The sequence below is a fragment of the Zosterops lateralis genome, assembly GCF_965231275.1.
Source record: "Zosterops lateralis genome assembly, chromosome: 1".
NCBI lineage: Eukaryota > Metazoa > Chordata > Aves > Passeriformes > Zosteropidae > Zosterops > Zosterops lateralis.
This window is the reverse complement of record NC_139762.1, coordinates 49333609-49443280: the sequence shown is the minus strand read 5'-3', so window position 1 is coordinate 49443280 and position 109672 is coordinate 49333609. Positions and strand designations below refer to the sequence as shown.

General features: G+C 40.1%; 2 protein-coding genes across 3 annotated transcripts in view; one reads left to right on the top strand and one right to left on the bottom strand.

The window, feature by feature from the left end:
* Positions 1–21069: 21069 nt before the first annotated feature.
* TRANK1 (tetratricopeptide repeat and ankyrin repeat containing 1) lies at positions 21070–71378 on the bottom strand. The gene is made up of 24 exons (XM_083857024.1): positions 71327–71378; positions 61706–61840; positions 60476–60599; positions 59163–59316; positions 58055–58173; positions 54703–54786; positions 51490–51628; positions 50912–51043; positions 49043–49210; positions 47200–47355; positions 46577–46828; positions 45522–45698; positions 41545–44403; positions 40742–40941; positions 40136–40273; positions 37213–37353; positions 36356–36512; positions 35418–35506; positions 31364–31467; positions 29651–29783; positions 28635–28780; positions 24584–27654; positions 22919–23020; positions 21070–21963 (listed from the first exon to the last, which is right to left on the bottom strand). Exons 2-24 carry the CDS (start codon positions 61837–61839, stop codon positions 21851–21853), a joined length of 8892 nt encoding a protein of 2963 aa, XP_083713150.1. The 5' UTR covers position 61840; positions 71327–71378; the 3' UTR covers positions 21070–21850.
* Positions 71379–90511: 19133 nt separating this feature from the next.
* MLH1 (mutL homolog 1) overlaps positions 90512–109672 on the top strand; it is a 19205-nt gene continuing 44 nt past the window's right edge. The window contains exons 1-19 of one of the 2 annotated variants that reach the window (XM_083882629.1): positions 90512–90621; positions 91912–92002; positions 92131–92229; positions 93351–93424; positions 94517–94589; positions 94861–94952; positions 96319–96361; positions 96990–97078; positions 99298–99410; positions 99983–100076; positions 100611–100764; positions 101495–101844; positions 102605–102753; positions 104177–104285; positions 105082–105145; positions 105697–105861; positions 106765–106857; positions 107219–107332; positions 107869–109672. The exon at positions 107869–109672 is cut by the window's right edge and continues 44 nt beyond it. In XM_083882629.1, coding sequence (XP_083738755.1) covers positions 90515–90621; positions 91912–92002; positions 92131–92229; positions 93351–93424; positions 94517–94589; positions 94861–94952; positions 96319–96361; positions 96990–97078; positions 99298–99410; positions 99983–100076; positions 100611–100764; positions 101495–101844; positions 102605–102753; positions 104177–104285; positions 105082–105145; positions 105697–105861; positions 106765–106857; positions 107219–107332; positions 107869–108036 — 2241 coding nt within the window. In that variant the 5' untranslated portion in view covers positions 90512–90514 and the 3' untranslated portion in view covers positions 108037–109672. Of the gene's footprint in view, positions 90622–91911; positions 92003–92130; positions 92230–93350; positions 93425–94516; positions 94590–94860; positions 94953–96318; positions 96362–96989; positions 97079–99297; positions 99411–99982; positions 100077–100610; positions 100765–101494; positions 101845–102604; positions 102754–104176; positions 104286–105081; positions 105146–105696; positions 105862–106764; positions 106858–107218; positions 107333–107868 lie in introns of those variants that run through there. The other variant, XM_083882630.1, reaches the window with a different exon arrangement.

Sequence of the window (109672 nt, the reverse complement as noted above, 5' to 3'; positions counted from 1 at the left end):
ACTGTGTGTATCATTTGCATGTCTCTGGGATATTCCAACAAACACCCAGGAGCCAACAGTTGCTTGAGGCCCATTAAACTTTGTCACATCATGTGCTGTAAAGTAGCTTCCACTGACACAGAGGCTGAAACACAAACGTGTGACAGGCAGCCTGACACCACTGCTTCTGGCAGAACTATCAGGGATTATTTCATATTTGCAAAAATACCTATATTATAAATAAGACAGCAGTTAATATGGCTCCCTTTAAAGAAAAAAAAAAAAAGAAACCCAGTGCATTTAATATAAGAACGAAAGACAAAAAAACCCTGACCTTTACAGAGGACTAAAAATAAGACCGAGTTGTCTCTAAACCACATTTCTATCTCATCTTCTATGGCTTGAGTATATGAAATACAAGGGGCAAAAGATGAAGGAATTAATCTGAATGAAAAGTCTGCTGCTGTTAGAGCTCCATAAGATAATATTTCAGACCTCTTCAATAAGAAATCAAAAGCCATCAGTAAAATACCAAAAATGACAGGCATTATTCAAATGGCAAAAAACAAATGCCAAGCTCTATGTGAACAACACAGGATTTAGCCTCCACCCTCAAAAATAAATTTAAAAAAAAATCAAAGCATTTACATCCATGCTACTCCTTAAATGTCATGAAGGAAAGAGTTCCCAATAGAAACCAAATTCTAATACTAGAGTGGAATCAAAAGAATGTATAATTTTACCAGAACAGTGATATTATGGGCATTTACATAACAACAGCACTGAACAAATTCAAAAGATCAAATCAAAAGTCAGAATCCAAAACTTCCTCAGCTACAGTCAGCAGGACAGCAGATATCCAAAATGAAAACCAGACTTTGGCAACTTATTACATAACCAGGAAAGAAGATAATGAACATAATTGACTACTTCTTTCCAGAATTAACTTTTTGTTTAAAGGGCATATTTAGAAAAGAGCATTGTATTCTCACCAAAGTAAGGTCTGTTATCTTCCTTTAACATGCTGCCTTATTTCAGCTTCTAAGTCATGAAAATACTTAATCAGTGTCAAATTCAGATAATTAGAAACTGCAATGGAAAAGGGCATTGATAATAGGTGTATTATAAATGGCAATGTTTTGATGATGTGAGATAATTCTCTATGACTTGTTTTAGAAAGTGTTCATGTATTAAAGAGACACTCACTGGTATCAAACAAGTAGAAATTGTGACCTCCTGATATCCCCTGACACTCCAGATTTCAGCTTTACCTGTGCTAAACAATACATACAGAATTACAACTTCTAGTAAGACTCACAGAATGGCATGCTTATCATAAGGATGCTTCTCTAAGGAGACATTTTACGTTTTATTTATATTTATTATATTTTGCATTTTATAATGTCTTTCATTCAAGTATTGCAAAGGTCATCAACATTCAGTAAAGCCTTGCACAATGATATAAGACACGTAGGAACTTCATTAATAGATGACCTGATCAAAACCTAGAGCTGGTGAAAAACAGTGAAAGTACATAAACTGTATTTAGGTACCTTAAATGAATATTAAAAGTAAGGCATTTCAAACATGGAGACACTCAATGAGGGTCACATAGCAAGTCACAGAAATAGAATCCAAACCCCAACAGCCTGACTTTGTGTACCTCAATGTTTGCCATTCTTATTATAATATTTGATGCTGGATGGGGTTTTTTTGAAAGTACTCTAGGTATTTACACACTTACATAAGCTCTTTGTGGACTTTTTAGAAGCTGTATCTCCTGGCAGACAGTATAGCTTTAAAAATACATTCCTCTCCTTGCTCAGAATTTACTCTCCCTTCCTTGCTTTGCAGTTTTGAACAGGGCTCCTGCTGTGACTACTTCTATTTGCTACATATCAGCTTATTTCGTGCCTCATGTAAAGTGAAGAGGAACCTTAGCTTCTTGGAGACACTGGTTTTCACTGGCACTGATGGCTCAGGCAACAGAAAATTTAGCTGCAAACAGTGTGAGACAGTGTTTGTACAGATACATTTTTAAATGACACTATTTGTAGTGTTTGGAAGCAGGCAATTCATACTTACTAATCATGTCTATATTGTTACTGTAGAAATGGAACACTACCAGAAAAATAGAGATGGATGGGGAAAACAGACCAGTAAACCAGAAATAGCACTACCAGTCTGACAGCATCTTTTACCCCAAGGTCGTTTAATCTAACTGGTGTCAGTACTGATGAACAGGCCGGACTTGTGAGTGACACCAGAGCAAAGGGGCTGTACTGGGAAGGCAAGAGAGGCATCACTGATTTTCAGGGCAGCTTTTCAGGTAAACTGAGGGGCAATATATATTTCTCTCCCCATGTTCAGCAGCTGGGCTTAATGAATAAGTACAATTTCTCACTTCTGCACTGAATGAAAAAGTTAGAATAAGGAAGGTGTTTCTCTTTTCAGGAGTGGGTGAACTGCTGAGGAATCAAGTTGCCCAGCCTCTGCTGCAGGTTTGGGAAAGGTGGCCACAACCTGTTGTGTTCATATATGAAAAAGGGATACTGCAGTCAATCTTCTTTGTAATATAGCTGTAGATCTTCCTTAAATTCTCTCACTTCTCTTTTGAAAAAAGGACTTGTCATGCAAACAATGCCTGTGGTTGGTGGGAAAAGAAAGAATTTGAAAACTGCAGATTTTATCTAAGAAACTTCCCAAATAATACAAAATGTGAACTTTAGCATCATTATAAAAACATCATCTTCTCTGCTTTCATTAAGAATACTTGAAAACTATCTTTTGTACAAGCTCTAGTCTGATTAATAATACTTAGGATTCTTAAAAAAAATGGATAAAGAATATGTATTTTCCTTATCACTCTTGAATACATTTCACTGTAATTAAAATTCAGACAGCAAATAGGGCATTATCACCTTTACTTTCTGCTTGCTTGCAGCATCACTTTTGTGTTTCTTACCCAGGACAGAACTTGTTTCTTGCCCATGCTTTTGCAGAGTCAGCCACAGCAGTGTTCCTGATGCCCTTCTCCATCTCACCATAAAAAGCACGCATGACATGGAAGGAACCCAGGCACACAGGGATTTGACATTTTGAAACTTCTCCCAAGGAGAGTTCATAAGAAAAGCCTACACAGGTGATGATCTCATGGACAGAGACCTCTGTGGGATTCCTAAGTAATCACATCAGGCTGGTCAAACCGTCTGGAAAGATAGGACCAGCCTGCCCTGACCAAGAGCTGAAGAGAGACAGAGCCCTCTCTATATGGAAATATAAGGCCCCTGCAAAAGGGCTTTGTACTCAATAGGTAGGAGAATTTAGAGCGTGTAACTTTACCTTCACTTTTATTACACTAACCCTCAAGAGTGCCTTGCAATCCCAGTAACTCAATCCGTTATTGTCATAGTATAGTAATATTAAGAGGTGACAGTGTAAAGTGGCACCTGGAATTATATGAATGCATTGCAACACACAGTTCTAAACAGTCTGAGGAGCTGGGTCCGAATTTAAACTTCAATTAATTGATGATTGTCACCTATAATAGGAAGAAAGTACAAGGTTAAGCCATATGGAATAAGAATGTTTCTAATGGATTACAGCATGCACAAGAAGTTAACATATTTTTGTTTGTATGATTCATAAACCCTTTCACATCCACAGAAACATGCATTTAGCTATTTAGTTCAGAAGAATAGGGAAATGAAGACCATTTGTGATTCAAGTCAGTAACAAAGAAGGAAGCATTCTACAAAACAGAGGAGTATATTAAAGAACAGAATATGTTGGGGAAAAAAACTGTGTCGCTTTGACAAGGCCAAGAGACAAGACAAGCCTATGCATGGTAAATGCATGGAGTATTCACACATTTATGCTAATGACAATGTAAACACAAATGTATTTATTAGGAATGTAATTCTCATGAGGAGTCACAGCTGAATGACAAATCATGAGTGTCAGAAAAGCACGCAATGAAGCAGAATCCTTGAAAACAAATTACTTCCCCCCAGCCCCTTGTCTCAATAAAGATTTTAACAACCTTGCATTAAAGTGAATGAACACTGCTCAGCTGTACCCAGAGTATTTCAAGTGTTTTGGAGAGCCGTCTATATTTACAAAGTTTTTATGTTTCCTTAAAACTTTTGAGTTTTGTAATGCTGTATTAGAAATGCAACACTTCAGTTGGGACCTTGAGATGCAGCTGGGGAATACAGGGAAGAGATTCTCACTGGGCAGCAGGAGACTGAGCTCTATTCTCAGCACACACAACACTGATCTGCTCTGGAGCCTGGCACAAGGCACCTAATTTCGTGGCGGCTGCCTTCCTCTTCCAAATTAGCTGTGATATTTTGGAGGAAAGGGATAGAGGGAAACTGAGGACAGGACTGTCTCCTACAGCATTGTAGGTCCAAAAAACTGTACCTTCCGGCTCCACTTTCAGCTAGAACATCTTGGTATTACTGAGGTATAAATAATAATATCACATTGCAAAGCTCCCTCTAATATTTAGAGGAAGATTGTGTGTAAAAACAGTCACCAGCTGTTCCTTCTCTGCATGCTTAGGACAACTGGTGCCACTGGTGCCATAGCTTTTGGGAGCCCCAGTTAGAATTAGCTATTTATTCTGGACTTTGATGAACAAGATATCAAATCAGCAAGAGAACCAAAGCAGGAGAAGTTGTTCTGGCTAATTTTATATTTCATTAATCTCACAATCTTACAACTATTTTTTTTTTAAACCTCAGCTGCAGTTCTGAGAATTTGCATTACCATAAAAAAATGCTTGGCCCTCCTGATTGAGAAAGAGTATCTTGAAAATACCAGTATTACTGCTTAAAGAAGCAGCAGACAAATATGCAATCCTGGCATTAACTGTTTCAGGCCTGCATTCCCAAGAAATAAAGAATTTTGACACTGTGCTTTTCTCTTCAATTTCTCATTTGTCTCTTTCACTCTCTTTGCCCAATAATTTTGACAGCACTTACTAATTTCTACCAAAATTGACAAGAGAGTAGACATTTGAAATATAACTGCCTTGTAAACATTTTGTGAAAACTTCAAGCTGGCGAGCAAACAGTGAGCCAAATTGTTTTCCCTCACGAGAGCGAAGCAACCAGGATGTAGCTGCTCTTCACATATGCAACTGCTGACAGCCAACTGGCAGTAGAACATGTGTAATCATCCATGGGCAGCCTCCCATTAGCCCTGGCCCTCTTTTTCTGGGATACCATTGACAGCTCCTGCATCAACACCACATAGTGGAGGGCTGACATTATTCAAATTGGAGGAAACATAAAGGAAGAGATAACAGACTGGAGGCAAAGGACAATTCATAGGAAACCAGGATTGATTAGTCCCCCTGATCACAGAAAGACTCACTTAAATCTCACTGGCTTTTGCATAGGGACCACAGCACAGACACACTGTCAATCTCAGGACAGTAAACACAGTAAAATGAGCACATGGCATTAATTTTGACTCCTCAGAAAAGCATCTTAAAAGCCTTGTCGCCTTTTTTGATAGCACTTTCTTTGCTTCCTAGGCCAATATGATGTAATACATTATTTATAAGCTTTTGAGCTCTTTATGCAATAATTTCATTGCTTTCCTGACTTAGCCTTCAAAACAAGAGCACAAGAGATACACATAACTGGACAAGGTGAAAATTCATGAGAAAGTGTGTGGTTTTCCACTGGCCTTGAAACAAGGAGAAAGAGAAGTACTAAAAGTGCTTCTATGTAGCTGCCAGTATACTCACACCCAAGTAAAGGAGAAAGATGTAAAAGGCAAGAACAGCCAGTTAAGCGCTTTATTAGGATTTTTGATGGATATGGTGCTTTAGCACACAGCAACATTGCAGAAAGACTTTTTCACAGTTTCGTCCCTCTCCTCATGGTGTGGTAAAAGAAAGTGGAGAAAAATTTGAGGGGCATCACTTAGACAAGAGGACTCTGCCTAGTATAGCCTTTCCTCTGCCATGTGTCCTTCAGACACATAATGAGCTCACGTATCAAATGGTGTGGGCACAATTCATCATTCCACCTCCCAGATCAGAGCTGTCTTTATCTCAGAAACATTGTGTTGGAACAGAACTCGGCATAAGATGTTCTGTCAAAGTTTTCTGTCTCTCCTTCCCTGACACAGATTTGTGGTTCCAGCCCATTTTCTACTGCTCTACTCAATGCTATTTTTGATGTCCTGCTTTGATGGGAGATTCAAAGCAAAACAGTTAATGTAGGTGCTCCATTGCAGAAATGACCTGTTAAGAGTGTTAAATTAGCCACTTTGCAAGAGATGTTTCTTTCTACCAGACCTCCACTCAAATTTCACTCCTAAACAGCTATGCCAAGATTTTAAATTGCTTTGTTCTCAAAGACCTGAGACTAGACAATTTTCCTCCTGCTGAAAGGGATGAAATTCTTCCATACGTGCAGAATAATGAGGAATAGTGCATTGACATGAATGCTTTTTCAGTCTTCTCAGGCAGCAGACATGGATGAAGTGTTAGCTGTACAGACAATGATATTTATTGTTATGGTTACAGATGGCTACAACCTTTAGGATTTATACTTTTCTCATTTTCCAGTGTTCCTGATACTCTCTGTCTAAACTAATTAGACTTGACAGTTTAATGGTGAAAAGGTGAGAAAAGAAAAACAGGTTGCAATTTCCATCTGTGAAAATTCAGTCTCTCTAGAGCCATCTTAGATCCAGTACAGATCACTTCTTAGAAGCCCCTGTGGCACCTGGCTTCAAGCAAAAGCACAACAATGCAGTGAGCACCTGTTGTCTGCATCACTTCATCTAGTTAAGCAGTAGTTTGTCTAAAAAAACATACAAAGTCCCCAAAAATTGAAGTTCACTTCTAAATTGTCCCCTGTAAATATGTTTTCCCTCCCTTAAATGATCCATAAATCTCTCTCAAGCAAGGAAGCAGAAGTGAAGCAGTTCAAAGTAAGCAATCACTTTCTAATCCCTTTATGTTTATTAGAAACAGGCCTGCAGTGTTGTACTTGCTCTCAGCCTGGGAGCCTGAGGACAATATTCTGCTACCCAGGCAACTTCACATCACCAGTAAAGCCCTGTGGATAGTATGTGCCAGCTAATCTAAATGAGAAATCCTACATGTCACCAGCTATGTCTTTTATTTACTTAACAAGATATAAATACAGCATCTGTCTTATGGGTTTTGTAGAGAAAGGAGTGAAGTTTACAATGAAAGCTTGATCAGAGTTGTTAGCCAGGCTTTATCCTCCCATGCCTGTGCTGAAGATCACCATAAGACTGTGAAACACACTCCAAGGATGCATTTCCCTCACAAGAAGCTGGTGCTGAAATGTGGCATACATTAGAGACTTGCGTGAAACTGCAGATGTAGATCTTTGTTTCTGAGTAATTAGAATTATCTACTGAGTTTTCCATCAAATATGAACAAAAGAGAGAGTCAGTCTTAACTAAAGATGTAAAAACTCCTAGTCTGTCTGCTTAAAGCAGATGAGACTCTTTTATGGATCATGTTCCTGATTTTAGGGACAAATGTAGAGACTCTACTCTTTAAAGAGAAAATGGGTATTCCATGTATAAATTACACCTACTTCAGTAACCAGTTGGGAATATCTGGAGGTTGAGGTGTTTTTAACTATAGATCTACATACATAGATCATGCATGTGCCAGTGCACACATTGGTCACACTTCAATACTGCCCAATGTGTGACAAACTCCCAAGAATTGGAGAAGAGGAACTGAATTCAGTCTGAACTGAGCTTGAAAATCAAGATTGTAACAAAAAATTACCTCCCTAGTGAGCTGATAAAGGAAAGAGCAGCACCACGTCAACAAATTAATGCTTTATATTTTAAATTGGGGGGGGGGGGGGTGTTAAGGCAGTTATGTGAATTAATTTATTTTAGACACATAAAAAAATTAAGGTTTCAATCTCATTTCTGTGTTACAGTAATACAAGCAACAATATTGCAAGGGCATAGAAAATTTCTGGAGGCAATATTATCAGCTTATTGGTTTTGAATGTTCAGCAAGCACTCCAAAGGAGGACAATTTAGAGAGAATCATGCTGTGGTAAACACTGAAAGATTTCAATAAAAATTCTTTCAGAATAGAGTCTATCTGAGCCTGGGAAGTTTTATGGCCACTTTTCCAAGACAGAATTTAAAGGAAAGCTGAATCTCTGTTAAAAAGTCCATGAGTGGGTGCTGTTAATAACTCCAGTAGGTTGGGGATGATTGCACATGACTTACAGCTTTGTTTATTCACTGAATATTGGATGACATGGCATAAATCCAAAGGGAAACAATTAGTATTCATGTGCTGAGAAACAAAGCAGAGCTGGTTCTTTTACTTCTAAATTCTCAGAGGAGTGACCAAGGACTAGATTTAAGAAAGAGCTGAAAGTCACAGAAATGAGACTTAAGTTCACCAAACGGAAATCACACTCCTAAGCACCATCCCTCTCCCTCAGCCATGTCTAAGTTCTGTCAGCACCTTTGTTCTATCCAGAAGCTGTTTAGTGCAGAATTCAGAACCACACAGAGGTGACCAGACTTTACCACCCCAGCACTGGGCAGCAAGATCTTGGTCCCTGGACCCCCTGCCTTCCTCACCCAGGAAGTCTCTAAATGACTGTTTACATGAAAGGACCAGGCTCAAGAGAGAACCTTGCCTACAGTTTGGCTTTGTGTTTTGGTCTCAGAGTGGGAGATACTGATGGTCTGAATATTCTGGGTGACAAAAAGCTCTCTGTGCTACCATTTTGTGTACAAATGCTCCCACCATTTCGCTGTTGTGTTCAAGATGGAGCTCTAGGAAGTGTCTCAGGGAGACAGATCCCACGTAGACACCAGAGCACCCCAGGCAGAGATTTGTTCTTCTCTCCATTATTTCCACATGCTTAGCTTGAGGCAGGCTTATTTTAGCTGATCTCATAAAATAAGTGTAATGGCTACTGGATTGCATCCTGAAGAGTTTTATTCTCTACGTGAATTGTATATGTTTCTGATTTTGGATTTCATTGTGGAGCCAAGCACCAGGCAATTTGAGTGCCTAACACATTCACTGAACACATTTGCCTTAATGTTTCACTAAACAGAATAGAAAGATGTACATTTGAGATCTGCACATCATTTGAGGTCATCTATTAATTGTTCATTACTCAACTGATACCAAAAAGAAAAATCTAAAAAAAAAAAAATAAACTCACAAATGCAGCTATCATCAAATGCACAGAAATCCTACAAGAGCTCCAAGAGAAAGGTAACATATGGGTAAGGCTGGAAAAGCTAATTTTAACATGATTTAGTTCAGCAAAGAACACATCCTGATTTAAAATGTGGTTTTATTCTTATCTCACATTGGTTATACTTAGTTATTTTTCTGAAGATTGATTCTCACATTTAGCCATTATTAAGGCATGCTGTTTGCAAGTAAGTGAGGCGTTTTTACTAAATTTGGTACCTATTCTTTGGTAACTAGAAGAATGTATATTAGTGTTCTAATTCAGGGCAAATTTAGGGAGGAAATTTCTGAAGGGGTCCCTTTAGAAAGCAAATTCAAGTGTCCCCCTTGCCCACCCAGTTCAGGAGAAAAAAATCTCCTTTGAGAAAAGTGGGGGAAAAAACCCTGTTTATTAAACAAAGTATTCACAAGCATTAAAACAAACAAACAAACAAACAAACAAACAAACAAACAAAAAACCCAAACCAACCAACCAACCAACAAACAAAAAAACCAAACAAACCAAACAAAAAAAACCCCAAACAAAAAACCAACCCCCAACCCTCAATAAAACCTCTCGCTGTTCTTAAGAGATGGCAAATTTAGAAAGCCCTTCTTGTGGGGGGTAGCTCCGATCACTCAGTATTCTATTAGAAAAAGGCAGATAATGCTTTTTGTTTCTAAGGGGATTCCTTCCTATTCATGATTTTGGTTAAGCTAATTTGGATGGAAATATCAATTATATATAATAGGCAAAAACTTGATTCCTTTAAGCAAATAAATAAAATTACATGGAATACTACAAATAATAACAACACATTTATCGAATTATATTTTGAAGTTAAAGCTATTCAAATAAGGACTTCTTTGTGGTCATATGTCCTTCAAGACATCTAGAATCAGAGGAGGTTAACTCCTCCCTGTCAAGATTTGTCATTAGGTTGTAAATTCTCTTCAACCCAGGTTTCAACACCCAATCAACTTGTCAAGTTCTAATGGTCCTTATATTGTATTTAGCTTTTCATGCAGAAAAAACATATTATTTATTCCTTCAGCAAATCCTACGCACCAAATCACAGGAGGTGATCTCACCTATTACACTGACTGGACTTCAGTGACTGACGGCAAATACAGACATTGTCCTCGGTGTAATTTACAAGGATTTTGTAAATAGCTCTAATCTGCAATATGCATTTTCATGGCAATATTCAGGACATAAGCAGTAAACACATTTTAGTAGAAAATATTCATGACAGTGAGCCCAGTTGCATGCCTTTTTTTAAGCCACTGTTGTTTTATTCTGTCTTTTCATACCAAGGCAGAAAAATAAACCAGCAAACATACATTTTAGTTTCTTTGTTAACCTACTCATAGCTTAGTCTGGAAATGGGTCAGTTAATGCTCTTTCATTCTGCTTAAGATATTTTTCTGATACATGAAGCAAAATAATTTCTATCAATGTTTATAAGGCTGGTTTTGCTCAAGGCTCTTTATCTTGTCATATCAATCAGCCAAGGCTAATATGTGTGACAGAAAGTAGGACAGAGATCCCCAAAGAGGGACGAGAAATTGAAATGACAAATAAGCTGGAAGAGATGCAGGGTCATTTCCCTTTCAGCCTCAGTGAAATACCTTGCTTTATGAGTCAGCATTGAAGATATAAATAGTTTGCAATGATATAAATAGTTTGCAATTATAAATATAGTCAGATGATGAATGTCAGACATTGTCAGAATATATTTTGTTACCTCAGTTTAGGAAAGCAGGAACAAACAGGACTGATCGATCTGAGATACCAGAGTTCAGAAGCATAAACCCAGGGGATAAATCCATGTTTTGGTTACCTAATCAATCAGCCAGAACATCAGGCCCTCGTGCAAAGCAGGCAGAATCACCTCACAAAGGCTGAAAAACAGCAATCAGTCTTTACATTTGAGAACATCAGCTTAGCAAATCCTTCTATGTACAGAGACACACTCTCCCGATAAACACTTTCTAGAATCTGAGAAAGCAAATGAGAGGTTAATTGTCCTGCAGCCTTCCATTCAATAGTATCGATGCCCAGTCCAAGTAGCAAGAGAACATCCCTGTTTTGATTTCTGACTAGATGAACAGTCAGAAAGTCAGAGTAGTGCTGAAAGTACACCTCAGCTTGTACATTGAGACTTGACTGCCCTTGCACTAAAATCTGAAGAATCTGACTCTGTTTTTTTTTTGTTTTCTCTTCATGGAAATGAAAGCAATCTGATTTTTACCAGGTTGATTTCACTTTTCTATAAGCATAAATAAAATTAAGATGTGTTTGGAAGCATTTATGCTATGTGCAAATAAAGTTCCTTCCAGTGCAGGGGCAGCAGAACTTACAGCTCTCTCTGAGCTCATGTTTAAACATTTCACCCAAATACATATATCTTCATGTATCCGTGGTTTTCACCTTGTTTTAAAATGGCAACCCTTTTTTGAGGAAATGTGGAAAGCTAATTAATTTCTATTGCAACAAATTATCAGAGATGATTTTTCGCTACCCCTCCCCCCTATTTAAAACAAATGTTGAGGGAGGAATAAGTAAAATTTTTGCAGGTGGAAACAGTACAGATACTCTTGCTTCGTGATTCTCTCACTGCCATTTTCAGATGAGAACACTTGCTTTCCAGGAGAGTTTTAAAGTCATCAGCTCTAATGAAAATGGCAGGTAGATTAAACCTGATCATGGAAAGCAAATGGCAGTGTATTCCAGCAGGAGGCTGGGTCAGGCAGAATTGTACATGCTAATCCAGGCAGCTAGTCAAAGTCTGAACAAGGGAATGAGGTCCTGCACTGGAAGCAGATGACAGTAGCATGAAGTCCAGCCCAACAAATCAATATTCTTTTGCACCTAAATCTTGTCAGCACTCTCTATTCCTGAATTCCTTCATCTCTAAATAGAAATGTTCAATATCTGTCCACTGGGATATAACAAAGCTCAGCCATCCACTGTTTGTAAAGCATTTTGACAGTCCCAGATGGAAGCTGCTCCATGGACAGTTGCCTCTACCTCCTTGATGCTGCTACACTTTATAATCCACCCTTTTATCAACTGGTATTTCATGCACTCTCCCTTGCAGACGGAGCAGTGAGCGAACAGAAATGACAAAGTGCGCTTCCAAACTTCCCTCCCACTCACCTCTCCTCCATCTGTTGGAGAGAGAGATTTTATTTGCTGCAGAACTGCTGTCTGGCTAAAAATGTGAGCACTTTTTACAGCATGATCCCACTCTCTCCTCCACACACACCCACTGCCCAAGTGCTTCATTTTGAAATATGACATTGCTTCTTAGCTAATCCCCTGTGTAAGAAGAGGCTTCTACAGCCCATTTTATTAGGTGATGACTAAAAAGCTGCTGTAAAATCCCACATGGTGTTCACTGCTGATAAACTCCACCCTACCTATTAGGAATAGAAAGAAACAGAGGATATCCGACAATAAAGACTATTTTTCTTCCTCTTTTCCCTGTCACAAACAGTCCAATTCAGTCATATGCCTCATTATTTCCAAATTTTGAGGTTTAATCCCGAGTCTTATAGCAAATTGGTATTTATCTTTTATACCTAGCTCCTGAAAGGAAGTGCCCACTTCAGATTTTCTGTTTCTTTTAAAGAAAGCAGAAGTCAAGTATTCCAGGATAGAGAGGAAAACTAGGTTTGGCTGAGGACAGTCAAAAGGACTCAGGAAATAAAGGTATATAAGAAAACATCAAATTTCAATAAACACATAATGCAGTCCTATGGCTTTAGGACCACAGCTGTGCAACAATTCTAAATTGTGCATGTAGTGGTATGAGGAGTGGGGAGAAGATTCTGATCATGGAATACAAAATTGTCCATCATGTGTAACTAAGCAGAATATCAAAACCTGTGTTCGGACATTATTTTAGTCCAGATCTAAAGATCTGGACTTGAGAGCCACTGAAAGAGAAAGCACAAGATAAATTAGACAAAAGAGAGAGACATCATCACATTTCTCACTGAGGTGAAACCTCTTAACTTCAAAAACTTCCCAACTTCATTCTTACTCTGGATATTGTGGCTTTCATAAAGGAAAAAGTTTGTATGGTTTGGGACTTTTTTCAGTTTTCATGGTCAAAGGAACTATTTTTCACCCAAGTACCTATAATGGTATATCTATCAATCAAACTAGGTAGACAGATAATTTTATTCCACATTTTCAGGTAATTTTTTTAGTAATCTTTGCAGAAAGAGTTACAAAATGGGGATGGCTGTGATGTTCAGGCATTAGAAAGATAAGTTACTTTTTGGTGGAATTGCCTTTTTAAGATTTAGGGCTTGAACATTTCAGTGATCTCATACTTAGGGGAAAAGGATGTACTACTACGGTAGACACAAAGAATGCAGAATTTACAGTCCACAAGGACATTTGGAAAAACTCCCAATATAAGGAAGAAACTAACAATCCCACTCAAGCAACTGTGCTGAAATCAGCTCTGAGTGGGAAAAGGTAATTCTTACAGAGGGAGTTAATGACCACTGACTTAAGAAACCCCACCGACTGAAGAGAAAAACTGAGCACTAAAATTGAGCATGTGGACTAATCAGCATAAGAAGTGAGGGACTCAACCAACAGAAGGCAGAATACTGATTAATAAGAGAACTGTGTAACTTGAAGCAAGTAAACACTAATGCCTTTGTTTGCTAAAATGTATAAATAGTGAAAAGTTTTGATAGTCATTGTGATGGCTTTGTGGATTTGCCACCCAGCACCCATTTTTGTGCAGAACTGTAAATAAATACCTTGGCTCTGTGTGTGGAATGACCTCGTGCATGCTGGGATAAAGAACCATATTTTGAGACAACATTCAGAAGATAAGCATCAGACAAGACATGCCATTTTCTCTTCTCTCTCAGCCCAATTTAGTTAAAAAGAATATGGGGATGGAGGTTCATACTACAACTTTGAACCTGGAAAAATTGTGTCCTTTTTCCATAAGGACACAACTTCTTCAGATTGTGCTCTAGCAATTTCAATCAAAAGGCTTCAGTCAGACAAGCAGATGCATCACTGTTTCCAGTTAGAGGCCCAGGCTAAATTACTAGGTGATTACAGTTCCTATTAAAAACCCATTGCACCTAGAAGAAAATGTTTTTTATTTGGGGAATGGTGACTGGTCCCAAGTGATGACCCCAGCCTTGGACAAGATTCAGTCAATCCTGACAGCTGCTCAAGCAAGTTATAGCTCCTGCCAGACAAAGGGGATTGTCTAACCTAGGTCCTCAAAATGGGGAAGGAAGTTCAGCATGTTTTTCTTACCTATTCACAAGCCACAAGAACTTCAGAAAGATCCTCCAGCAAAAACCAGGTGGAGTTAGCAATGTATGAAGTAGACAACACAAAGTGGGAAAGGTGAGGCCATAAAGAAGGCCAACTTATTTTAGGCACATGGTAGAAATAGGAGAAAAATCCCCTCTCCATATCAATACCCACTGATCAGTAAAAAACAGTAACCTAATTTTAATTCACAATGGAAAACATACTCCACACAACAACCAAGGCCTTTTCTTCACCCCTGCAATCAGACTGCTGCACAGAGCTATAAATACCCCAGCTCACAGGTACAGTTCATTGTACAAGTGTATTCCTTTTTTAAGCATCAGACTCCTCCAGTAAAAGTAAAGAATGGTGACAAACTATGAATATTACATCAGGAAATTCCTTCCTATTAGCTGGTGTTTAATCTTGTCTGAGTAAGATTGGCTTGAACAGCAGAGATATTCAAAGTGATAGGGTCAAGAAAAAGTGAGAGTTATCCAGGCATGTTATTTACAGAGACAAGCAGAGCAACTTGGAAACTGTTTTTTGGCACTTGCTTATTTATTTCAGCTTGATCTTTCTGTTCTTTATGCAGGCCTCTAGCCAAGAGTTCCTTGTTGACTGCTCAAAGTGCATCTTTTAGGGAAACTTCACCACATTTTATCTAGCAGCTGTGGAAAACATTGTTCTGCATTATTTGTTAAAATTAAGTATTTAAGTGCCTTGTATCTGCCCAATAATCATAGCTCAAATACACTCAATAGCACTGCTAACTTAGCCCAGTGAAAGATTATCATACAAGATTGCAAAACACCAGTTGTCCTCAGATCTCCCAGTTCCAAAACTGATGGAGTTACGTGAGCCATATTAGTATCTGCATTTAAAGGACACAAGAGCTGGAGTAGCCTCATCAGTATGGGGATGGCCATCAGTATGGGAATGAGGCAGCATTCTTTACTTTGAAGGTAATGTCACTTTCAACCTGTACCCTACACAGCAGCAGACTGACAGAGGGAAGGAAAGGGTTCCAGAAGAAAATGGGTGGGATTAGCAACTGGCCAATATCAAACCCAAGATACTGGTCTGCACCACACTTGGGACAACGTTGTTAATTAATGTTAATTCATTTTCTACCCTTAAAATGTCAGAAAGAAGATAATGAATGTGGGGTTCTGCTCCACAAAAAAGTAAAAATGATGGCACTTGTGAGTCATTACCAGCCTCCATGAAATCTTGTACCTCTATTATATGCCCAGATACCCCATATTTTGACAAACACAATAGCTCAGCATGTCACCTACGCCCCCAAGTCCAACTAGGATCCAGAAAATAGGTAGCTCTTTCTCATAATCTACTTTAGTTCAGTAAAGCACTCTCTAATGTTCTTGCACACTATGGGCATCTTCATAAAAGTTATGGTTGACTAGCACATGAACCAGTGTTCTCCCAGGAAACAGCAGATCCAGGTTTAACTCTGTATCCAGCTATCACTTAACAGTGATGAGCCTGGGCTGCTGGTAATCCTACCTCTCTTACTGAAACTGTTTCACTGCAGAATTCATTGTGCAGTCATTTATGAAAGAAAGGGTACTCAACACAGCCCTGGAAACAAGGCACCACCAGCACTAGGGGCGCAGGTCCCCTTCCAAGATCTGGTGTATCTTTTTCATGCGTAGGACTACTGTCTTGACACCTGCAACTTGAATATATGTATTCACTTCCTGAATGGGTCCCACTTCCACCCTCTCTCTGGCTCCAAAATATCCTGAATTAGGCACCTTCAGCAGCAGCTGCAGTGAATGTTTTCCAGGCAAATTGGCATCCAATGGCTCAGAGCATCCTCCTGGGAGGGGTGAGTTTGAAACCTGGCTGTCTCAGCAGCCTAGAGAAGTATTCCAGCCACTTAGCTGTTACATAAGTATTCATCATCACGTATTCCTCCAAGCAAACTTTTTCTGTCTCCTGGTGAAAGTGAAGAACTCTATTCCTTTGACAGGGAGATGCCTGAAGGTTTCCACACTCCACACTTCAGAACTCCTTCACCCAGACTTCCCCAGTCAAAATTCCAGGGATACCGAGGGTCTGTAACTCACCTGTATTCAGCAATTTCCTTTCTGCATGTCTTCTTCTGAAACACCACTTCAGATCACCAGCACCTTTCAGCTCAGTGCTCTTTTGCTCTGTAAACCATAATGAGGTGCCCATCCAATCTTCTCCATAGAAATTAGGCACCTGAATTATTCTGGCTTCAGCATCCTGTCAAGCTACTCTGTGTTCAAGGGCTCCTCTAGTTTTGCGACCCTGCCCATAACTACAATTAATGTAGTACAAGACCAGCTAATTCTACAATGAATAGTACAGAGAGATAGATAGCACTAAACTCACGTAATGTAGCTTCAGTAAACATCTACAGATCTACTCACCCCTTCACAAAAGAGAATTGTAAGGATTTACTTCTGCAAGACCTAATGAAAACTACTTTCAGGTATCACTATTATTTATTTGCCTGCAGAATGTTGAAGAGGCAACCTAATTCTGTCAATTGTTTGCTAAAGTTTCAGCACTAGTTAACATAGGACAGTTTAGAAACCAGGTGATCAGAAGACCATTGAAAGTAACTTCTAAATGCCTAGATATGAACATTATTTAAATCATTAGCAAGTACACCTTTAAACCATGAAGCTCTGTGTGTGGCCTAAGCAGAAGATGGGCTGTAGGGAGGTAAGAATCTCCTATCAATTTCTTTCCAAGAAATTGGAATTATTTCCATAGATCAAGCAGCACAGAATGACCATAACAGGCTTCCAAGACACTGCAACCCATCCTCTTGCAACAAGGCAGGATGAACACAGCAAAGACTATGAATACACACTACCTGTGCACATACATATACCATGCTCAGATGGCAGGCTCAAAACAATTATAGAAATCCATGTCACAAAACTGAAATAAATCCTCTAATTCTCAGAACACTTATTTTTAATGGTTATTAATCTGACAATTCAACTGCTTTGAGCACCAGATTCAACTGCTTAAGCACCAGATGCTTTGGTGCTTAGGTATCTGACTATTCAGGTATTTCACATTGATATTGAGTATGTGTACAGTCAGAAATCTTGGTATTTGAATGTAGTTATGAAAAATTACAAAATAAAGTATGTAAATTCTTCCACTTCCCACTACACAAACTCTTAAAGAGGGCATTAGGGAAAATACTCAAAATTTCTGCTATCTACCACATCAAGATAAAGAGTAGGGGTGTTGCCTGGTACATTGCTAATACATTTCTGAGTTACAAGGCAACATGTCCCTGGGTCTTGCTGTGCAAGTGTAGGTGTGAAGGTTTTAATGAAAACTGAATTATAGAACAGTCTGGACTAGGAGGGACCTCAAAGATCATGTAGTTCTAACCCCCTTGCCCTGGACAGGGACACCTTACACTAGACCAGCTTGCTCACAGCCCCATCCAACCTGGCCCTGAACACTGCCAGGGATGGGGCATCTTCTCTGGGCAACCTGCTCCAGCACCTTGCCACCCTCACAGCAAAGAATTTCTTCCTAACCTCCAATCTAAAACTATCCTCTGTCAGTTAAAAGAATTTCCCTCTTGTTCCATCACATGTCATTGTAAAAAAGTCCCTCTCCAGCTCTCTTGCAAGACAACTATTTAGGTAGTAGAAGATATTCTAAGGTGTCCCCAGAGCCTTCTTTACTCCATGCTGAACAACTTCAACTCTCATACTTGTTTTCACATGGGAGATGCTCCAGCCCTCCCATCCTCTTCATGTCACTCCTCTGGACTCATTCTAGCAGATCTACACCTTTCCTGTGTTGATCAACAATAACCATTTCAGTGAATACAAATACAGTAGAGTGTCCCTGTCTATCATTATTTTAGTTGCCACTTTGTTATTGTTGGTTGTATTTTTTTTTTTAGCTCTTTTCTGTATTTAACTTTCTAAATACTCCAACAAAAAAGGCTGAAGCTCAGTAGCAACAACTGTGGTCCCTTTCATGTAAGGAAGGGTGCTTCCTAATTGTGTTTTTTGCAAATTCTGTCACAGGGGTTTCTGGCAGGAAAACCTTTAATTTAGAGAGATAACACAATTTCTTTCCTCCTATGTTTTCAGTAAGTACAGAGGTAAAAGGCTTCCCTTTAGGAATGACAGCAAATGCTTAAAACTGGCAAGTGTTTAAATGATTTGCTGAGTCAGAGGTTGTAACAGCTGACTGTTAGGGAAGTGTTTTGGAATAAAACTGTAGGCAGTATAATGAAAAAATGCTTTTAAGAGAAATAAAGGGAAAAGGTGAAAAATATGTATCATTTCCCACATAGTCTTTCGTATTAATGTGAGGTTCAAGCAAGCAAGAGATTTCTTTTCTTCACCTTTAGGACCACCTTCCAACCGCAGCAGATTGTTCTTCTTTTTCATTTAGGTGTCATTTCTGTATCACCAGGGAAAGACATTTTAAGTCACCAGTTTCTGAGCTTTTGAAACCTTTTCAAAATTCTTTTCAACATAGCTTAGACAGGCAGAAGTGGGTGGATTAGCTTGACAGCCTGCATCCACTGCTTAGTTCCAAGGTTTCAGTGCAAAATGCATCTCACACATATCAAGGCACCTGTCGTGGGTCTTAAGCCCTTTGAGTCATAGGTGTTAGCTGGTGACAGAACACTGGGACTTCCACCAGAGGTGAGAAAGATTTTTTAAAAAATAAGGAAAAAAAAAAAAAAAACCAAAAAAAACCAAAAAAACACCAAAAAAACAAACCACCACAACCCAAGGGTGTATCTGGACAAACTCATTTTGCTGATGTAATATGTAAATAGAATTAATGCACTGAGAGCACTATTATCTGAAGAGACTTCCATGGAAAAGGAAGATTCATGTTTATTTATGCAGACCAGCATAGGGGAAAAAAACCTTAAAGCAGTGACATTTGTCTGGAGATCCAACTGGATTTCCCATCTCTGAACATCACTGCAATCTTGACCTAATACATGTCTGAAACTGTAAGCTCTGAAATTTGAATTGCCATTATTTTTGTCTAGCAGTCAGTATTTCATATGTTATTGAGATAAGTTCCATCTGGGAGTGCTGATTCAAAGTCAGAGAAAAACCAGTGGGCTGCATGGAAACCACATCAGGAATCACAGATCTCTGCTGCAAGGAAAGGTACCTGTGATTAAGTTCTTGGTAACTTCTGTTGTTATTTCCTTCTCTTTGTTTCCCCTTTGCTTGGTTTTTGCAATAATGTTTATGGAAATTTTTTTCCATAAAGAGTAAGAAAAAGTATAGTAATTAAATCTTTAAAATGTGGCCAGCAAGGATTTTGAAATTGTAATTGTCCTTAAAAAAATTGAGGTAATGTTTACTGCCACAAATGTAAATAGTAAAGCTGGGAAACTAATCAGGAAAGTTGCTGCAAAATACCCATCATTACAGAAAACAAAGCCAAATAATTTACATTAATGATCCAGGTTCCTTAATTCTTGAGTTCTATACAGTGCAAGCAACTTGCATTACATGTCATCTATGTATGTTTCTAAACTATCTTCCATATGCTTGCTTACAGAATAAGGCTTCTTTTAGAAGAAACACCTGGAAAGAGACTTTCACAATTCAATAAAAAATTACTGCTACCCACATAGCTCCATTCTACAGCAGCATTTCATTTTTAACCATGTAAAATGTCCCATTTCCACAACACAGAGCATAATAATACGTGATTAGGTATTTGACAAAAGATAATTATTGAAGCAATTTTTAATGTATACAAAGAGGAACCCTTTTAAAGGCAAAATATTTAAACAACTGAATAATACTCTAATTATGTTTAACACACAAATGTTTTAATTAAAAAGGTTACTAAAGGAGAATACATGTTGTGGTTTAACCCCAACCAGCAACTAATTACCACACAGCTGCTCACTCACCCTCCAACCTTCCCTGTGGGATGGGGAGGAGAATCAGAATCAACCCCTGTGGGTTGAGATAAGAACAGTTTAATAACTGAAATTAAGACAAATACAGTAATAATTACAATACTAATAATAAAAATTTTAATTAAAAAGGAGATTAAAAAAGAGAGGGTGGAATAAAACCCAAGAAAAACAGTGATGCACAACACAACTGCTCATTCCTGACTGATGCTCAGCCCCTTCCCAGCAGTGATCGGCCCCTCCTGTCCACCTCCTCCCTGTTTATGTGCTGAGAAGATGTTTTATGCTATGGAATGTCCCTTTGGCCAGCTGGGGTCAGCTCTCCTGGCCATGCTCCCTCGCAGATTCTTGTGCACCTGCTCTCTAGCAGAGCATGGGAAACAGAAAAGTCCTTGACCTACAATAAGCACTGCTCAGCAACAACCAAAACACCAGAGTCCACATTATTCCCATCCTGAATTCAAATACACAGCACTATACCACCTACTAAGAAGAAAATTAACTCTATCCCAACCAAAACCAGGACACTTAAGTATGCTGGACACACTGAGATCCCATCAGAACAAGCTGATACTCTGGACCCAATTTACAAATCTCACTCATGAAGTCACATATGGCTTTCAGAAAGCATTCAAAAAATAAGACAAGACCAAGTGATTTTAAAAATTTTTACATGTTTTATAAAAACATTATACATTACAAAAATGTATTAATTAAACCTTACAGAGGACTTAAAATGTGTAACATTCTTTAAAATTAAGATTATCCATTTTTTCAATAGGTAAAGGTAGACGTTTATATCAAAACTTTATCAAATAAAATACAATCCCTAACTTTCATACCCATTTAATCAGAAGAATGTACACTGTCAGAAATATGAATGTGCTTAGAGATTTCTTGCCTATAAAAATAGAAGAGGGATACTGTAAATATCTCACCTGAAGACTCAAAAAGTTCTAAACACACCAAGACTCTTAAAATCAGAGAATTATCAATCAATTTTTCTGAGGATTCCAGCTCAGAAGAATAATGATGCAAGTTTAAAAGGAAGAAAAAAAAAAAGACTGAGTGGAAAAACACCCCTGAGATAAGTCCGAACATTATTTTTTTTTTTCTACTTGCTTGGTTCTTTGGCTTTTGTTACTTTTAAGCTATATAGATTTGAAAGGAAATTGGTCCAGTCACAGGTTTAAACAATTACATTATCATAACATAGGTAAATATTCTGATGCAATATAAGCAATTAAAAAAAAATAAAACACAGCATAAGTTGCTCTTTTTCTTCAGACTCTTCTGATTTCTGACCCCATTCCTCTATTAAAAAAAAAAATTCCTTCTAAACTTAAGATTGTTAAGAGGATAAAATAGCCATCTGGAATAATTTTTCAAATTATAGTTTCCCATGTCTTCCTTTTTTCCTTGAGAGTTTTTTATGGACAAGTTCTTCAAAAGCCATAATTTCATCTTCTACTTCATTTTCCAAGTCTTTATCGTGCACCAAGCCTATATTAAAAACAATAAATTAATGCAGAATGGAAAACCCCAACACCTTTTTCTCTTAACAGCATGACAAGCTATGTCATTGCTACTTTATATGTCAGCAATGTGCCTTCATATGTGCATAATCATTTTGAAGAAGTATTTAGCTTAATATGACAATGTGCTTAAGAGCTCTGCAACCAAGGAGCAACTGCTAAGCCATTTGCTGCACTAGTAATTAATTTTCATACTGAAAATCTGTTTCTATTGTTCTTTCCTTTGACTTTTCTAAGAAGCCTGTGTCATCTCTCTCTCAAGATTCATTTTCAGCAGACACTACATTTCCTTGCTGGCTTCCAAGATAGACTATAAGGTTGCTTTTGAGACTACAAGAGCACCCCCAATGCTATTAGCTGTATCTGCTGGAGTAGGAAGAGGCAACACAAGGCTTTATCACAACCCATTTTTCTAAAATGGAACTACTTTAATGTTTTACATATAGTCCATTTTGTAAGTCTAATCACTTCACTGCTGCCTATTTCTGCAACTGTTGCACTCCCACCACCTAAATATGTTTAAACATGAACATTCAGGGAGGCACAATGAAGTCTTAAACTTGCCCTCAGAGATCTCTGATGCAATAGACTGCATACAGTGCATGCTGCTTTTTGTATGAAACCAAGGGAAATGGAAGTGAAAATAAAAGAAACAAACACAAGTATCCTTTATCAGACTGGGATCCACAGGAGGCCAGGGAGAAGGCTTACTCCACTCTGGCCACCCTGCAACCAGCTGCTCTGTTTTGAAGAGTCACTGGGGAAAGCCTTGTGATCTCATGTTTTCCAGAGTGCCCCTGTGGGAGTGCTTCTCAAAGGTCACTGAATATCCACAATGCTGCTGAGTGGGAGACTGAAATGATGCTTAGAGACCTCTGCTGAACAGCAGTGGGCACAGAAAGCTGTGCAATTTTAAAACATACCTTCTTCTGTTTTCCTGTGAGAGTCCATTTGCTTCAGCCACTTATGAGCATCATCAATGGTGTCAACCAATTTGTTGGCATGTGTGATTATTACTTCTTCAGCTGAAATGGAGCACAGTTAACATTCTGTGAGAACACTTAGCTGAGAAATGGACAGCAGCTCAAAGTCAAGCACAAAATGAAGTTACACAGAGCCATGTGGTATGATGATGCTGCAAACCCACAAGTCGTGGTCACCAGTGATCTCATGTGGGGGATAATTCACTGATGTGGATGAAGATAATGTATGTATTACTCCCCATTCTAATCAACATTACTAGCACTATCGGAGCAGAAGTTCTACATCCTTGAGTTACATCTGAATCCTGAAAACATTCTGCTTTATTTTTGGGTATAAAGTTCCGGACTTTCATTGTTTCTCTGAAATTATACAAATCAAAGTAAAACATGGACCTAAAATGATGCAGCCTTTGCTGAACTGCACCATTAAGAATGTGAAAAATGCCTGTTATAATCCCAGAGACAAAGAATTTCTGTATATATATTTTCACAGAGTAGAAGAACAAGGTAAGATTCATCAAGCAATTGTCATAACGAAATCCACTATTACCTAATTAAACCTATTATATCCATCTAATTCATCACTATTGTAGTTCACTGAGCAGGAAGCCAAGTAAACAATAAGCTAAACTTCATGGACCTCATCCATATGTAAAACTTTCTACAAACAGTAAAGATAACGCTCACACGTGAAGAGCACAACCTAGCATTTAGTTACAAATTTAACATATTTCACTGATCAGAGCTGATGAACATATCAAATACTACAGTTTTTCACTACTGTCAGACATCAAAGACAAAATGACAACTTGACAGGATTTGTGGATTTCTACGACTGAAGCCAATAACAATGTTAAGATTTAAGTTGTCACTTTCCCAAAGCAAGTATACTAAACAATTTTACCTCTAGGCCACTCATTCACTAATTCAATTTTGCTTGCAAAAATCAGCATAGAATAATACTAGAAGCATATAAGGGGGGAAAAAAATCTAATTTAAAATATGCATCTCAAGCACCGTAATTTACTAAGCTTTTTAATACCAGTGCTGCCTTTCAGTACCTGACACACCACAGATTTGTGGTTAAGTATCCACTTTTGTTCAGCCCTAGCAGAATTACAAGTTCAAGGGCAGAATAATCAGAGATATCCTTAGTCAAAGACCCCAAGTACTCCTGCCAGGCTACCCCTGCATATCCAAATTACTGTGGCTAGCAGAAGTAAATAGGAAACAGTAGAAACAAAAGAAAAATTAGTAAAGATGACCTATCAGTAAAACTGCAAAGTTGCTGTAAAACTGTGTAAAACTGTGTAAGTTCAAAAACACAGTCCATCTGACCATGTGGTTAAAATACACTTTACTATATATAAAAACTCCCTATTATTCACTTTACCTCTACTATGTAATTCATTAAGCTGGAAGAGTTTAGAATATATTTTCAGTATTTCCAGCTCTCTCAGTTCTTCTTTTCCTCAGCTACATGAAATACCCGGAAATACCTTTCTCATGTTCATGTAAAGATTTTCAAATAGAACTTTGCCAGGTCTAGTGGTTTGGCCAAAAAATTACATATTAATTGTTTAAAGAAAACTGAAAAGGTCCTACCTTTAGCCCAGGCTTTTTTCTCATAGATTTCCCCTACCGCATCTGAAATTTTTTTAATATTCTCTTTGATTTTCCGCTGGCGTAAGTTGGAACCTTCTTTATATGCTAAATGGTCTCGGGTGTAATCCCTCCCTGTAATGGCCTCCACTACTTCCAGTCCATTATGTATTATTGGATCTATCTTTCTTCTGAAAAACTCAGCATAATGTCTGTAGGCAGCATGGTTATGTGTGTGTTCTTCTGTGTTTCTGTGCTCCATGTAGGCCTCACTGGCCACAGAAATTGCATTTCCTTCTGCATGCAGCTTTTCTTCCCCACTGTTCTCTGTTGGAGTCAAAGGTTCAGAAGTGTCTGCCTCCATGCTTTCTGACCGGCTGAAGTAGTTCTCAGAGCTTTGGATGAATCTGACTCCACAAAGGTCACACTGGGTCTGGTCAATATCTGCTCTTTTGAATATCTTTGATAAAAATTCCTCTTCTTTCATTGCAACAGGATGAACTCTGGAGCGAGCCTTTCTTTTCCACTTCACATACAGAGAAATGAAATGGAACACACGACACAGCTGGCGTTGAGCAGATGCTTTCTGCTCTTGCTTCTGTTGCTTGCTGAGTGCAATGACTTCCAGGGGATCCTTCTGGTCCTCTAAGCAATGGACCTCTTCAAATTCCTCTTTCAGCTCATAATCATATTCCATTTCATCCAAAGAGGCTATAAATCTGTCAAGGTTTACACGTTCATACTGGATGCCCCGTATGGGTGGATGCCCCTGAGTGTAGGCAGTGTCCCAATTCCAGTGGCAGTCAACCAAGTGCTCTTCATCTCGCTCTGTCAGCAGCTCTTGCAGGCCTGCAGCAACTTCTCTCACATGTGTAGCATTACCCACCCGTTCCACGACCCTCAGCAATCTTCCAGGTACTTTGGAGGGAGTGTCTCTTCTCATTGATTCCAGCGTTGCCTTGATTTCAGGGAAGAGGCGGCGTAAGAGGGATCTGTCTTTAGAGCTCTGCACCTGGTCAGCGTTCAGTAACATCACTAAGCACAGCACCACTGTCCGCTCAGCCTCCCCTGAAGTTATGCAGTCAGGATCTTCAAATGCATCCAGGAGGACATCGAACCTTCCATGAACACCACACAAGACTTCTGCTAGATAACAGAGATGAGATCTGAAATAGTATATAGCTACATTTGTGTCCTTTGGTCTATAATCCTGTACAATAGAAAATGTGTCTTTAAGTTCGTTGTAATGGTCCTTGCGTCTGAACAAAAATTCCCAGTAATGAAGGAGAGCAATGTAACTCTTTGGAAGGCAGACAGTAATGTTCTTGGAGAGACGCATCAGGACAGTACAACACAGAATATACTGAAATTCCAGCAGCATCACTGTATTTCCTATGCTTGGAATCAGGTACCTTGTGCATTTCTTGATCAGGACGTTCATGAAACGGAAAAAAAATCTTTTACAGTTTTCTGGGTTCTTATGAACATAGAACTGCTCAAGTGAATTTTCAAGAAGTCGAATGAAGCACAAGTGTGTTCGTCCTGTATTTTCGGCATTTTTGTCAGGTAGCAACATACCATGTCTGCCCTCTATTCCTTTGGTCTTTTCTCCCTGGCCTGCATTCTTTGGGGAACTTTTTGCCTTTGCCAAAGCAAGCATTAGCTCTTTGTTATAATTATCCTCTTCTTTAAAAAGAAGTTTCTCAAATTCTTCAGGATATCCTGAAGATAAGATAAGGACCTTCATGGCACATAGCCACAAGTCAGTTGATTCTCTTCTGGCTGCAATGTCTTCAGTATTAAACTTAAATGTGATGTATTTCTTCAACATCTCTCTACAAGGTTTGGAAATAACACTACAGAATTGCAGTACTTCTTTGCATGCATTTGGGTTCTCTGACAGTATTCTCAAATGAAAATGATTAGGAAAAAACATTCCTAGGAGGGCTTTACATGACGCATATTTGTCAGAAGTCAAAATGTCCTCAAAGCTTTTGCACTGATTCAGTAGCTCTTTAGGGAAAATGCATGTGGCTTCCAACAACAGTCCATTTATTGCTACAATGTGCATTTTACACTGAAATACTGTCTTTGCTTCACAACGTAACAAGGGCTTGTGGTAACCCTTACAGGTTTTATCTTCACAGTTCAATCCAGCAATGAACTTCATACAAATATCGGGGTACTTCTTGCTCAGTAACTCACGAGTGATAAAGCACAACCTGCTTAACAAGTGCTGCTTCAAAGCCAATTTTACTTTCTCTGTGCTTACTGAGAAATCCCCTTTTGCCTTCCTCTCTTTTAGACTTGGCTTGTCTAACAAAAACTTGATAATGGGTTCAGCTTCATTTTGAGACACCTGGCAACTGTCACCTGTTGGGACAATCCCAAAATAAGCAAAGCATAACTTCACCATATCTTTCTCCACATTGGTGGCTGCTTTCTTCAGACCACTAACAAGACTCAGAAGAGCCATCAAGCCACGTGTTGCCATGAGGAGGATGTCCTGGCTAGGAGTGCTGCAGTGACATAACGCAAAGAGAGCTTCAACGGCACCAGCAGAGTGATTCAGAGATAGGAACTGACGGTACGCGGCGCGCAGCTTCCCAAAGTCTCCTTTCAGAGCTCCCTGCAAAAACACAGCCTCAGCAACGCCAGACTTCTGCCCAGTTTGTTCATAAAGCTCAAGGGCTTCTCTTAGGATGCTCTCTATATTCCCCAGTTCTGAACCACGACTCAGCCTGGCACGTGCTTCAGCAAGCAAACACGATGCGCGAAACTCTTTTACAGACGTGAGGTTGGCTGCTTCCAGAGCAAACCCGTGTTGCTTCATTAACTTTGCAGCCTCCTCCTGGCGATCCTTCCTTTTCAGTAACTCTGCTGCTTGGTGCAAACATCCACGAGACTTCAGAAACTCAAGCTGATCCTCTATATCAAGTTTTGAGAGGGCTTGCATCATTTCCTCAGTCCTGTTCATACTCAGGAACTTTGCAGCTGCTTCCAAATACAACTGATTTGCTGTACAGGAGAGTTTGGATGACATTTGTCCTTTTGCATTCAACATATCTTCATATCTGAAATAAAAGATACATCAATTGTTGATGATGACAAATCTAGGCAATTAAAAAAAAAAAGTTTCCTCCAGAAGCCCTTCCTTCAAAAAGGCCAACTGTTTCACGTGATATATCTGTCAGGCAAAAAGAGGATCACATCATCTTAAAAGATCTACAGAAAGAAACTAATTACAACATGAGGCTGTCAGAATTAAGATTATTAAAACTTCTGGTACAAACAAATCACAAGGTTTACAGCATTAGTGAAGCATTCTCCACACTGTCAAATCAATGCACAACTTTAACACATTTTATCAGTTTTAATAGTCTATTTATAAAAAAATATGAATGTCAGTAAATTCTCCATGGGTCAATATATTCAATATTCTGTAAAATTTACACAAACTTGTCAGTGTAGAGAGAATTCTTTCAAGCCTGCTGTATGTATCTGCATATGCTTTGTAGCTTATTAAGTGCCTCAGCAAAATACCTGGTTGCATCTTTCATAACATGCACTTTAGAATATTCAGTCATTTATTATTAATGGCTGATGTAAAAATTATTGAGGTATCCCCTAAGCCAGTTTTGTGAAATAGTCTCTCCTGCATGCTGAGAATGAGTAACTTTTTCCTGTGGGATGAGTAAATTATCATTAGCTTTTCCTTATCATCTTTCTCATGATAAACATGGCAGTGCAGATTTTTTGTGTCTATGCTGATAAATTGCCATGAATGTTTTAGGGGAGCTAATTTAAAAACTCGTTTGTTGGTCAAGTGACTTTAATACTTGAACTTTTTGATCAAACAATCTCTACATATTAAAGAAGCTTTAATCATTCAAAAAATCAGTTACCATTCCTAAAGGTACATCACAAGGGATCTATGTAAAACAAAGTCAGGAGATAAAACCCTTCTGAAAATTTTTCAGTGAACCAGCCTCATTACATGGAATTTGAAAATGCAAAAGAGAATTATATTCCAATACCATCTTGCCAGACATACCTTTCAACTGCCTTTGCTGCTTCTTCATAGAGTTCTTCCTGACAATACATTTTAATGGCCAGATCAAACTCCTCAATTAGTTCATAACATTCAGATGCTTCTTTGTAGCACTGGCTTTTCTGATAGTAAACTGCAGCATCTTTTATCTGCAATGCAGAAGTCAATAATGAAACTGAAGTGCTGTAAGCAGTCAAAACTATATGAATGGAATGAATCTAGTAATTCCATCATGTGTCTCATAAAGAAGTATGCTTTAATAAAATGTAATTAAAGTATCTGAATAAAATCAAACACATAGTAAAGTAACCACCACTAAAACAGAAGAAATTGTTCAAACTTCAAAATATTTGTGTCCAAAAACTACAGTATAAAATGAAAGGTATTATATAGGATTTTCAAAATAATTTTATCCACCCAGCTCTGACTGTTGTTAGAAAACACTACACATGCTTCTGCTGATTTACAGATTTCTCAGAATGAATAGTACTAAAAATACAGTTATAGATACAGAATGAGAACCCTAATGTATCTCAAACTTCAAATATTTGGGAACAATCACTTAACATTCTTTTAGTGAAAATATGCTGAAAATAAAAATATTACATATTGCTAGCACACAACTTTAACCCTTCCAAGTTTTAAGGTTCCATTTAGATGGCTGTTATCAATTAAGTTTCAGTACCATCAGAGTACTGAATGAAGCAACAGCTTAAGTTTCATGACATCAGTCATTCACTAATTTTTGACTGCAAATGACTGATAATGATATTTGAGGAAAGCCAAAGAAATAAAGTCAGCCTGCATAACTGTGTCATTCTCTACTTCATCCCTCTTCTGCCTTATCTCTGGCAAATGATTCCTTTTGAACAGCCCAGCTTAAAGAGCTAGTTTAGCTCTTTAAGCTGGGCTGTTCAGAAGTTTAGCTATTACCATGACACAAAAAGATACTACTACTTTCTGAGTAATATGAGAGGAAAAAAAGCTGAAGAAAAAAGAAAGTGTTGAGTATTTAATACCTTTCCTAATTTTTTACACAATTCTGCACAAAGACGGAACTCCTTTGATTGAATCAGACATTTTAGTGATAGTTTTGGTTCTCCACATTCCAAGTAAGTTTTAGCCAATGTCATATATTCCATCTGTTTTTCCCTGTGGAAAGTAAGAGAAAATTACCACTAACATCCAAATTAAGTTTAGGATCATGTGAGCTGTCACTGAATCCAACCAACACTGACATCACATACTATTCTTTATATATTACATTATTCTTTATACATTGTATGTATTTTGGGCTGACACTGCTCTGGCCAGGAGTCTGTTCCAAAACATAATAGCTCTGGCAGTTGAAAGATTCTTTTGAGTTTTTGGGTTTTTTTAACTAACGTATAGTACTGTGATTTTGTACTGCTTCTCTTTTCTTAGCTTGTTCTCTCCTTTCTGCTGTTTAGTGCCAGTGTCATTAGAGACAGAAGGAAATGTGTCCTCAGCCTTTGTTTTGTATGACTGAACAATCCCAGCCTTCATGGTATCACTGCAGCATGATCTACATTGAATTCCCAATTCTCAAGCCTGGAGAATCAGAATTCTACAGATCATTTCATATAGAACACATGAAAATCCTAGTTAACCTTTTTACACCAGCATTAATACTTTTATTTTAAAAAAAATCAACTTTGGCAGCTTCATTATTACATATGCTCTGTCAACTTAAAATATCCTAAAACACCAATTTCCTTCTCCTCAAATTTTATGCAGTTGACAAACACAGTGAACTAAGAAAAAGTTTTATCAGTCTTATCAACAATTTCTCTATAGTCATGAAATTTTATGAGCATCCTTATACTTCTAACCAGAGCTACTAATGTAAAGCAGGTAATTTAAAAAGATAAAATCTCAACTAACTCCAGTAATAGCATTTCTTCAGATCTTCCCCCTTCTCCCTTGTGTGCCAGCTTCCTCTGATCTAGTCATTCCTTTCCCATTTTGCTATCATTGCTAGCTTCTGGTCTCTCCAGCATGAACAGGAACTGATTCACTTAGGTCTAGATCTTTCTCCTTTAAGTTTTTTCTTGTCTTATTTGAGATAAATCCCAAAGAGTTTCCAAGCCTCTTCAGGAAACTGCAAACTGTCTCCCCTGTCAAACTCTTGAGCTATTTTACTCAGCTGAAGTCATGAACTAAATGATTCATCTCAAAATCTGTTCCTTTAAAACTGTCCTTTGGTTCAGATCTGGTTCTGCTTGTTTAGCTTAAATTGACTGTAACACTGATTTTACCCCAAAGCTCACTTTTTGCTAGCAGCTTTTCTTCCCCAATGCACACCACCATTCCCTGTCCTTTGTTGAGTGAATATGCAGTGGGATTAACCAAAGTTGAGCACTGCTGATGGCATAAGTTCCCTGATCTATATCTAAGGATTCAAAGCCTCTTGACGTAATGCAAACCATGTTGCTTTTCTCTCACACAACCAGTAATCCATTGCAAGGGCCAATTTCATTTGGAGAGCCCTTCTACTACTCCGCAGAGGGAGCAGTGCCTGGGATCCTATAGTGCTAGACCTTCCAATCCCTTAAATCTTTTGCCAACCACAAACACATAAAGACACCCCTCCTGCACTATTCTCTGGTGTCTTTGGTCCAGTCCCACAGCTGTGGGGTGAATCTCACCCTCCACACCCTAAGGGGTCTGGCACTGCAGAGTGACGCTCACTCAGCTGCACTGACACCTACCTTGGGCTGCTTTTCTTGGCGTGCACTTTGAGAACAGTGTCGTGTGTCAGGGCCAGCTTTGACTTCTCAGCTGCTCCTCCCTTTTGGTAACATTTGGCAGCCACCTGGGGTTAAATCACACACAGCATTCACAGATGTGCATCCAGCCCATGGCTCATCACATAAAAGCAATACTTTATTTTATAGTCACTGGAATGCAAAGCAGAAAGACTGGCAGGGTGCCTGGAAAAAGGAAAAGGTAAAACATTGTGGTACATTTTTAGGACAAAAAAAGAAAAGCTTTAAAGTCAGTCCATGTGCGACTACCAAAATTAGAATATTAATTACAGTATTGTACACAGAAGTAATGAAAGTAGAATTCCTGGTAAGCTGATACAACAAATGGCATAGGCAATTTGAATGATAGCCTAAACCATTAACTGGTAAGTGACCAGGCATCTACAACATATTACTAAAAGTGAGGAAGACCAAAGTGTGCAAAGTGAAATCGAAAAGCAAGGAACACTTACTCAATGCTTTTATCATACCAGGCTCTTTCTGTGAAAACTAAACAGAAACACCGGGAGTTACCATGCTCCTAGCAAGGTTTTCTTCATTATCACCCTGCTTATTCTGCAACACCACAATTTCTTTATTCTATCCATTAATTTAGTGTTGCTTCTGTCTGGAAATTGCACACTGCAAGCCACTCTAAGAACTGCCAGAGTCGCCAGATAATGCCATCTTAAGGTAGTATTGATTAGCAAAAATCAGGGTTATAAAGAAAACAGATTTGCTGATAATAGAGCTAATACATTTCAGATTTCAAGATGATTTTTTTAGCTATGTGGGTTTTTTATCTAAACTCTTTCCCATCCATTTAGAAAATTGCCTTTTATTTTCAAGGGGAGATAAAGACTATCTGTGTAGTGGCAGCTGATTATTTTGGGGTTTTTGCCTTGTTATAAACATTTATTTTTCTTTCAAAGAATTTTATGTTACCTTCAAAACACAAAATCTTTCCCTCTGCCATGATCAAAAAAGTATCTAGTTTTATTTCATAGTCACAGAACATCTTAAATTGAAAGGGACTTATTAGGATAATAGAGGCCAACTTACTGCTCTCTGCAGGACTACCTAAAACAAACCCACACAACTAAGAATGTCATCCAGATGCTTTCTGAACTCATGGCTTAATGTCATGACCACTTTCCAGGAGTGCCTGTGACAGACTACCTCCTCAGTGAAGAGCCCTTTTCCATGTCCAATCTGATCTTGTTCTGATCCAACCTCATTCAATTTTCCCATGTCCTATCACTGGTAACCAGAGAGAGGAAATCAGGACCTCCCCTCGAGGAAATTGTAGACTGTGATGAGGTTACACCTCAGCTTTCTCTTCTCCAAGCTGAACAAGACAAGTGACTTCAGGTACTCCTCTTAAGTTGTGTCCTCTAGAGCTGCCTGTGGCAATGGCAGGGGGGTTGGGACTGGATGATTCTTGGGGTCATTTCTAAACCAAGCCATTCTATGATTCTATGACTTTTCACCATCTTGGTCACCTTCCTCTGGACACACTATCTAATAGTCTGTTCCCCTTTTTTTATTGTGGAGCCCAAAACTGCACAAAGTACTCAAGGTGAGCCTGCACCAGCCCAGAGTAGGGCAGGACAATCACCTCCTTTGACTGGCTCACAATGCTGTATTTGATGCACCCAGGATACCGTTTGCCTTTCTGACTGTCAGGGCATACTGCTGGCTCATACTCAACTTGCCACCAACCCGAACTCCCAGATCCCTTTTCATGGGGCTGCTCTCCAGCCTCTCATTCCCTAATTTGAGTGTATAACCAGGAGTACTCCATCCTAGGTGCAGAATCTGGCACTTGCCATTGTTAAATTTCATACAGTTGGTGATAGCCACGAGGATGTCAAGGTCTCTCTGCAGGGCCTCTCTACCCTCGAGGGAATCAACAGCTCCTCACAATGTAGTGTCCTCCTAGTTCAGTGTTGTTGGCAAACACATTTAATGTACACTTCATTCCTGTGTACAAATTATTTATAAAAACATTAAAGACCACTCGCCCTCAAACTGAGCACTGGGGAGTCCAACCAGTGATAGTCCACCGGCTTGGTTCAACTCTTTGAACCTGACTTGTCAACCAGTTTCTCCCCTGATGTATTATGGACTTGTCTAGCTGTGTGTTGAACATTCCATCTAGAATAGAGACTGTGAGAGAAACTATTAAAATCTTTGCTAAAACCAAAATATACCACATCTACTGGCTCATCTTGGTCAACCAGATAAGTGACCTTGTCATAAAAGGAAATTAAGTTGGTTAAGTAGGAGTTTCCCATAGTGAACCCATGCTGCCTATGACTAATGACTGCTCAAATGTTATCTTCAGTAACTCCCAGAATAACCTTCTCCATAATTTTACTAGGCACCAAAGTGAGACTGAAAGGCCTGTAATTACCAGGGTCTTCCTTTTTACCTATCTTGAAAACTGGGACATTTGCCAGCTTCCAAATGAGTGGGACCTCTCCAGACTCCCAAGACCTTTAAAAAATAATGGAAAGGGACCCCACAATAAAATGGGCCAGCTCATTCAGCACCTGGAATTAATCCCATCAAGCCAAATAAATTTATGTGCATCCAGCTTCCAGCTGCAGCAGTAAGTCTCAAACCAGTGCAGAGTCAGCTGGGAGTTTATCATCCCCCAAGTCAGTCTTAGAGCAAATCATCATTTTAAATCATGTTGGAGGTGAAGTAGGCATTAAATGTTTCTGCTTTGTCTATGTCCCTATTTGTGAAGTAAATGACCTCATCAAGTAATGGACCAATGTTATGTCTAATCCTTCTTTTGCTGTTAATGTGTTTTAAAATGACCTTTTTGTTGCCCTTCACAGTCCTAGATAGCTTGAACTCTACTCGAGCTTTGGCCACATGAATTTTCTCCCTACAGTGACAAACAGCATCTCTGTTGTCCTCCTCCTGTGTCACCTCCCCTTGTTCCAATGTTCAAACTTTCCCTTCTCCCTTAAGTTGAAAAAGATGCCTGTTTCAGCCAAGCCAGACTCTGTCCCACTTGCTCAACTTCTGACCCTTTGGAATTTCCTGCTTCTGCACTCTTCAGACTATCATTCAGGAATTCCCAAGGGACCTTACTCATTAGCTGCATCCGCAGCACAAGTCTGCTCTCCTCATATCCAGGGTCAAAGGTTTGCAGGACTTTTTCTCCTACCACCAACTACTGGAAACTCAGTTACTTTGTGGTCACTGTGACCAAGACATAAATCCCCACTTTACTCACAAATGCCTCTCGGTTTACAAAAAACAAATTTAGGAGATCACCTTTCATTAGTCAGCTTCCCTAGTACTTGCACCCAGAAGTTATCTTCAACTTGCTCCAGAAATTTCCTGGACCTGTTTGTGCCCACTGTATGATTTTCTCAGTTGCTGCTTGGGAAGTTAAAATCACCCCTAAGGACAAGAGCATTTGATCTAGAGATATCCCTTATCCCCCTGTAGATGAATTAATTGATGTCAGCTGAGTTTTACTTCGATCCCATTAACTCTTGTTCCATATCTGGACTGCATTAACAAGGAAGCTAGGAAACAAAAAACTGTAAAATATCTATGTTCTTTAAACAGAAAGGGAACAAAACCATTATTTTCCTACCCAAATTAATACACTTCCAAGAAGTGCTTTTATTTCTCTACAGTATGTGCAATGACACTGTCAAGAACATGGTTTAGATTCATGCTTATCAATCAATTCTGATTGATGCTAATAATTGTTTTTCCAACTGTCTTTCATTTGTGTGCATTAAAATGTAATTTCCCTCATGGGACTCCAAATTTCTGGGCAGTGAATTTAAGATTAGAAACAAAAGGCTGGCTCTCCCTGCTCACTTCTTGTAAGTCATTTACAAGCAAATACACAGCTACAAACCACAAACTAAGGCAGACTGCTACAGAGCAACTGAAGGTTTACAGATGGTTTTATAGATACAGAGAAAAGAACAGGTTTCAGAATAAGCAAGAATCCTTATTTCAGATAAACATATGTTCCTACCTCCCAGAACTGGTGTTTGGCATAGTAGTCTCCCTGTGCAATCCATTCTTCTGGAGTTGAAGTTTTAGCAAACATGCTGTCATCTAAGTCTACAAGGGCAGGCGTGACCATTTTATGTTAGAATGGATAAACCACACAAACCACTTATCATGTACCAAAACTACGCATTATCTCACAATGTTCCAAGCCCTATGTTTGTGCTTACTCCAGTAATGGTAACTATGAGTCAAGTGTGGTAATGCTGTTGTATAAGGCTACCAGTGAGAATACAAAACCCCACAGTTTGGCTGGAGACTGGGCTGGCAAGTGGCTGAAACTGCATTAACACAGTAGAAAATCTGACTCCAAATTGACCACTTTAAGCCATCAATATCTGCAGCTATCAGGGTCCATTGAGCTCTCTCCATGGTAACTGGCTGAGTGGCAGTGACCCGATCTCCCTTTATGTAGGAACACCTCTTAAGGTCATCCCTCAATGCTGAGGGATCCCTTACTCAAAATCAGATATCAATGGGCTAGTAAATGACATTTTTGCATATGTGTAGTATTTAAGACAGGTATAGCAAGCTTATGTAAAAAGTAGAGTACTGACCACCAACCATCCATACTTAACGAGTATTTTACGAATCTGAATTTACTGGTTAGAACTCAATAAACTAATTACAAGATCAGATCTGCTTGAGGGATCGCTGACTCTTCTCCCGTGACAGTAAGAAAAACTAGTGAATAAGCAATAAACTTTAACATATGCAACTGAGCTTTAGAGACAAAAGAATTAAGACCCACTAAAATAAGTGGAAATTTGCAAGGGTAGTTATCAATGTGTACTGTTAGAAGAACCAAGGCATTTAAACTTCTTTATTACACAGCCTAAAAGCAAGAAAACGTGAGTTTTTACTGTTTGACAGTCTTTTAAGAATTTTTTAGGACAACTTTACCTTTCTTTTCATCTGTTTTGACAACTTTAACAAATTTTCTTTTGATGAAATACTTAAAAGCTGGAGCCCGTTTATCACGGTCTTCATCAAAGATCCAAAGATTGACTCTGGCTCTTGTAATTGCAGTATACAATTGCTTGAGTTCTCCATTCAGCATCTGAAGCACAACAAAAAAATTGAATAAATGAAATGCCAGATGAGCTAAATTGTTAAAAAGAAACATACTTTGCACTTGTAAGAAAACAGAGAATTTATACAGAATGAATAACAAGAAATAAAGTGCTTTTAAGTAAGCCAGTCTAAGTATTAGACATGGGATTTCAATTACATAATGGATTGTACAAGCAACTACTACTACAAATCAGCTGCAGGTATGACAGGCTATTTTCCTTCTAATCACTGGCATGTAATTATTAATTTACTACACAATCCTGAAATTATCTGACTCACTAGATTCTAAGCAAGTTCCTTAATTTCAAGATAGTGACACCAACCAGAAACAGACTATAGGAATAATGAATTTTGACAAGCTGAATTGCTATTTGCTTTAACCACAATTGTTCTGTAAATACACCCAAAAGTCTATGATACAGATTTTGTTCTCTAATTAAATCACATTTGCAAACAATATCTTATCTTGTAAAACCAGTATATTATTCTATTATATTATATTGCATAATATTGTATTGTATTATATTGTATTGTATTATATTATACAAATGTGAACAACTATAAAAGATGAAGCAACCTTGATAAACATGGAACTAACAGGATGATATGATTTAAGAGTTTTCCCTACTTTTAAGATTTAAGAATTTAATTTTTCCTTCCTATTCCCAGTGTTACAAAAAACTCACCTTGTACATTTCTACATTAAATGGACTCCTTTCCTGTGTGCCAGTGGCATCCTCTAATGGCACTTCAATTAGCAAGTTGCTTCCCACTTGCACATCCGGATCAGGACTGTAAGAAGAAATTATCTTCCATTCTTTGCTAGCCTGAAATATCAAGAGAATAAGGTTTATTTGTATATGTACTAACCATTGCTGCCTACACACGCACAAGATAAGGTTGCATGGTGTGATCTATTCATCTCTACAAGGGAAGAAGGCTCAGAGGAGAAGACTGGGGGAGAAAATTATCTCAGGGAAGAATGCAAAGAATAATCAGCAACTTTCAATGAGAAAGCTGAACTTCATCTCAACACAGCCTTTGCTTGAGATAATTGTCTGTACCAGGTGGTCACCAAAGCATATAAACAACTTTCCCTAAAACAGCTAGTACAGAGTTACACCTTTCTGAGCTGCCTAGGCAAAAGCAAAGATGTGCCACAGCCCAACAGACTCCAGAAAATCTGAGGAGAGAAAAAACCAAACCTTTAAGAGTGCAACCAGCATGAGCTGGCTACAAGCTGCACATTATTCTTCAGGAACTGGGGATGGCCAGCATCATGATGGAGAAGTTAAAGGGAATACACACATACATTATATATACACATATATATATATATGCAGATATACATGTATATATATGCATGCAGAGAGCACTAATGGGCATCACATCTGTATTGTGATTCCAATGTATATTGCCATTGTTATATTATGCTTGCCTTGAGATTTCAGGATACTGCTGTATCACTCTTCTAGATCCAAATCATATGCAACGCTCAATACATCAACAAAGTATTCTGATATTGAACATAAAAACCTCCTTGGGTGGACTATGCATTTTCAACTAAACACTCTTACAGTGATCCCTCTGTGGAGGAAATCAGGTTACCTTCACCATGGAGGAGGGTCAAGGTTCAGTCCTGGGGACAAAGATTCTCCTGCAAATTCCCAATACCACAACAGGCAAATTCATTGAGGGGGAGTGTGCTGATTGTTGGGCCAGGCAGCTCCCTGCCAGCCTGGGGCAGAATGAAAGATAGATGGTGGTGGGATAACACATACAAGCTGCAATTTGTCATACAAAATCTACTAAGACACTTTGAAGAGATCTTGGCCTGCAGGTTAGGATGGGCAGACACTAAGTCCTCTTGGTTCTACAAGACTGACAAGCTCAGTGAGCTGGACCCACACATATCCCATGCTGGCATATATTCTCATCCTCAGGGTTCCCAGAAAAGATGTGGCTGGTCATTCATGTGATGAATGTATTAAGCTTCGTTTTGAATAGCAGTAACTGCTAGTGATGGTCTCAGCCAGGGGGTGGAATGGCACCTGCCAACACCTCCTCTTGTAAGAACACTCAGAGGTGAGCAAAAAAACCCACTCATGGGGAAAGTCTAAAAAAGCGTGGTCAGAAAATATTGGACTCCAACACAGAGACATGTGAAAGATGTCTATAAATATGCACAAACACTCCTAACTATAAGTTAAGTGTGGCAACAGATAAGTGCTGTGCACTCTGATGCCACATAGGAAATGCCAGCTCCTGATCACACCGCTCTGCAGGTTCCTGATCCCCTGCAAAACTAATAAGCTTAAAATTGTGAATCTATTCTAAGTTGCCTTCATTTTTCCCTTTTGGTATTTAATTGAAATGCGATTAAATACTACCAAGTTTCCAGCACAAAACAAAAAGTACTCAGAATAAGGCTGAAACAACATTTTTACAATCTATATATTTCTAAGCTTCCAGCAACACAAAACAAGTTAACTGTCTTCCCATAGGGGGAAAAAAGCAGGAAACCTTTCCTGCAAAATGTATTTTGAAGTTAAGATTTCAAATGAAGACACTCCTAAGCCTGTCACACATTGTAACATGACAACCAGCTAAAGGTAAAGTTTGGTCAAGAGCTTGCTGTGTTTTGGGGGCTTGGCTTTTTTGTCTTCTAGATTTTTCATTCGCATCTGCTTCCTGAAACAAGACTCTTCTTAAATCTCATTTTCAAGACAAATAAAAAGAAAATCCAACATTTTACAAAGTGCACAGAGCCACACTGCTGTGTTTACAACGGTTCATAGATTCAGCTTTTCTAAATTAGAAAACCTCAGGGTGAACTGCTTTCTTGCCTGCTTGTTTAGCTGCTCAAATCAACTCAATTACTCATGACTCACAGGAACACGGAAGAATTGTATGAAAACAGTTCTCCAGGCCTGACATACATTAGTCTAAGCTAAAATGCACTACACAACTCAACTCTGCTAAACTGATTCTGCTAAATTCTTATAAATGGATTGTTGTTTTTCTGATTGCAACCTGTATCACCAGAAACAAATCGACATTGAGAAATTTACCATGACAGCCAGTATTTACCTCAAGCTCCTTCCTTCTGCCCTCATCATGTAACATTCACTAACCTCAGTGAAAAGTCACCGGTAAGCTGCTCTCAGTTTTATTGTGGTTTTCATCTGCTGAAAACCACATGAGACACTGTTTTGAGGGGTAGAGGCAGAGGACATCTGCAACAGGGCTGTTCACACAATGTCTAATTGCAGAGTAACTCAGTCATGGGTACATGAAGTGTCTGCAGAACATGTTCAGTAAGGAATACTTGGCTGGCTGGGGTCAGGAGAGTAGTCTTGGCGTGCAGCAGAAGTGCATATGTGTGCACCCCAAGGCTCTCCTTAAAATTTTACCAGTAAACCTGAAGGAAAATGCAGCGCTGGAGGAAACAAGTTCTCAATTCATATACCTATGACCTCTCTGTTTTCTGCTGCGATGAAACCACTCATCTTCAGAGAAAGGAGGGAATCTTTTCCCAGCTGCAACACCAATTAGACTACAAGACTGACTTAAGAAAAAAAAGCCAAAAAACTGATAAGAACGAAATACCTCTGAATCTGTAAAAAAGTTGTAAAGGAGGACATCATCAAATTCCAAACCCTTTGCTTCATAAATTGTCAGTACAAGTGCCAAACTAAGTTCCTCAGGTATCTTCTCCTTTGCAGTTTCATTTGCCACCAATACCACCTAGCATAAAATACATTAAAAAAACATTAGAAAGCAAAGAAGGAAAAAAAATATAACAGTTGCATAGAAAAAGACAAACATGATGATAATACAAGAGCCTTCCAAAAAATAGACATTTCACAGAGACATTTCAGCACACTCCACAAAAAAGGTCACAAAGCTGCCACTAGAAGACTGACAAATGCGTGGTACGTGCAGACAGTTTTAGATCTGGTGTAAGAAAATTTGGAGTTAGAAAGTAACAGGCCAGACAATACCTCACACAATACCTCACACCAAAAAAAGCACATAAAGAACCAGACGTATTAAAAAGAAACAGAAACCAACACAATAAAGGTTTCTAAGTTTGAAATGCCTAATTTATCAGTGAGACAAGGGCTTAAAAAAGAAAGTTGTGGGCAGTTCATACAAGACTATTATTTAGCAACAGAGCTGGCAGAATCTGCAAAAAGCTAAGAAAAAGCAAACCTGATGTGCTCCAAATTCTATGGGTTGTGTTTTCCTTTTGTTGCCCCTCAGCAGAATTGCTAGGTCACTAACACTGCAGGACTCCAAGACTGTAGGTTTTGGCCCATCAAAGAGACCACGGTCCTGAGGAAGGCGATCAAAAGATTCTGGAAAATAATGCTGGAGCAGATCAACCACTCCAGATGCTAAACGGAGAATACCTGCAGAAAGCAGAATACAGGTTTTTAAAGACTTCAGCCTGAAGTCTTTGCAAACACACTTTTAAAAGATTCTGTTAGAAGTTTGGAATCAAGAAATATAATGACAAAAACACTGATCAGGGAATGCTGAAGCTGTAAGCTTCAATTTATGTTTTTGCCAATTTGAGTGGATGTCATTCTTCAGCCTCTAAAGATCAGAAAACATGCATGCTACAACAGCTTGGCAGCATTCTCACAAAATAAAGATCACAAATGAGAAACAAGAAAGGCAGAAGCAGCACATCAATGCTACAAAATCTAGTGCTTTGGGGAGAGGACAACAGAAATGGGAATGATCGTTTCTTAAATTTTCTCTCACACAAACACAGCCAAAGCATGCGGTAAGAATGAGAGTTCATAAAATGACAGTTTTAAAAACATTTGTTTTTGGTTTTCCAGTTGAGATGTCAAAAAACAGAACTGACACATCAGAAAAAGCTGTCCATCTGATCTTTTTGAAAAACAGGCCACAGAGAGACTGAATTTCTGGCCAGCAGAAAACTTCAATTATTAGTGACATCCGAAGAGCACAGGCACAGATCATAAATAAATTTGTTACTCTACCTGAATGGGACCTGTAGTTCTGGTACAACTGATATATCCTTTTTGGTTTCCTAACACGCTGCTTCTTGTTCACAGAGCTCTTGCTTGCGTAATGAAACAGTGACCTCAGGTCACTGAAACGAAAAGCAACTCCTTTCATTATGCTCTGGGCAGTGTCACCGGTTAGAAACATGGCATTAGGGTCATTGATGCATTTCATTAACAGAGCTAGCTCAGCCTGCGTGAAATCCTGGATCTCATCGCCATAAAATTCATGGATGGACCACGGCAGCTCCCTGAGCTTTCCAAGTCTTTGAGATAAATTATACAGCAAATCTTCTTCATCGAAGTACCCTCTCTGTGATCGTATCTGCTGATAAAGACAGAAGAGTTGATAGATCTCACTCCTGTCTTCCGTGAAGTTTGGTGATCTCTTTCGGCCCAGCTTTTTGTACTGCTCCTCAGTAAGCTTGCCCCCAAAGCAACTCAGTGCCTCAAAAGAGCCTTTCAGAAAGGATTTTATTTCTTTCCAAACCAGTGCTGGATTGTACAAGCTTTTACCTTTTATCATTTTTGGCCATATTTCATTTGCAAATACATTGTAAGTCACAAAAGTCCAAGGATCACTTTCCTTAGAGCACACATCTGCAGCTCCTCCATCATCACCATGTTCCACTTCAAGATTACCTTCGTCATCTTCATCCTGCCAATTTGGTACAACCAAGTCTTCTTGAGGACTCCAACCAACAATTACTCTTTTAAGACTTCCATCTTCATTTCTTGGAAAAAATGGGTCAGGCATGGATGCATCTAGTAACAGCAACAACTGCTTGGAGGTGACAAACAGTGGAAAATTTTCATCTTTAATGTCTTGTAGCCTGTGAACATTTGGGTCCAGAGGCTTGAAGTGACTGGTCACCTTGGAAGACTTGCTAAGTTCAATGAAATTCTTCTGAACTTCTCGGCACAAGACAGGATTTTTTGTTACGAAGATCTGGTGCAGGTGCTCCAGCCTGTTAGATGCTTCTGCACTACACATTTGGTCTTCTTCATGGTCACCACATGAATTCACTTCTGCACCAGCTGTGCCCACGGGAACATTTTCATCCTCACTGTCCTGGTTTTGCTCATCACTCACCTGCTCCTCACTCGAATCATCACTCTCTTCCTTCCCTGAACCAGCTTCTTCAACCTCACTGCACTGTCTCTGCTGCCATGTCTGCCTCTCCAACAGAGGTCCATCTGCCAAGGTGGATTTTTCCCAGTATGAATAGAACCTCTTCCAAAGCCTATACAAGCAGCAAGTTGTCTTCCCCGTCCCACTTCGCCCAATTAAAATGATTGGTTCCATAGGCTTCGGATTGAGATCAATCACTGCATACTCCAACTCCCCAACTCGGAAAGGGTAATCAACAGAAGACTGCACATCATTTATAATGTTAAGTGCCATGTTAGTACTGAAGCTGTGAAATTTCATTATGTTGTATTCCAGTTCTGCTGCACTAGCTGGAGGGAAATACTCAGGCATGGTATGTTCTTTTGACTTTTCTGCCTCCATGTCTTCAACATAACAACGTGGAACACGTTTCTCTGTTGTCACACTGTGGTTCTGATGTCCTTTGATTATACCCTTGAGCTTTTTCCTCAAAATGCAGGATAAGCCACGGTTGTAGGAAATGCATATATTTTCTAAGGCACGGTTCAGCTTGCAGTGGTCAAGAACAATGGCCCAAATTCTAATTATTTCTGTGTAAACTCTACCTGATTTTTCTAGATGACTTTTTGTCTGTTCTGTCTCCATAATCTTTTCTGGACTCTCACTGCAACGAGGAGAAAAGTCAATCGCAAGTTCCCATAGCATTCTTGCACCTTTGCCCAATTTGGCTTCATACAGCTGGATATCAGCTTTCAAGTGTTTCAGTGGCTTCTGGAGGCCCCTAGACCATTCCCCGTTGCCAAGCCGCTTAATTGTCATTATGGTTTTAGCTTTCAGATAGTGAGGCATAGCTTTACTGCTCAAAGTCTTTAGCATTTCAGGAGTGCACTCTATTTCCCAAGTCATGTTATCAAACTCCTGCACATGTGCCTCAATATCCAGACCTTTCCCCTTTTCTTCCTCTAGTTCTTCCTTCTCTCCATTAGGCAGGGCCATACTAAATTCCCCTACTCCCTTCTTTTTCTCCCAATCATCCCCTTTTCTTTCAGGATGAGCCATGCTTCCACAAGGTTGCAAGGAACTCCTTTCCTCTTCCGAATTAGTCTGGGTTGAAGATGGCTTTTGCACCAGAGGATGATCCTTTTTCAGGGTGTCACTCACTTTCAGTTGTTGAATTAAAGCTGTGATTGCCTGCACTAGACTTTCCTGCAGTGTTAAGGGGCTGTTTATTCCTTCTGTTTCCTGCTTTGCCAACTGCCCCTTTTTTGTTTTTATGGAACATGGGGTTTTCAAGTCGTTATGCACTGCATTGCTAGATGGTGTCTTTAATGAGAACCCAGATGAAGAACATCCCGTGCTCTTTGACGGTGAAATCTCAGAGGCTGGAATGGGTTTAGATATTTTAACCAACTGCCCTGCTCTATCTTGGCGATGCCTCTTCTTTTCCTGTGCAGCAATATTCCAGGCTTCTAGCAGTGGGTCTCTCTTTTTAATTCTATGCATCACATCTTTTCCTGATTTGTTTTTTATGTTAAAGTTAATGTCAAATTTTGCCAATAACTCTATTATTCTCTTAGTCTGCTTTGAAAATCCTCTCTGGAAAACAATATGCATCACTGTATTTCCATCATCATCTTGTATGTTTGGACTAAGATATGGAAAGTCAGATGGTCTTGAAGCAAAAAGGTCAAGTAGATAGTTCAGAATGTTCAAACCAGTGCCATCTGAAAGCAGGAGAACAAACAGAAAATAAACTAACTTGTTCTAAAAGTCTGCATTGTATGCCAACAATTTCAATACTGTTTTTCTGCTGCTAGTAAATTAAAATCAGTTGTTTTTAAAAAGAGGAACAAAATCTACATTTCATGTTTATAAAACATGCTTGTATGAAACAGCTCAAAACTGAGCTTACCCAAGTTTCAGGGAAAACAATACAAAGGCAGCAAAGTATTCCCAGAGCATCAGTCAATTTCATTCCTTTTTTTAACCTCCGGGTACAGACAGATTTGTTCATTTTCCAACATCAGCCCTGACTGCTACCCAAGGGATGCTGGTGACCTGTCATCCAGGCAAGAAGCAGCTCAAGGTAGTGCTCTGGGGTCATTTGGTTCACTTTAATAAGGCACCCAGAAGTAATCTGCTGCAGATAACTTTGCTTTGCTAAAATAACCTGCAGGAAATCCCAATTATTTCCTGATATTTGAGGTCCCTGGAGCAACTTCCTACAAAATCAGATTAGTTACCTCTCTGGGGGGAAAAAAATACATATATACTCTACATATCTGGACTTCATCCAGATAATAGATGTGATTTAAATGAGACAATATATGCGAAACATTTCTTTTCTAGCTGTAAAATAGTGACATGCCAAAATCACTGTAAAGAAATCGCACATTAAAAACTTTACACAGTGAAAAATACTTTAGAGAACATATCGCCATGAGACTTCTTAATCTTTTGATTTAAAAATGACAACTGGCATTACCTGTGCTTTTAATATCTCTAAAGCCATTCAATGAAATGTTGTGCTTTAAAAATTAATAAATTCAATATTTTAAATCATTTTAATCCTTCAACTCAAAAATGCATTTTCTTTTCCTAACTTAAAATAAAATCTGATTTGGAGGCTTAATTTCACAGTTTATCCTAACTTTTTGTATTTTTATGTAGGCCCTACAGTTCTTTCACTCACTTCTCTCCTGAACAAAACTTTATTGATTTATGACTGAACAAAAACTGATAAACAGAGTGAGACACAGTCAGGCATCCTGATCCACTGTCCCTACAGCAGCAGAATGGGCAGGTAAGGAATAGGGGATGTTTTCAACAGCAAAAGCCTTACCTTTATTATTTAAGTAGATGAAAACTGCAGCATGCAAAGCAGTATCTCCTTGTGTTACAGAGAGGTTCAGAGGGTCTGCGCCTTTGGTCAGCAGCAAATATGCCAGTTCAAAACAATTCTTTCTGAGGCATATTTTTAGTGGTATTTCAGAGCTGGTTCCAATACCATCAGGCAGAGCTGGTGTGAAGGAAAGAAAAATATTAGGGTTTAAATTTAATACACCAATCTGCTAACTACAGAAAGCTCTGAACAGATGCAGTCAGATGCTGATTTCCAGGCAGGTGACAGGGGTTTTTTTTGCCAGCTTTTTAGATGTGTCTGTTAAAACACTTTTTGACTAAGAAGATCTTCATCATTTCCCCTTGTTTCCCATTAAGCTGAGCAACCAGTCCTTCTGTTTTGACAGGAAGACGTAAAGGCCAGAACATATTTTCTCCAAGTCAGTCAGTCACAGACTGAAACAAGATGCCTCCTTGCTCCTCTGGCATTCAAAAGGCTTCAACAGGACCACGTGTCCATAACTTATAGCTAACATCAAGCTGTAAGATTAAATGAAATATGCCAGAGGGATCCTAGGAATAAGCTCATGCAAAACAAGAAGTATGATGATGTCTACACTAGTTAAAAAAAAAAAGACATCTGGTCATGCCTTTGAAATCAATGAAGTAGTCAGTTACTTGCAGCATAACAAGTGTATTTTGACTAAACTCAAAGACTGTGGCTAACACTTTCTATCAGGACAATATTGTGGCTGAACACAGAGAAATTAAGGCCCAAAAGAAACCATAGGTGCAGCAGCAACAACAGTCCTTGGCCTTTTACTAACCCTAGCAGACAAATTTCATTTGATAAACATCTTCCACTCATGTAGCCTTACTAGCCTCACCATGTCCCACACAGCAGATGCAGCCAATGCACTGCACTCCAACAAGCTGCTGCACTTATACAGAGCCACAAAAACCCCCATGTGTTGGTATTTCTGAGACTATCTTGCCCCCAACACGTCAAATAACACACTGCATTTTTTATAGCACATTAATATCACAGTTTTTCACCTCCTCGTTCAAGCAAGCATTTTATGAGGGGCATTTGCGTATCCAGTCTTTCACACTGTTGGATAATGTTGCCAATGTCAACATCTGAAAGATTGCAGGTTTTCAAGAGTCCTCTGCCTGATGGATTTTCCCCATTGGCTTTCCCTGTTAGGAGCAGCAGAACTTTATGCCACATTTGCTTCCCCAGTAACTGTTTTATGAAGCTGTTAGCACAGGCACTGGAGATGTTGCATGAGATTTCTTCAGGGATTTCTGCAAGACAGTCAAGAAAACATAACTCGCTCAAAGCCATATAATGAAATCCACCTCACTGTAAACTAATTTCAGCATAATTAACTTGTTAAATTGAAAGTAAGGAACAGAAAATATGTCTTTCCATCCTTATGCTGTCAGCCAAGTAAGTTTGAACATTTTGATGCATCATGAATTCTGTGCATATTCCACTGATTTTAAGTGCAAAACACAACATTAAATATAATTAAAAGCACATTATTCCAGCTATAAAAGTTACAGAAACAGGTAAGAGAAGGAAGGGTAAAAGGGCACTAAGTTTATGCTAGCACCAAACACATTTTTCACAGCAATTAAGTTTTGTGAAAGGGAGAAATAGGGACTCACTGCACCTTTCACAGAAGACAGCCATTTCAGAAATCGCTTAACTGCATCTTCCTTCAATACGTTTTTATTATTTGCTCCATTTTCACACCTGTAGAACTGGACAAACTGTTCCAGAACATCCTGGAGAGAATCTGTATCAGCTGTGGCACTTTCATTCTCTCCTGCAAAACATTACAGAAATTGAAAATCCACTTCCTTGCCAGCATGTTTTCAGGGCAAGACTGTAATGCATTACATCCCAGGGCTCTAAGAAATGTGTAGTGGCAGATTAAAAACAGATGGCTGAAACACTTACTGCCAATGCCAGTCCTGTGATGGATTTCTGACCCCACAGGAAATTTGATACTTTCATCAAATACACTCTTGTCCTGGTTTTGTCTAGGATAAGAGTTATTTTTCTTCTTAGTAAATGGTACAGTGCCATGCTTTGGATGTAGGATGAGGATACTGTTGAAAGCACAGACATGTTTCGGTTGTTGCTGAGCAGTGCTTACCCTGAGACAAGCTCTTCTCCAGGTCCCATGCTCTGCCAGTGAGCAGGTTCACAAGAAGGTGGGAAGGAGCATGGCTGGGACAGCTGGCCTGAACTGGCCAAAGGGACATTCCATACCACAGAATGTCCATTATATAAACTATGAGGAATTTGCCATGAAGGGACCATTGCTGCCTGGGGATGGGTTGGGCCTCACTTAGTGAGGTGTGAGCAATTGTACTGTGCACCACTTGTGTTTCTTGGGTTTTATTCCTCTCTCTTTCTCCTTTACACAACAACAATAATAACAGGAGTGGTAGTAATTTACTTTATTTCCATTTTTAAACTGTTCTTATCTCAACCCACCATTGGAGGGAGGGGGAAGTGAGTGAACTGCTGCTTGATACTTAGTTGGCAGCAGAGGTAAAACCATGACTCTATTTACCATAATTCACTAGGCTTAAAACTGTAACAGCTTCTGTATGCAGGCAGGAAAATGCTGCAATTATATCACTGTTCAGAATTTTTAGAGTAGATGACTAAACCCAGTAATGTTTGCAGCGTACACTTCTAATGAGCTTGTCTGATTCCCCACTGCCATTTTAAAAATACACCTATAAAAGAATTTGTCCTCTTAAAATTCAAAAACAAAACAAAAATATGCACCACACCAAAATGTTATCTACAAGTTTAAGAGATATTTACGTAATGGGAAATAGCAGATTTTAAGCAATGTTCCAATAAATGCCCTTAAACACACACCAAAAAACTTGGCTTGGATTTCCTAAATGCTTAAGGAACTCAGGTAAATGAAAGACCAAACAAAACAGTAGCTTTGCCTCTTAGGACAAAGAAAGAGACAAGGTTGGTAATCCTTTTAGAAAGAAGGACTAACGTCAGATTGTCACCTGTAAAGCTGAGGCTTATTCTCCAGCCTCTCATTTACACGAAGCTTAGAAAACTGCTGCAGGCTGTGCATCGCCAAGAAAACCCCAAAACCCAAAAAAAAATCCTGGCCACAAAAGACATTGCAACCCAAAATGCCAACGAAAGCCATTATTACCACAGAGGTATGGTGTTAACCTCCTATGGAGAACCACTGTCCTAAAACCTTTTCCAGAGCAGAGGTCTCCATGGTAAAGAAAAAAAAAACCTGTGGGAATTTCTTTGCCAGGAGCTATAAGATGCAAGCACAATGAAATACACTGTTTTCCAATAAACTGATAAGCAATGCACACGTGAAAATCGAGATGTAGCCTAAAAACTCCCAGGGAAAGTTACATACAACACACCCACAATTACTTATTTGAAATAAACGATTTTGTACCTAAAGGTTATTATTTTAAAACAGGAAAAGCACACACTGCATGTAGTACCTGTCTGTTTCCTAGAGGAACTGTGTTTCTCAATATGCTTGCTGACTTCTTTTACAGCATCAAAGTTTTTGTTCTTTTTCAAGATATCTATGACATATCTTGACCGTGCATCTGGAACAGTGGGATTAACCCCAAAATTCAGGAGCATGATCACATCTTCTGTTTGTCCTAAAGCAATAAATGTAAAAAAAAAAAAAAATTAGAGAAAGAATAGTTCGCGTTGTTCAGGAGTTCTGTTGTTCTGTTTTCCTTTTTATTTTTAATTACCTGGCACAATTTATAACATAATTTTAACTTTAAAAAAAATCCAAATTCTTCCAGTGTCATAAGTTGATATGGTGGAAATCAGTCAAAGGTTGAACTTGAAGATCTCAGAGGTCTTTTCCAAACTTAATGATTCTGTGATTTTATGATTTATAATATTTATAATATATAGCTATAAACAAACTTTAATAGATACAGATAAAGATACACGTTTTCTAATGTTATAATATATAAAGACATAGACGCTAAGAGATAAATACATATTAAAAATATGTGCTCTCTATGTAATAAATACCATACGAATATTACCAAATAAACTTTAAGCATGCAAATGTCTGGTGTTACTTTGGCATTGATGTTTGCTTCCTGTTGCCCCCTCGTGGGCAGAGTAAGAAATACAAGGAAAAAAGCCAGGGTAATGTAAAACGAAATCCCACAGAAGCTGAGAAGGAAAGCATTACGTTTTCCTCCTCTGACAAGGCACATTGCTATCTAGGCCTTAAATTTTCACCTTTTTAAAAGAACAAGAGAGGCCTGACAGCAAGTTTTATCTTAGCTATCCAGGAATTCTGTGGTCCTTTAAAAATTTTGTAATTAACTATGTTTACTTAACTCAGGAATGTTTGTTATTTTGGCTGATTTTAATTCAGATCTGTGTTGGCTGAGTGTCAGTAGAAAACCTTAAGAAATTACCACACCAACCTGCACAAAGGAACTCAATGGACCCATACTCCTTAGAGAACTTAATAAGTGAAGAATGAAATACAATAGAGGATTGTTTAATGCTGTCATGTAACTAGAGATGAATTAAATGCCATAGAAAAAGGAAGATATCTTGAGAGAGTTAAGGAGTCAAAGGCCTATACACCCCAGAAAACTTGATTAATACATTGCAGGTGCAGTAAGGGAGCCACTTCATAGGCTTATACACCTCAGAAAACTTAATCAGTAATAATTGTCTAACCAGGACAGCTAACGTAATTAGGCATTTTTTAGCTGGATAAAACTTGGGTTATCCATTTAAAAAAAAAGATAGATGAGATGTTCTGGGTGGTAATTAAGAGGAACAAAACACCTATACCATAATGCAATAAATTAGGCAGGCTTTTGGGAGTGTCTATAAAAGTAACATTGGATTGCTATAGTGTATATAAATGACTGAAAATTCTTGTTCCTTCGAACATGTCTATGGCAAATGAATTCCCAATACATTCCAAATTTTGACTCAAAATTACTATTAGGAATGTTCAACTCACAGCCTTTTGCTGTTAGATTTAAAACTCTGTTTCAGGCCTCCAGGTGGTCTAATGTGATTTCAAGGGCACATCAAAATTTAAAAGGTAACTTCTATGATTGAAAAAAACTGTGGCATACTTGTGAGAAAATCCTAGCTAGACAAACCAAAGAGCAAAGAAAATGGTCATAATTTTAAAAGGAATTATTGAAATGTTTAAATATCAGTTGCTTCTCCAAGTCCACATTCAGACATCTTCTCATTTTCTTCTTTAGCATGAAATAGCTAACACCAGGGTCGGAAACTTTCATCCATTATAGATTTTTCCACATGAAAACAAAACAATACACACACTAAAAAAAAATATTTACTGCGTTTCTGTGAATATTCACTGGAAGAGGCCACAATATGCAGCAGGGTCTGTCCATCTCTGTCTTTCTGGTTGATCCTATCCTTCAGCTCTGGCCTCGAAATCAGTAACCACCTGAAGAGATTGTTCTTTGCTGAAATGATAAAAAAGCACACTTAAAGAAACAGATCCTCGGGTTTTTCTCCCCTTTAGAGTGGTAAGATGCAAATCTAAGGTTGATCCATGACTCTATTACACACAAAAAACCCTGTTGCTCCACACTGAGATGGCAAAAATAAACACTGTACCTTTTTTAAAGCTGATCTATTCAGGTTACAAAAGACCCATATCAATCACACTTCTGCTTCGAAACACAGAAAAGAACAATTATATTAGGTTTCCACCACTATCAGGCATGGGTGATCAAAGAGAGTGTTTACAACATTTCTAAGAGACTGCTTTACTGGCATGTGCAAGGTCATACCCAGATGATCTAACCTGAGCTGTCAGGACATTTTTTTTTTTAATTTAAAAAGGTCTAGCTGTCAGTTCTCTGATGAAAGCCAGCATTGTTTTATTCCAGCTGCAGATGTCACTCACTTGCTTTGATACACAGTCTGATGACAGCATGCAGCGGGTACAGCCCGATGGACTCGGCCTTCGCCCCAATGGAAATCAGCCACTTGACTAACTCTGCTACTTCCTGCAGCTTCTCACCACGACCATACAGCTCAGATGTCTGGTAGCAAAGAGAACAATTACAACACATCATTTTTACATACATAAAAAGCATTTCTTTTTTCAATATTTCCTAAATTTTCATGACAAGAATCAGTGGAACAACAACAAACAAGCCATAGCGACTGTAAAATGTAACTATTTATTTCACAGACTTCCACAGAATGGCTTGTGTTGGAAGAGACCTTAAGTGTCATCTAGTTTCAACCCCCTGCCACAGGCAGGGACACCTTTCACTACATCAGGCTGCTCAGAACTCCACTCAACCTCAAACACTTCCAGGGATGGGGGATCCACAACTTCCATGGGCAGCCCATCCCAGGGCTTCAGTATCCTCTGAGTAAAGAATTTCTTCCTGATAGTTAATCTAAACTTACTGTCCTTCAGTCTGAATCCATTCCCCCTTGTCCTGTCACCATGTGCTCTTGTAAAGTCTCTAAACATCTTTCTTGTGGGCTCCTTTCAGGTACTGAAGGCCACAATTAGGTCACCACAAAGCTTTCACTTTTCCAGGCTGAACAACTGCAATTCTCTTGGCCTTTCCTCATAAGAGAGGTGCTCTGTTCCTCTGTTCATCTTGGTGGCCTCCTTTGGTGGACTCACTCCCACCAGGCTGATGTCAGGAATAAGTGTGGCCTGCAGGACCAGGGTGGCAACGATCCCTCTGTACTTGGCACAAGTCCTGTGTCCGGTGCCGGGCCACTCACTACAGGAGAAACATTGTGGTGCTGGAGTGTGCCCAGAAAAAGGCAATGGAGCTGGTGAAAGGTTCTGGAGCACAAATCTGACAAGGAGAGGCTGAAGGAATTGGGATTGTTTAGCTTGGAGAAAAGGAGGCTGAGGAGAGACCTCACTGTTCTTTACATTTTCCTGAAAGGAGGCTGTAGCCAGCTGTGGGTTGGTCTCTTTCACCACCTCCATGACAAAAGAAGGAGAAGAAATGGCTTTAAGTCGTGTCAGCAGAGGTTGAGGTCAGACATTACAAAAAAAAATTTGATTGAAAGAGTGGTTAGACACTCGAACAAGTTGCCCAGGGAGGTGGTGGAGTCACCATCTCTGGAAGTGTTCAATGTTTAAGAGGCATCTGGATGTGGTCTTGGGGTTTAGGGGTGATTATGGTGGCACTGGGTTGATTGTGAAGATCTCTTCCAACCTTGATTCTGAGAAAGCACACAGCCTGAGCAGAAGCCAGCTGAACTTAAAAAGTATGTTCTAGCAAGGGCTTCATGAATGTGAAGGACAGTGTACAAGAGGTATAGCGATTTGGATACTCTGGAGGTGTGCAGCGGAAGCTCAGATGGAAATTGAGACAATATGCCAGAAGGATCAGGACATGAGGAGGTGGTCGGAAACAGTATTCAGACAAAACTTGTCCATTTGTGTCAGTCATCTTTTTTAAATAGCAGTCTTCACACTTGCTTCCAACATTTACAAATAAATCTTTTATTCTAATACCTCGTGCCAAATTTTGACTGGCAAGAGTTACTCTTTGAGCACAGTTATCAAATCAAAATACGACAGATTACAGGGAGAATGTAGCAGCAGCAGGGGAAGTTCGAGTTGTCAGAAAGCCACATTTTCAAATTCTCGCAAAGAGAATTGGTACTTAGGGATTTTTCATCTTGATTCTTTCAGCCTTCCATGTGTACAACAAGCCCACTAGAACAGGTAAGATTGGTTGGGCCAATTCAACAAACAAAGGGCCATACTGTTTTGTAAAGTCTGCCCATTTTTCCTGTCCCAATAAGGCATTTTGCTTTGCTGGAACAGTCTGCTAAGACAGTCTTCTACTGTGTTGCCACGCTTCATTGCCAATGTAGAGTTCCTGTGCTAGCACAGCACACCTGCCTAAAGATACCCAACCAAGACACGCTTTCATATATCCATTCACTATTCCTTCTGCTATCTCTAAAAACAAGCCTATGAGGAGATGTGCAATAATTTCCCTTGCACTGTCCTCAGAATTACTCTTGCTCACTCTGTCAGGTACCTAACTGAAATACAATTATGGAAAAAGCACCAATTTGAAATTATTATGACCAAAGTACCACAAGGACTGTAACAGCCAAAGGGCAAATTCTAGTATATTCCACCAACATGACTTAAACCTTTGTGAGAAACAGCAAAACCTGACATTGAAGGAAATTCCTGGGGAGCATGAGAGAAAATACACACTATCTGAGAACAGGAAAGGCATCCTGTTTCTTCGAAGCCTGCAAACCTTGAAGAAACTAACAGACTGTCAGGTCCACAGATTTATTACAGGCCTGCAACTGGGTTGCGTGCGAAGGACTAAACAAGGATTCTCACACTAAGTGTGTAAGTACCGTTTAAACTCTGCAATAAACAGATTCATTTTGCTCTCAGCTTGTGAGTCTCACATTCACATGCCAATAAACTTCAACTTGCCAGTCAGTTAATGCAAAGCAGAGGTACTGTGTAGCCTACAGCTAATGTCTTCTAAAGTTCCTGTCAGGGAAGAAATTAAGAAATATAGAAATTCTTTACTGTGAGGGTGGTAAGGCACTGGAACAGGTTTCCCAGAGAAGCTGTGGGTGCCCCATTCCTGGCAGAGTTCAAAGCCAGGTTGGATGGGCTTTGAGCAGCCTGCTCTAGTGGAAGGTGTCCCTGCCCAAGGCAGGGGATTGGAATTAGATGATCTTTAACACCTCTTCCAACCTGAATCATTCTAGGTGTCTGTGGTAAAGCCCAATGGAATTTCTCAATTTCTCACAAACAGTGTGAGATGCCTTCAGAAAGGCACTGGTATGTCACTGCTATGGAAACTGGCTGCTCCTGAGCTGCAGAGCTGATGAACTCCCAGCAGCTCTTGGCTCACAGACAGCCTCCAACTACACCTTCATAATTCTAATATACCTTGAAAATACTAAATTTAATTCAGAAATATTACATTACATGAAGTTAAATTTTCAAACAAATAGAAGACAAAGTGTGATCATGTAACATACATGTATTATTTTTCATTTTATTTTTCTTGGTTCAAGATGGAAAATCTCTCACTAAAGTTATCAGGAAGAAACAGATACAAAGAAAAAATAAAAAACATGAACTTACCTCAAAGAGACTCTTCAGGGATACCTGGTTAACTCTGAGATCACGGGGCAGCTCTTGCTTCTCAGACAACAACAACAGACAAGACTGAAAAAAACCCCAGACATTAATGTTTTCATAAACACACTTAAAACTCTGTTTTTCACTGCCTCATCAGATCTTGTCAAAAAGCCAGCACAGGCTAACAATATTTCAGATCTTTTTGTAATATCACAACTGAATCTCCATTTTGAATTTTCAACTGAATTAATGCAATACACAATGGAGTGCAGAAAGGTACAAGTGATGGAAGTTACCTCAGAAATAAAAACCATATTAAAAGGTTAGGCCCTAAAAGATTCTTCAATATTTGGAATTCTTCCAGTGCTTGGAAGTAACCCTTTGCTTTAGGAATGGACTTTTACACTGGGGACAAGACTGCCCAGCTAACACCAACATCCCAAGCAGAAAGCAGGAAATGAATACTGTATCTTCTTCTGCTTTATTTTATTTTCTCAGTTTCTCTAAAATACTTTGCCTTTCTCCTTGAAAACCCACCCAGCTGCACCAGAAAACAAGAAAAGGACTATGGATGCCATCCACCTGGACTCCTGTAAGGCCTTTGATACAGTGCCCCACAACAGCCTTAGCTCTAAACTGAAGAGATATCAGTTTAGTGAGTGGACTGTTGGATAAATAAGGAATTGGCAGAATGGCTGCATCCAAAGAGCTCTAGTCAATGGCTTAGTGTCCAAGTGGAAACCAGTAGTGAGTGGTGTCCCCCAAGTGCCTGTACCGGGACCAGTACATTCACTGTCTTCATTGCCAGTGGGATTGTGGAGTGCCCTCAATCACTCAGGAAGTTTGCAGATGGCATCAAGCTGAGTGATGCAGCTGATAATGCTCAAGGGAAGGGATGACATCCAGAGGGGCTCTGACAGGCTTGAGGAGCAGGCCCACAGAAACCCCACAAAGTTCAAAAAGGTCAAGTGCAAGGGCCTGTGGGATAATGGTGCATGAAAAACAGGATAAAAGACAGTAATGTGCACTTGCAGCCCAGAAAACAAACAGTATCCTGAACTGCATGAAAAGTACCATGGTCGGCAGGTGAAGGGAGGTGACTCTACCTCTCTGCTCTGTTGAGACCAGCCTAGAATGTTACATCCAGCTCTGAGGTCCCCAGTACAGAAAAGGCATGGACCTGTTGGAATGAGTCCAGAAGAGGTCCACAAAAATCATTAGCAGGATGGAGCAACTCTCTTGTGGTGAAGGCTGATGGAAGTTGGGGTTATTCAGCCTGGAGAAGGTTTCAGGGAAAACTTACTGCAATAAGGTCAACATAAAAAGGGGGCTTAGAAAAAAGATTTTTTCACAAGGCCTTTGTGACAGGACAAGAGGCAACAGTTTTAACCTGAAAGAGAGTATGTTCTCATTGGACATAAGGAAAAGATTTTTACGATACAGGTGGTGAGGCACTGGAACAGGCTGCCCAGCAAAGCTCGGAATGCCCCATCATTAAGAGTGTTGAAGGCCAGATTCAGGCAGCCTTTAAGCAATCTGATCTAGTCAAAGATGTCTGTGCCCAGAGTAGGGGCTTGGATGGGGAATGTGGTGCTCCAGTGAGCCCACAGCTCCAGTGTAGGTCCTCCACAGATTGTGTTTACTGTCAGAAGGTGTTCCTTCATGGTCCCTCCACAAGCTATTCTGCCTAAGCAGAGTGTAGCAAGATACTCTACCCTACATGGTGGTAAAAGAGGTTGAACTTTACCTTGTTTGTAAAAGTTATCAGTGATAGATAGAGAAGGGAGGGTCACATTGCCTGAGGTACTAAAGAATGCCGAGACCAGCCTGACTCATCAATCCCAAAGTTACACGTTCTGAGGATGTGAAAAACAATGTTTCCTGACAGAAACTGGCACCAGTGATGACACAGCAAAGTTCCTGATAAAGGAACCAACAGGTGATATTACTGATAACTTATCTAAAGCTGCTAAGCAGACACAGCCAACCTAGAAATATGACTGACAGTCACTTTATACTGTAAAAGCAGAGTCACACCTTTTAAAAGCAGGGTCTTCTAACACACCCCTTCCTGTATGTGTGCAGAGATTCCTTCCTTGAGTGGAGATTCCCCTCAAGGTTACTCCTGGATGCTGAGCAAAAGAGGTTTGCTCATTGCCACTGGCATGGGTGAGTAACATCAATCTCTACTTATATAAATATTTTGCTATCTTTAATACCAATGCTTCAATATTGCTTCAATAAATAGTACACTATTACATAGTGTATATATTATTATATAGTATTTACTAACTGTTGTAACTATCTGTACCATGTAGTAAATAATTCTGATTAAACTATTTTAGTCTGATCGATCATTATCATAAATTTAAATAAGTTATTTATTTTATTCATATAGATATATTTGGGTTGTCATCCTTAATCCTGTGGGACAAGGTCATATAAAGGCTCAATTACACACTAATTATCCTTCAAATGTAAATTATTCACCAAGTCTGGGTTGCATCCAACCACACCTAGGCACCTCTCTGAGGAGCTTAGGAATCAAGTGGGTCCTTTCTGAACTTTATGACTCAACAGGAGGGTTTCCCTGATAAACCCCAACTGAAGCTTCCATTTTGCCTGTGACAGGCTGCACTTTCCCTCACTCTTTCCCCTCAGTCTCCCAGGCAGGGTTTGGCCCTTTTTAAAACACATTTTCTCTCAGGCACCCCCACCTTGGCTGAGCCATGCCCGAGCATAGGGCTGTCAGAGCCAGCTGGAAGTGACACAGCTCTGGCCACTCCTCACAGGTGCCACGCTGCCCCTACTGCCAGCACCTCACCATCAACACCCCAAACAGGTGCAACTGTGACAGTGATCAATATTTTCCACAGTTACTTGAGAGAGGATTAAAATAATTGATCCACCTTCTGATTTTTTCTAAATTATCTGATTTTGTTCAACAACTATGCACTTCCACTGAGATGCTCCTATATTGTGGGTCTTTCATAAAAATCCAGCTTGTCATATGGAAGGAAAAGTGAAAGGGACCACAAATAAATACGTATTTTTCCCCTTAATTTGAATATTATTGAACAGTGACTCTACGTGTTACTATAAGAGAGACAACAGAGAGCAGCAAGAGACAAGCAGGATTTCAAGTCCATCATATCCCTTTCAGAAATGAGTTTCAGAAACTATTTATCACTAAAAGCATCTTTCCAAGTCTTAAAAATCAAGACATTTGAACCAGGGAGCAATATACTTTCATAGTTTTGGCTTTTAAAGGTAACATGAGCTTATGCTGAAGTGGTAAGACGTGAGTGCCCAACATGCAGTGGGAGGTGACGCAGTGACATGGTGACATACTTACTCGCCATTTCCCTTTCTGGGCCAGCCTTTCTATCACTGCTTGCCAAATCACTGCATCGAAATGTGCACGGAAAATATCACTATATGCAAGGTGGAAAGATGGTGGCAAGATTCGTTCATCTGCAAGAATAAGCAATAGAGAAAACTATTTGGTATATGCAGCACTTCAAAGGCTGGAGTGTACAACTAAATTACTTCATTGCACAGCAATAATTGTAGCACTGGTTAATACCCACAGGATTGCCCAGTGGGGGCTTAAGAAATGCTGGTCAAGAAAATTATTCAACACCTTGTTTATTAGTGGCCAGACTTCATTAAACAAAGAGGAAAAAATTAATTCCTGCTCTCAAGAAACACCTCAAAGCCTCAGAGCATTGTGAACCTCGTGGCAATTCTTCCACTTATGGGTCAACCAACCACTGACTCTGCAACAACTAATCAAGGACATTAACATGGAGCTACGGGCTGAAGAAAAAGCAGCAGAGGCACAACCTGAAATCTCCTGGCATGACTGTAGGCCCATCAGACAAAGCATGCTAAACAGACTAAAAAGCAAGTAGAGGAGGAGAGACTGAGGAAAGGGCAGGGAGACAAGACTATGGACATTGCTGAAAAAACTCATACAGTGCCACAGGAAGGCCACATTTCCTCTTTTCATTGCTGTCCATTACCAACTGAGGGAAAGTCCTCCACACTGAAATACACTGCACTGTAAAAAAGTTTTAACTGCCTATCTTCTAATTATTTTCAAATCTACCTGGCTAAATGAAAAGCAGGGTAGTCTGGATAAAACCCACCTAAAGGCTCTGGGATCTGAAGCTCCAAATCTCCAATCTTCTCTTCCTGACTAAATTTTGACCTTTTCTAACTATTCCATAATTGACATGTTCCCATGAGACAACTCACTTCCCTGCAGTGTTTTGAGATTGTTGGCATCTGCTGTATACAAACTGGACCAAGTTCACCATATCCTCAATATATTCATAATCCTCAAACGGGACTGACGCCCTAAAGGATCAAAGGGATAATCTCACAAAAGAACGTGCTACAAGTGCCATCCTCACTATTGAAAAGCTCTTAGAAAAATTAAGGTCTTAATTTGAGTTTACCATTGACACTTATGAAGATTCCTGCTATGAACTCAGCAATCTGAGTTTGATCGGCAGAAGAATTCAGGAGAATTTCAAGACCTCTGTGGAATGTAGAAACTGCCTCGTAAGACTTTGATAACATGATGAATGCGTAGCCAGCTCTATAATAAGCCTGAAGTAAAAAAAGAAGAAAAAAAGACGCTGAGAAAATATTCAGAGATATTTACTACCAATAGAAAAAAATATTTTTTAAATGCTCTCATTATGTTATAAAACGACATATAGCACTATTTCTACAGCTTCTTACAGATTAAGAAAAAAAAAAAAGTGAAATAAACTATTCTATTCTAATTCCTTGAAATTCACAATAGGTTGCTGATATTATCACAGATACTAAAAGTGAAATCCTGGCATTCAAAGTTTGGAAAATAACTACAGGATGAAAGACATACTTTCAGCAGCTATATTTTAACCTCCTCTGGACAAGACTGGGGTTTTTTTGTGTCACAAGGTCCAGAATATGTATTTATGTTTCCATGTCACTGCATTTTGCAGTATTTTCCACAATGCATATATTCCTCAGCCAACAGCACCTGAAAGTGTTTATATTCACCCTGAATTAGATTGTACCAGCTCAGAGTCACACTGGAGTTAATTAGTTCAAATCAGTTAACTGGCATGTTGCAACACAGCACAAGTTAAATGGGCATTTGAATGCAATTTTACCATATCTAAATAAAAGAAGTTCTACTAAAGGCTCTGAGAGTCTTCAGTGGTTAGACCAGAAGACTGTTTGTTGCACATAAAAGCCAATCCAAGAGTATGACTCCAAATCATAAATACCGTACAACTCCTACTTATTCCTAAGAGATGGCTATCAGAGTCAAGGTGTACTTAATCACTGTGTATTTAATCACAAGCCAAGTGCAGCGTATTGTTCTGTCCACTGGAAATACAATATGACCTGGATCACCAAGTACCACTCCCAGGAACTGAAGACTTATTAACAAGTAACCCTTGTTTGGGATATTGATAGTCACATTTCTTGAAAGCATTGGTACTTTTCTCATTGGGACCCAGAGAGAACCAGCATCTCCTGGTGCAAAAGGGAGCTGCTTCATTTCATTAAAAATACTATGACAGCTGTGAATCTGATGCTTATATATAGAATCAAACACTGATTCTGGAATTTTATGTTATATTTACTCATCATGCATCAAAGCAAAAACACAATAAAAAGAAGATAATGACGCCATTATTTAAAAGAAAAAAAAGAAAAATAAAGCAGCAAGGATGGCATGCAAAATCTGCCAGCTTAAGCATCTGAATACCTTAACATACTCTGGATCCCACTGTAAGCTTTGGTGGGCTAAAGCCAGTGAATCCTTCCATTTGCCCAGGCAGTACAAGGCAGTTGACTTGTTGCACAACAGCACAGCTATGTCCCGGGAACACCTAAGGATAAGGTTTTAGCATTACTGTTAATTCTTGAAAAAGGATCATACTTTATAGTTAGCAATATGAATAAATGAAAAAACTACACATATCACCCACCTAACAAAATTAGAGGTAAAAAAAGTAGTTCTAATTAATAAAGATAATTGATTATCAGCTATAAAATGTCTTAGAGACATCCTAATGATACCTCAGTGATACCCATTGTGATAACCTGGTCTCTTCTGAAGCAGAAAGCCAAGCCACTGGAATAATGAAGTTTGAGGATTTAGCAAGAATTGAGACCACCTCTATACACCTGCATATGGCTCAGTGACAGCCAGCAGCTGGGAATGGGGGAAAACAGACACATGAATGGAAGCTGTGCGATGGAAAGAGTACTAAACACATTTTGGTCACCAAAAACAACCTCAATGCATTTTAGTATGTCACCATTTGGTGACGTCAACAGAAAAATCCACATTTAAAATAAATGAGTGGCCAGTGTTAAATTAGGTTAACAGCAGTGTTAATATACAGTAGTAATGAATACTTAATAGTTAACATAATACTCAACCATTTAATCATTAATAACATTACCAACTTGTGTTAACTGATGAAAAGCATTTAACATCTGGAAAGAAATACCCAAAGGAATCTTCTGCTGAGAAATTATTTTTAACAAGTCTCAGAATACTGAGAAGGACCAAGTAACAAGAACAAAGTAACCCATATGAATAATTTTACAGATAATTAGATGATTCATGTAACAACAGGCCAGGATATGGCAAAATTACAGCAGGATTAATTGACAACATGTCAGCTAAGAAACAGAAGGAATTTAACAAAAAACAGTGCAGTTTATGGAAAATTAACTTGAATTTTAGTTGCACTAATTTATAATTGATGTTTACGTAAAAATATTCAGATTTAAGTCACTAATTAATCTCACATATATGTAAGGAACAGAATAACTATAAAACTGGTACACTGAAGAGTAAGAAAAAAGACACAAGAAAATCAAATGTTAGGTCAAGAAATAGTTTTGAATTAACTGTGCAACTGTACATATTTACATATTTCAGGCTTGTCTTATGGTTTACATCTCAAAATTCAAGAATACTTACGAGACCCATTGCATTAAATAACCAAGTGTTTGTAGAGCCTCATCATAGTTTTTTATGGCCAATGAGTAATTTCCATTTTTAAAATCCTGGTTCCCAGCTTGCCTCTTCAACTGTGCATATGTCATGGGATCCATCCTAAAGAAAAGCAAAAAAATTTAGAAAATAAAAATTAATTTAAAAAATAATTATTAATCAAAACAAAAGCCACTGACTTATGAGACACGTCTTTCCCTAAAACTGACTTAAATTTTCCTCTTAATTTTTGCATATTTTGAAAAGGAGGACAAAAGAGCACATCCTTCTTTATTTCCAGCATTTGGACTAGTAAAAAAGAGTTCTGGTGACAGCCTCATCTTTGCTGTTTATGCCTCTCCAACTTTTCATCTACTTTTTAATAAACTTCAGCTAACCAGATTCTACCACTGGTATGCTTTTTTTTTTTTTTTTTTTTAATCCCTGAGTTGAGTTTTAGCTGTATCTTTTAAATTAAGATTCCAAATTATTTCAATGCGTGAGCACATACTCAAAGCAGGAGGAAAAAATCTGAGAAAACAAAACAGCATTTGTATGCTTAAGAAAATACATGAAGCTATAAATGTCAAACCATTCAACACAAAACTCATTTACTTTCACTTTTTTAATGATTTTTTTGTCCTGATCCTCTCTACAGATACTCAACAATCTACTGTATACAGAACAGCTTAGAAACTTATTTACTGCAAGAAAATATTGTAACAGAGTATGGTAATATGCTTGATGACCTTGAATCAGACTTCAGACAGTTATTAAAATGAAACACACGAAGTGGCCAAAGAAAACAAAGGTTGAAACTAACATCAACTGCAACTTACTGAAAAACTATTACATCATTAAAATTGTAAAATCAGGGTCATTAAACAAAATTAATCACATGGTCACGCAGCTAGATGAAAGGAGGAGGAAAGAGGAAAACCAAGAGGAAAACCAGCTACATGTATTAGAAACAACGCACAAGAAACAGACAAGAAAAATATCCAATGCTGAAGTGCTGTGTAGAATCATTCTTCACAGATTGATTTTATGATTAAAAGCTGTTTCCATTACCTGTAAAAACCTGTATGAATCTCACAAATCTCAGTGCAATTAAGTAGGATTAATTCACCAAATAGGAATGCACAGATTTACTTATTATCCAGGTATTAACAAGCCTGTAACAAAACACATAAAATCTGCAACCTTTGCAACCTGCTAACATAATGTCAAGATTTAGTCTAGCAAGCAACTACACCACACAGACCTCAGTTCACTCCTTCACTCCCCAGACCGGGGAGAGAATTAGGGAAAAAAAGCAAAATGTGTGTGTTGACATAAAGACAGTTTAACAGGACAGAAAAAGAAGGGAAAATCCTAATACTGATACTACTAATAATTAACTTAGAAAATACAAAACAATTAATGCACAGTGCAATTGCTCACTACCCACTGACCAATGTCCAGCCAGCTCCTGAGGAGCAGCCCCTGGCCAGTTTTCCCTATTAATTTATATACATGACATTCTAGGGTGCAGAATATCCATTTGGCCAGTTCAGGTCAGCTCTCCTGGCTGTGTCCCCTCCCAGTTTCCTGAACCTCCCTGCAGCTGACAGGGCAGCATCAGAGGCTGATAAGTCCTTGACTTAGGGCAAACACAGGTCAGCAACTAATAAAACATTAGTGTGTTATCAACATTATCCTCATACTAAATCCAACACACAGCACTGTACCAGCTGCTGAGTAGAAAATTATCCCAGCTGAAAGCAGGACTAAAATATCTGCAAGATCTCCTGACAGCAGAGCAAAGTAGATATTTTTAAGTATATTAATTTACAGGCAAAGCAAGAAACATTACTGATGTATTTTCTCTGCAGTACTCCTCATGATGAGGCTGAAATACCAAGAATCAGGGCTTTCTTGTGAGCACAGAGGTAGGATGAGGCAAGCTAGGGATGGCACTGTGCCTTTAAACAAATAAACATTCCGTGATGATGTCTGTAATCCAACCATCAGCTTGCTAATTCCAGGGAAGCACCAAGAAAAGATGTAAAACCTGGATAAAAACTAAACTCAAGAAAAAAGAGGTCCCATCTACTTGGGGGAGGTGTGACCAGTCATGCTAGAGGGGTAATTTTTACATTTATCCCAGGCAAATTAAATCATCACTTTATTGAGCAATGTGAATACAGTATATACTTTAAAAATACTACTTCTCCAGGCAGCCAATCACGTGTATTCATAACATATTCAGGACTTTTTTACACTGCATGGTATGAGCATTATTAAGGTGAAAAAAAGGAAAAAAATAAAGCAACAGAACAAAGGAAAGAAAGGAAGTGCTAAAAGATGGTTCTACCTCGTCTTTTGTCTAGTTCTTTCAGATTTCAATTCTTTATCATCAGAAAGCTTGACAAACTATTTTATCAAGAACAATACCAAAATAAGTCAGCTACACAGGAGTTTTTTCAAGTAGGAATACACATGAACTGGTGGTTTTCCAAATAGTAGCTGAATTTTGGGGTTTTTTTCTCTTTTTTTAATAAAGCTATGCTTCTACTCAGTGTGATATTATTCCCTGGAATTATATTTGAATCTTACTTTTTTTTGGAATATACTAAAAGTACAAGTACAAATAAAAGGTATTTACACGATATTTAAAAGATTGGTTTTTTCACAGTATAGCAGAAGCAGCAACAAGTATTTTAGAAGGACTTTCCAACGTGTCCTGCACCAAGAAATTTTGGAACTGAACTCCCTGTTTGAGATCAGAAGGAGGCACACCCTCCCCTTTCCAGGCAGCAGGAATTTTGACCAAAACACAAGTTCTCATCCTTTTCCAGAACTGGAGTTTCCCAGCCAAAACATCAAACTGTAGCTCATTTAAATAACTGAGACATCTGCTGCAGGCTTTAGCAACTATACCCAACTTTGTATACCCGAGAGATACCTCGGGCATGCAGATCTGACATCTAAGTTAATGATCCAAAAGAACTGCCGTGCAGACCAGCACAGCACGTCTTGCTATTGCCCAACATCTTCCTGCAGCATAAACAATTTTAACTCAAAACCCATGGACTAACTGAGGGCCTATTATGCAAAGTCTATCAAGCGTGAGGACCATTAAACAAAACTGTTGTCTATTACCCTGCCTTAACTGGCACAGGTAAAAGCCACAGCTGTACCTGGAAATAACGATAGAAAGAATTTTTTTGGGGTGAGTGGTGTGGGTTAACCACAATGGGCAGCTAAGTGCTTGCATCCCCCCACCTCCAGTGGGATGGGAAAAGAGAAAACTGAGAAGTAAAAGCAAAAAAAATTGTGGGTCAAGATAAAAATTGCTCAGTAACCAAAAGGGACCTGGAAGAAGAGAGAAAGATAAAAAAAGTGATGCAAATGCAATCATTAACCATCTCCCTGACATGAAATAATGCCCACCCAGTCCCCAAGACAGGGAAGGTTAATCCCCTAAGTCCCCTCCTCTCCATTATTGCTGAGCATGATGCCACATGGCACAGATTATCCCTTCAGTCAGTTTGGGTCATATGCCCGGCTGTGCCTCCTCCCAACCTCTTGTGCACCCCAAATCTATTCACTGGGAGGCTGAGTGAAGAACAGAGAAGGCGCAAACACTCTGCAAACAGTGCTCAGCAACAACTAAAACATTACTGTGCTATCAGCATTGTTTTGCTTGTAAAAACAACACCAGCTACTACCAAGAAAATTAACTCCATCCCAGCCATCATGAAGCAGGGATTTCTCCTAAGCTATGGAGTCCACGAAACATATAAAGATGTGTGGACACTTTAAAGTCTGTAAAAACCCTTCCCAGTGCATTGTTGAGACCTTATCATTCACAGACACAAAACAAACAAAAAAAATCAAACAGATAACATGGTCTATTGTGTTTACTTTTTTTATGACTCCTGAGACCACCAGCAAAAATGTGACAGCAAAATGAAACACATTAATTTTTACTCACTGAATTAAAACAAAAGATTATACAGTTAAGTCAGAAACTATCTACCAGCAAACCCTACTGCTGCCAGTGGTCAAAATTCACATTTACTTTATGTGTCATCAACTCTTATGTTACTGTGCTGGTCAGTGTCCCACCGAACTACTTCAGTCAGACTGCTGTCAGAAGCAGGGCAGCTTTAAAGTGGTTACAATGCAAAGTTTTGATTCCTCTCGCTTCAGAAGATAATTTTGAAAACACAAATGGAGACTGCCCAGAAAAGCCATTTGTCACTATTGAAAAATGTTGTGTTCCTTATGCCAGAGATGGGTCTCAAGAGGCCAGCTTGCGCTTTTTGAACATCTGAAACTGGCAGTGCTAAAAGCTTTAGAAATCTGAGAGTGAACCCAAGCCTTTGGTTTTTCTGTCTGCATCTGCTTTACACAATTTAAAAAGAGAAACTGCAATGACACTCTTTAATTCACAGAAAAAAAAATAGAAAGTCTTCACAGCCATTCTTTTAATTATCTTTGATCCTGAAAGTTAAGCTTTAAGGATCCATCCTTATGGCATTACTCAGTGGAATAATGTTTTTATTCCCCAGGCACAGTAGATTTCCATAATGTGTGGAACAAATGAAGTATAGCAATCTTAGGAGCTCTGCATCTGAATTAAAAGAATGATGAAAAATAAGAATCCTCCTATTTACAGGGAATCTGACTTCTAAAGACTGTGTTTTCCTTGGTCCTATTAAGCAGACAAATCATCCCTTCCTCCTCCTTAACCCAAAAGGCAGACATTACAAACTGGCAAAAGGCAGCGAGAGAAAAAGCCCAACAATGCATCTACACTGTGGCTGAGTTACAACCAAATACATTTCATCAGCATTCGAATAATTCATGTTTACTCAACATGACCTCAGGGCTCCATTAGCTCTCTTTCAACGAAAGCATGCTGGCTCCAGGAGCATGATGCCACCAAGAAAAAGCCATCATGTCACCCCTTCTATCACCCTGCAGCCGCATGCCCACCACTGGCACGATCCCTGCAGACAGCCCTGCAGTCACCCAGCACCAGGACACTGCATTCAGGTCTTCCAAATGACACTTTCCTCATGATCTGATATAGATGTATGTGAAAGTCAGAGCAGACCCAATAAAAGAAGGAAAAATGCAGGCCAAGAAGGCTGTAAGTGGCCGTAACTATGGCAGTGCCCTGCATGCTAGGCAGTTTTACCTGTTTTCCTGACAACAGCTACCAAAGCCATATTTAGAAAACACAGTCTCCTTTCAACGTGTATAAGCCTAACCTTGACAGTGAAAAGCAGGGAAAATTTTACTTCTCTCAGTTTTCCACTGCATGCTGAAAAGTCAAATGAAAAATCTGGAAATCACCTGTACTTTCAGAGGAGGCATTGAAGAAACAGCAGAGACAAAAATGAACAGCTTATAACTGACCAGGCTACAAGTGGACACATCTGGAAATCTCATGCAGAAGAGAGGAAGAAGCTGTTAGTCTGAAAAAGGTCATAGTGGGCAATTGTGACTACCTGAACAATATTCCAAATGAATGTTCAGCCAGTATCTCATGAAGGGAGATACTGAAGAAGATGACAATGAAGATCTCATACTTAGCCCTTGTAAAATGTCAGGTCATGTTGGAGAAACTGGTCAACTCAAATGAAGAGCCTCCAATTTAGAGTTTGTCATTAGACATCCCTATCATTAGGGATATCTTCAGATATCCCTACAGATAGAGGTAGCCTTATCTATAGGCAGATTCTCACTCAGCCCTACAAAATAACAAAAAAAAAAAAAAAAAAAAAAAAAAAAAAAATTCTGTAAGAAGTCACCTTGTCAGATTTATACCAGACCTTGGAACTGCCAAAGACCATTTGCTCCCAGTAAAAGCCAGCACCACTTGGAAAATAACGAATGAGATTCTAGAGCAGTTTTGGATTATATAAGGACAAGCAGAACAGCATAGTGATAGCTTCTTATCAGAATGTTGTCCTGAACTCAGCACAAATTGGACCAAATGAAGTTTCTTTATTGCGTCTGGGCTCTATGGCCAATCAGCATCCTATACATCACAGTACTCCAAAGATAAAGACAGCATGCATCTCTGGAGCTGTTTGCCTCTAGAAAGACAAAGAAAACCATTTCCCAGGTAATAAAAAGTGAATAGAGAGAACATTTTATTGGGTTGTTTCAGTCTGAGCTGGAGACCTGTACACAACCTTCATCACTGGACACAACCAACCCTCAATACCACTTACAGAATTTTGCTTCTCTAGATACTCTTCCTTCCTAAGTATTCAGGCAGAAGCAGTACTAGGGGAATTCAGGCTACTGTTCTGTAGCTTCAACGATGCAGTACCACACTGAATCTGCACACCTTGACAGCACAAAGCATCTCTCACTATTGAGTAGGAATTCTCACCTGAAATGGATCTAGCAGGCAAGCACTATTTCCATATTTTGGAACTTAGTTGTGAGACTTCTAAGTTCTGGCTGTGCTTTCAAAAGGAATGGCTGGGGTGAGAGAGCACAGAGTGAGACAGAACATCCCAGGCTGCTCTTCATTTTATACCAAGCTTTTCCTTGGAAATGTGCTCTGTGGTAAACTGATGATCGTAGGGCACAGGCATTGTCACAAAAAAGGCAAATATCCTTATCAACATTTGGCAAAGGCAGCCCAGGATGAAATTAGCACAGATGTCCCAAAGGCCTGTTAAAACCTCAAACACCACATACAAACCAGACAGGGAAGATTTGTGCAAGGTCTGAATGAAACAAGGGGTATAAGCAAAATACACACACAAGACTCTGGGCTAGGGCCCTGTTCAGACCTCCCAAGGTCCTCCTTTTTCAGATTACCACTGTATGTTGCTTTCTGTTTGTGCAAACTGTCAGAAAGGAATTGTTATTAATAACAAAGCCAGGCCACCTGATGTCTCCAAACAAACTCATAGCTGACACAGCTTAGCAGCTCAGCTCCTCTTCAGATGCACAACCTGGACCAAACAGGACTACAGCAACGGGACCCAGCCTTGCTGACAAGCAGAAATCCATGCAAAACCTCAAGAAATTAACACAGAAATGTTACTAATTTTTAGATCAGGGGTTTGTGGTTCACTTGCACAGAGGAAATGTACTAGGCAAGGAAGTGACATAGCAAAGAAATGGACATCAGAAGCACATGAGCAGGAACAAGACAACACCCTTCACAAAAAGAAATGGGTGCACACAGTACACCAGCTCTGTACCTACTTTAGACTCCAGGAAACAAGAGTTTCACACCCATGGAGGCAACAGGAACCTGACAGACTGATGTGACATCCTATGGTATGGAATACCCCTCTGGACAGTTCCAGTTAGCTGTCCCAGCTGCATCCCTTCCCAGCTTTCTGTGCCCTCACCTGGCCTCCCCACTGGTGGGACAAGCTGAAAAATGCTTGACATAGGGTAAGCACTGCTTAGCAACAACAAAAACATCATTGTTTTATCAACATTATTCTCATCTTAAATCCAAAGCACAGCACCCTACCAGCTACTAGGAAGAAAATTAACTCTGTCCCAGCCAAAACTGGATGACACCTCAGAACATCCTTCCTCCTTTCCTTGCAAGCTGAACTCAGGCCAAGCACATGTGACTAGCCTTCCTTGAAGACTGTTTCACAGCTTGCAGCAGCAACAGGTCTGGCCTTGCTCCTCAGCACATCCTGTTTTGGTAGGAGAAAAAAAACAAAACAGGCTTCTTTGCCTTCAGCTTCAAGTGATTCTTCCCTCTTTGTAACCTACCAGTAACAAGTCAAACCTAAGAAAACGTTCAGTTGAGCCATGTCTGGAGCTGCTTTTTCAAGAAACACATCTGTTTATACATACAAATACCTATGATTTCCAGTAAATTAAGAAAGGACTTGCATTTTCCATTTTAAATACAAAAAAATTATGCAAAAGCATGTTCAATATTCTGTTTGCAGTGTCATTACTGTGTCAGCACAAAACCCACCAAAATCTCACAACAGTAGGAAAAGTTAATCTTTCTGTTTCTCTCTGAAATAACAAAAATCTTGAAATCCCTAGTCTAGCTCAGCCATACAAGACCTAACTCAGGCCAAGAGGGAGTTGTTTACACTGCTGCAGTTGTTTGCTCAGCCTGCCAATGTTCCTCTCATCATTGTCCTGCTTTTCTTTGCACTGGTGTGGCCTCACCTTGAATACTGCTGCCCAGTTTTGGGCACCACAAAATAATAAAAACATTAAGCTATTAGAGAGCATCCGGAGGAGACCACGAGGATGGCAAAGGGTCTGAAGAGGAGCCTGCACGGGGAGCGGCTGAAGTCACTTGGTTTGTTCAGAAGGAGACTGAGGGGAGGTCTCTTTGCACTCTGCAACTTCCTCATGAGAGAAAGAGGAGGGGCAGGCTCTGATCTCTTCACTCCCGTGACCAGCGACAGAGATTGACAGGACGGACTGAAGCTGAGTCAGGGAAAGTTTAGACTGGATATTAGAAAGAGGCTGCGCAGGGAAACGGTCACAGCACCAAGGCTGGCTGAGTTAAGAAGCATTTGGACAAGGCTCATGTGCGCTTAAGGCACACGGTGTGATTATTGGGGTGGGTGTCCTGTGCGGGGCCGGGACTTGGACTCAATGATCCTGATAAGTCTCTTCCAACTCAGCATTTCCTATGATTCTATGACCGGGTAAGAGACACGGCAACAAACAGCCCGCATATTTCCTTCATACAGATTCACTCCAGAGGGTATTGACTCTGGAATGAGGAAAAAACAAACGAAAAACACCCCAAGACCAAGAGACCAAGACTGCCCTGGCATCAAGGTTTTCAAGCTTGTGCAGTTCACAGCCAGTGCTTGACAAATTTAATTGCATGTTGGTAAAAAACACTGATAGGAAATACTCCCTCAGGCATGTTTTCATGGGAAAGCAAAGCCTCTTTCCATGCGCAATAAATCTGGAGTTAACTCTCTGCAAATCGCTAAAAAAACCTGCAAAAGCTGGTGAGAGATTCTTCTGCATTTATTCTCCTGCAGTGCACGCTGTGCTCAAACTCCTTTCCAGTCGAAAGCGTCTGTTTTGTTAAGTGACCACTCCGCGACCTTGTACAAACGTTCTGCTTTTCAGGGAAAGGATCCAAAACCACTGAGGACAATGCTTCGCCTCGGGCTACGCTGGAAGAGTTCTCCCTCTTCTTTCCAAGCACGGACACGGCATCCCATCTCCCCCGCAAACCACACCAGGCCAACACACACCCACAGATGCCTGGCAGGAGCAAGAATGCCCTCCTCTCCTTTCCCTTCAGCCACCCCACACATTCCCTGGCGGGTTTCCCAACCAGCACGGCCACCCAGCGCTGCCCACACGCCGAATCCCGCACCCGCGCTCCCGGTGGGGCAGCGCGTCCTCTCTCCGGAACTGCTCCAAAACACAGGAAGCTCCACCGAGATGGGATCCGAGCCACCCACCCTCAGAGGCCGCGGCTGCCCCCGTGAAGAGGCATCGATGGAGCGGCGCGGGGGGCGCGGGCAGATCCCACCGAACCCCCGCATCCCGCCCGGACCGGCGCTGCCCTCCCCGGGGCGGCTGAGGGGGCCCTGAGGGGCGGCCACAAGGGAAAGCGCTCCGACCTACCTGCCTGCCCTGCCCGCCCATCCGACCCGCCGCCTCCTGCCGGGGCCAGCGCCGCTTGTCGCCCTTAAACTCCCCGCCCCGCGGCCCGCCCCCGCCGCCCGCGTCACCGTGGGAGTGGGAGTGGGAATGAGAGTGGGAGTGGGGGAATCGAAACAAACCCACGGCGTTCGGGGAACCGAAACCAGGCCGCCCCGCCGGTGGGGGACGTGCCCAGGGAGCGTGGGGGGGTGGGAGGCGCCGGGCGTCCATCTCCCCGCCGGAACGTTCGGGAAGTGTGGCCGGGATGTCTCCGGGCTCCGCGGGAAGTGTGGACAGTGCCATTTTTTAAAATGACGTAGCCAGGGGCACCCCCGCGTCCTGAGGGGCCGCGCTGTCCCTGCGGCGTCTCACCACGGCCCCCCTCGGGGGAGGCCCCTGTGGCTCCTGTGGCCCCCGTGGCTCCCGTGGCTCCTGTGGCTCCTGTGGCTCCTGTGGCTGCTGTGGCCCCCGTGGCTCCTGTGGCCCCTGTGGCCCCCGTGGCTCCTGTGGCTCCTGTGGCCCCTGTGGCCCCCGAGGCCCCTGTAGCCCCCGTGGCTCCTGTGGCCCCTGTGGCCCCTGTGGCCCCTGTGGCTTCTGTGGTCTCGCAGTCCGCAAGGATCACCTGGAGAATGAATGAAGGCTTCTCTCCTCCTGCGATGCAATTGTTTGCTAATTTATCGTTTCCCGTGGCCTTTTCACACCGTGAAAAGTGGATCAGTAAATCAGAAATTAATACTTTGCAGGAGATTGTTCAGTAATTCACCCCTCTGTGAAAACCGCATTTTTAACCGAGTTTTTCTCTGGCATTGAGTCTTAGTTTCAGTGCCAGCAACACCCACCGTGCTGTGCTTTGCTCTGGGAGCCAAAAGGTGTTGGTAACACACCAGTGCTTTGGCCACTCATCTCTCCAACATTCCTCCTTCAGCACCAGGCTGGGGTGGGCGAGATCTTGTGAGGACAGCTGGCCTTAAGTGACCAAAAGGATATTCCAGAGCATGCGATGCCTATTCAAATATAAAAAGCTAATAGAAAGGAGTAGGAAGGTGGAACATTCATTATTTACATTTGACTTCCAGAGCAACATGCTGAAGCGCTGCTTCCCAGGACATCACCGGATGTTGCCTGCTGATGGGAAGTAGAGAACAATCTTTTGGAGTTTCTTACCTTTGCTTGAGCTTCCGTTTTATTAAACTGCCTTTATGTTGACCTGTGAGGGTTTTTTCCATCTTAATTCCTTCCCCCTCGATCCTGCTGAGGAGGGAAGTGACAGAGCAGCTTGATGGCCTCTTGATTTCCAGACAAGGTGAGTCCACCACAGTCCTTTTGATGCCAGGGATGGGGCAAGAGATGACAAGAGTTTTGTATGATGTGTGCTATAGCTATAGTGGCTATTCAGTGTCAAGCTCCTATGCAAGTCACAGAGATTGTTGGCTGCACTGCTTATGTCTTTATTTAATTGAGCTTGAGAACACATTAATAAAAACAATGGCTCTGTCCTTTGCTCTGGCATTTCTGGCCTTGCTCTTCTGGAGGAAGTATCTTGTGGTGAGCATGAGGAAATACATATCCCTCTCCATATCCAGGAATAATGCAGATAGTTTTATTATGCAGGCCTCAGAGATCCTTGTTCATCCTTACATGAGCTTACATGAGTAGTTTAATGCTACTTTTTAACACTGTTAGCATGTTATGGGGTTTGTGGAATCCGGCGTCATCCTGATCTAGGAGAAGACAATTTTTGGATGAGGCGATACTGAAATATGCCCTGGGACAGCTAGTCCTGGAGTGGCAAGGTGTGTGGAAGGATTTGGGCAGGTTTCTGGGGCAGTTATCACCTAGCAAATCCTGGAAATTCACACCTGAAGAGGCAGGTTACCCGGGCAAACTGACATGCCACAAACTGATAGAAAGGTGCCTTGCCTATCCCAGTGAAAACCAGAGGCTTCTGGTACTGTACTGTGTCCTGGTCTGTGCCTATGGGGCCACAGTTCAGTACTCTCAGAGGAACATAGTTGAGACAGGAACCCAAACACCAGCCACAGCAATTCTCCCAGTACTGAGAAAGAAACAGTGGATGAAGAAAACAATGGATCCATATTGTCAAATAGTAAAGGAGGAGGAAGAAGAGGAAAGATCTGATCAAGAAGCTGGTGGTTTGACAAATGACTAAAAGAATGGGCACTAATGTCTTCTAAATGACTCAATCTGGAAGATGGGGTTTGGGCTCTTCACTAATGGTAGGAGACATGGGTCTTAATGTCTTCACTAAGGCCTAGGTTTGAAAGAACCAATCAGGTGTTGAAAGAACAGCTGTGGGGATCTTCAGGAGAAGTGGGTGTTAATGTCTTCAAAATGGGTCTAGTGTCTCTAGGAACATCAAGCCCTGCAAGTTTATTACAGAACCCAAGCATTTTGATCCAGCTTGAACTTCTGGACTTTAGGGTAATATGGAGAAATGGGTCTGCAACAAGTCCATTGCAGATCCCAGATGGTCTGAGCTTGTGATGAGTCCACAGAACCCAGACAATCTGAACTTCCAAACTGCAAGGGAAGATGATGATACGAGTTCAAGAGGGGAATATGTGGAGGAGGTGGCTCAAGAAGGCTGTACTTCAGCAAATGGGTAAAAGAAGAGGACAACATGTGGTTGGGAGTTTAGGATTAAAGGAGGCTGCGCCCTCAAGAGAGAGCTCAGGGAGTATGGCCCAGTGGACTCTCTCCCTTTATTCAAATAAAGTTGCAGGATTCCTCTGTTTCCTTTGTGGACACTGGCTTTTCACAGCATGCTTTTTCCACACACAAATTGGAGAAAGGAGTCAGAGAATTCATACAGGAAACAGAAACTACCCAGTCCCTGACTTCATCAGAATTTCAAGATATGTGGAAAGATCATAGCTGCCAGACAAGTGAGTGGATTTCTGCCTGGCTGCTCCAATGCTGGGATAACAGGGTAGCAGTCAGCAGCTGGAGAGTAAGGACATCCAACAGCTGGGATCCTTCACTAGAAACTAGGGAGTTGAGAGAGTGGAATAGAGTCAGCAATTTACAGATGAGATGGTTCCTCTCAAGTGTGAGAGCAAGATGCCCATTCAAGGAACATCTTGTGATCTTGCCAGGAATGTGTACCTACCACAGACAAAGGCATGCATTCTGAGAGAATTAGTGGTGATGAACGTCACCTACATTAATCTAAACAATTATGAGGTCTCCAAAGATCCAAAGGATGTCCTGTGCACACAGACTATGTGGAGGCAGTGCTCCAGCTTCATATTCTAACAGTTTTGCAGTGATGTATTGCCCAGATATCAACACCTCAATTTTTGGAGTCAAGTCTTCTCCAAAACTTTGAAGACCATCTTTGTATATCTTCATCCTTATGGGTCAGTGCTTTGGCAGTGAGACATGCCCCAATAAATTAGTCTTCTCCTTCCCTGTTGGAGGGAAGGAGAGCCCCAGGCATGGGCTGTATGCCACACTCTGCTTGCTTCTGTGTGACCAGGAGGAGAAAAGGAATGGTCAGGCTTACTGGACCATGTGGATTTGATTGCCTGGCACATCAGACCCACACAAGTAAAAAGCCTTGGTAGGCACTGGTGTACAGTGTACTCTGGTGCCATCAGGCTGCAGGGGCACAGAACTGGATCTGGATCTCTTCAGTGACAGAGGAGTGACAAGAATTGTCTGTGCTGGAGGCAGAGCAACCACTATGCATGGTAAAACCCTCCTTCCCAGGAAGTGTCTGGGTATTGCCTGCTGGGATATAGACAACAAATCTTTTGTTTTCCTTTGCTTCTGCACTCAGCCTTTGTTTTTGCTTTATTAAACTGCCTTTTTCTTGACCCATGAGGATTTTTCCCACTTTATTCCCCCCCTCCAATCCTGCTGAGAACTGGTAGAGTGGCTTTGATGGTCACCTGGTGTCAACCCATCACGTTCTCAGAAAAAATGGATTTCTGCTTATCATCCATCTTCTTTCACTTAAATTATCCTGCTACCCATTTAGAGACTAGAGAAACAAAATAATACTAACCTTAGCACATATGATTTTATGTCACTTGGCTCCAAGTGGAGTGCATCAAAATAATAGGCAAAGCCACTTCTAAAGAAAGCAGCCAAAATACAGCCACAATTGTTTTGTAGCTGCATCCACATGAGGTGGGAAAATACAGTGTAATCTTGTTTCCTAAGTGACTTAAGGAAATCAAAGTACATGGGTGGGATTTTGGAGTTCTTATTCAGGCAAAAGTACCTGAGTGAATCAACATGATATAAATGTTGAGAGGAATGAGTGGCTGATGGATACTAATATATCTGGAATTTTATGTGACCTCCTGTAAGATCCCAAAAAAACTTGCTTGATGAGACTTTTGGAAGGGCTTACGGTTGTTCATATACTCTTGAGTTAGGCACATGAGAGAAACAGTGACAAGATATGCTCAATAGGTCAAAACAACAAAAAATACTTTATCAGCATCTTTAGAAAATCAGAGAAGTTTAGCAAAATGCTTAGAGCAACATTCAGTCAAAGTGAAACACTTCCCAAAGCATTAACTTGGTCCATTCGACTTAGCAAACTCTAAACCCATTTAGTTCTAAGTTACTCAAAAATTCCAAGAAGAGGAAATTAGAAGAAGGAGAAAGAGAGAAGGACAAAAAAGATATAGAAAAGGACACATATAGCTACCCACTACTGGGTTCAAGCAGTGTTCAGGTAGAAGTTCCAAGAGAAGATAGGATCAAGACATATGCTTGCCTCATGTTCAGCCTTCAATATACCTTGGCCTTCCTGGGCCATTCCCCCAGGTGGGACTTCTTGTCTTTTGGCCACTCAGGAGTTGGGTTAGGGGCTCCTGAGGTAGGTATGGAGCATTGCCTCTGGTGTGCCACGGATTGGCGGCCACTGCCAGACTGGGATACAGGCTCTAGGGCAGGGAGAATGTACAGGACAGTGCACCACCTCACCAGGACAAGGCCTGACCTGCCCCTTCCCCCATACACATGCACCCCAAAATGTCTCGAGACATCAGTCTTTCCAGTCTCTGACACATCCAAACTGCCTATCATTGTTATTTAGGAATGTTTCAGTGCAGCACCCAGAAACCAAGGACCAACCCACTTTAATACTGATGCACAAAGTGGAACTTATTGCTTTTGACTCAGAAGGGACTCTGACCTAAACACTGGCACAACAGTCTTTACTACAGCTGTTGGCAAGCTATGGGTATGTTTATCAAAAGAGTCATGAGACAGAAAACTAAACTCTTATCTTTTTTTAATAACTCAGCTGTGAAAATGAAACTTGGCAGCTTGCAAGCCTCTCTCTGGTGTGCAGCAGGGCGTTTCCTTCTGTGCAGCATGTCACATGTATTGCCAGTGAATAACTGAGTCTGCAAATTATTTCATTTCCTGATCTCTATGAGAGGAGAAGCAGCAGACACTAGAAAGGGTGGACCCACTCGGGAGGCAGTACAGTATGCAAGCAGTAAAGACTTAGGTGTACTGGTTGATATGAGGTGCTCATAAATGATAATGAGCACTGGGAGGAGGTGCTCATAAAGCCCAGTAAGGCAACAGAAAATGATGGATAAAGCTGTTTATACATAGCTCCTATATACCTTCCGTTGTGACTATAGAGGTGTCCATGTGGGTACATTACCAAGGGAAAATGGTTTTTTTGCAAGGGATATTGAGTAAAGATCTCTAAAATTCCTTGTCACTCATCACATGTACCTGTACATCAGAGCTCATGGTGCAGGTACATCCACTGCATGGAAGCGATGGGTCTTGGCATAGTGCTAGCAATCTGTCTTTTTGTCACTGCTTCTTTTTCAGTGATGGGAAAACCTCACTTTGAGAGGAAGAACACCCTTCATAACACATCCAGGAAAGAGAATTGCAGTGCATGTCACAGGCCTTGGGTCATGTTGAGCTTGAGAGAGCTGCTCCGCCAACAGCTCTCACACTTCTGTGCAGTCAGCATCTCTAGGCTCCTGAGAGTACAGTCCCAAGACTGTGTCAGATATTGCTGCATCTTATCACAGACCTGCACGTGGTGTGAGGCAGACTCAGCTCTGAACTGAAAGCACTGCATCTATTGCAGTGGGAATACGTGCCTGACACCAACACAACTGGAACTGGGGAACAAACATGACTCCATCTCCCCTGAGGACAAACCACACCATACACTAGGGCCTGGGGACACCCACCATCCTCAGGAACCCTGACCAACCCCACCTGGGGCACCCTTCAGCCCGTGTGATACCAAAAAGGTTAATTAAATTTCTACTGTAACTGTGAGCTTTTGGTAGAAAGACACTGTGACTATGAACTTTTAGCAGAGAAGACACTATGCCTGCAGACCTTTAGCAGAGAAGCAAGGCATGAAGAAACTATTCTCCTTGCAAGGACATTAGAAGATAAAGAGGAGACATCTGGCTGAGGAATACATCTACAGCCAAAACAAGGACTAACTTTGGAAACTTGGGGGACATGGGGAGGATTTTAATGGTAATAGGCAAACCATAATATGCTGTATGTTAGCAATTCACTTGTAACAATCACGGTGGATGTTAGGAGGGGCGATCGCCCATACCTTCCAGGCACTTAAATAGATGATACCCTCTTTAACACAGAAAAATTGGTGCTTATTGGTGCAGGAGTCTTATTCTGGTTTTCAGAGGTTAGGTAACACATGGGCCAGGCAATCACAGGTCTGAATCTGACCCTAGTTCCCCTCACCAAGCCTATTTCTGACCCATGCCAGCAAGCACATATCCCAGCCTGGCCTCAGCCCATCCCCATGGGGGTGCCCTGATGCCCTGAGCTGGGAGCTGTGCCTGGCTTTCTCTCATCCTGCCAACTCCCTCACTGAAGGCAGTGGAATGGACCCTGGCTGAGGAAGCCTCTGCTTGACCTGTCTCCTGGGGATCTCTCTGTGTCCCCAATCCTTGGGAAGGAACTGGCCCCTGCTGCTCCCTGATACCGTACATGGAAAAACATATGTTTCCTGGTATAACTCACACACAAGACACCTAGGCAACAAAAATATGCTGGCCATAAACAATATCTCCAGCTATTACAGCTATGAGGGCAAAAGTTTGTGGTGTAGGTGTGGTTTTGTGGAAAGCTGCAGCTTCCATCAGCATGATTATTTCAGGATGTTTAATTGACTTTAAAAGCCTATCTCCAACTAGGGTAGTAATACTGGTGATGGACTTCTGTTTGCACTGGTTTATTTCTGAGGTCAAGAAATAGGTTTCAGAGAAATCACGTGCTTCAGAATAACATCTTCAAAAGAACTTTTAATTAAGCACATAATAATTAAAGGACAGTGCAAGCAATGGCAAATACATGCCTAATTTGTTATTTCACTGCTAGTTGCCCTAATGCTGAAAAAATCTCTTTACATCTCTCCTGTCTAATGCTTCTTGCATATTACCCTTTTCTGTTACTCCTTTTCCTTAAAGCCTGACTGATTAACCATGCCCTTCCCAGCATCATATAGGCCAGTACACTTGTAAACCACCTGAAGGACTACTTGTCCCCCATGAAGAAGTCTGTAAGATTGTACAGTTGTCAGTGATGCACATACAATCTCTGGTACTTTTTCCAAGACAGAGCTTTTTGTTCCTCTCATGTCTGCTACCATTGCAGCCATTCTCCACTGTAATTCTTTACACACTTGAAACAGTTGTGGCACAGTGTGTCCTGAGTGGGGACTAGAGTCCTGTGACAACAAGCACTATATATCCTGTTAGGAAAGCAATATAATCTGTTGTGCAAGGCAAGACTGCTCTAGCAATGTCCCTTAGCTGGCTTTAACCCAGCTATTGATAGCAGCATTAAAACTGCACAAGCATAGAAGTCACTTAGTATCACAAAAATACTTACCTTCCTCTGCTATTTTTATTTCTGGTTGCCCAACAATTTGGAATAACCTAGCCAGTTCAAAACTGATTATATAAAGTGCAGTCACTTCTGTGGGAGCAGTTCAAGCACAGGACAAAGAATGGGCAGGGAGAGCAGTAAGTATGACTAGGGCAAAGAAATGTGCTCCTTCTGTACCTGTCACCTCAACCTATTTGTTTTGAAGGCAAAAGAGCTGAGCAAGGATGAGTGGGGGCAAAAGAAGAAAAAGTGAAAATGAGAGGGGATGATGAAGGTTTAAGGAAAGGCACTTCTTGAGACTCTTTGGTGCAGGCTGGGGCTGGCAAGTCTCCACAGCAGTGGTGCCTGAGGGAGTCTGGAGAATGGGCAACCAACAGCTGCAGCAGCAGAACAAACAAAAACATGAGGCTTGTGGTCAGAGATGAGTCATCCTGGAAGAAACCTGAAATAATAATAAAACAAAGATACATGGGTTTGTAATCTTTCGTTTTGAATTAAATACATAACTTTTCCCCAGTTCTTGTTCAGGTAATTTTGGGTCAATAACTTCAGACTCATGTCCTTGTTGCTTCCATCCCAGTATGTTCTAATGGGGTGCATTCACCTATGTGTGGTTGTTACAACCCACCGCATAAGGCAAGGGTAACCCAAGTTCTTGTTCATAGATCCCTTGGAGTGGATTGGAGTGAAAAAACACTAAATGGTTGGTGTTTGTAAACATATATATGTGGGGTTCATTAGAGTACAATTTGGTTGCAAAGAAAAACAGGTATGTAGCAATTTGGGTTATTATTATTATCTATAGTTATATAACAACATGGAAGCATTGCAATATGAATATGCAGCAAAATCACCCAAGGACATGCACATGTGAAGAGAAAGAGAGAGAAAGGACAAGAGGGTAAAGATCTTATCACCTGTAGGCCCAGGGACGAGATTTGGTTGCTGCAGTCTTGGTCGAAGTGGTGGTTGCAGACCAGACCCATTGGTGGGGGCGGAAGTCCCAAAGAAATGGTGGGGGAAAATCCCCAGGAAAATCCGAGGAGGAGAAGCCCTACAACCCAGTGATTTGTTCGAGGGAGGACAACTTAGCATGACAAGAGGCACCATCCAGTCTCCAGTGATTGTCTCCTAACTCACTCATAGCCCATCATTCGAGCTCTGTCTTATCAGGCCAGAGATTAGCCATTACACACCTAAAAGCTCACCTTCTCCATTTCAGCAAAGCACTCTGGTTTCTCTGCAAATGGGGGAATGTTTTGAGTCATTATCCCGTAACAGTTCAGTCTCTCACAATGGTGTGATATGCAAATGCCGCCTCCCTGAGATCACGAAGACTGTATGAAGCTGATTGTGAAAATAACAGTAGCAGAGGGTTGGTTATCAGGTGCTTTGGAGCATGAAGACCAGGTTTTAACCGGCAAAGAACATGTTGATCTACAACACCAACGACCAGACTGGATTTTAGCAAGAGAGAGTAGCATTGAGCCTTACTTCATGAGAAACAGAGGTGACAGTCTTGGTGACACAAAGGAAGATGATCACTCCTAGGAAGAGATACCCAAAGGTCAGGAGATGTTTATGTATCAGAAAACTAGTCAAGAATCTGTGCAAATTTACTAGGACAATACATTCAAATATGTTCCAATCCAGATCTCAGTACTAGCATGCTTCTGGCAGCACACCAGGAGAGATTGGCAGGATTTCCTGTGTTTGTTTTTGTAATGAGTCTGTGCCAAGTTTTAAGCAGGAGGTATTTGTTTTTGGTGACTACAGTGGGCACTGCTATCATGGGTTCAGAAGTACAGTTTTTACAAATTTTTCTTGTCCCCTTTTGTGATTCACACTCTCAAAATCAACCCATGACAGGGACTACTAAAAAGGACACCTTCTGCCACCCATCCTCCAGGACCTTCCAATGGAGCCAGTGTGATCCCCTCCACCCCAGAGGTACAGCATGGCTGACATGGCCATTCCTGCACAACTGAGCATGTGTGCAGGATGTTTCCTCCAGCTGTAGGACTGCGTGTTTGGTCTGTAGCTAGACTTTTGTCTTGCCCTGGAGATGCTGACAGGATTTACTGATCCTGAATTACGTACTTTATACCAAGCACAACCCCCAACTCTCTCACTAACACAGTGTGATAAATGTGACATTGGGTAAAAGTTCGTGATAAAAGAATATAGCAAGATATGTTAGATTGATGTTAATATAATAATGAAAAGGTATGGTCCGTAGAAACTATTCCCCCCACCAGGTTTCCACCGTCCTCAGTCCTGAGACAAAGAGAACAGGACAAGGACCATTACGAGAAACAAAGACACTAGCCAACCCAGATAAGAATCGGCATCGCACCCAGACAGTCCCAGACAGTGAAATTCCTCTCTGAACAAAAAAGAGAATTCCCCGCCCGAGGAATACACATTGAAATAAACATGAGCCCGCGAGCTCCATCCGCATGTGAAAGGATCTTCCCGGAATACGGTCTGCAGAGTCCGACAAATCCGGGAAGCCCATCTGAAAATTATTTGGACTATTTGGACTATCCTGGGCACCTGTTCTGCCTCGGGACATGAAAACCCCTATAAAACCCCAAGCTGCGACTTCCTCTGTGTGGATTTGGGAAAACTGTGCTTTTGAGTGCGGTCTCCTCATCCACCCGGCGCTGCGCTGTGAATCCTTTTGTGGTTTTCTCTTTTTATCGGTGATTGGGATCGTTTTATTAATAAATTGTTTCTTTGTTAATCTGATTTTTGCTGTTGCGTTTATAACAATAGGAAGTGCTGAAAAACATTGCTTATGTGTCCATGCCAGCTTGTCAATAAAAGAGTCTTATCTGAAAAAAGGCACATCTGTTTTACACAGTTACTGTCATACCACTAGATGAAGACAGTATAGCTGTGATATACTCTACCTTCAAAAATAGCAAGGATCTCTTTATTTAGCATCTGAACACTACTTATTCAAAGGTCTCAGAAAGATTTCTACAGCTCTTTGAACTCCTACAGGCTTACAAAATTGTTCCATTATATTTTTCATTATAGCACAAGCAGGCAACCAATTCTGAATTACATGCTGTGGATAATATTATCTAAAATCACTAGAAATTTCTTCAGAATATGACACAAATTTTGTGTGAATCTGGAGGTCATGGTGTTCTTACAGTTAGGGAATATAGCCCACATTGCAGTAAAGGATCTCCCTCTGTTTGGGTTTGTAGCTATTTGCTTAGGCTTCCTTGTTATTGGAGCGTGATATCTTCACACAAGAGAAATGTAAAAGTGAAAATTTGGCAGAGCTGACTGAAGTCTGTGGTGCTTTTGCTACTCTTGATGTCCATTGAAAAGATACTAAATACCCTGAGAACAGTGGTGGAAAAAAATTTCCAGACCTTGCTTAGTATCTGAATCATTTATGTCCTAAAATGTGACTTATATTTTAGAGCATGCAAATCACTGACTGGCTGTATGAAAAAGTATGACTTATCCCACACTGTACTTCCTTCTGGAAATAAAACTTTTGTTTTTTGGTTTTGTTTTGTTTTTGGTTTTGTTTTGCCTTTTTTTTTTTTTTTTCATTTATTTTACCTCAGAAGTTCAGTGGAATGGAGATCTTAAGAGATTTCTTAGCCCAAGACTCAGATATCCCTTAAGAGCTAGTTCATCTTTTACAGGAAAGGCCAAGGTATTGAAACTTCAGCACATGTATTTTGTCCATTCTTGTAATGTACTGAAGTTAAATAGCAAAATCAAAATGGGACTTCAATCACAACAAAAATTAGGTTAAAACACTGCCAGCATTTGCTGGCAATGAAAATATTAGAAAACTTTTTTTTTTTCCTGCAGTCCAGTCATACAATAAACATGGAACCATAGAAGAGCTCAGGTTGGAAGGGGCCTCCAAAGTTCATCTGGTCCAGTTTTTGGTGGGAAAGGGAACCTTGATGACATTAACTAGCACTGTGTCCAGTTACACCTTGGAAACCCCCAGGGATGGGAAGATGGGGGGGTCTTCTGCAAGCTTGAGGAGGTTTTTCCACTGATTGATTGTTCTGACTGTAAAAAATCTCTTTCTTACATCTCAAGATGAAGACACCTGTCTATAATTTAATTTTTTTCTCTATTTTTCCAGTAATATATAATAATTCCATATAGCTAGCACAGTACTTTTACGTTCATCTTAAGCTTCCTCTGACATTATGCTGAAAAGCCTGATCTTTCAGAATGTACAAAATTCCTGAGGAGAAAAACAGTTACAGAATATATACAACATTATGCAGAAGTATTACACCATCCAGACCTCACAACATACTTCATAAAAGTAACCCTTACATGCCGAAGAATACACAGTCACACAGGAAGTAAGTTAAAAAAATGAAGGAATAAAACAGTCCTGTCGTTTCATACTTCCTGATTGATGGTCCAGAAGATGTTTAGTTTCAAAGGAAAATATGAGTAGGATATCAAAAAGACCTACCACCATCATGAACAGTAGCTTGGAAAAATGTAAATACTGTGGAATGATGCTGTTACTGTAATGGGAGGGAAAGAAAAATTGGCCTAAATTTGGTCTCAAAAATTTCATCTTTATAGCATTTTAGGACCATGGAAAATGCTGCCTTCATAGTGATGTGATTAATTTGCATAAGCATTCTGCTAGTGAGAGTTTTTAATGCCAGACAAAGAGATAACAAGTAATGTTCTGGTACAGTTGCAAAGACAAATACAAGCTGCTTTGCCTACAGCAATGTCCTCTCTAAGAATCAGGGCTTCATCTGTACTCAGGTAAATACCATCTTTGCTATTACAAATGAAAGCCCAAGGATTTGCATCAGCTTGACAGGGCAGGGTCTCAGCACTTGTCTGGGTTATGTTAGCCCAAGCTGATTCTGATTCTGGTTGATTTTAGTGGAGATGGCAACCACGCAGTGGTCAGGTTGGGTTTAGGTTCCCTTTAGGTGATTGTGACTTTAGGAACTTCCCTTTACGAAGTTATTTTCAGCTGTGTTGTTATCCTAGAACAAAACTGAAAGTTAAAGAACCAAAAATGGGATGGTACCAGTGGCCCAGGCTATGAGGACAAACCACGGTGGTCATTACCGGGAGAGGATCTTGTTAAATCAGTTCAGATATAAAAGAAGAATAGAAATTTGAACAGTTGAGAAGCAATGGAGAGCAAGTTCCCATACACACTGCATTAAGGCAACTCCACATATGTAGTGCTCACCATTTTTTCCTGTAAGTCTTGGAGTGTAACAAAACTTCAGCTTGTACAGCACAGTATTTCTTTTTCCCTAGGAAATGCAACTATGAGTGTTTTAAGGTCCACAGAAATAAATGCCAAATTTCAGGTAGAGAAGTGATATTATGGTTAACATACTGACAGAAAAGAATTATTCCAAATTCTATCAGGCATGTCCTATAGGATCTTGCACAAATCATGCTGTTTATGTGAGTGTTCCACAGCCATCTCAAGTAGACTTAATAATAACTCCTTATCTGACAGGACTGCGTACACAGGGTGTGATGAGGGAATGTAAATACTTCAAAGTTATTTTCTCATGAGCTCATCATGAGCTTCCAGAACATGCTTTCCTTCAGAACTCATAAAAATGCACTACAGAGTGAAAAAAATCTTTATTGGGGCAATATTGTGCAGCAGAAACTCCTCATGCAAATGCCTGAGGCTTTGTATAATGGAATGTGACACGTAGTCTTGAGCAGCTGTTCTACTCATAGAAGCACGTTTTCACCAAATCCTGGACCATGAGTGACCAACTCAGAATAAAACTACTGTGGCTAAACAAGTGATGCTGTGCCAGGTACTGTCTTGAATTGTATATGGGATAATCTGATTTCAGTGGAATATGAGTCTGAGACCTTTTTTTTTATCATAGGATGGCGAGGTTTTGTGTGGGGCAGGTTAGGTAGGCACTGCATTAACTTAAAGCAGCTCCTTTAACAGCTTCATTACCTACACATCAGAACTGCCAGTACTATTTCTTCTGCTGTTGATACACAGCCAACCTTTGTGGCACAAATTTTGTGTTAGTGTTTTATGCTACATCCTAAAGATGCAAGAAATTCACTGCAAGAAGAGTGGGTCTGCATTCTGCAATGATAAGGGTTAAAAGAACAGCCTGGACAATCAGGGTGCCTGTCAAGACAAGCTGAAGAGAAGCAGAGGTCTGTGAATCAAGGTTATTTGTTTGCATTCTTTCAGTTATCTCTTCCTTGGCAACTGGAGCCATTTTTGAGAAACTGTTATAAACTATGCTGTAGTTTGGCATAAAAAACTGTAAGAAGGGTGAAAGATGCCATTTTCCACTAACATGCACATCATGGGAAATTATTCAAGGGCAAATGAAAAGACATTTCCAGATACAGGCATGTCACCTAAAAAAAAAAAAAAAGCAAGAAAAAAAAAAAAGCTGTTTTTTACAAGGAATTCTGTTAAAGTGATAGTGTACTGGAATGCTGCTCAACTTGCTTCTCTTTAAAAACAAACAAAAAAATCAGGCTTTTTTTGTTCAAGCAATCCTCATCTTTTAACCTCCTATTCTGCTTAAGCTGCAGTCTAAAACCCTAGTAATCCTAAGCTTTCAAACTGATTTAATCAATCTTCAGTCCTTTCTTCAGTGTAGCTGATCTCTGCCTTTTTTTCAGCCATGTCTCTTGTTACAGGATGTGGTCTTGGGTTCTAGTTTTGCACAGTAGACAGTGTTGTGCCAGCCAGGTTTTATTTGCTTCCCCTGAGCTACAAGTCCCGTGCTCCAAATCTTTCTTAAACCTTATTTACTATTTCTTAATACTCTCTTTTAACTGCTCAAGGCAAATAAAGCAATGTTGACTTTGAAGGGGTCAGTAACAACTTACAAATAAGTTTCAAATACATTTTCTGAGGTTCCTCAAATATATTTGAGTTGGAATCGTAAGTACATTCTGCAGGTAATGAGTGGCTAGGACTTCAAAATGGTATCAAGTATCACAGAATCAGAACAGTTTGGATTGAAAAGGACCTTTAAAAATCATTTAGCCGAACCTCCCTGCAATAAGCAGAGACATCTTCAATTGGGGCAGGGTCCTCAGAGCCCCATCCAACCTGGTCTTGTATGTTTACAGGGATAGGGCCGCCACCACCTCCCTGCACAACCTGTTCCAGTGTTTTATCACCCTCATTGTAAAAAACTTCTTATGTCTAAAAGAATGTACTAAATTATTACCATCAGATCCAAAACTAGATAGATTTTTGCATTTAAGAAAATAGATTTTCTAATAAAAAAACAAACCATTCAAAATCCATATTGTTTACTGACACTTATGCCACCTCTTCCCAGCATGAGAAAGATTTTGGTAAGATTGCAGCTCTTCTATTGCATTATTCAGTTTGTTTGGTTTTGGTTTTGGTTTTTTGTTTTGTTTTGTTTTGAATTAAATGATCCTCCATGTCTCAAAAGAAAACACTTCTCTGATGACTGTGGGACTGTTTCAGTTTCATGTCTTTCTAAGAAACTAATTCTTGCCTTCTGAAATTTCATAGCATTGATTGCTAAATATATCGGCTTTCCTCTCTGGGATCTTAGAAAGCATAAAGATTCCAACAGGCTCTTTCCATTCATTCTTCACCACTTCTTTCACCCTAACACCACTTCTGAGCTCTGGCACCAAAATACCCTGGTTGTGTCTTCCTAAATTATTTAAAATGAAATCTAGATACTTTGGGTTTTATTTGTTTTAATAAAAAAAAAATTCATTTTTAACACACTGTCACAGAAAACAATCCAAACTGGAATGGGTCAAAGCAAAGCTTGCAAGACATAAGCAGGCCGGTCTGACATCCAGCTGGAGCAGTTGTGATGCAAATATGAAGAATTCTTTTGTGCAGCCAGAGAAACAGACTTTTTCTCGTCTGCTTCCACACAGAAATTAAGGTTTTGGCACAGATGACACAAAATTTTAAAGCTTTGTCCAAATGACATCCAGCAAAATAAGCTGCATCTCTGTGATACAAATTATAACACAGGTATAAGGAACAAATGTGAAGATTTTCCTAGTGGCTGGTACAAGGCAGATACTGACAGTGCAAATAGCTGTCAGCAACAGTATGGACAAAGAAGAGTTGGAGAAAATGTCTTCTGTCCCAGATTGAATGCTGAGATCCAGCACATTCCTACTCCCATTTCCAGCTGCTCTGGGTAACACTTGTGGCTGTCCAAGGCCACTGAAGACAGATTCCTCCTCTAAGTTTAGATCCTGGAGTAGAGCCAGATTCATCAGATCTGAAGTTCAGTGCTCCCCACGCTTCAGTGCCTCCCAGGTCAGTACACAGTCAAGGTGAGTGTACAGTAGGTCACCCTCTCTTTGTCCCTATTAACCCTTTCCCCCTGCCCCACTTATCCTAGCATCTCCTGTATTTTTTCCTGCAAGTCTAAACTAAAGTGCACCATGGCCAAGATAGTTGTCACTGCAGCCTGAGGTTCAGGAAGCCACAGGCAGGGAGGTGGTGGGGCAGGACTGTTGTCTTCCACCCAGGTATTTTTGCCAAGGTAAAAAATTGGGAAACCTGGAGTCAGCTTCAAAAGGGGCTTTTGTGGAGATGTGTTATGCTTGGGGGCACAGCAGGCACCTGTACATATGGGCAGGAATTAGTCAGAGTGAAACTTTGTAGCAACCATCCCAGACAATGCTGAGGACAAACTTGGAAGGCAAAGCAAGGTACCACCAGTCCAGGTTTCACATACTTAGTCCTTAACACTCACAGAAGTAGTTTTGCTTCTTGCTCTCCATGTTTCTCAGAGGGACTGTATCTTCTTCATGACCTTGGCCAGGATCATCCTGTTTAAAGTGACACCTGTGAAGGGATAATTCTCAGGATAGGTAGGTGTTTTTTTTTTTGTTAGTTTGGGTTTTTTTTTTTTTTTTTTTTTTTTTTTTGTTTTTTTTTTTTTTTTTTTTTTTTTTTTTTCCTTTCTGCAAAACGAAAACTGCTTTGTTTATTGCTGACAGCATTTTACAATTAATGTACAATTTCAAAGATGAAGACAGGTGTTTATGAAGAGGATGAGAAGAAGCTGAAGTTACGCTAGATTAAGAATGCCAGTTGTAGAGCATCTTGAAGTGGAATGATGTCCATTTCTTGGTGCTGCAGCTACAAGCAAGACATAAAAACTATGAATATACTCTGGTATTTTACACAGCAATACACTTGCTACATCACCCTGATAAGGCACTGCAGTGACACTGCCATCCTGGAGAAGCTTTTGCTTCTCTGAAGCCCCATTTACAGCTTGCCTGAAAGCAGCAGTGATTACTGTACTTAGGGAAATGCAATGAAGAGCTGTTTTGCACCAGGAGATGCTGGACTGTTACCATCCCACTACCATCTCTTATTTGAGATGGAAAAATAAAAGAAGAAACAGTAGTACAGATGATCTTACGTCCCTTTTGATACTGGCAGCCTTAAGTTGTGGAGCCTTGAATGGGCCTCCAGTGCAAGTGCACTGCACCATGCAGACCCTGTCTGCAGAAAGGGTTACCTCATTTTGGTCATTCAAACTGTTGTAGGGTTTTCTTGCATGAAAGAAAATCCATTCATCATTTCTGCTGTCAAACAGAAAGGATGTTCATGTGAGAGTGCCTTGCTGTGTCTGTAGATAAGGGAAAGGCCTCACAGATGCTGTAATTGCTGGTATGGAGGGGGAGCTGCCAGCAGCTTCCTCCTTTACAATAAGCTGAGGTTCTTCTGTGGGGACAAGGGGTTTGTGCAGCACAACACAGACCCAATGCCATGCTGAGCGTGCAGCAGTTTAATTCCTGTGTGTTCCACTGAGTCTTTTGTGTGCAACCCTTCTGGTCAGGACCACTGTGAGACCAACAGGTTTCATTGCATCGTGGCTATGGTCTCTTCCTCTGCTGCAAGGAAGGGAACAGCTTCCGTCTCCTCTACACTGGTCATGTTCCAGCCACGAGTCCCAGAACAACATACGAGGTTGTACAGAATCACAGAATTATTCAGGGTTGAAAAGACCTTTGAGATCATCTAGTTCAACCTTTGACTGATCACCACCTTGTCAACTGGCATGGCATCAAGTGCCACAACCAGTAATTCCTTGAACACCACCAGGGATGTCGACTCCACCACCTCCCTGGGCAGTTCACTCCAATATTTAACCACCCTTTCTATTTGCACTGGCAGAAAAAGCAAGAGCTCTGCTCAACAAGTGTCTCCAAACCTCAAGAGACCCCAAAGCATGGGAGTTGCTGCCAAGTTTTAGCTGTTGCACAAATAAGGATCTGCTTTATATTTTTGAGTAATGACTGAGTAATAACATGAACTGCTATCACAATGGATACAGGGATACCCTGGAGAGCATCCTGTGATTGCAGACATGTAGTGGCAGTCACACAGCCAGTGCAGTCCTGCTGCCATAGGCACAGAGCTCAGCCTTGATGGATGCCACAGTGCTCACGGCAGTTCACAGACTCAGACTCACAGAGTGGGTTAGGTTGGAAAGGACCACACTGGATCATCTGATCCAGCCTCCATGGTCACCCTGGAGCACATGGCACAGGATTGAATCCAGATGGTTCTTGAATATCTCCAGTGAAGGAGACTTCCACAACCTCTTCAGGCAATCTGTTCCAGTGCTCAGTCACCCACACAGTAAAGCAGTTCTTCCTCATATTCAGGTGGAATTTCCTGTGCATCAGTTTCTGCCCATTGTCTTTTTCATCCTATTGCTTGGCTCCACCAAGAAGAACCTGGCTCCATCTCCTTGGCACCCACCCTTTAGGCATTTATACACACTAAGGAGGTCCAATGTCACTCTCAGGGCTGAACAGGCCCAGCTTCTTCAGCCTGTCCTCATAGGAGAGATGCTCCAGTCCCTCAGTGATCCTTGTTACCCTCTGCTGGACCTGCCTCAGGAGCTCCAAATCTCAGAACTGGACAGGCTCCAAGCCCAGAACTGGACACAGCACTGCCCGTGTGGCCTCACCAGGGCTGAGTAGAAGAGCAGGGTCACCTCCCTCGACCTGCTGGCAATGTACCCCAGGATATCACTGGGCTCCTAGGCTTCAAGGGCCGCGCTGGCTCACGCACAGCCTGTTGTGGCCCGGGACTCCCGGGTCGGACACGCACGGGCGGTTCCCGGCGGTTCCCGGCCATTCCCGGCCTCTCTCCCTCCGCAGCGCGGCCTCCCGCCGCCAGGGGGCGCGCCCCTCCCCGGCGCCGCGCGCGCCCCCCGCTTCCCGCCTTGCCGCGGCGCGCGCGGCCCCGTCCCGATGGCCGGCGTCATCCGGCGCCTGGATGAAGCCGTGGTGAACCGCATCGCCGCCGGCGAGGTCATCCAGAGGCCGGCCAACGCCATCAAGGAGATGATCGAGAACTGGTAAAGCGCGGCCCGCCCCTCCCGCGACCCGGCCGTGCTGTGGGGCGGGGGGGCTCTGCCAGGGCTGACCCCGCGTCCCGGCCCTTCATCCTGGCCCTTCATCCCGGCCCCGCATCCCGGCTCCCCGTCCCGGCCCCGCATCCGGGTGCCGAGGAGGGGCGGTACCTGTGTGTGCTCCTACGGAACGCCCTGGAGGCAGCTCCGCTTGGAAAGCCGCGTTCCTGTTCGCCTTTGTGTTCTGGCGTGTGCTTTGTAACTTATTTGAGAAACTTACGGATTGTTTGCTTTTGGTGCGAGGTTAATAATTCATAGGATCATTTAGGTTGGAGAAGACCTCCATCATGGTTAAGTCCGGCCCGTAGCCCGCCACTCCAGATTACCGCTAAGCCACGTCTCTGTGTCTCTAAGCACCACATCTTCAGGCATTTTAAATACCTGCGGGGTCAATGGCTCAAACACTTCCTTGGGCAGCCTGTTCTATGCTTGACTGCCCTTTCTGTGAAGATAGGTGTCCTAATATCCAACCGAAACCTCTCCCGGGTCAAGTCGAGGCTGTTTTCCTCTTGACCCATCACTTGTTCCTTGGGAGAAGAGGCCACCCCCCCACCTTGGTAAAGGCTCCTTTCAGGGAGCGGAGAGCAGTAAGGTCACCCCTGAGCCTCCTTTGCTCCAGGCTAAACACCCCCAGCTGCCTCAGCCTCTCCTCATCAGCCTTGTGCTCCAGACCCTTCCCCAGCTCCATTGCCCTTCTCTGGACACACTCCAGCACCTCGATGTCTCTGTAGAGAGAAGCCCAAAACTGAGCACGGGATTTGAGGTGTGACCTCACCAGTGCAGAGAGTACAGGGGGACAATCACTGCCCTGGTCCTGCTGGCCACACTATTGCTGATACAGGCCAGGATGTCACTGGCCTTTTTGGCCACCTGGGTGTACACTGGCTCATGTTCAGACAGCTGTTAGAGCAGCACGCCCGGATCCTTTCCCACATGGCAGCTTTCCAGCCACACTTCCCCCAGCCTGCAGCGCTGCATGCGGTTGTTGTCACCCGAGGGCAGGACCTGCCACTTCATCTTGTTGACCCTCATACCATTGACCTCAGCCCATCAATCTAACTGTCCAGATCCTTCTGCAGAGCCTTCCTGCCCTCCAGCAGATCAATGCTTCTGCCCAAGTTGGTGTCATCTGCAAACTGAATAAGGCTACACTCAATTCCCTCATCCAGGTCGTGGATAAAGATATTAAACAGAGCTCGGATTGAAATTGCTGTCTTGGTTTTTTGTTTTCTGCAGTTTGGATGCTAAATCTACGAGTATCCAGGTAGTAGTTAAAGAAGGTGGTCTGAAGTTCATCCAGGTTCAAGATAACGGCTGTGGTATCAGAGTAAGTAAACAAAGTTGACAGGTGTATGCTGCTGTTTAGTACTACCTTTTAAAAATTATTTCACTTTATAAGTGTTTCTGATCTTGAAAAAACTCAGAAATTGACTGTTGCTTGTCCCTTTCACATAGAAAGAAGATTTGGACATTGTATGTGAGAGATTTACTACGAGTAAACTGCAAAAATTTGAAGACTTGTCTAGTATTTCTACATATGGTTTTAGGGGCGAGGTAAGCTCTTCATCAATGTTTTGAAATGGTTCAGTGTTGTTATTTTGCTGTAGTGGGTTGTACACAGTATCACATGCCCAGTACTCTTTAGAGAAGCCTCTGTTTTCTGAGAGTCTGCTATGTGAATATAGTTCAAAATACATTTCAGTGTCTTTCAAGATTAGGTGGATGCCTATAGGGAGGTATATATTCTTTTTACTTTCTGGAATATATATTTTTTTAAATTGAAAGAATTCCTGCCTTCTCAAATGATGGTTCAGGAACCTACAGGTAGAAGACAGTGGAAGATTTGAGTGGAAGGTGAATCTTTGATGTCAGACATTTGTCTAAATACCACACTTAAAACTAAATGTGCAAAATGTACAGTGGTCTTCCTTTGTTTTTGCTGTTAGACAAAGTTAGTATCTCTGACCCCTCAGATGTAGTGATTCTTCATACTCTCATAGACTGTATCTAAATTCTGGAACAACAGTCAAAGATGAGTTTAGCATTCTCCTGTGGATGAACATGATATATATGACTATGTGTCCTGTGCTCAGATACACAGACTCTCACATGCTCCAGAGAGTAAACTGCCTGGGTCCTCTCCTCACACACTTTCAACATAATCATCTCCACAGCCAGTGGAGTCTTGTCCTGAGGCTGGTTTCATCTGTGTCAACACATCGGTTTCATCATGTCTACACATGTCCATTGAGTTTTCCAGGAAAACCATTGTGACTTAACTTTGCAATGTTACTTACAGTCAAGAGAAAGGCTTGGGCTGGAGTGCGAGAGTAACAGCTAAAACCTTCTAGCTGCTTCCTAGTTAACACAAAAAAGGCAAAACTGTAATAATTTTGCGAATTTCTTTTAGTTATGCTGCATAGTTAACCACTTAGATCGTCAGAGATAATGAAATATTAGGGAAGCCAGAAGGATCTCCTGGATAAAATTACTGGAAGTTTAGTGTTATAGATACTAAAATTTGTTTAAGTTTTACTGACCTGCAATTTCCTTGTAAGGATTTTTATTTATTACTTGCAAGTGGTATATTGAAATCTGGTGATGGTGTTTAAAGTGTGGACATGCCTCAGCATTCTCTAGATCAAGGTTTACAAAGATGCTTTCTCTTTTCCTAGGCCTTGGCTAGCATCAGTCATGTTGCCCATGTTACAGTAACAACCAAAACAGCTGATGCAAAGTGTGCATTCAGGTATGCTGCCTGTTATCTAGGTGACTTCTGCTGCATGCAATAACAAACAGATGTATCAATTTCAGAGCTCCTGTTGTGGAGGAGGGTATGGTAAGGGGCAAGTGTCAAAGAGACCTGGAATGTGAGAAAATATATTTTTTCAATTTGTAAAAGTAAGCTTTGGCTTAATAATGTATTTTAAAATTGGTGGAGGTGGGGTGGGGAGGCAGGAAATCTTGAAAGAACTTGTGTTTCAGTAGCTAATATAGGTTAAACATTTCTCTTTTTCTCCATTTCAGGATAAAATGTTGTATATATATTACAGGCATCATGTCTAGCAAATTTCACAAGTCTCAGCACAGGAACTTACAGCTTAGTTTGTTATTGTATCTTTACGATACAATAGGTGCTTTATTCTATCCAAGAAGAGTTTTTGAATATTCTTCTGAAAACTTAATCTTAATTATAAGCTTTTCTATTAATTCCTTAACTACTTTTAAGAAAAGAGAGTGGGAAAAAAGAAATGTTCTGAATCTTGGTTTTTCAAAAGATTGTGTGACTGTGGTCTTTCTTGCATTAAATACACAGGATATATTAGAGGGAAACAGAAAGTCTGTCCTTTGAATTTATGCATCTCTATAACTTGCTGAAAGACCTGCGTGGGTCAGAATCTCGTATGCTCAAAATCCTGTTAGTGTCAACGGAAAGATATTTTACACTAAAGTCAAGAATTTCTTGTTAGCATAACTGAAGTGTGAAGTCTAGTGGGAGAATTATTAGGCCATGTCTAGCTATTAAAGAAAGAAAAATATGCAGTAATCCTGCCTTTAGAGGAAAAGGCTCAGTAATACAATTTCAAAACACATATACCATGATCTGCCTCCTTTCCTCTGCTATTATTCCCTTTCCTCCACTGCCCCTCTGGCTCTTACAATCAACGAAGACAATTTTACTCTAGCGGAAAGGTGGAGGAAGCTAATTCCCAGGGTCCCAAATTCTTTGCTGGGAGGAGTGTGACAATTACGAGATTTCTTTTGTTTTCATCCTTTGTTTTTATCTATGTCTGCCCTCCTGTAAATCTGGATGTCTGACAACTTTTTATTTTCTGCCTAGAGCCACTTACAGTGATGGAAAAATCAAAGCCCCTCCGAAGCCCTGTGCTGGAAACCAAGGAACTCAGATCACAGTAGGTTTTTGTGCCCATTCTCTTTCGTTCTTTTTTTGTTCCCCTTGCACCAATTACTTTGTAAGGTACAGAACAGTATCATCTCTGAGGCTGTAGTTTGTTAGGTGAACCCAGGGAGTTAAGGAATAAATTGAATGTTGATTTTTCATAAACCAGAGTATTCTCAGAAAATTTATATAGAAAGCAAAAATCAAGAAGATGGATTTCGATTAATTCTATAGTAAGAGAGAATTTTGAAAGTTGTTTTTAATTGTGAACTTTTTTTCTGTAGGTTGAGGATCTCTTTTACAATGTAAATACAAGGAGGAAGGCTTTAAAGAATCCAAATGAAGAATATGCAAAAATACTAGAAGTTGTTAGCAGGTAAACTAAAATAAGAGGCTCCCAGTTTTACATACTGCCATGGGGAGTACTGAGGTTTTTCAGAGGGACTGGCAACTGTGTGGTTGGTATCATTTTGTTGGTGGTGATTTTCTTTGTTATGTTTTTTTTAAACTATTTGTTAGTGTGCAGTGTCAGATAAGAATTTGATGTGAAAAATCCAGATAGGAAGTAGTGGATTCTGTCTGTGACTATTGATTATTTGTAAGAACTCCAGCAAAGAAATGGTGATGGACTTGAACGAGTAAATTTTTAAAAGTACCTGGGCTGAATAGAATTCATATAAGAACTGCTCAGGAGCATTGAGATTTGGCTGAATATAGGAAAGGTGAATGGCAACTGAACATTTCCAAAAAGATGTAATATCAATTTAGTTATAGGATGTTCCCTTCTTAGGCCACTTGGTTGCATCTTTTGCCACCGCTGTAGTCTTACATAGTGTGCAGAGGTTTTGCAAGCAGGATCTGCACAATTTAAGCAAAAGAACTGCTTTACACTTTCAGAAGACACTAAAGGCAGCGAAGAGTAGCAAGACTATATACCAAAGTTTAGCCTATTCCCCAAATAAACTATTTAAGAGTCTTTACTGGGTTAGGCAGGCTTCAGCCAGGAGGTGGAGGGTCAGATTCTGCTGCTCTGTTGAACAGGATGATCTGAAGTCTTGCTGGGTTACAGCCCTCCAGCTTGTTCGTTGTTCTTTTTCATTAGGACTTTTCTATTACTTGATTTTAGGTTTTTTTTCCTCTTGGATTTTTGAGTTCACAGTCACAGTAGTCTAATCTTTGTTTGCATTTTTACATTTCTCATCTTTCAAGGTTCTATGGTGTGTTTTTTCTTTCAATGCAGTAGTTTCCCTAGAATTTTGAGCCAAGATTGTGCAGCTGCAGCGTATCAGATCTCAGCTGTGGGATCACAGATAGCTGAACTGTCTGGGTAGGAAAAGTTAGAAGGGCAGTCCAGCCATTATTCAGATGCTTTTCCATAGTAGTTGAGACTTGATTCTTTTATACTGAGGATGTTTTCATGGGTTGTTTAGTTAAACCTGTACAGTGAAACTAAAAAAAAACCAGGTCTGTAGAAGCTGATGCTTTTTTTTTTTTTTTTTTTTTTTTTGAGAAATAAGCTAAGCTGATCCTTGAATTTCTTTTGGTTACAGTTGAGTTATAAATAGGACACACTTTTATTTTTATAGCTGTTTAGACTGCAAAAGCTCAGCTTGGATCAAATTGCATTACTGTCTAACAGGAAATGAAATTGCTTGCCCTCATTACTAGCTGTTTTTCAGCAATCAGGGGAAACAATTACCTTTTCACCACATTCTGCAGACTTACATTTATCTGTTTTTCAGGTATGCCATCCATAATTCAGGCATCAGCTTTTCAGTTAAAAAGGTGTGTAGGTAAAGTCTTTGTCACTTCACTGTGTGTCTGTATGTGTCTATGTATATAAACATAATGTGTATACCTGAAAATACCAGAAAATTTACACTGCATCTTTTGCAACAGGAACAGCACAGAGAGCCTTCCCTTATACTGAAATGTTGAAGGGTATGTTGGTGCAGTTTGGATAGAAAACACATCAGTTAGAAATAAACAAGACAAAAATGTATTTGTCAGGAGTTTGGAGGATTCTTTGTAGTTAGTGCTGTATTTGGTTTAGCTTTATGTGTTGTTTCAGCTTCTCTAGAGAGCCTGGTTACTAAGTGCTGTATGAAAGAGGCTGGGGTAGGTTATCTTTGTTCTGTGCCATTCTTGATAATTATTAACTGAACTGAATGTGTTCCTCACTTTCCAGGATGGATTTGCTAGTCTCAGTGGGTCTGATGTGCTCTGTAAACATGTGCCATTTACCATCCATTGCGGTTTTTGAACATAAATAAGTAAAAAAGAATACAAAACAATATAATGATGTTATGTTGTTCCCTGAAGTTTTTTAGAAATGTTACTGTTTAATTTAAAGTATTTCTAAAACTTCCTCCAGAAAGGTGAATTGACTGATACTCATTCCTGCTCTCTTTAGCAAGGTGACACCGTGTCAGATGTTAGAACCTTATCCAATGCCTCAACAGTGGACAACATTAGAGCCATCTTTGGAAATGCTGTTAGCAGGTACATTGATGTCAAATTTAAGAAGCTTTCCAGTGAATCACTCTCCCTTTTCTCTTTAAAGACTGTGGGCTGTGATAACTTTTCTTCCTTCCTTCACAGTTAATTTCAGAGAAGAGGCAGTGCTGCAATTAGAGGGCTCTCCCTTCTTTTCAGAATGTGTGACTTTTTTTGTGCACCAAAGGGAAGAGGAAAGTTACAAAGTTGTTCCTTTAATGCACTGAAAAAGAACCATCTGCTTGTAACATTCTGTGTGCTCATGTAAAAACAGCAAGCTGAACCTCTGTTCTCTACAAGTTCCTGGCTTCTTCCTATACCATGAAAATCTTACCTCTTCTTACTGTCTGCTGCCTGATAAATTTTGAAGCTTCTCATATTGGTTTTTCTGAAATCTTACAGTTTCTTATTTGGACAAAAGCTACATTAGCTGAAACTGTGTAAATCAGATTAAAAAATTATAAAAACAAAAGGTCATCTTTTGAAGATGTATCTGCCATTTTAGGAAAAATTCTCTTTATGAGACTTTCAGCTGTGAAGAATTAATTGTATGAATTTCTCCCATGAATAGCTGTGTGTCACTTTGATTCTGTTCTGTTACTGACTGAAGTCAAGATTCACATTTAATGAATGTAACTTCTAATTCATGAAAACACCTTTAGGAAGCACAGCAAAATAGAGAGGCTACTAAGTAATGAGGTTTGCAGTGTTCTGTGTATTTCCTTGCTGTGCATTCATTTATTCCTACTATGGATGCTCATTTGATAATAGTTTTTCTTTTTTATGGTTCAGGATAAATTGTCCATTTCAAAGTAAATGTTTTGATAATTTCTTTTCAAACAGTAATTTACCCAGTTCAAGATGGTGTTAAAAATTGAACACAAATAAAAATGGCAATATATATTGGTATATATTGAGGTTGAATTGGAAATAAGTAGCCTTTAAGTCTGTTCCGTGTTAACTTCAGAAGCTGGCATAATGGCTTCCTAGAGAGTTGTGCTCACAAACTACCAAAGTGGATTTTCCTTGACTAATAAATGATGAAAATTATTAAAACTGTTATGAAAGCAGTTAACATTAGAATCTCTGTGCATGAACAAGAGAAAAGTTTTTACATTTTAGTGACTTCTTAACAGACCACCAAGACATATTAGACTGACAAAAGTGGACAAAGTAGTTCAAGAAAAAATGTGTTTCTTCTTTCCTGGCTGCAGACAATTTTGAATTCTTGTCAATCACTGTCAATGACTTAAACAGTGAAATGAATATTAGAATTGTCAATAGATTACAATGCTGTGGATACTGTGATATGTTACAGTATTAAAAAGATAATGGGGGTGATTTCCCAACCATACAACATTATCAGTTTACGCTTAAGAAGAGGAAATTATGCAGCTCAGGTTAAATAATTACTGTGTCCCAGCAATCAATGTTTGAGCTCTCAAATAATTCTAATGTTTTCATTAACTGTGATAGATCAGTATATGAAGTAGTGAGACTTGAGCCAAAGTTGACCTTTAGATGAACCTTCCAACCATATGTTATATGATATTTGTATCTACTCATTAGCAAAATGCACATGATCATTAGCAAAATATGTGGTGTGATAAGAACATATTTATCTTTCCATATTTAGAGGATGGACAAGGCCATGAAATCAGACATCTGCCCTTGTTTGGAGGTATATGGTCAAAGCCAACTCCCTTGGCTCCTCCTTGAGCCCTGGCCAGGCTTGGGGTGGAGCCCAAGAGGAGAATGAAACCAGATGTTTCTGCATTAGAGTTATATGAGCTTTTTTATTCAACAATATAAAAGCTGGACCCTCTCCCAGTGAAGGTGGAGTCTTCACCTATGTGTGGACACACTGTGTAGGATTTCCCAATTACCAGGAGTGGTTCTCCAGTCCTTTGCTGTGATTGGGGCTCCCCAGCTCATGTGTGGATCTGGATGATGGTAAAGTTAGGGTAACTGGTGATGTATCTTCTTAATCACTGAAGGCAATCTTTTGTAGTAATGGTTAGGTGCATTACTTATATTATCCTTTTGTAATTCTTTGCTGTTTTGAACTATAGTTAATTACACTCATCCCTTAAAGTCCATATCTGTGTCTTTTGTGCTGACCCTGCCAACTGGCAAAACAGAATATCACTGCTTGTGAGTAGTGTTCAAAATTTACATCAACAGAAGAATTAATTTTTTATTTGTGTTTCTGTCAAACTTCATAGGGAACTCATAGAAGTGGGCTGTGAAGATGCAAATCTGGCCTTTAAAATGAAAGGTTACATCACTAATGCAAACTACTCTGTGAAGAAATGTATATTTTTGCTCTTCATAAACCGTAAGTTAAAAAAAAAGGCAGCATTTTGTACAGTCATATGTTGCTTACATAATCAGAAGAACAAAACTTTCTGAAGACCTACGAAGTTCCTGAGCATTCTTAAAAACATTTTCTAAAATTAACTAATTGTAAATCTTAAAGTGTTTTTTAATTTGTAATGTGCATCACACTTGGCACTTTATTTAGTGGAAAACAGCTAAGACTGGACCTAAAGAAACTTTGGCATATCGAGGTTATGGCTATGTCCTGTAGCTTACACAGATTGATCTTTCCATTATGTAGCAACACTGGCATGGGTTGTAACAAACCTTGACTGTATGAAATAATGAAAAGGTAGTCTGCTTATTTCAGTATTTGTGGGAAAAGATACTTCTAAGTGTAAAACATGCTGACAAAATACTGTCTATTCCTGGTTTTATATGAAGAATAAATAGATCTTGGGGGAAAACGGGTGTAACAGATTCCCTTTGAAGACACAAGCCATGAGGATGTTTGTCTGCAGGAGTATCTGGGCACTGTGCAGTGTGTGCTAGCTGTGCTCTTTGGAAACAGCGCTGTGTTCTGTGTTTCAGATCGGTTGGTAGAGTCAGCCGCTCTGCGCAAAGCCATAGAAACTGTGTACGCTGCTTATTTGCCAAAAAGCACACACCCTTTCCTATACTTAAGGTAAAGTAATAGGAAGAAGTAGCCTTTTAATACTGTCTTGTAGGATATAACTAGGGTCAGTAGGTTTAGAAGGATGTTTCTGTTCCTCATGATGTTGTTAAGCATTGCACTGAAGTAATTAATTGCCAGGCAGGAGATAATTAACATTAAGAAAATCTTAAGACAGACCTTGTTTTTACAAGTAGTAAAGTTTTTACAAGTATCTGTAATTTCAGCTGAAGTCCTTTTCTATAATTTATACTGTACTGCAAGTAAAAGACACTTGTAAAAGTGAGATTTTATAGTTGTACAGTGGAGAGGTTGGTTTAAGCTTACCTGTGTAAGCTATTTTGGTGAGTGATTTTGGATTATTTTTTAATTGTTTAAACAAGTCTGACTGTAATATAACTTTATCAGAGTTCAGTATCTTTTTGACTTCTTTGTATAGAATAGCATCTCCAAGCCTGACAAATTTTGTCAAATTTGAACCAATTTTTGCTTTCTCTGTCATCCATGGGATATTTTTAGGCTAACGTTTTTAAAAATGTTTTCCAGCCTGGAAATAGCCCCCCAAAATGTAGATGTGAATGTGCATCCTACAAAACACGAGGTCCATTTTCTTCATGAAGACAGTATTCTGGAGCGTGTGCAACAACATGTAGAGAGCAAGTTATTGGGCTCTAATTCCTCAAGGATGTACTTCACTCAGGTGAGACCATCTGTGGAGTGATGGCAGTTCTGCATTATTGTGATGATTAGGGATAATTTACTCTGTTCAATAGTAAAATCTTTGCAGATATGGCACTTATCAGTGTTGTACTGCTACCTTTAGATGTTTGCTCTCTTTCAAGTTACTTTAATATACCATTGTTAACAATATGGAAAAGGAGAGAAAAAAAGTATGAGAACATTATAAGTACATTTCTGCCAAGTACCTGGTTAGTTGTCTTGATTTTATAAGTATGTTAGCCTTCACATGTTGTAAATTGTTTGTTTTTTTTTTTATTCTGCTGCGGTTGATGTGAAGAAGATGTGATTGTGGAAACTGTTCTGTGTATTTGATAACACTTTGGATTTAATCTTACCAGAAAAAAAAGTCAGGAAGATACTCCACTCTCTCTTTATGTAAAACATAGCATAAGAATTACTATAATTTTTATACAAAGTAATTTCCTTGTGTTTTTTTTTTACCTTAAAGATCTTTTTCTTTTGAGACAAAGGAATGGTAACTAATGATTTCAATGCCAAGGTGATGGCATTCACACTATGCAGATAGCAAGTGCAAAGCTGGTGGCCTTTTAAACAGTTGACACTGTGTTGCTGAGGGTTTCAAATTGCCTCTGAGCAGTAAGATACTGTAAGAAGTGTGACTAATTTTTCTGGTTCTTTTATTCTTGTTGTTCACTCTCTTCTCTTTGCTTCCCCATGTCCGAATGAAGACATTGCTTCCAGGGGCTGACTGCTCTTCCAGTGAAGTTGTAAAATCAGCAGCAAACTCTTCTGTGGTTACCAAGGGAACCAGTGATAAAGTTTATGCGCATCAGATGGTCCGCACTGATTCCCGAGAGCAGAAATTGGATGCTTTTCTTCAGCCAGTGAACAACCTCCTAAGTGCAGGCCCCACTGACGTGACAACAGAGGTTAATGCAGAGGGTGCAGACAGGCCCCAGGATGCTGAAATGGAAGAAGTCAGTGACCTGGCTGAAATGGCTGATGTTCAGGAGCACACAGTGAAGCCTGGGGGGCTGAGCGAGAGTGGACACTTGTCTCCTGAGACTGTGTCTTCTCGGTAAGTCCCACCTTTCCTGAACTGGTGCAAGGCTACCTATTCATTTCATGGCACAGCCCTGAAACTATAGATTTTTCTCATCTCTTTGGACTTTGGCTTTTCCAGAAGAGAAAAATTCTCTAGAATAACTTTTCATGGCATTTTTTGAGAAATTAAACCTTATCTGTGAACTGTAAATTATGTAACTCATGATAAATTTTGTGACTGGAATACTGAAAGGCAGGAATCAATATAAATGATGGCATTAGTTTAGGGAGATCATATTGATCTCTCTCTTTCTAGAAGCCTCCCTTTTGTGAGGTATAGAAACTACATCACTGAATTTGACAGGCATTACCCTAGTAAAGGCTAAAGTGCTATAAACATTTTATAACTCCTGCAAACATTTTATAACTCCTGCAGGAGCTATTACAGAAGGCCGAAGACTTTTGAAGGAATCAGATTTTCCCAAAAAAATGGGCACGGAAAAGAAAATTCTTAGACATACCAACATTTTTGATGTGTTCTTTAGAGCCCAATTTGCCTGGTGCTTAAGCAGCAGTTGTGATTGGTATTAGAGTGTCACAAATTCTCTTAAAATTCTGAACTACCCTTTCCTAACAAATTATTCCTCAGAAGCAAAATAAATCTGTCTTTCTGGGAAACTGTCTGCATTTCCTGTGCTAATATACAGCATGTGACTTAAGCATCCCATCTGTTGCTGTGTTTGGCTTAAGTGATAGGAGAGTTGAAAATAATTCCTTTTGTTTTGGTATTGCAGGAAGAGACCACGGGAAGACATGGATGTAGAATTGGAGAAAGATGACACCAGAAAGGACATGACTGCTGCCTGCACCCCTAGAAGAAGAATTATCAATTTGACCAGTGTGTTGACTCTCCAGGAAGAAATCAGTAACCAGGCACATGCAAGTAAGCAAGACCTGCTTCTCAAAATTACTGTTATTCTACCAACTAAATATGACTCTTTGAAATGGGAAAGGCTATTTAAAAGGAGGGCCAGTGAACTTACTGTGCTGCTAAGCAAGTTTTTAACAAAATCTTTGGCTTTTCATTTTTATTTGTATCTGTCCCAGTTATATAAAATGGTAAGACTTGTAAAATACTCTTTTGTTAAGAGTTGTTCTAGACAAAGGTAAAAAGGTTTGCAATTCTTTCTAGGGTGTTTCCCTCTTAACTCAGTTGTCTCTGAAGGCAACTTACACTGACTCATACCCTTATGTCTAAATTATAGGAATCTCACATCTTGGGAGTTCTATTGGATTTATTTTGACTTTTTTGGTTGTAAGAATTGGGGACACTCCACACAGACATCTGTAATAACTTTTCTATAAATTGATAAGAATCTTAAACTTTAGAAAGCATGAACTTTTCCTTTACTTGTGCTCCAGTAAATGTTTTGCAGAAGACTGGTAATTCTGACCCAGTGATTCCCTGACTGCCACTGTTTAAATACTGAACTCAAAGAGTTGTCCCTGAACCTTAAAATACCCAAAGATGTCTCAAAATGCAGGATAATACTTGTGAAGCTGCCTGAGGTTGTGTCTCATCTTCACATCTGTAAGAAGTACCTAAAAGAGACTTTGGAAAGAGAGAAATCTTCTCTCAGTCTCTTACATTCCTTTAGAAAACATGACAGTGCAATGGGTGTAGCTAGTGCTTTGTACATGCTGTGACTGCAGGGCCAAACATCTGTAACAAAGCTGCTCCCAGGGATGACAACTAGTGAATTTTTTTGGTGGAATCCCTAAAGTGAACTCTTCTATGAAATCTGACTTTTCATACCTTTTCTGATACCTTTCTCATACCTTTCCCAGCCTTCTCACTCATATATATATATATTTTAAAAAGTAACTTTGTGAGAGAAAAATAAATTATGAAGAAAAAAATATTACGGATGTATTCTATCACACTTCTAGAATTTAGTTTGATAATACCTAGATTGTGTTGCAAAGCTGGTTTACACCTGCAGTTTTTGAAGTATATATGTGCTCCTCATCAATCTCCTCTGGCTGGAAATTCATTTTGGAAGTCTATTCAAGCACAGGGACTTTAATTTTAGTTTTTTCTAATTTGCATTTGTAGTTTAAATGTTAAATAACTATTCTCCCTTACGGTTTAATAGTATGAATATGCACGAAACTTACTAATATTTCAAAACTTGTGAATAATTGGTCATCAAGAATGTAAGAAGAAGCAGGGGTGTAGGAATGACTGAACAGTAATCTGAGACTTTCATGCTAAAAGGACACAAACCACTCAGCTAAATAAATGAGGGCAGGGTTGCAACCATGAAATAACATTGTTTTGTTTCTTCCCCACCTTTCTGTTTCAGAACTTCAGGAGATGCTACACGAGCACTCATTTGTTGGTTGTGTCAGTCCTCAGTGGGCTCTGGCCCAGTACCAGACAAAACTGTACCTCCTCAATACAACAAAACTCAGGTAAAAGAGTTGTTAGACCTGTTGGCAGCTGAAATAAGTACCAATTGTGAAGCTAATTAGAAGAAGGAAGGAAGTTATAGGGAAAGCAACATTGTTCTCTTGTTGCCTGTATGAAAAGTCATGAGGGTAAAGATTAAGCAGTCCATTCAGAACAGTGGAAACAAGTCTGGCACGCTTGGGAAAAGTTGCAGGGAATCAGTGTAATTAAAATGCCAGCTGCTGTATTGTATGCTCACAGACAGTGAGAAGGAAAAGACTTTTTCTTGCTCCATGATGATCTATGATGATCATCATGATTCACTGCAGGATCATGTACAGCACAGTGGATGAAGCAGAGGCTTCAGAAAAGTCCTTGAAAACATTGTATCCAGTTGGGATAAGAGTATCTGCAGGACATGGTTGTAACACAAAATTTGTAGTTTCGCCTGTGTGGCCTTACAGGGCCAGCTACATAAATTTTTGTAACAAATCAGAGAACAGACTTGAGATAGATATGTCTAATAATTTCCCAGTTCCTTTGCATTTCTTACACTGCAGTAAAGAAGTTGAAATATAAGTTATCAGGGAATAAATTGATAGTGATTGGATACTTGAGTATGTAACCTTTCTGCACCAGTGTGGCTGATGAAACCATGCAGGTGAACCATTAAACTCTTCAGTTAAAGTAAGATCTTTATTTATAGGACTGGATATGTATATCTGGTGTTTCCGGGATGATCCTTACTCTCCCCTCTTAATTATTACCTTGGATATATGCAATCCTGTCCATATAATTACTTTTTGTGCTTCATTTTAGCCAAGAACTCTTCTACCAGATACTTATTTATGACTTTGCAAACTTTGGAGTCTTAAGGTTGTCTGTAAGTATAATTTTACATTATATCCTATAGAAAACTTTTTAAGAAATGTATTTACAATCTGTCTGTCTATTCAGACAAATGCATAGTTTTGCTTTGCACAATCAAGTTGGCTTTTGTCCACTACAACAGTGTTGTTTTGTTCTGTTCAATAAGAACAGAATGTAGAAAACTTAGTAATTTTGTGGCTGCTACTGTTAAATTGTCATCCTGGCTGGTTGATATTATTGTTAGTTGCAGTTATTCACCAAATTTTGCTGTTGCTCATTACATTGGGACAAATAATTAATCTGAATATACAATCTGCAGAAATACAGTGTTGATTGCCACTGTTTATTCTGTAAAATATCACAGTGCTCAGTGGGATGATTGTGGACTGTAGAGAAAGAAGGAAGAAATTCACACATTTTTAGCTTAGTTATGATAAACAGAACTGTTAGTTCTGTAGGCCAGAAATAGTGTATTAAAATTAATTAGTATGTGAAGGAAGAAGTTAGAGATTTCCAATAGAATGTGCTGATCATTAACCAAAGTTTTGCCTTCTTCATTTTTAGGAGCCAGCTCCTTTATATGAGCTTTCAATGCTTGCTTTAGACGACCCCGAAAGTGGCTGGACAGAGGAAGATGGCCCAAAAGAAGGGCTTGCTGAGTACATTGTGGAGTTTTTAAAAAAGAAGACTGAAATGCTGCAAGATTATTTCTCTCTTGAAATTGATGAGGTGACTGCAGCTATTACTTCTGACAGTAAATGAATGGTGGACTTGGCGGTGTTAGGTTTATGGTTGGATTGGATCTTAAAGGTGTTTTCCAACCTAAATGATTCCATAATTGTACATTTGGTGACAGATAACTGCAGTAGTTTGCTTGCAGTGGTTACCATCACTAAGAACTAGTTCCAGTAAGATTTTAGGTGACAATAACCCTTTCATTTAAAATGCTTAGGACTTGGGCTGCCTTTAAGAAGGGTGCTACACAACGTTTCTGTTTAATTAGTTACCAAGTCACAGAATGGGTTGGGTTGGCAGGGACCGCAGTGGGTCATCTGTTCCAACCTCCTTGCTCAGGCAGGGTCATCCTGGAGCTCATGGCACAGGATTGTGTCCAGATTGGTTCTTGAATATCCTCCAGTGAGGGAGACTCCACAGCCTCTCTGGGCAAGCCATAATTTAGTCATTCCTTCTATAACTAGAATGCAATCTCTTAACCCACAAAGTGTGCATCTTAATCAGCTCTCAAGTCAGACAGGGCTGCAGCACCACTGTGGCTCTCAGTGTTTCTTTTTTTGTGTGACTTAAGGCATCCCTTGCTTTGTGCAAAAGTGAACAGCTTCATCAAGCTCAGGCACTTCATTTGGATATTTGCCTGGGAAGCAGTATCTGTGTAACCTAGAGCTAGAGGAGGAGGTTGAATTCAGCCACTCCCTGAGCTGAGTGGCTTAATCCATGCTTTGTGAAATGAAACACCACCAATAACTCTTTGTGCAATGTCTTCCTGGCATTGGGCTTTAAAAACTTGTAAGGCTCACCGAGTTTGGTAAGAATCAGTCTTAAAATACATAAAAGTTTTGGTGCATTTACTGCAAGAAAGAATTTTATTACTGAAGCAGCAGTGTTGCCTTGCAGGAAGGAAATCTTACTGGGTTACCACTTCTGATAGACAACTATGTCCCACCATTGGAAGGACTGCCTATGTTCATCCTGCGCTTGGCCACAGAGGTATGTTCTCTCAATGATTTTATTAATGCACAATTACTTTTTTTTACTTTAAGCTATTCTAGCCTGCCTTTGCAGTTTCTGGTGCAGCTTAAATGTACTATTATGTCTTTCAGATGCTGTTCTGTGGTTACTAATTAGTTATGCTTTGCCTTTGTATTCATAACTACTGACTGACTGAGCCTCTAATTTTGATTTAAAAGCCTGCATTTATACCCTCTTTTTTCATTCTGTACCTTTTCCTTAACAGGAAAAAAATAGCCAATACATTAATATAAATTTTCCATATTAAGAATCTCTATGGCTGCTACCCAGATTCTGTGAAATGACTTTTTTTTTTTTTTTTTTTTTTTTTTTTAAACAGGTAAACTGGGATGAGGAAAAGGAGTGTTTTGAAAGCCTGAGTAAAGAACTAGCCATGTTCTACTCCATCAGAAAGCAGTATATAATAGAGGAATCCAGCCCAACAAACTCTCAGGTAACAGAATACTGTAACTAGTCCTGTGAGCAGATAACTAACAACATACAGGAAGGAAACTTCTGCTCTTTCAGATATAGCCTTCTAATCCCAACTCTTTCAGTGAACTGGATCAAGTAGCAGTGTGGCAAGATTCTGACAGAATGTGGCTTAAATTTTCTGAAGTATTATAGGTATTGAGGGAACCTTTTAACTTTAGGCTTTGCAGTGTACTTAATATTATTACAAGCCTCCTTGGCCTCTGAGTTGGGAATGTATTTTTTATGCTCTATTTCTATAGAAAAATAAGGTTGCATATAAATTAAAAGTATAACCTGTTTGTGTCTAAATATCTATCTGCCTAATCAATCCGTTAAGCTCACCCATTCTGCAAGTGACTTTACAGAGCTTAGAATTTCCTGTATAGAAAGAACTTTTCTAATACCAGCAGAATTTTACAATTGCTGCAAAACTTTACACAGTAAAGTTTTTAAGGTGTGCTTTCCTCTAGTTAAACAGAACCTCTGTTTGTTTGTCCTTGTTTTCCTGTATTTCAGAATGAAGATTCTGAGTCTGGTTCAACAACATGGAAATGGACTGTGGAACATGTGCTTTACAAAGCTTTTAGGACTCATCTTTTACCTCCTAAACACTTTGCAGAAGATGGCAGCATTTTGCAGCTTGCTAACCTGCCTGACCTGTATAAAGTTTTTGAAAGATGTTGAGCAAGTAGTTATTAAAGACTGTTTTTTAGACAGACACCATTCATGTTACCTTCAGTTTTACCTAGTAGAAGATAAAGCTGGAATCTTGATGGAGGAAAGAAAGAGGGGATTTAGTGCCCTGCTAAACTGCAAACATGACAGTAAATTATCTATTTTCCTTCTGTTGATCATAGTATAAAAAAGTATTTTTTGCTGTGTCTAAACCCAACAAAAATCCCTAAAATAAAATCTCCGGTTACACTCTGAGTTTTCTTATTAACCAATCTGTTAAAAGAATACACTTCTGCTGAAGAAAATCTACTGGGTTAAGTGATTGTGGAGGAAGATAGAGCTTAATTTAGTTGACATGTGAATTCTTTAATTTTGCTTGCCTCTGGAAATCAAACCAGGTTACCTGCATTCTTTTGTTTTAAGCATGACAGTTGTCTGACAGTACCTGCAATGTGAGTGTACATGCAAAGCGCTTAAAATCACCTGTTACTGCAGGAGTTAGTGCTGTAATATTTCAGGGCCCTTGCTGAAATAAGGCAAATCCCTTCCCTTTTAATCAAGGAGTCAGAAAATAGAAATAGGAATGTTCTGGCAGATATTAAATGAGCGTGCACACATAATATTCATTGCCTCCAATTTAATGAGTAGGGCTTGGGAGAGCTGCTACTTTCAAGGCTGTGTCCCTACAGGGAAAACATTTTTCTGAGTCCAAGAGGCATCTAGCATCCAGACCAAAGAAGAAAGCAAGCTTCATTTTTGCACTGTAAAAATTTCTGTTCCATTTGAAAGCAGCTGGTACAAGCAGAAGCATTAATCTTCTTGGATTGCTGATGTCCCAAACCCTGCTTTATGTTGAGAAATACTCATGAAGGGCAGCAGTTTGATGTGAGTCTAAAAAGGCAAATCATCTCAGATGGGCCTAAAGTAAAGTATAACACAGGGGGCTGTGTAACTTCATGTATTTCTGGGATCCGAATGCAGATGCTGGATTTCTCACCTGTGATGTGCCAGCTTCAAGAGTGAGAGTTTTCACTAGTAGAAAACCACATAGTTCCAGAAAGCATCTTCCTTCTGCTCCCCCTCCGATGACAATCCTGGCAATGGGATAACTACTGGAGAATCAAATCTTCCTGAGCCAGCCAGCCCAGCAAATCAAATCTGAGTGAGCAACTGGCTCCAGCTGGCCTCAGACCACATATTACTTCTGGCAATGAGGGGGCATGGAAATTGTTGAGAATATAGGAACTAACTAATGGAAATTGTATTTGCATTGTAATTCCACTGTCTTGCCCTTGCTAGTGTGCTTGATTTCAGCATACTGCTGTATCACTCTTCACATGTAAAGCCTAATATATCAGGTAAGTAAATTTGATATTGAAGATAAAAAGCTCCCTCTGGAACATCTAAAAGAACCTCGACTCAGGTGTACATGTGAGAAATGTCTCTAGACCACCACAGGCATGATTACATTATATGTTAAGTGTGGCAGCAGTCTGGTGTGCACTCTCATGCCAGTGTAACAAATGCCAGCTCCTCATCACACTGAACCCCCACAAAACTAATAACTCCCCAAATCATAAGTATATTCTGAGTTATGCTCATTTTCTTCTGTTTGTGGTGGCTTTTCTCCTTTAATGGCAACCTG

Coding starts and splice junctions, on each gene's coding strand:
- TRANK1 (XM_083857024.1), bottom strand. CDS start 61,839: ATGGATCCCATGACATATGCACAGTTGAAGAGGCAAGCTGGGAACCAG. Junction 37,354..40,135: donor ACTTTTTTACAGATTCAGAG/GTATTTCGTTCT, acceptor TTGATATTTCAG/GCTAGCAAAGAATGGAAGAT. Junction 29,784..31,363: donor GCCAAGAAAAGCAGCCCAAG/GTAGGTGTCAGT, acceptor TACTTTCCACAG/GGAAAAACAGATGGAATATA.